Source organism: Sphaeramia orbicularis, chromosome 16 (genome assembly GCF_902148855.1).
Source record: "Sphaeramia orbicularis chromosome 16, fSphaOr1.1, whole genome shotgun sequence".
In the NCBI taxonomy this organism is placed as follows: domain Eukaryota; kingdom Metazoa; phylum Chordata; class Actinopteri; order Kurtiformes; family Apogonidae; genus Sphaeramia; species Sphaeramia orbicularis.
Window position 1 is genome coordinate 19,146,645 of NC_043972.1, and position 102,567 is coordinate 19,249,211.

The following is a 102,567-nucleotide window of genomic DNA, read 5'->3' on the forward strand; positions in this document are numbered from 1 at the left end:
AATGGGCTCTATGTACAGCCCCACCACCTCCTGAACTTTAGGCCGCTCCTTTATTTCCTGTCTTTCATTATTGGACACACTGATTAATCCAGGTGTGTCTGACCACAGTAGTCACAACAGGAAGTAGCAGGCACATCTGGATGTGGGGCCTCAGGCTGGGGCCTCCCTTGACCGTCTTCAGGGTGGGTGCACTGTTGCCTCTCGGGGGAGGGGGGGGTGGGGGGTGGGGGGTTAGCTTCCCTTCTCTGTGGTGTCTGCTTTTTTCTACACAGGTGACTTTGACTATGAGGTTTAAGCTTGTCACGTCCCGGCCCAGGGGTTTACTGAGACGTACATAATATGCGCTCTCTTGTCCCCTCCCAGCTCCCAAGTACACGCGTCAGTCCAAAACTAAAGTTCAAATATTTATTATTCAATAACTAAAGGAGGGTTAGGGGAGAGCTCGGCTAAAACAACAAACAAAAAGTCTTCTTCAAGGTTCAATCTAAATTCTCTAATCCAAAAAAAAATGCAAGAAAAAAATACATTAAACTAACCTAAACTCCCTAACCAAAAACAGGAGAAAAGGTGAAAACAAAAGAGCTGCCCTCCCCTACCAGAAAATAGGACTGATTCACAAAAATTCTATTTACAACTGTATACAATTTATGAATTAACACCAAGGAACACACGATGACTGACGATCAACACACGCAGGAATCAAAGTTGGAAGCTGGCAGGGAGCAAAGAAGAGGACTTGCTGCTGGATCCAGGGCCATTTAAATACGGTGATCTACCTGGCTCCACCAATCCACTTCCTCCTGTAAGGGAAACAAAACGACAAAAAAAAAAAGGGCACAGCACCCCTACATGGCTGGGGGAGAACACTACATCACAGAACATACACAAACATGAATTATGACCCAGGGTCATAACAAGCTATAAAGTTATTATGTGATGTTATTACCTCCACCAAGGAGGTGATGTTTTTGTTGCCGTTGGTTTTTCTGTTTGTGTGCAGGATAACTCAAAAAGTTATTGATGGATTTGGATGAAAATTTCAGGAAATTTTGATTCTGGCACAAGGAACAAATCATTAAATTTTGGTGGTGATGGGGGGGGCACGGGGGCCCACTGATCAGCCTTGGCGGAGGTCTGCGCTCTACAAGTGCTTCTAGTTATTTTTGTTAAGTTGCCATTTGTTGAACCATAGTTCAGACTAAACTGTGACGGTTCTGACCTTGTTTGGACGATTCCAAACAGATCTTTAGTTCAGTCTGTGTGTAACCAGTGGTGGCGGACTCTGCGTTGTGTTTTTAAAGGACGAGGCCCACACGTACAACTTTGGAGGCAGTCTCTGTTTATTGTTTTTCGGCTCATGACAAAAGTAGTACGAACAGAAAAACCTCCAGTCAGCGAGCCCCATAAAACATGCCCCTCTCCCATAGAGATCAAGAACAAAAGGGAGATAATACATTAAATTATTAAAACAAAATACAGCATACTTAACAAAAGTAGTATAGACAGAAAAACCTCTGGTCAGCGACCCCCATAAAACATGCTCCTAGACAAACCAAACGATACAAAAATGTGTTTCAGCACCTCATACACTTTGAACTAGCCAGTTCATTTAAAAATGAAAATAGCAGAGGCTAAACCAGAAATTTCTCCCGACTGTATGGCTGCTTACCTCTCCCATAGAGATCAGGAACAAAAGGGAAGAGGAAAAAGGCGTGAAAACTGCAGTTATAGTGGGCAGTGTCACACTGTAAATTACTCATTGGGGAACAGACCCACATTAAAAGTTCCACATACTGACTCGTAGGCCCATAAAGTCAGGCATTAACCAAAACAAATGAAAATAAAATGAACAGATTTTGCGTAATTATAACAACAAATAATACACAATATAATTTGCATACCCACACTGCTGCGAAATAATTGACCTTTTTACATGTGGATATGTTGATTCATTGGTGGTTTTGGTCATAAGTGAGTACTGGTACGTGACCTCCCCCTGCTGTGTAGAGTTTGGAATATCACAACTGTGTGGAACCACCTAAATAATAATAATATTACGTAATATAACAATATTCACATTGGAACTGAGAGTGTGATGTGAAACAACACCTTATTGGCACATTTAATCTATCAGCAGAAAACAGAAATTTCCACAATTTGATATACAATGTGCAACAAGCCGACCACAGCAGCTGACTTTATTTACTTATGTGAGTAATGTCAGTTTACAAATGTTTGCTGTAGATTATTAACTTGTATTGAAGTTATTTGAGGAAACAGTGACGTGGATGTCATGTAATATTACACTGCGGGACTGAAAAATAAACTGTTTTGTTTTAAAAGTGTTCTGATAGTCTTAACAAATCGAAAATCTAATCTCACTGACCTGAAGAAAATGTACAAAATATAGATTATATAATAACAGTCAGAATGTTTCTTCACTACTGAGTAATTTGAACCATCTTTCACAATCTTCACCTCAAATAATACAACCTTTGCAAACTTTTACTCTTAAAGATCTTTATGCTCTGGCAAGACATGCATATTATATTAAAGCAAGAAGCATAAACACAGAACTGACTAAAAGGATTTTATCATGAGTTCACTCTCACAGATAAATTTGAGTTCAAAGGGATTATCTGATGTGTCCCAGCTGGCATTTAGAGGCCTCCCTGGGATCATGTGTGCATATGGACCGGACTTGCCTAAGTCTTCATCCAGCCAGAACCTTTAAACATAAAACATCAGCATCAGTATGAGCAAAAACACAACTAGTGGTAGTACATGTAAAAACAGCCAACACTTCATTTTACTGTTAAATGTTCTGACTCACCCTAGAGTGTCTTTACGTCCATTAACCCAGATCCAGTTTTGGTCGGAATCTTGTTTTAATCCAATCCAGAATCCATGATATTTATCGTGGTAGGTGTGTATGTTCTTACTGATGAATTCCTGTAAATGATAATGTAACACAGTGGTTCTCTCACTCTTCCTTTTACCATTCTCAAAAATAAATAAATAAATAAATAAAAATCTGTACCACACAGTTTGTTTAGAAAAGTAATCTCATGAGTTTTGATGTGTAATTTAGAAAAATGCCAAAACTAATTTACACAAAAGGGAAATTAGTGAAATATTCTGTTATTACTTTCTCCTACAATCTACATGTAGTTTTGCAGTAAATTAAAACTCCAGGAGTTAAAATCAGAGGAAAAATACCAGAATATGTAAATACACAATTTACTTCTGCAGCTCTCTCCTCTGAGTCCAAATTGTAAGACTAAATACAACAAGTAGAAAAGGAAATCCATTTTTCTAAGCTTCCTGTCATGTCTGAGGAACTCTGAAGAGTGATTGGTAGTTATAGATGTCAGTCATGTATTTAACCACTGAACACATGGTTAGACTGTGTAAAGTCTGTGTCATGGAGCAGATTTTCTACAGCCCAAAAAAGTACAGAGAATTAGGTGGAAAACTTAGATCCTCTCAAACTACGTGAATTGTTCTTAAAGTTTTCAAACACTGCCACTTAAGATCCTGATAAGCTAAGGAACAGCGTGACAGTGTGAAAATGAAGAGAATAATACAACTCACCTGTTCTTGTAGAGTTTCAATGACAACGAGGTCAGAACCACTGTCCTTGCAGTATGTTTGACTTTGTGTCCAAGTCTTCCAACCTCTTGATTGGTTATAGAAAAAGTAACACTTCTCCTGGAACTGTATCCATCCAGTCAGGCATGGCTGACACCCTGATGTAATGAGATAATTAGAGAAATGTTTTTAGGGCAATGACTAATTTTTTCTGTTTTTCTACAGTGACAGTTTGTCACTAAACAACAGTGTGCCACTCTGGGTCTTTATAGGTTGGTTGGTCACATGACCTTGTGGCACATGTTCTATTGAAGGATCAGGTCAAAACAGCCCATACTGGTTATTTGCATTCAGGTTTTCAAGTTTTTCCCAACAGGAGTTAACGTTTTAAAAAAAAGCTGATTTGACCCTAAACACTTTTGAACACCAGGGGAACAAGGAATAAGCAACCCCATAATATGAAACACTCACCCACAATTCATTTGCATCAAAACATTGCTTCAGTAAAAGGTTGTAATATGTTTGTGCTTCATCTGATCAACAGAAATCACAATGGAGCTTATGTGTTTTCTTCAGTGTTCTTTGTTTCTGTGGGTCTGTGTTCATAATCATCTGATTCATGTATTCACCCCTCATTCTCTTGATAGTCCAGCTGTAGACAAGTTGTTCTTCTCATAGTCTAATCATACAGCAGATGCTGCCCCACACATTGTCTTTGTCATTGTTGTTCTTGTATCCATTTTCATACTGAATAGTGTGGATTCAAATCACACAACTACAAACCACATATATTGGCTGATTGATGACTTTATGCACTTTGCAAAATTTCTTTCTTTTTTTTTTTTTTTTTTTAAACTTGTCTTGTCCAGCATCCTAACAGCAGAATGGTAGTCTGGCTGCCTTTTGGTGCTGAACAAATTTGCTTTGCCAAACATAACTTCATAAAGTATATGAAGCTCCCCTTGAAATTCTTCTGTGTTTATTATGAGTTTTGTTGAACAACATTTCGATGCCAGACCTGACATGGGTGTGTGTGTGTGTGTGTGTGTGTGTGTGTGTGTGTGTGTGTGTGTGTGTGTGTGTGTGTGTGTGGAAAGAAAGAAAGAAAGAAAGAAAGAAAGAAAGTATCAACAATACAAACAGCAACAACCATGGTGATAATTATAATGGTAACAATAACTACAACCAGAACTGAGTAAACTGGGCAGAAGAGAAAGAAAAAAAAGACTTTGCAGAATTTCAGGAATTCAATCTCATTCCAAAAAATAAAAATGTTCTTTTTGGTGTGCAGTATATGCATTCTGTGTCAAGTTCTTATGTCATTATCAACAATTTCAAACACATATGATGCACAAATTTATTGCATGAAAAAAAAAAAAAAAAAGATCTCCAGTGTGTAAAGACCTGTAGGATGATTCTTTACTTAATGTAATCGCCTTATCAACTAATTTTGGTGTAAGTATCCTGGATTCAAGTCCTGTAACTATATGACTTACATACTGTGGCATGTTTGACACATTACATTGTGGGTACTGAATATTTTGCTAGATTGTGTTCCGTTTTGTGTGTAGGTGTTCAGCAGGGTTGTTGTATTTGTGTGAATTTGGGTTAATTTGTGTAAGGAAATATTTATTGGCCTTTTTATGTTTGTTTTATTTTTTTATTGCGGTGCACCATAAATGAAAGCTCTAGACTGAACAATGTCTTACCTGTTAATCTAAGCAACTTATCAATGCTGCAGTGTTTTGCTATGTGAAGTTTTGCATCTGTCAAAATGATAATCATTACCCATGCTCTTCAACTTTCACTGATCTAAGTCCATGCCAACCCTTTTCCACACAATGACATTAAACATTATAGAGCAGACCCACAGAAGGACTGAGAGTGCAGAACTAGTGCAAATGAGACAAGATATTGCATGAATTATTAATTGCGTGGATCCAAAGATTGAATATGTAGATAGTTTGTGAAAAAATCTTACTGTTATTCTGAACAAATCAGCCTTGTTGCCAAAAAACTCACAAGAATCCAACTCAAATTTGTACATGCAGTTTTTCTGGTACAAATACCATCTGCTGAAATGTGTTTGTCAGTGGAACTCAGTGTCTCTGTTTGCATCTGTCTGTGTCTCCAAATATTTGAGTTCATTCAGCTTGAATGATACTAAATTCATACAGAATGAGCAAAAAACCTGATGTCATACATTGGAGTGATGAGGTTTGGAGAAGTCGGTAAACCCTTGGGCTAATAATTCTAAAAAGAGCTCACTGAAGTTAAATGTTCGCAAACCTGAAATACAGTCAATAAAATGAGATTTGAGCCAGGTTTGGAGGTACTTTGATTTCGTAAAAACATTCAATAAAAACATGCTGAGGTTATAATTTGCAAGAAGTATCTGCTGACATGATTCATGCCTCCCAAAAAGAAGACAAAGACCTATGATCAAGAATTGCTGATTTACATACTGTATGATTGGAAAAAGTTACAAACTGGTCCACAGTTTGACAAACTGTTCATGAATGGAGATAATTTCATACTGTGGCTACTCTCCTTAGCAGTGGACGCTCAGCCAAGTTAAGTGTAAGGGCACAAAACAGAACAGTTCTGCAGGAAGAATAGTGTGATATGCTACAAGATATTTAAGAAAACTTTAGAGAGTTCAAGATGTACTTAGTGCAAACAGATGCTAAATATGACTTTTACATGCAGGTGCCAATTAGCTGTGATTTTTGTGTATTTTTGAGCACAACACACTCCTGTGTTTTCTTCTTTATTCTTAACAAAGAAAATGAAAAATACCGGTGCTCGTTAGAATCTGGTAAAAACAATAATACTAAGGGTGCCCTCAGTCATTTGCACAGAACTGTAATTGCAAATACATTTGTGTTTTGGTGCCTGCAACACACTCAAAAAACTGGGGCAGATGCTTAACAAGAAACTCACCTTGTTTTAGGCAGAACTTGTTTACTGGAAAGTTTTTGAATTTCTTTATTTGTTCCATCGTCCACATGAGACTGTCCCTGTTTCTTCTCAGCTCACTTGTCTTATTCTCTAAAATGCTCTTCTGTCTGATCAGCTCCTGTGTTGTATTTTCCAGGATGTTTCTCTCTGTGATCAGCTGCTGGTTTTTGGCTGAGATGTCACTCAGGTCGGCCCTCTGTTGGTCCATCATCACCACAACTACAGTGAGAATGAACAAAGACAGTCAACAGATGGAAGATTTTTCATCTTAGTGTTTGTGCAACATGCAAGGGAAATATTTAACACCACTGGTCATGAACTCAGTGTTCTTCCCTTTACATTAGGTGTATCAGAACCCCCTTAAAGTCACTATTAAATTATAGTAAAGTGACTGAAATGGAATGATGTGGGTTGGAACTCACAGTAGATGATGAGGGCGATGGCCGCCAGCAGAAGGATGCACAGTGTCACAGTGCTTACAGCCAGAAGACGAAAGGGCCGCACGTTCGTAGCCCCTTTAACATATGTTAGTAGCAAAAAGTAGTGCTGTCACAATCATGAAATGTTATTCAGGTATTTTGTATTTTTTCAGGTCATTATCATTATGCGCGCTTCAAAAGAGAGCAATACGGATAACAAACAACACAGGATATCTGGAACCTACCAATAAACTATTCTTACTCTCACATACACTCAAATTAAAGGATAGGGTGGAAATTAAAGCAGCACAAATATTATACAAAGCAAGAAATAAAATACTTCCAAGCAATATACAGAAATTATTCACAGATAGCAAGAGTGGTTACAGACAAATGAAATATGAAACATTTCACTTGAACAAATCTTAAAAAGATGTGCATGACATGTTGTGAAGTGGTTTTGTGGAATGCATTGGATCTAAACGTCAAACAGTGTAAAAACATCACAAAGTTTTAAAAGATGTATAAAAACCTGATCTTCCAGAGATATAGAAACAATGAACACAAGTACAACAGTAATAGTTATTGATGGTATGTAATCATTTGTTCTCTTTTTTTTTTTTTATAAATTTAATGACTGACCTAGTCTTTGTCATGGACTGTATACATTAGCTGATTAGCCCAGTCATGTAAAATTGGGGCAGGAGCATATAAGATTGGCTTCTTCCTACATCTTTTTGGACATTAAGTAATGTTAAAGCAGTGTTTTTGAACCTTGGGGTCGGGACAGGGGTTGCCTGGAATTCAAATGGTGTTGCCTGAATTTTCTAGTAATTGATAATAAAATAAAATAAAATTACGGATAAAAAAATGTATGGTGAGTAGAGAGAGACAATCCTAATCCATAAAAGACATGACAAACTGTGAAGCTGAAACTGAAGCACTGTGGTACTGTTTATCTGTCAAATGTTCATTGTGGTCAGTTTTACATGCTGCAGCTCTTTCATAATTCATAGTTTAAGTTCTTGTTTGTTCAGTATTAATTGTCAGCCTTGGAAATCCAAGCTGGACTGACTGTACATATCCTGACCAAGGAAAATAAAATTTTCACTTTGTGCAGTAATCTACATCTGGCTTTTCTGCCTCCGTCCATAAAAATATAAATTATATAGCCTAAATGTCATCTAAAATAAACGTTTATTTGCAACATAGTATAGCAAACTATTACATGAGCAAAAAAAAATTCATTTTAGAAAAAAAAAAAGTCTCTGTTTTTCAGGTTTTGAGTCGCCAGAAATTTGTGATGTTAAAATGGGTCAGGAGCCTAAAAAGATTGGGAACCACTGGGTTAAAGAGTCACAGTAAAATTGATATACATTTGTGTAATATTTGTTTTGTTTTGTTTTTTTTTTTGGTTGCTTTATTTCCATATATTGGAGTGTCCTTAAATCTGCAATTTGTTTTTGCCTACTTACATTCCAAATAAGGTCTCTCTGTATCTATTAACTGCAACATAAATGTACACGTCTTTAAAAGAGAACAGTCATTAATGTTCGCTGAGGTTGTGCAGTCCAGAGCTCTGGACAAAGAACTGTCTCTTATGTTTCACCTCCTCAGCGCTCCATGGTGACCTGTAAATGGAGCTCAGTTTTGGAAATGCACATCGAGGACAGAGGAGACTAACTGGAGGAGCTTTAGCGTCACGGACATCTTGTGAAAGTCTGTGTCATTTTAAACCACAGCTTTGAAGCAAAAAGGGAAGAAAAAGGCTGGAGAGTACAAATAGTTTTAATGTGTTTTGATGACGGTTCCACATAACTGTGTCTTCCTCAGAGCAAAGGACAGAAGCAATATGCAAACAACTTGTTAACCTAAACTAATCAAGCTAAATTTATTGAAGATGGATGACAAGTTGACATGAGATTCATGTCTATTAGCTGATGATATGAAGAAAGTTGCTTATGTTCAAGTTCTATGTCAACCACATGTAAGAGTACACACTTTCCATGAAGTCATCCAAAATCAGTCAATAAATAAATAAATAAATAATATAAAAAATAAATAAAGTCTAGTTAACCATGACCATTGTAGTGTTGAAACATTAGCCTGTTGGCACCATTAAAATACACTGACACTACCAGTGTGCTCCAGGCTTTCCCCTTCTCTTTGCTTCATTTTAATAATTTATTTATTCTTATATTATTTACCTCGTGGAGGCGTACTTTCCTGAGATGCAGGTGCTTTAATGTTCACTTCAGAATATATTACTTGTTCCTCCTTTTTTGCTGAAAGACACAAAAATAACAATATGAAAATATCAGTAAGCTTCCTGTTGAACAAACAATGTCATTGCTATAAATTACTTTTGGTTGAAAAAAGAAATTAACAGGATCTGTGAAATAGCTTGTTAACATATATAAGCATCTTTTTTCTCTTTACTTACCCTATTAATGAGTCAAATGATTTTTTGGAAATAAGACTAAGCATAATTTCTTATATAATGTTGTTAATTTTCACACATTCATTTCTTTTTACCTCAGTTTTGGTTTTAGCACCACCAATCCAAAATCATTATCATAACCTGTAGCTATTGAGTTACTGAAAATAAATTCAGGTGGAGGTTTTTTTTGTTTTGTTTTTTTTTGCAATATAACCAAGTAATTTAGTGTTGATTAAAAAAAAAAAAAAAAAAGTTCTTTTTGGAAACAATAAAATATCCTGATGTGACCAGAAAAATATGATTCAGCATTTAACAGAAGATTAATGATGAACATTTTAAAGCGCTGTACAAGTCAAATGCTTTTAATTTTACTACAGTTCACGTTAAAGAAAAAAGGTTGTAAATCCATTTGTCAGAACAATGGAAACTTGACCATGTAAGGACTTTTTTCAAAACTACATCCAGAAATATACAGTGTGTCAAATAAGAAGTAGAACAAACATATATGCTGATCAGCAACGCAAAACATTAAGCTACACATGTATCAACAGAAAAGCTGCTGACACTTACCTCTGGGACGTTGTCCACTGTTTTTGAAAATGACTTCACTGTAATTAATCTCTTCTTCCATTGGTGCATTTATGTAACACTTTAGAGCCAGACTGAGGGCAGACTTCACATTGTAATAGATTTTATTGAGCTTCACAGAAAGAGTTCCTCTTTCCCTTCATTGCTATTTGCAATCTGACACATTTGAGGTGAACTACATCAGCGACTGGGTCATTGCTACATTTAAGCAATAACATTTCTACACCATCTGCTCTTTTAAGTACATCTACAGGGTGGGGAAGCAAAATTTACAATGAACATTTAGTTGTTTTTTCTCAGCAGGCACTACGTCAATTGTTTTGAAACCAAACATATATTGATGTCATAATCATACCTAACACTATTATCCATACCTTTTCAGAAACTTTTGCCCATATGAGTAATCAGGAAAGCAAACGTCAAAGAGTGTGTGATTTGCTGAATGCACTCGTCACACCAAAGGAGATTTCAAAAATAGTTGGAGTGTCCATAAAGACTGTTTATAATGTAAAGAAGAGAATGACTATGAGTAAAACTATTACGAGAAAGTCTGGAAGTGGAGGAAGCAACAAAAAACGTACCAAAGCTTTTATTAAAGCTCTCAAATCCAAAATCCTAAAGGATCCAACCAGAGCCATGAGAAAAATGGCAATTGAACTTGAGGTAGACAACAAGACCATTAGAAATGCAGTAAAATATGATTTGAAGTTAAAATCTTACACAAGAACACCAAAACACTTGTTGACAACAGCAACAAATCCAACTTTAGCAATTTTTGGGAATCATGTTTATGACCGCCTTCTAGCCCAGATCTAAACCCTCTGGATTCTGCTATTTGGGGCGTTTTAGAACATGCTACCAATAGAACATCACACAGCAATGTCGACTTTCTTAAAGATACTATTAAAGAAGAATGGGAGAAGCTGTCACCCGAATATTTGAGGAACACTTGCGCAAGTTTCAGGAAGCGTGTGAAGGCAGTTATTGAGAAAGAAGGAGGACACATAGAATAAAAACATTTCCTATTATGTAAATTTTCTTGTGGCAAATAAATTCTCATGACTTTCAATAAACTAATTGGTCATACGCTGTCTTTCAATCCCTGCCTCAAAATATTGTACATTTTGCTCCCCCACCCTGTATATGCAAGCAGAGTCAAAAGGATGGATTGGGTTTTTTCTAAACTTCTCGTATTGTCATGAGCTCTTTTAGGCCAAATTCCAACCCTATGTATATTTAATATTTCTTCTTTCAAAAACAAAAAAGACCTTAAATGATCATTTGTGTTCAGAATAAAAAATAAGATGTGAAGTTTTGCCAAAGATGCCAGTGTAGTGGATTGTACAGATCTGAAGTGAACATATTCACACAGACAGGCTGGTAGATTTATGTGACCACTAGAGGGAGTAGTGAGTCAGTAGTGAGAAAAACTAACACAAGAGGGCCTTTGACCAAAGCATCAGAAAGTGACCAAATGGGATGAGAACCATTAACCCTATAACGCCGTGTGATATTTTTTTTCTTGAAAACCTGATGTATCCAATTACATACATGCAATACACAGATAATCCACCAGGGGGGAGGAATTCATTCACCAGAGGCCTTTCCAGTGACACTACAAGACTGTCATTAATGAGGAAGGAAGCAGAACTTTGCCAATTTTGAAAAGGAATTACCAATTTGTCAGACATGTTTATGATATATTCTGTTTTTGTTTGTTCAAAAATATAAATATTTTAGCATTGAGACCCAATGGATCAAATATGATACAAAATTGAAACTCATAGATGGAAATTGATAATTGAAAAAAAATTTTTTTGGTTGTTCAGAAGGACCAATAAAGGCTCCAGTTTCAAAGAACTGGAATTTTCTGTCAGTTATTTAATGGTTCAGGCTTTACAGGGTTAAGAAACCACTTTTAGAGTCAAATAAAGTGACTGTGACAAAATCTCAAAGCACTGTTGTTGTTTTCTCCACTGGACACAGCTCTGAATGAAAAGAATGGAGTTTGAAGCTGAAATGGCAATGTTTCTTCTACACAGGTGAGTTTGGCTATGAGGTTTAAACTATAAAGTTAATATGTGATGTTATTATTTTTGTTAAGTCGCCATTTGTTGATCTATGGTTCAGACTAAACTGTGACAGTTCTGACCTTGTTTAGACGATTCCAAACAGATCTGTAGTTCAGCTACTGACAACACATGTATGACAACATGACAACAGAAAACCAAGGTGATTTGTGGTTTTACTGTGGCTGTTTTCTGTCTGAAACAGAGCTATGCTAACAGAGCTATAATGTAAACTATCAGTTGACACTTGAAGATTATAAGACACACTGATATTTTGACCGACTGCAAAAAAAAACAAAAAAAAACAAAACTTGATGATACAGTAATACAGATGTGTGAAAACAATGAGCTTTTTGCTTTATTTGGTGAGTGTTATAGTCTGTGGATATGTTGATTCATTGGTGGTTTTGGTCATAAGTGAGTACTGGTACACGACTTCTCCCTGCTGTGTAGAGTTTGGAATATCAAAACTGCATGGAACCACTGAAATAATAATAATAATAATAATAATAATAATAATAATAATAATAATAATAATAATAATAATATAACAAGATTCACAGTGAAACTGAAAGTGTGATGTGAAGTCATACCTTATTGAAAACAGAAATTTACAGAACTTGATAAACAATGTGCAACAAGCTGACCACATCAGCTGACTTTATTTACTTATGTGAGTAATATCAGATTACAAATATTTGCTGTAGATTATTCATTTGCATTGAAATCATTCTAGGAAACAGTGAGGTGGATGTCATGTAATATTGCACTGCTGGACTGAAGAATAGACTGCTTTAAGTTGTTTTAAAAGTGTTCTTATAGTTTTAACAAATAGAAAATCTAATCTTACTGTCCTCAAGAAAATAGAGAATATAATAATAGTCAGAATGTTTCTTCACTACTAAGTAATTTGAACCATCATTCACAATCTCCACCTCAAATAATAAAACCTTTACAAACTTTTACTCTTAATGATCTTTATACTCTGGCAAGACATGCATATTATATTAAAGCAAGAAGCATAAACACAGAACTGACTAAAAGGATTTTATCATGAGTTCACTCTCACAGATAAATCTGATTCTAAAGCCATCATCTGATGTGTCCCAGCTGGCATTTGGAGGCTTTTCATGGATGACAAGTGCATATGGACCAGAGTTGCCTAGTCCTTCATCCAGCCAGAACCTTTAAACATAAAACATCAGTATCAGTATGCGCAAAAACACAACTAGTGGTAGTACATGTAAAAACAGCCAACACTTCATTATACTGTTCAAAGTTCTGACTCACTCTAGAGTGTCTTTATGTCCATTAACCCAGATCCAGTTTTGGTCAGGATCTTGTTTTAATCCAATCCAGTATCCATAAAAGTCACCGTTGTAGGAGTGGACGTTCTTACTGATGAATTCCTGTAAATGAAAATGTAACACAGTGGTTCTCTCACTTTTCCTTTTACCATTCTCAATTAAAAAAATAAAAATCTGTACCACACGGTTTGTTTAGAAAAGTAATCTCATGAGTTTTGATGTGTGATTTAGAAAAATGCCAAAACTAATTAACACAAAAGGAAAATTAGTGAAATATTTTGTTTTTACTTTCTCCTACAATCTACATGTAGTTTTGCAGTAAATTAAAACTCCAGGAGTTAAAATCAGAGGAAAAATACCAGAATATGTAAATACACATTTTACTTCTGCAGCTCTCTCCTCTGAGTCCAAGTTGTAAGACTAAATACAACAAGTAGAAAAGGAAATCCCTCTTTCCAAGCTTCCTGTCATGTCTGAGGAACTCTGAAGAGTGATTGGTAGTTATAGATGTCAGTCATGTATTTAACCACTGAACACATAATTAGACTGTGTAAAGTCTGTGTCATGGAGCAGATTTTCTACAGCCCAAAAAAGTACAGAGAATTAGGTAGAAAACTTAGATCCTCTCAAACTACTTGAATTGTTTTTAAAGTTAATAAGCACTGCAGCTTTAGATCCTGATAAGCTAAGGAACAGTGTGACAGTGTGAAAATGGAGAGAATAATACAACTCACCTGTTCTTGTAGAGTTTCAATGACAACGAGGTCAGCACCATTGTCCTTGCAGTATGTTCGACTTTCTGTCCAAGTCTTCCATTTGGTTGATCGTTCGAAGTAATAACACTTCTCCTGGAACGGTATCCATCCAGTCAGGCATGGCTGACACCCTGATGTAATGAGATAATCAGAGAAATGTTTTTAGGGTAAAGACTAATTATTTCTGTTTTTCTACAGTGACAGTTTGTCACTAAATAACAGTGTGCAACTCTGGATTCTTATAGGTTGGTTGATCACATGACCTTGTGGCACATGTTCTATGGGAGGATCAGGTCAAAACAGCCCATACTGGTTATTTGCATTCAGGTTTTCAAGTTTTTCCCAACAGGAATTAACATTATAAAAATCTAAAATCTATCTGATTTGACCCTAAAGACTTTTGAACACTAGGGGAACAAGGAATAAGCAACCCCATAATATGAAACACTCACCCACAATTCATTTGCATCAAAAACACTGCTTCAGTAAAAGGTTGTAATATATTTGTGCTTCATCTGATCAACAGAAATCCTAATGGAGCTTATGTGTTTCCTTCAGTGTTCTTTGATCCTGTGGGTCTGTGTTCAGTGTCCAGTTAAAATAATCATGTGATTCATGTATTCACCCCTCATTCTCCTGATAGTCCAGCTGTAGACAAGTTGTTCTTCTCATAGTCTAATCATACAGCAGATGTTGCCCCACACATTGTTTTTGTCATTTTCATTCTTGTATCCATTTTCATACTGAATCGTGTGGATTCAAATCACACAACTACAAACCACATATATTGACTGATTGATGACTTTATGCACTTTGCAAAATTTCAGAAAAATCAACCTCATTCCAAAAAATACAAATTTCTTTTTGGTGTGCGGTATCTGCACTCTGTCTCAAGTACTTATGTCATTAACAACAGTTTCAAACAAGTATGAAGATGTGCAAATTTACTGCATGAAAAAAAAGATCTCCAGTGTGTGAAGACCTGTAGGATGATTCTTTCCTAAATGTAACTGCCTTATCTACTAATTTTGGTGTAAATATCCTGGATTCAAGTCCTGTGACTATATGACTTGCATAGTGTGGTGTGTTTGCCACATTGCATTGTGGGTATTGAACAGTGTGCTAGATTGTGTTCCATTTTGTGTGTAGGTGTTCAGCAGGGTTGTTGTGTTTGTGTGAATTTGGGTTAATGTGTGTAAGGCGATATTTATTAGCCTTTTTATGTTTGTTTTAATTTTTGTTGAGGAACTCAGTGTCTCTGTTTGCATCTGTCTGTCTGTCCAAATGTTTGAGTTTGTTCAGCTTGAGTGATACCAAATATATATAATGAGCACAAAATCTGATGTTAGATATTGGAGTGATGAGGTTTGTTCGTGCATTATTTCTGAGTTAAATATACAAGATGCTGATAAAAAGTCTTTTTTTATTAAATGTCAAAAAATGAATAAATAAAACCTTACCATTTTCAGGACAGAAGTCATTAACTGGAAAGCTGTTAAACATCAATATGCGTCCCATTGTCCAGTAGAGACTGTCCTTCTGTCTGTTCAGCTCATCTGTCTTATTCTCCAGGATGCTCTTCTGTACGACCAGCTCCTTGGTCTTATTCTCCAGGATGCTCTTCTCTACGACCAGCTCCTCGGTCTTATTCTCCAGGATGCTCTTCTCTACGACCAGCTCCTTGGTCTTATTCTCCAGGATGCTCTTCTCTACGACCAGCTCCTTGGTCTTATTCTCCAGGATGCTCTTCTCTTTGCTCAGCTCTTCTATCTTCATTTCTAGATCGTTCTTCCCTGTGATCAGCCCCTGGTTTTCTGCTGAAATCTCAATGTTCGTCACCACAACTACCGTGAGAATCATAAAAACATCCCAAAAATTCACAATTACATTTAAAAATGATGGTCATCAATGAACAGTTTCTGAAAATAACAGTTTTCATTTTACAACAGGTATATTAACGGCACCTAAATCAGTTTTACATGTTGAACAAAGTGACTGAAATTGGATGATGTGCATTCAAACTCACAGTAGATGAGGAGGCTGATGGTCACCAGTAGAAGGACGCCAAGGGCCACAACACTTGCAGTCAGAAGTTTACAGTGTTGATTGTTCACAGCCCCTTTAACAGCAGCTGGTAACAAGATGAGTTCATTAAACAAGTGCCACTCATGGGTCAAACAGAGAAAAACAACAATGACGAAGTATCTAATAGATACATCCAGCTGTTTATTATACAGCTGAATCAAGGTGATTCTAATGGTCATGCAGAATAACTGCAGTTTGGTCAAATCACTGTGATTAGAGTAATAGCAGTTCATTTGAATCTGGATGGATCAGATCATCTCATCCAGGTATTTCACACTTGTCTGTCACATTCATTGCTTATTGTCATGCCCCTTTTTCAGCCCCAGAGTTTCATGCCCAAACTGGCCCACTTTTTCCATGGAGGAGGAATTTGAATAAATGAAACAGCAGCACACTCTTACAATAGCTTTGTTTTCGGTATAAGTTCAGATATATGTTGGTAAGTTAACAGAAAACACTTCACTTTTACAATATGTTTAACTGAAATTTAAATCAGATAAAGAGTTATCAGGTAAACAATATAATAAAGATGAAAATGTATTTGCCTTTGTACAGGAGCAATAAGTTGAAATTAAAATGATCTGAAATTAAAAAATTGCATTTTTCTTTCCAATAGAGAGTTGCTCTATGAGGTTTACACTAATTTAATATATTACACTTCTAAATGATACTTACTGTTTTCAGCTTGAAACTGAATATTTGTGATTAATGATGTGTGTTGGGCTCAACAAAATAAACTACGCTGAGTTGACATTGCAAACATTAGGCAATAGCCTTACACACTGATGATACAAAATTATTTCCATATCTCTCTTTACTGTAACTGGGGTCTGTCCTCAGGAAAACAGGTCTGTTCATTTTGCACATTTGACAGCATCTTCCACCACCTTTCTTTTCTTTAACCTGGCCTTTTCGGCTCCACCTGGCCTCTCCATGCCCTCCATCATTATATATAAATATATAAATATATATATATCAGTGGTTTGCACCACTGACTTTGGAGCGGAAGGTTGCTGGTTCGATTCCCGGCAGGAACAAACCATGGACTCAGGTGGGCCCTTGGGTAAGGCCCTTTACGCTATATGCCTATAGCTCCGAATGAGCATCACAATAAATGATAGAGTCATACCAGCTTGGACGTCACCCGGGACAACAACGTCCGCGTCAGGTGTTGGGGAACCAGAACCTCCAGATGTACCAAGGGCTGAAAGAGGAGACAGAGAAAATGTAAGGTGTGAAGGCAACAGTGGTACCAGTAGTGATCGGGGCACTAGGGGTAGTGACCCCAAGCCTGAGTGGATGGCTCCAGCAGATACCAGGAACAACAGCAGAGAACTCTATCCAAAAGAACGCAGTCCTAGGAACAGGTAAGATCCTGCTCAGGACCCTCAGGCTCCCAGGCCTCTGGTAGAGGACCCAAGTCTGAAGGAGACACCGCCCAGGTGGGTGAGAAAAACATTTATATAAAATTATGTCCAGTTTAATGCAACTGTGCACTAATTACATTTCCAACATTAACATGCTTCACAGGGTCAATTAGCAGCCTACTTAAGACTGTACAGAACAATGACATGCATTGCCCAGTTTAATCCATGCTGATTCAATTGCCTATAGTTTTATTGTGATAGGACTGCACATTTCGATGCAATTTGGATTGATATTAAAAACATTAATTCATTCACCTTCTGAACCGCTTAGTCCTTGTGCGTGTCACAGGGATGCTGGAGCCTGTCCTGGCTACCATCAGGCCAAGTACACCCTGGACATGTCGTTAGTTCATCGCAAGGCTGACATATACAGACGAACAACCATTCACTCTTAAATTTCCACCTACGGGTCATTTAGATGCATGTGTTTGGGTAGAAGGAGGAAGGTACCAGTGCACCACCCAATCATAAACATATAAATCATAAGAAAACACTGTATTTTAATTCTGCAGGAAGCTGCTTTACTGACATGTTTCACACAATTATGGGGAAGCCATGCACTGTTATTTTGAAACTTATTAACTAAGATGAGATTAAGTAACTGACCACAGACATTAACTACAGACTAAATTGGTTCCACAATTTACTATTTTCAACATCTCTGTGTTCCTGGTGAAGCCATAGATCTGGCCTTTAACTGTCCTTTGCTCTTTGGGGAAGTAAAGAAATCATTAAATGTATTATATTGACTGTTGAACACAGCCCTTTATCAAACTCCATTACCGTCATAATCACTTTGTTTTCATTAGTGGCTCTTTGTGTAACCTAATTAACTTTCAGAATGTTTTCAGTTAAACTTTTGCCTCAGATTGATGTAGGAAGATGATACCAAAGTCAAGTTGCACGGATCTGGTACTATGAGTTGGAAAAGTACCATGAGATGTACTGCTCTATGAGTGTACCTGTGATAACTGTACCTTCTGACCTTTATTACTTTCATACTTCTTTGTTTTTATTAGACTTCCAGTCAGGGACTCAAGCCTGATTTTTCCTGTTTACCTTTGTCATAAAGTCATTGAGTCAAGAAAAATTAGTAAAGCATAAAGGAACTTTTGTATCTCATAGGTGAATATGATATTGTTTAACTGTCAGTTAATAAAGATAAATAATTATTTTGGGATTAAAAATAAAGTATTTACCCGGTGCAGGAGTTGTTTCCTCAGGTTCAGGTGCTTTAATCTTCACCTCAGAATATATGGTTTGATCCTCTGTTTGGTCTGAATAAAAACAAATCAGAATACATCTCAAATACAACACAACAACAACAACAACAACGACAACAACAACAACAACAACAACAACAACAACAACAATAATATAATAATAATAATAATTTATTCACACTAGTATAAAATGTGTATTCAAATGTATTAGTTAAAATATGTCTAACTGTCTACTATGTTATCAGAGTTGAAATCATCTAGATATTACTACTATTACTACTGCTCTATTAATACTTAGTCAATGCTATTACTTCTAAATTTGCACTGAAACCATCCTTGAATGCATCATTTATTAATCTTACATTTTAAATTTATTGTACATAACCAGATACTGCATTTATTCATTTATTTGAAATGTATAAATTTGTTTATTTGTTGTGTTTTGATCTGTGTTATTCTTGATGTCAGTGAGGATTTCACCTGACATTTATTTGTCTAAACATTAAATTAATGTTTCAAAAGGCTTTGTACATTCAGCACAACATCAGTTTAACAGTAGCAATTTTTGCACTTTTTGGACACAAAATGCAAACTTCAGATTACTTTTGACATTTGCTTATCATCTGGTATGTTTTACATGTGTTCACACATTATTCACACCATTGTTTCGGTAACAAGTGCATAACATATCATGATTCCAAATGTGAATATATTCATGTGACCAGAAAACCATAATATTAAAAGTCAATAAAAACATTAACTAAAACTTACTGAGAAGCTGACACTCACCTTTTGGAAGCTGACCACTGCTTTTGAAAGTAACTTCAGAATACTTAATTTCTTCCTCCATTTTCGGAACAAAATTTTTCAGGGTAGGGAATGGCAGCAGACTTAACAGTGTGGTTTCACTGAGCTGAAACTCACAGCGTCACCCAAGAGAGAACAAAAAAAAGTTCCTCTTTCCCTCCCTCATTATTTGCATCATAAATGACTTAATGACTTATCCCAACTTGTGTTCAGATCACTACTTCCTTTACCAAATTTGTAAAGCAACTGTGTAGATGTATTTTGTAACAACAGCATATATATATATATATATATATATATATATATATATATATATATATATATATATATATATATATATATATACATATATACATATATATATATATATATATATATATACATATATACATATATATATATATATATATATATATATATATATATATATATACATACATATATATATATATATATATATATATATATATATATATATATATATATATATACACATATAGCATGGATTCAGGTGGCCCTTTGGGTAAGGCCCTTTACGCTATATGCCTATACTTCCAAATGAGTGTTAGTCATACAGATACAGGCTTGGACATCTCTTCCGACTCTGACATAGACAAGAACACACTGGGGTGCCAATAAGGGAGGGTAAACATGATAAATTTATGGGGCCCTGTATTTGTGGGGGGCCCATAGAGCAGTGGAGGGGCCCCAGTGGATATAGAAGTTGTGAAAATTTTGTGTAAGATCCAATGTATAACAGGTGTAGAAGTCGGGAGGCAAACATTGAAAGCATGTTAAGTTTCATATTTGGTTTCATGGTTTTATAAATAATATTGTTTATGGACCGCACCCCTAAATACATACCCCCCCCCCCCCCCACCTCTGTCCAACAGATCGAGAAGATTGTCAATCGCTGTAGGGTCCAGAACGATTTTGCGCTCATGCGGCCTATAACTGGTAGCGGTGCCCCTAGGAACACAGGCGTTAAACAGTGGAACAGAGTTTGTGGAATGTGAAGCAAATGCCACACCGTCACAGGCAGACAGGAAACTAGATCGGCAAAAGCAGATCTTGTAATCCAAGGCAGAAGGCTGGTTGGGTCTCTGGGGAAGAGACAAGGAGATGTGGTCAAGAACTGGGGAGGTCGGAACTGAGGAATCAGGCCAGAAAACAAGGCTGGACAGTCAAGCATAATTTGAGAACAATCTGGCACTGGTTGAATAAACCAGCGCAATTTCTATGCCAGGCATCTGATTAGGCACACCTGAGAACATCAGGTGGAACAGATTAGGATGATGAGCTGAAGCAAGGTGGAGGAGGTAACAGCAGTGAAGCCGACTGTGACAATTATCATTTTATTACTGAAACACAATTAAGTATTTAAGCATTACTGAAGAATTCTGGTTTGCTAGTGTATATTCACTTCATATTGTGTAATTATATCTCTGTCCCTGATGTATTGGTCCTTATTTATCAAATGAAGCTTCCAACCAAAAACTGTGCACAGGGTCATGTCCATGCTAATGTCGGTATGTAGGGTCACAACTGAAAATGTGTCACAGGACCTGTTAGGAGAATCAAATAAAGTGGTACTACATGGATTTAACCAAGCAAACCGGTAATTTCATTGGATAATTATGGTAGTTGTTAATATGTTTCTACTGCAGCAAGTTCTTTAACCCTATGTGATGCAGTGGGAAACTTTCATCACTTTGATAGAGAGCATAAAGATTAGACTGTGTTTCAATTAATGACTAACAATTTAAGATTAAAAGATTGCCCATTATTATAAAAATAGATCAGAAAACACAGCTTTTTGAGAAAATATCTAAAGAATTTTTTAGATTAATATCATAAATTTACAATAGAAAAATAATGTTTTTCTTGGAATGACCAAATCCTCCAGGTTGTAAATTTTCTTGCTCTTTTAACTTATGGGGTTTTAATGTATAGCAAGAGATGGAACAAAAAAAAAAGTTCTAAGCATAGAAGGGGCTTTCAGATATAGCATCTTAATGGAGAAGGAACTGAGTTGTGCAGATTTATGATTAGTTTCATGTGTCAGTTTCTTCTTAGCTGATGTAACTTGAGTGCAGGTGTTACTGTGTTTGTTGTATCTGACATGGTGACTTTCCATCCCTGCCTCATGTGGGATTTCCCCAAATGTGGTTTTAGCAGCAAAGTGTGTTCATTCAACCTTTTTTTGACATTGATTTAGGAAGATGAAGATATTCCTGATGCATTTTATTAGGGTTCTGGGGAGAGACCAATCTTGTATGTTCTGGGTCTTGAATTGAAAACCTTTGGGAACCTCTGATAAATGGTTAATATTATATTATATGACAAGGCCCATATTGAGTTTGTGTCATATTCCACACAAATAACTTAAATAAATAACAGGATTACTCATTTTTTGGATTAGTTCCCTTTTCTTTTGTGAAATACCAAGTGAAATTTAGTTACATATATTGACCTGTGGAGTAAAAAACTGAAAACCTTCCAGGAAATTATAGCAGGTTTGTTCAGTGGGTTTTCCTAAACACTAGGACTAGCATTAATAATATTTTAAGATGAGATGAGATGTAGTTTAAACAAAACCTTTTCAAGACATAATAAACACCACTATATATTATCTCAATAATAAGATAATTCAGTTTTTATTTTGTATACATACATTCAGAATAAATATTGTTTTTGATGACTGTACAACTCAAACCAAGAATGGTTTTACAGCATTTGTAAACCTGCTACTAAAACATGACTGATGTGGAAATATTACACTATACAGACAACATTTATGTATTTAGACTCATGTATTTATTTAGATAGATCCGGAAGAATGGTTCCTAAACATTAGTACAAGCATTAATAAAATTTTAAGATGAGATGAGATGAGATGAGATGTACTTTATTCAAAACATGTTCAAGACATAATAAACACCACTATATATTATCTCAATAATAAGATAATTCAGTTTTTATTTTGCATACATACTTTCAGAATAAATATCATTTTTGATGACTGTACAACTCAAACCATGAATGTGTTTTACAGCATTTGTAAACCTGCTTCTAAAACATGACTGATGTGGAAATATTACACTATACAGAAAACATTTATGTACTTAGACTCATGCATTTATTTAGATAGATTTGGCAGAATGGTTGTCCATCATATATTCTTTAATGGGAAACAACCCTGAAGGAATTCGGTGCAAGCTTAAAACTACTTTGTATTTCTAGATCAGAATAATATCAGACAGAGAAGTGCAAACACGTTATTGAAAGCACAGTATTATGACTTTTATGTCCACAGCAAGTTCATAAAAATGTCCAACTGTACCTGTATTTAACAATATAAAATATGTATATGTGTATGTATGTGTGCATGGATGGATGGATGGATGGATGGATGGATGAATGCACAGATGTTACTCAGGTTTTATCAGTGCTCGTTTTTCACAGATCCAATGGTTTCCAATGTAGCAGTTTGCTTTGTTCCAGTTGGACAAAGCAGTTGCCCGGCCTCGGACCTGAAGAATCCTGACACATGAACCTCTGGAGCCAACTTGTTGTGTTACCCAGTACCTACAGCAGACAAATTAAACACAAAAATTAAACAAAATGCAATCATGCATAGCAGTGTGTAATGTAAATCAGTAAATTGTCTGACAGTTGAATGGCTGTTCAAATGACTAGCATCAGAAATCCCAAAAATATTCAACATAAATGACAGTTAGAAAAAGTCAAGGGTAAGACAAAAATCCTTTATTACCTCAAGGATAAACCACCAATACATTACAACAGATGTACGTGCTTAGTTTAACTCAATATGTAATGTGACAGGTTATTGTGTCATGGAATCTACTACAATGCCCCGTGACCAGGACTGAACATCCAGACAGAAAATAAAGTAATTTACACTTTTTTCCCAAAAAATTATTAAGTTTGATCAAAGACAGGAAACAGCACAGTTCCTTCCTGTATCAGTGTCACATGGTTTGTCTACTGTCATACAGCTTGAGGAGACCAGATAAAAATCGTGCCCTATTCCTCCTGGTACATTCCTTCATGTGTTCTGCCAGTGCCCACCTGTCGCTTGTTTTTGGAACAGGGTATCTTCTCATTTAGCAGATTTATTCTCTCTGATAATTCCAGTGTCAGTAACTATTTTAATCCTGAGTGATTTATCTCAGTTGTCAACATCTGAGCACCAGAAAAGACTTATACTTGGTGGCCTCACTGCAGCTAAGAAATTAGTAGCTATGAGGTGGAAACACCCCGATAAGCTATCAATGAACAATTGAATCGTTGCATTTCTAGGCATTATTTCCCTAGAGTTGTCCACTCCTCATGTGATTGGAGTCAGGGAACTCTACGATTGGTCCATGGGTCTCAGTGGTGGGGAAACTAAAGCAGCGGATACAGCCACCTCATTTGCTTGTAGCTTGTAGTTCTGACAGGCCCAGGAGTGGTGGGAGGGAAGGGGGGGTTTACTTTGTGGGTTTTTTTGGTTTGTTTTTGTTTGTTTGTTTGTTTCACTTTTTTTTTCCTTACTATTGTGGTCTCACTTATTTCTCATTTTTATGTCTGTCATTATGTTTTGTATTTGTCATTAATATGTACTGTCTTTTTCAAAGTTTGGAAAACAAAATGAAAATCTGATCACAAAAAATTCTGCCCTATTCATTCAAATAGGGAAAAATGAACATAATTTTCCTTGTTTCAACATTTTATATTTTTTTGTTTTTTGCCTGAAAGTCAGGAGAAAGAGATGCTGACAGCAAGAAAATTAACCCTAGGCCATTAAAAGGTTGCTATTTGCCTGTCAAAAGTGTCAGCCGTGTGGTATCAATGTATCAACAAATATGGAATGGTTTACCAGAGTGTATTCAATACATGTCACCCAGCTTGAATGGAAACTTTGTTCATGCTATTTGGACGTTTACACGGCAACACTCCGCAAAGATTTCTCCTTTGCGTTATAAAATCATTCCACGTTAAGACGAAGCCGCTATGATAACGATCAAAAGTCAAAAGTGTAAACGTGTAAACGGCCCCTTAGTGTCAACCCAAAGCCCCTTAAAGGTATTAAAAGAATGACACATGACAACACATTGTCTTCTGTGTAATTATTTCTGACACAAATTATTATAAATTATTATAAAATGATAGTAGTTACCCAATAAAAATGTAATATCATTGTATTAGTCTAGAATAATGAGCATCAGTATTACGGTATTTATGTTTTAATCTACTTTCATGGATCCACGTGACTTTCTCAACCCTTCACATCATGCCCACGTAGGAAACAGGAAGTGAGCAATTATATATCATTAGAGAAGTGTACAGGGCTGCATCTTTGGTTTAATATGAGGCTTGTCTAAATAGAACCCCCTATAGGAACCCCCTCCACTGGTGGGTTAGTACATGTATGTCGTTGCAGTTGTTATGATGTAAGATGGTCATCCTCATGGACACACTGACAATGTGATCAGGATTCAGTGAGGTTAAACTGGAAATGTGACACTTACTGAAGGGTGGGGTGACTTCCATCTATCCACAACCACTTGTCTGGTGTTTCCTCTTTCATGCCGATCCAGAAGCCATATCCTTCATAATAGGTTAGTGTGGCTGTGCGGTTATTGATGAACTCCTAAATGTATAACACAGCTGTTAATTGTCAGCCTACAGATTACACTGCAATATAGTATTAGATAATTACAATGAACAAATATATATCAGAGTGCATTCACATAAAAATATCAGTAGGAATTGTTTTGTAATGCATTTTATACCAACACCTTTCATTTTGTTGAATCACTGACAAGTATCAGTTTCCTTCTGAATGATGCCAAAAAATACATGAATATATCTGCACACACTGTATGTTAATGAAATACTGCATATATAGATATATTTCTATATGTAGGTCTGCATTCATTGTTTCCCTAATTTCTTTTAGATTTTTACTACATTTTTTCGTGGTTTTTAATAATAAATTATTTTTAATGCAAAAATAAATATATAAGATAAGTAATGACAATCAGAGTTATAAGAATACTCAATGAAGAAATGTTCTTTATTTTATTTTATTATCTTTTTTGTGCGTGCGTGTGTGTGTGTGGTTATGCACAGCTCCATACTTATGTCTTTATTTTTGGTTACATTTTAAATGTGTGTATCTTAATTTTTTTTCAAATTTTCTTAATGTTATGTATTTTCTCACCTAATAAATGAACTCACTTCTAGACTGTGCATTTATGATGTACTGACAAAGGTCTGCTTTTCAGTTTAGTTTGATACTTTAAAAAAAAAAAAAGGTGATGGTGGTGGTGGTGGTGTGTGTGTGCGTGCGTGTGTGTGTGTGTGGGTGGGGGGTGGTGGTGGTGGTGTGTGTGTGCGTGTGCGTGTGCGTGTGTGTGTGTGTGGGTGGGTGGGTGGGGGGTGGTGGTGGTGGTGGGGGGGGCATAAAATTTGATCCAGCCTTGCCTGTTCTTCTTGACTTTCAATCACCACCAGATTTGCTTTTGCTTGTCTGCATAGCTCTTGACTTTCAGACCAGTACTTCCATCCATCTCCAAAAAAGTAGCAGTTTGACTGAAACAGCGCCCATCTGTCCTCACATGGCTTACACACTACAAGGAAAACAAACCAAGAGAAGATTATTTATATGGTGCATTTCACACTCACTGTGCTTCTCACATCTCTCCCCAGACGTTAGTCTGGTCTTGTCTGTCTTGTTTGTTTGGGCCGTCATTTCCTGTTTTATTTTGTTAAGTTCTCCTCATGCGTCATGTCTGGTGTCTTTACTTCCTGTTACTAATCTTCTCCACCTAAGTGATTACCTGTCCCTGCCCTGATTTGTTGCACCTGTGTCTCATTGTCTTCCCTCCCTCTTGTGTATTTAAGCCCTGTGTTTTCCCTTGTCCTGTGCCAGTTCGTAATCTCCTTAGTGTGTTACTTACCAGCGTCTGTTTGCCTGTCTGTTTGCCTGTTTTTTGACCCAGATTGCCTTCTCTGACTCCTGCCCTTTTTTGCCTGACCCTTGTCTGTGCCTCTGCCTCCAACGATTCAACGTGTGTTCGACCTTTTTGCCTGTTTTACTGGTACGTGAGCTAGCCTGTTCCCTATGTCCTGTTGCCTTTCCGTCTGCCTTTCCGTGTATGACCTGGTTCTGTTACTGACTTCCCTCTGCTCTCCCCTTGTCAGATTCTCGACGTGTTTTTCCGGTCCGGACTGTGGGATTCCGTCTCCAGTCCACTTCACGAACCCCGTGAAGAACCCAGAACTCTGTGTCCTTGAGATTCTGCTAATTAACACTATCAGAGATTTGTCAGTTAACCTCGTGTTTAATAAACACTGTACACTTTTATGTCTGTCTCTGGTTCTTGCATGTGGGTTCAGTTTTCGTACTCAGATGATTACAGTGCTCAACATAAATAAAAAGAACAACCAGAGGAAGGGACTACATAAGAAACTAAAAACAAGAACTATACAACATAATGTAAAATAAGATTCTTAAAGATGATACAGTACCCCAGAAAAGACATATTCCACTGGTTTACATTAACCATAGACTGTACAGTGTATAGTGCCTGGTACATCACCCATGGGTTGCTGAACTACTGTTTTGGGCGTTGTCATGTTGGCTTTTTTTGGAGGTGGAAGTGACCATATTTGGGCAAAGGGGGCAGAGCTATGCAAAAGCAAGTGTCAGACCATCCCTAATGTTGCATTAATGACTTTTTTGGGCTTAAAAGAAGGTTCTAAGGCATCTTAAAGGGGTTATGGGTGAGGAAAATGCCAAAAATTACCTACATTACTCTGTAAATCAATAAACTCCACCAAGTTTTAGCAAGTGCATTAGAAGTGCAGTGGAACTGTTGGTGGAAAATATTAATGTGATGCCAGGCACAACAAACCCCACCCCTCGCATGTATTATAGCTTATTTTGGCAGCTGATGTCATTATGTCTTTGCATGTGGTGATGTCAGTATATCAATATGTGCCACGTTTGAAGGAAACTGAAACAAAATTGAAGTTTTTATAGACATTTGAAATTTTGCCCATTATAAGTAAATGGGAGAAAAAAAAAATTTAACAAATTCCTAAAACTTTTAACTTTGACCTACTTTTACCAAAATGTAACCACATTTATGCTCGGTCACTGCCAATCTATAAACCCAATTTGGTATGAATTCAACTAATAGTTTTGCTGCTACAAACATGTGGAATTTTGCCCATTATAAGTAAATGTTTGGTTTTTTTTTAATTCATACAATTTTTTTTTCCTTTAATCAACTTTTCCCTAAATGTAATGACATCTATTCTGGGTCACTGGCAATCCATAAACCCAATTTAGTATGAATTCAACCAATAGTTTTGCTACTACAGACATTTGAAATTTTGCCCATTATAACTAAATGGGGGGGGGGGGGGGGGGGGGGAATCTAAAAATTAATTGAAAAAATTTAACTTTGACCTACTTCCCAAAATGTAATCAGATATATTCTGGGTCACTGGCAATCTATAAACCCAATTTTGGATGAAATCAAACAATGGTTTTGCTGCTAGACTGTTAACAAATAAACAAACAAACCAAACAAAAAAAAATAAATAAAAAATGACAATACCCCTTGCCTACCCTTTAGGGGGCGGGGTAATAATAAGCTGTAGAAGTCAAAGTTCAATGTAAGTCTATAGAAGACAGGGCTTTTTGGAGCAGCATCTAGTGGCTACCATCGGTATTACACTTTAATAAACTTCTATATTGACTTAATTTTAAAGCCATCCTCACCCTATGGCATCAACATAATCACCAGGACTCAACTGCTGCACTGCTGGCTTTTGTATTTGTATTTACACATAATGTCTTCACCTTTATTAGGACAGCGGGTATGAACTGGAAAGTTGTCATATTCCATTATGACTCCCATGGTCCAGTTCAGGTCGTCCCTCTCTCTGCTCAGGTTCTTTGTCTGTCTCTGCAGATCAGATATCTCTTTCAACAGCTGATAGTTTACCTCTGTCAGGTTCTGCTTTTCTCTCAGCTGCTCAGACATCGCTGTGTTGACTGTTGGCAAGGCAAGTAAAGGATTATTTCCATTTTATGTTCATTCGTATGTCTACTGCACTACAGTTCAGAAGCAAATAATCTACTTTTTAAGATATTTAGTTTAACTTTATCTTATTTTTGCTATTATTTTTCAGCTGTCATTTGGAATGTTTTTTTTTTTTTTTTATTTGTTTTTGTTTTTTTAATTAAACTGAACATTTTATACATGCAGAATGTCTGATCAGTTTTTTAAACTTAATAAAAATTCAGACTGGAGCTAAAATTAGGCATTAGGTGTATTAGTGGTTCATACAGTCCATGAATAAAATCTGTGCACAATATGAGACCTTTCCTAAACAGTGGTTGTGTAAATCATTTCTAACGGCATATATTCTTTCATTTTATCCTTTTTATTTGTTTCTACAAATATTGCATGAGTATAAACTGCACTAAAACTAGTCATTTCCTAAAAAAAAAAAACTAAAACAAAATGAAGCTTTATAAACAGTCATACAGGAAGTAAATCTTACCTGAAAGGATATTTCTTTTCAGATGATGAGCTTTAAGAATAAGAACATGTTTCATAGTTACAGAAAACATCATATTTTAGCATCATACTGTGTGTATAATAATGTAATTGTCAAAAAATTAATTTAGAGCTTGAATAATTTTGATGTATTCAGTTATAATAAATTCAGTATAAAAAATTCAGTAATAAAAAGTGTTACCACATTGTGAAAACACTCCAGTACAAATAAAAGCTCTGCACTATCATGAAAGTAAGCGAAGTATTATCAGAAAATTGTACTTTAGTCTGGAAAATTAGAGTAGTAATTATGTTGTAAAATGTGTTAAACCATGACTCAGACTCACATTGAACACCAAGGACGATGATGACTAATATTAAGATGATGCAAACAAACCCCAAACCTGCTGCCACCAGATGAAGACAAGAACGGACAGGTGCTTTCTTCCCTTTTTATGCCAAAAATAAAAGCAGATGGTTACTATGCTGCACTGGAATGGACAGAGAGCATAATTAATTGATTAATTAATTAGTTAGTTTTATGATTTCACCTGATATGACTGAAGGACGCTTTTGTCTGAGCAAACAAGTCGTCTGCTCCTCGGTCTTCAACTCATCATAGATTACAGCCTCCTCGTTATTATTTGTTTTTACTGCACAGAGCAAAAGAAAAGTAATAATAATAATAAAATAGGTTTAAGGAAGTGTAGGTTCTACAAATATCAACGAAAAACATCACGTTGGAATGTGTTCAAGTGTCATTTTCACTTCTGACTTTCTGACACCGAGGTCTGGTGTTTACCCACTTCTTGGTATTTTTACTGTAAGACTGTACTTCTGCACAATGCCACAATAAGCATGCAAGGCATTCTATATTTTACATAATATCAGTCAGAAATAATAGACACACTTCGTGCAAAACTGTTCCTACAGTTTTAGACATAATGAATCTGAAATCCCTATAATTTCTTTGTGCATGTCCAACCAAACTAAACTAATTAAATCTAACAGTATAAATGATATAAACAGATCCTTGACCCTATAAACACCCAGGATGTGGATGTATGTTTCTATCCTCAATAACTTTAAAGTTACTTGTGATGGAGGTGATTTGTGTCGAAACTGCCAGTTATGTTGTAAGACTAAGAATGAACTGATGGAAAAAAAAATATGTAAATGAACTTGTCATTTACTCAAGTTACAATGTACAAAACTAGGGTCAAACATTGATCAAATGTGTCAGATTTAGAAATTAAGTGAAAATTGGTTTTCAGTTCTAGATTTTCCTCCAAATCAACAAGAAATAAACCATGTCGATGGATACTTTCATGTAGCATAAAACTGATCTTTTTCAGAGAATTAACTGCCTTCATTACCACAAAAAAGCACAAATGTAAAAAAAGGCCCCTAATTCCTGAGGTTGAAGAACTGTCATTATAGGTCATATACAGGTCATTGTCTGGAATAGGCATCTGCAACATTTGCAATCTAATTAGCTATTTTGGACTAGAAGGAAAAAAAGTGTTTAATCTCCTCCATACTTCCACCTTTGTACGATTATTTGTTCCTTTAACTTTGACTTTTCTTTGCAACAATGAATGCAATAAAGTCATATATCTACAATAAAGTAACCACTTCAGAGTTTTTTTTTTCCATTCAATGGCACACATAGGGTTACTCATAAATATAATAACTGTGAACCAGTGGAAATTGAATTTGACAAAAAAACGGTACCAGTCACAGAAAACATTACAGCAAAATGGTAAAATGTTTTGTTTTTTTTAAAGATAAGATAAGATAAGATACGTAAAAAGGTTAAAGAATTTAAAGTTAAAAAACCAAACAGTACATGACTACTCACCATCTGAAACCACATTAGGCTTGAAAGTCACAGCCACATAGGTCAGTTCTTCCTCCATTATTTTCTGCTTTATGTCTGACAGTGTTCAGGTTTTCACACAAACTCAAACCGCAGCAGCTTTAACACTGGTCACAGTACTGTATGATGAGGCTTCATGCAGTCAGACAGAGGAACCAAATGATGACTCTGAGTTCTTCTTTTTGGTCAGGTGGTGTAAGAAGGAGAAACAGTGCAACAGTTTGCTGTTCTTGTAAGTGTCCTGGTGGGCGGAGTCGGATGTCAGTGCGTACAGGGTAAAAGCCAGGTCACATCACAGGTTTGATGTCAACACCACCATGATCTCCAGCTCATCCTAAAGTTAGATGTGTTAAAGTCAGATCTCTGAGAAGATGAGTTCAACATCAAACTGGGGAGTATTATTTCTGTTATGAGCTTTAAAGTGACCAGAACAAACCTTAGAGTGAAGGGAACATATTGTTGTGGGTTTTTTCCACATTCATGTAAATCACTGTGCTATCTGATGACAGATGGATTGAGAAATTATTGTGACACATCCTGTCAGACTGGCTTATATTGTGACTTTGTGTAATTCCCTTCTGAACAAATGTAGCAATTTTTATTTATACATCTCAAATTAAAGTTGTTACTAACAAGTGGTGCCAGGCAGTATAAACCCCGCCCCTCGCATGTATTGTAGCTTATTTTGGGATCAATCCAGCTGATGTCATCATGTCTATGGGTGTGGTGAAGTCAGCATACCAATTGCCTCTATATATGTGCCAAGTTTGAAGTAAATTGAAACAAAATTGATGTTTTTATAGACATTTGAAATTTCGCCCATTAAAAGTAAATGGGAAAAGAAAAAAGATGTAAAAAAAAATTATAAAAAATTTGAACTTTGACGAACTTTCCCAAAAAAAACCCCACATCTATTCTGAGGGCACTGGCAATCTATAAACCCAAATTGGTGTTAATGAAACCAAAAGTTTTGCTGCAACAGACATGTGAAATTTTGCCCATTATAAGTAAATCGGGAAAAAAAAAAAAAGATCTAAGAAATTCATAAAAAATTTAAATTTTGACTTACTGTTCCCAAAATGTAATGAGATCTATTCTGTGTCACTGGCAATCTATAAACCCAATTTGGTATGAATTCAACCAACAGTTCTACTGCTACAGACATTTGAAATTTTGCCCATTATAAGTAAATTGGGTAAGAAAATATTTTAAAAATTCGTAAACAATTTGACCTACTTTTCCCAAAATGTAATCAGCTCTATTCTTGGTCACTAGAAATCTATAAACCCAATTTGGTCTAAATTCAACCAATGGTTCTGCTGCAATAGTGTTAATAAACAAAGAAACAAACAACCTGAACCCAAAACAACACCCCTTACCTCCCCTTCGGGGGGTGGAGTAACTAGCGCGCTGACCTGTGGGGAACCCCAGGTTCTAGATCCTCTGATCCAGATCATTCCTTTACGTTCTTGGCAAATTCCACGGGCATTTTCAGTTGAATAACCTCTCAGCTGGCATCTGTGTTTCTGCACATGAAATGTGACACCATGCCAATGTGGTCCTATTGTTTATCTGTTAATAGGTTACCCACTTCAGTGATGATTCTATAATTCTGGGCATAGCAATGTGATTGGCCATTGGGAGTCCATTGTATTCCAAAATTACCAATATCTCCCAAATTATTTGTCCTATCAACTTAATGTTCTTGCTAGTCTCTTCCTTGACCAAAAATACATAAGTATGCCAAAATGCAGCAGTCATCTCTTTCTGGATTTTGTGTGATGCCCGAGACACACAGAGTCCACTTCCCTTTTATAATATAGGATAACAGTTGTATAGTGTGTAGAATGGACATTTTATAAGAAAAGAAATAATTATAATAAAAAATTTTTGGGATACGAAAATAACGTTATGGGTGATGGAAATGTAGGCACTCATTTTGTTATTTGCTGTAAGAAGGTCAATGTGGATACCTGAGTCCTTCATTTAGATTAGGAAGGACTGAATTACAGATAAATATGATGTCTATCCAGTGTATGTATTAAAAATCACTTATAATCACATTTTAGTTTTGGCTTAAATACAAGGACAAATTGAAAAATTTTGAAATAAAATGAATACAGCTTTGGTCAAAAGTTTTAGGAGACACAAATTGTATTTTCACAAACACTGCTGCTTCATTTTTATTTATTTGTTTATTTGTTCATGTGAATCGGAGATACAATAGAGCATAATTATAATCTTCTTGCAAAACTTTTAGAGAATTATACAAACATAAGGTCTCGTTTCATTACAGTATATATGCTTTATTTTTTTAACAGTACATATGCTGTTGTCAGGCATAAAAAACATTCAGATACAGTGAATAACAGCATGAGTCTGATTAATGGAGCAGAAATTTAAAGATGGACCACCAGATTGTTCATTAAAGGTTCCAAATAAAAAGGATGGGACCGGAATAATTCCTGAAAAAAATTATTTATAGTATTTTTAGTGAAAAAGTCCAATGTAAGCTTGCACAAGCCAGGGCCATTTGGAGAAGCCTCTAGTGGCTGTTGGTGGTATTACAACTTGAAGATACTTGGACTCTGGGCAGTATATGCCCCTTAGAACTTCCATTCTATTTCTAAAGTTGAGTAAATTTAACATGGATGTGACCCGAAATTAAACCAAAATGTCAGTACAAATTGTAAAAGTTCCAAAAAGTAGTCGGAAACAGTAATCAGAACCTTTTAAGCTTTGTATATATGTCTTCTCAGCAAATTTCTCAAACAAAACTTAACTAATGATGTAAGCTAATGTGGTCTAAGAATCAAAAAAAAAAAAAGAAAGTATAGTCATTGAAGAACAGATTTTACTCATAACTTATTAATTTTTCTGCTCTTTAATTTGTTTTTTGAAATTCTGTAATTTGTTGTTGTTGTTGTTGGGTTTGTTTTTTTTTTGCATTTTTTGTGTACAGCAATAGAGTTTTATTATTATTATTATTATTATTATTATTATTATTATTATTATTATTATTATTATTTTGATTATATATATATATATATATATATATATATATATATATATATATATATATATATATATATATATATATATATTTATTTATTTATTTATTTATTTATCTATTTATTTATTTATTTATTTATTCATTTTTATTTTTATTTTTTTTGTAATTTTATGTTTTTAACCAACCCTGAAACCTTCGGAGTGTGTCAACATCCAAAGAAATGGTATCAAAATCAATCAAGATATTCTTTTTGGCTATTTGTTTTAACGTTATCTGCCCAGTAGGTGGCGACAAAAGATTGTCATAGAGTAGGACTAATGGTATCATGTATTGTTAAAATGTGTTGTTTTCAATCATAAATTGTAGAAATAAATGAAAAAACATAATACAAAATATGTAACACAACAAATAAACACAAAAATAAATGACAAAGAAAATTGTCAGTGCACGTTTTTGAGTCAGCTGACCAATCAGGGTTTAGAGTGCGTCTAGAAGCCACGCCCCCCTGCAGGTGATTCAGTTCCATCCTTATGACTCAGGTGAAACCTAAACAGTGTCATCAGCACAGACTTTGCGAGCAGAGATGGTTTGCGGTGGGTTTTTTTGCACTAAGAATGCTCTCAGCGCTCTCAACATACTTTATGTGGTGAGTAAAAGGTTCTGTCTGATGTTATTGGGGTTTGTGTGGATCTGAAAACACACCTGGGATGAGGTGAAGCTGTGCTGGGACACTTTTCTCGGCAGGTGTTCGAGCGGGTAAATGATTAGTGCAAGCACTTCCTGCACTTTGGCCCACGTATAAAACACAGATAAATCGTTCATGTTGATGTCACTATAGTTTGAGATAAAATGTGTCCTTTTACAGCCATGTGTTCAAAGTCTGTTTTAATCCTTTCATGCACGAATTATGAGAACCTTAATCAAGATTTTTTTTTTTTCCCTGAGTGTTTTCATTTCTCTTTAAACATGAAAAAAACAATGTGATTGAAAAAATTCTTATAAAATAAATAAATAAACAGATAATATAAATAAAAAGTAAAAAAAAAAAAAAAAAAAAAAAAACTAAAACTAAAAAAGTAAAAAAATAAATAAAATGTAACAATAATAATAATAATAATAATGATCAGCTGGACACCATGCGTTTAATTTTTGAAGCAACAAAACATGTATTTACTGATAAATTGTGTGAAAACTGTGTGTGTGTGTGTGTGTGTGGGGGGGGGGGGGGGGGGGTTGTGATTCTGGGGGTTTATGCTCAGGGGAGATCTACACAAGGTTACCAATTCATGTCAGAAAAGATACATAGTGTCTTAAAACTTTAATCAAGATATGTGTTAAAAAAAAAAAAAAAAAAAAAAAAAAAATCATTGAATACACAAGAGAACAGCTGTAGAATAGCTGTCCACTGTAATGACCAGTATGCATGAAAGGGTTAATGGAAACCTGTTTGTGTGTGTGTGTGTGTGTGTGTGTGTGTGTGTGTGTGTTTTGCCAATTTATGACTTGCACTTGACTGTCACTTGTTACATTGGATACAATATCTGGAGGTTCCAAATGCCTTCAAATATTTGCTCTTTACCGTTCAATACATAAGTGATTTTCTCTAATGGAAGATTTGACAACATCTGGTAAACTGCACATAGTGGCCTAAAGCATTTGATGTAAAATGTTAAATATCTTTTAAACTCAAAATCATGTCAATTCATTTTAATACTTTCAGTAAAACACAGTTTCTTAGATATGATCAGATATGACCCGTTTGGACGTTCAGAGGCTCCATTAATTGAACATGAAAACACCATCATCTTCTACAACACTGACTCACCACTAAAACCCTTGTAGTTTGACAAATGACAGTGGTTGTTCATGCTTGTTTTTGTCTTAATTTATTGATACATATTACTACAAAAAGTCACTTTCAGTTTTTTTTTTTTTATATATACATATTTTCACATAACCTTTGAATTTACAGGGTGGGAAGCAAAATTTACAATACTTTGAGGCAGGGATTGAAAGACAGTGTATGACCAATTAGTTTATTGAAAGTCATGAGAATTTATTTGCCACAAGAAAATTTACATAACAGAAAATGTTTTTATTCTATGTGTCCTCCTTCTTTCTCAGTAACTGCCTTCACACACTTCGTGAAACTTGCGCAAGTGTTCCTCAAATATTCGGGTGACAACTTCTCCCATTCTTCTTTAATAGTATCTTCCAGACTTTCTCATAATAGTTTTGCTCATAGTCATTCTCTTTTTTACATTATAAACAGTCTTTATGGACACTCCAACTATTTTTGAAATCTCCTTTGGTGTGACGAGTGCATTCAGCAAATCACACACTCTTTGACGTTTGCTTTCCTGATTACTCATATGGGCAAAAGTTTCTGAAAAGGTATGGATAATAGTGTTAGGTATGATTATGACATCAATATATGTTTGGTTTCAAAACAATTGACGGAGTGCCTGCTGAGAAAAAACAACTAAATGTTCATTGTAAATTTTGCTTCCCCACCCTGTACTTTGTGCTTTTATACATTATCAGTAAATTTAATGTGGAAAAAAATATTTTTTTCATTGAAATTTGCAAAATGCAATGGTGAATATGGAATAAATGGTGATGAATATGAAAGGAAAAGTTAGATATAGAGGAAGATTCATTTGCAGGTCACCACAAAACTAGTTCTAGGTCTTTAAGGGTTAAGGATGAGCTCGTTTGAAGAACATTTTATAGTATACTATTGTTATTGGAATACTAAGAGTAAGTATGTTAAAAATCAGCTTAAATGAGTCTGTTTTCAGCTTTGTGGCAATGCATTCTTTAGCAAATCCAGTGGGATTTATAAGAGTTTAAATTAAAAAGGAATTGAAACTCTAGTTTTAAAGGAAACACTTCATCCTTTAGTTTGCCACAAACAAAATTGATGTCTTGAAATGGCTGTCTTGCAGCCATTTGCAGCTGGTTTACAGCGGTGCACTTTATGAACTTTAGTTTTAGTTATTACAGGGTGGGGAAGCAAAATTTACAATGAACATTTAGTTGTTTTTTCTCAGCAGGCACTACGTCAGTTGTTTTGAAACCAAACATATATTGATGTCATAATCATACCTAACACTATTATCCATACCTTTTCAGAAACTTTTGCCCATATGAGTAATCGGGAAAGCAAACGTCAAAGAGTGTGTGATTTGCTGAATGCACTCGTCACACCAAAGGAGATTTCAAAAATAGTTGGAGTGTCCATAAAGACTGTTTATAATGTAAAGAAGAGAATGACTATGAGCAAAACTATTACCAGAGAGTCTGGAAGATACTATTAAAGAAGAATGGGAGAAGTTGTCACCCGAATATTTGAGGAACACTTGCACAAGTTTCAGGAAGCGTGTGAAGGCAGTTATTGAGAAAGAAGGAGGACACATAGAATAAAAACATTTTCTATTATGTAAATTTTCTTGTGGCAAATAAATTCTCATGACTTTCAATAAACTAATTGGTCATACACTGTCTTTCAATCCCTGCCTCAAAATATTGTAAATTTTGCTTCCCCACCCTGTATACTTATGAAAAAAATTTAACTACTGTATAAACTTATAGGAAAAAAATGTAATAAAAAGACAGTATTAAAAACCCAAATCTGCAATAGACACTGTAAAAAAAAATAATAAATAAATAAATAAAAGTAAAACATTAAACTTGGGGGTAAGACCAGCTTTATTTGTGATGGAAGTACTTAACTATTTCCTTTTTTTACATTTACAGTTTTGTTTTTTGTTTTGTTTTTTTTGTAATATGTGATGTTATGCGTCATCCAACTATTTTCAACTAATATAAATCCAATCTTTTCTCAGACCTTAAAAACTAAAGCTACATAATACCTGCTTATGCACTGGTGAAGTAAAAACTAAAGTGAACACTGAAAACAAAGTGAAAAACAAATAGAAATCAAACCTCACTCCCTCTGTAACCTGTTTTAACATAGCAGGAAATATTTACAGAATGGCATTTAGAGAAGGAGGAAAAGGAAAAGACAAAAATAAGACGATAGTTCCAGACAGTGCACCAACAGAAAACACTGAACAGATTCTGTTCACACTGGATTTATCTTAGTTTTCTTCTTGTTCTGTGATTCACCTCATTCTCTTTCTCAGAAGTAATGGATCATATCTTAAAATACCAAGTGTCAGGTTTAGTTTGAGTAAGTTTGCAACAAATAGGACAAAGACCTTTTAATGTCATATGAATATATAATTTAAACTGTACAGGAAGAACTGGTTCATGATCTTTTAACTTCCAGTTTTCACAGATGCCCGGTGGTGAATAGAAAGAGAAGTGATTAAATACCCAACTTTTTGTAGTTGTCATTTCAGTAAGAATATAAATATGTAATGATTTGATTTTACCTTAATAGACACAGGAATTTCCACAGATAATGTGTTTCATTGGTTTCTTGCATGTTCAGTATCAATTTCAACTCCTTCAAGCAAAATAAAAGGCAAAGATCACAGTTTAAAATACACCTAAAACCTGATTTAAAAAATTTGTCTTCAAGGGAAAAACTTTTTTTTAAGTTCTAAATTAAAAAAGAATTTGAAGAAGAGATATAGGATTTTTGTAACATCTATTGAACATAATAGAAGTTTGGACATTAATTGTATTTGTGAAAATCCATGATATGAACTCGTAACAGCTGATAAATTTGGATGAGTTGAAAACATTAAAATGCTATCTCTAACTTCTTCGACGTCAATGGAGAAATAATCAAATACTTGTCACCAACATGCTGACATGTTTTTATTAGATCACCAGCTGATAGGCCATGAGCTATGAAGGCGCTGTGTCTGTCGTCTTCATCGTTGTTGTCTTCATCATTGTCGTCTTTGTTGTTGTTGTCTTTGTTGTTGTCATCTTTGTCTTCATCGTCTTCATAAGCAATTTCTTCAGACATCTTCTCCAGTGAAATTACTGGTCAGATTCATTTAAAGTTTTATATGTTGCTTCCTTGGGACAATCTCTACAAAGTTTGCTCACAGTTTTTTTTTGTTTTGTTTTGTTTTTTATTTTATTGCCATTGTCAGCAAAAGACAGGTAATGAACAATAAACGAAAACATTGCCTTGAGAGTAGCTTTCACTGTACATAAATGTATGTACAGGGTGGGGAAGCAAAATTTACAATGAACATTTAGTTGTTTTTTCTCAGCAGGCACTACGTCAATTGTTTTGAAACCAAACATATATTGATGTCATAATCATACCTAACACTATTATCCATACCTTTTCAGAAACTTTTGCCCATATGAGTAATCAGGAAAGCAAACGTCAAAGAGTGTGTGATTTGCTGAATGCACTCGTCACACCAAAGGAGATTTCAAAAATAGTTGGAGTGTCCATAAAGACTGTTTATAATGTAAAGAAGAGAATGACTATGAGCAAAACTATTATGAGAAAGTCTGGAAGATACTATTAAAGAAGAATGGGAGAAGTTGTCACCCAAATATTTGAGGAACACTTGCGCAAGTTTCAGGAAGCGTGTGAAGGCAGTTATTGAGAAAGAAGGACACATAGAATAAAAACATTTTCTGTTATGTAAATTTTCTTGTGGCAAATAAATTCTCATGACTTTCAATAAACTAATTGGTCATACACTGTCTTTCAATCCCTGCCTCAAAATATTGTAAATTTTGCTTCCCCACCCTGTATGAGATTTCATCATACAATAAGAGGGGAAAAAGGGGGAAAAGCAGCCTTTCATGTATATATCTTCCATTCTTGCAAATGTACATTTCTCCAGATCACAGTGTGAAGATAAATGTAAATTCCTATTATATATTTGCTCACAGTTTTGAGATATTTTGATTTGTAAATTTGACAAATTTTTGAAATATTAAAAATTTGCCTTTACTTATAATGGGCCATATTTTGATGGCTGATAAAATGGAAATGGTTACAGATATCAATATATTTACTATTGAGCACTGATGGGAAGTCATATATGGACTTTGATTTAATTAGATGAGCTCTCCTCCAGTGACAGTTCCACCCACTTCTATTGGGAGATTGACCTCCTGCATCAAGACCACAGGACTCTAACATAGCAGCAGAACCTGACAACCTACAAATTCAAGTTGTTATTGATAGAACATGTCAGTGAGATACAGGGCCATTGGTCTTTTTTTTTTTTTTTTTTACTCTGTAGTTGTCATAGCAATAATGCCTAACATTTTCTACCAGTTTGCAAAGTGCACTGTTTGCAGCCCTGACCTGTCTCACTGTCAGTGTTTCACTATTGTTCTGTTCTTTCGTTCACGTGTTTGTCTCTAAAATATCAACTTCATCAAAATGACAGGACACTGAATACATCCTCTTCCTCTTCTCATTCCACTGTTGTTGTGTTTTTCCTCCTCAGCTGGTGAGTCTGCTCCTCATCGGGGTGGCTGGGTGGGGGAAATGGTTCGGCATGGTGTCCAGCATCAGGTTGGTGGCGGGGGCCATCGGAGTGGGCGTCTTCCTGTTCCTGGTGGCCGTGATGGGGCTCTGCGGGGCCCTGAAGCACCACCAGGTCCTGCTCTTCTTCGTATCCTTTGGTTTCTGGTTTTAGGAAATAATTTGTTTATTTTTAGACATTGACTTTACACATTGTGGGTCATTTTATGGATTTTGAATCTCAATATTTCTACATTCTAAGCAATAAACAAATGCACAAATATCTCCAGTTGAAATTTTTGGAGTGTTTGAGATCAGTTGATAACGGACCTGTTGAAATACTTAGAGATAGACCGAGCCTGTTCCAGACAGTATTTATAGATAAGCTTCCTTAACTTGGTCCAGTATATGATCATTCTGTTTGTAGTGTTTGTGATGCAGTTCTCTGTGTCCTGCGCCTGCCTCGCCTTGAATAAACAACAACAGGTATCATAAACACACTCCATCCATCCATCCATTCATTCAACTGGTGTTTAAATACTGGGTCTTACAAGTTAAAGAAACATAATTAAAAAGTATGGAAATAATAATATAAGACTGGATGATTAAAAAAATAAAATAAATAGAACAAAGAATAACTGCAGTCATTGAAACACAAGCAGTTAGAAATCAAATACGACAAAACATAGAATGTAAATGATAAAACTAGAGAATATTTCTGTAGTTTTAGTTCCAAGTGCTCCCTCCAGTCTGAGTAAATCCAGCCAACACCTGTAACATTATTTATCAGTTTAGCCTTTATGATAAGACCTTGGTATCAGTTAATTTGTTTAATTATGTGCTTGTGACTCATTGCAGTTTTTTTTTTAATTTAATTTTTTTTTTTTGTCTTTTTAACTCTTATTTTTTCTCATTCAGGACCATCTGCTGGAGGCTGGATGGAATAAGTCTGAGGTGACTCAGAGAGACATAGAGAAAACCCTCAACTGCTGTGGCTTCTTTCACTTGAACAATGTCACATGTGCTGCTGTGAGTAAATCACCCCAGATGGGATAACTTTTTCAACCCACTCACCAGAATAACATGCTCCATTGTTATATATTTACAAAATGTGTATGTTTGAGATGCACATTTGTCCCATTTTCTACTTGTTTTTGTCTTTTGTGGCCTCTATAAGACGAACAACATTGACTAAAAATATTTTCTTTAGCTAAAAAATTACATAATCTGTGTTTGGGTATGTGTCGCCTGTGTATAAGCACAAGCACACACGTATTCATATCAGTGTTTTTATTCTGCTGCTTCTTATTCTGTGTCCTCCATGGAAACTTTTTTCAGAGCTGTTCCTACAGCTCTGACAAAAAAAAAATAGAAAAAATACAAAAAATATGCCATTAATTTCCAACATAAGGATACTGTGAAAATACTCACACACCCCTCTTTAAAACCACAGACCTCCATAATGCTTGAACATAGAAACATGGTTGAAACTTTAAACAAATCACAAGACTTAAGACCATATGAGAATCATTCTGCATTATTCTGATATCTTACTTAGTATTTGTGAAATCACAATTTCAGGTTTCATTTTTTTTCCTGGGTTTTGTTCAAATGCCTGTATTTATGTCAACAAAATATTCAACATCAGGTGAAACTTAAAAATAACTGACTTCAACATTTAAACACTAGCAACTATTATTACATAATTATACTTGACCTAATATCATAAATGAGCTCATAATTTTTATATTATGACTAAAAAGCAATCCGATAATGAAGGCAGGAGACCTACCTGCATCAGATGTTGGGTCTAAAAGCTGCTTCTTTCAGAGTTAAATATTGTGGTGGTCTAATACCCGGCATTTCCTGTAAAATCTGAATAATATTTTGAAGAAGAATGTTGTAATTACCTTTCAGCATATTGTTATTCCAGTGTCTGAGAGGAGACATGACTTCAGCATCTCCTCCAGTCCCTGTTTTTAGACTTTAGAAAATCTACTCCTTGTCAAATGCCCAGTCCACGCTAATGCAAATATTTTGCAAAGTGGATGATTTTCTCTATATTTACATCTTTCATCTACATGTAAACGGTGCTAAATGCTTTGTATAATGAAGCTGCACCCGAAACATCAAATCCAGATGTATACATCTGTGTATGACCTGCAGTAGATTGAGGTCAGAACAGATACCTTTGGGAGATGGATCGGACCGGCGTTATGGACAAATTCGCATCATGTAAAGAAAACAACAACAACCTGAAACGACACTTAAGGTAACTTTAGTTTATAACTGAACTTGTTGTTGCTGCTTCACCTTCATGATAGATTCAAGTGTCTGATACGTCCAGTATTAACCACAGTCTGAAGTCCCACAGAAATAGTGTTTTCTCCAAGCATTTGTAATAGTTTATAGTATTTTGTGTGTGTGTGTGTGTGTGTGTGTGTGTGTGTGTGTGTGTGCGTGTGTTATCGTGTGGACATAGGAAGAAAATATTTAAGAGAAATATCCACATTAATGTGGACATGACAGCTGACTGCAGGGAGTCCCAGGATTTTTCAGACAGGTAGGGAGTTGAATGTGAATGAAGACTTAAATTAGTAGTTACTGCTTCTATCAGATGTGATTCTTCTGCTCTACTCTTGGACTCGATACAGAAGCAACACGGTAGCTCCTGTGACCATGATATTTGACACAGTATCAGTTTGTCTGGTTCTATATTTACTCTTTTGATTTTGAGAAGAGAGAGAGCTGTAGGAGGAAGTTGTGTGTTCTCATGTTCTGGTGCCTCTTTCCCTAGTTTCTACATCCTGTCCCGTTTCTCCTAACATGAGCGGTCTTGAATTTACATGTCTGTAATTGTCGTCCTCATGCAGAGCTGCTTTCTCCACGGACCACCTTCATCATGTATCACCTGCTCCACCATCATCCAGAAGTATACAGGGGAGGAGCTGCGGCTTGTGGGAGGCATCGGACTCTTCTTCAGTTTTTCAGAGGTCAGTGAGGAGTTAATATCTTTATAGTGCATTTAACTGTTACAGTGAGATCTTTAAAAAAAACTATTATGAATCTGTATTAAAACCTATTATTTCACATCCATACTGGCAGCACTGAGCTACTATTACACACATCACACATTTAATATGAAGCGTAACTACATTTGAGTTGTGGCTAAAAGTTCTGAAGTGACATGAATTGACTCTTTCCTTAAATGTGATTTAAGTCTTTGAAATTTTGAATTTAAAATAAAAATAAATAAAACACTTATAATTATTCAATGCACCTCAGAAACATGTTTTGGGTTGGGGGGGGGGGGGGGGGCGCTAAAAAAACCCTGAAATATCAACAATTTGTGTTACTGCTAAAATTTTTGGCTAGAACTGTAAGTACCATAAACATTAACTGCAAAACAAGAGGCTAATTTTTTGCTCTATTTATGTACGTAAAAATGTCCATCTTAAACAATATAATTATAAAGACTTCCCACACACACTATATGGACAAAAGTATTGGGACCCATTCAATTCAGGTGTTTCATTGTTAACAAATCATGGGTGACAAAATGATAATGATAAATGTTCTAATGTTATTTTGCTCATAATGTACATTTTTAATTTGAGTTAAGGGTTCGTTTGGTTTTCACTATCATCTCTGCTCACAAAATGCTCTGTCTGTCTTTGCTTAATTTTACTCATTTTATAAAATTTTAGATAATTTTAATTGTATTAAATGTTCTTCATCTAGTTTTAGTGTTTGCCGTTCCCAAGCCACATCTCCTTGAACTTGCACTTAAAAGTAACATTAACAGAGACTACATCTATTTTCTACCTTATTTTTACTGGAAGTGTCTATGTTTGATGGGAGAAGTCTTACTCACATTAGTTTATTCACCACATAATGACTCACCAGCTGGATGTGGTCTAATGAAGTCTGTTTGCTTTACTGTTCAATGATTACACAGGATCAGCACAATTATTTCCCAGAAGGCACTGAAGAGAGACACCAGTTAACCTACTAACATCCACTCTTTTGCATAAAATAACTGTTGTTAGACTTCATTTTCAGGCAACATCTTCTAGTTTCTGTATTTAACCTTTAACTGAAACACGATTTGAACTGCATCGGTGTAAATATGGCTCAAATATAATTAAAGGAGTCATTGGTGAAACAACATTAACTTCCTTCATAATCCCACACATTTTAAAAATAGGAGGCTCTTGAAAATGTAAATATTTAAAGGATCTATAAAAATGTTATAGTTCTAGTCAGGAGAGAAGTTACTAAAATATTTCCACCATTGAAAGTGGAAAAAAATACTAGTTTATTAAATGTTTGTTGAACTTTTTAAGGTGTGGAATTGTTTCAGACACTAATGGTACAAGTGTCGGAATTTTTATAAGCTGGTGTTGCACAATAGTGCGTCAAAGTCAGTGTTGTTATAAATTATGGACATTTACAAGGCTCTGACTTGAACCCAAATAATCAGTTTTGCACATTGTTTTTAAGTAGAAATATTACAAATTCAACGTTTCGTTTTTTCTTCATTAAAATATGGGGCACTTTGCAACAAAAATGGCTTAAAATTGTCAAATATTTAAAGGATCAATTAGACTTTATACTTCTGGTCAGGAGAGAAGTTGATAAAAGATTTGAACCTTTGAAAATGGAAAAAATATAAATTAAATTTTTTGCACTTTTAGAACCATTAGGAACACTAATGGTACAAGTGTTGTATTCTTGTGAACGGTGTCAGAGTTAAAATGCATCAAAATACAATTAAAAATACATTTAAAGGATATGCAGAAACTCAGTGTTAACACTTTTGTTTTCTTTCACTTCCAGATTCTGGGAGTTTGGCTTGCCCACAAATACAGGAACCTCAAAGACCCTCGATCAAATCCTGGAGCCTTTCTATAACATATAGATAACGTATAACATTCTATAAACCAAATACTGCACTGCTGAATTATTGTTTGAAAATGTGTTTGAGGTTTGTTTTCACTGTTTGAAATCACATTTATCTGTACATGTAAAAGATTTCCTTTCTATGTTTTTCTTCCACGTTCTGGTCAGACTGTGAACTTTAACTGTAACCTGGTAAATGTCCCCTTTTTAATTCTGCTCTGTTAACAGCAGCTGTGCACTTACTGCAAATGCACACACCTTAATCAAATAAAGTGGTGTAATAACCACTCCCAGACTAATTTAACAAACAGTAGATTTGGGTGTTGGACGTCTGAACAGCAGGGAAAGATTCAATTAAAATTGAACCTGCATTAAACAGACAAACCTGGTTTCTTCTACTTTTTTTTCTTTTTTATGATTTGTGCAGTATGACAAAAACAAAAAGTTGAATATGAGACACAAGTGGAAAAACAAGCAAATAAATAATTAAGCAAAGCAATTCTGTCTTATCCTTATTTGCAGTCTAAAGATAAGTTTAATTCTATACATACAACAGGGTATTGCGGCTGTTTTATGGTCATTGTTCAATGAATAATTCAGAATTTTCCTTTAGATTAAAATACTTTTTTGTGGAGGGGAAAAAAGGCAAAACCTCACAAATATATAAGGAAAAACTTAAATATTCTCTGAAATTAGAAAGCAATGCATTTGAAAGAAAAGAAATATTTACAGGAAAAACTCATATTTTGAGAATGAAAAGGAAAAAAAACTTGCAAGAATAAAAAATATTAGAATAAACCTCAAACATTCTGAGACTTGGATTTTAGATGTATAACCTGAATCTCAGATTATACACATTTTGTTAGAATTTAAAAAAAAAAAACTAAAAAAGTTTTGCTAAATATTAGTCCTTCCTTCTACATTTCATAAACTGGGTTTAACTTAAAATCCCTGGTTCACTGTTAGATTTACAAGACAATAGATGAAGTATTACATGGTTGTTACAGTAGATGTAGCAGAAACAATGTAAATGACTTCATTTAAATATTCTAATTTCTACTAAACATTTCCTTTTTTCTCTTAGACAAAAACAAACAACACAAATCACAGTGAAACTGACGGACACCATTTGGTCTTGTACTTGTGCACGTTACATCACAGAGGCTTCGTTCTTGCAGATCTTGGTGTCACATGACTCAGCTCTTTAGAACAGGATGCCAACCAGGAACTGCACTGTTTACATTCCACCGAGTCTGTAGTGGCGTCCTCAGGTGGTTTAACCTGTTCACTGAGGTGTGTGGGCAGAAATGACTGCATGGAAAACTCGATAAATGGATCCAATGTGAGTTCAAATCTTCACCAATCTTTTACTTCACTGTATTTTTATTTTATTTTTATTTTTTTAATTCATCATGTCTAACGCTTTCTGCTAGTTTGTTTCTGCCCCACAGTAACACATGTAGGAGATAATTTTTGCATTTTAAAATAGCTTTAAAGATATCACTAACTGGACTCAAATCAGATACAAAATGAAATGGAAAAACCTAAAGACAGTGGATCTATTTTTATAATGACAAAACAAAATTCTTTGTAAAAAAATTAACATGAAGCAAGGCAGGTTTATTTATATAGCACATTTCATGTACAAGACAATTCAAAGTGCTTTACATAAAACATTAAAAGCATTACAGCAGAAGCAATAAAAAGTATAGGCATGAGAAAAACAAACAAAAAATCAGATAAACAGACAAAACATAAAACAGACAAGCAGATAAAACAAAAACTTTTAGCTTAAAAGGAACAGTGCAGATCTGAACTAATGAAAAAAACTACTCAAATGCAGCTGAGAACAGGTGGGTCTTTAACCTGGATTTAAATAAACTGAGTGTTTTAGCTGATCTGAGGTTTTCTGGGAGTTTGTTCCAGACATATGGAGCATAGAAGCTGAATGCAGCTTCTCTGTGTCTGCTTCTGACTCTGGAAACTGACTCAGACCAGATCCAGATGACCTGAGGGGTCTGGGGGGTTCATACTGGGTCAGGAGATCACTGATGTATTTTGGTCCTAAACCATTCAGAGCTTTATGGACCAGCAACAGAACTTTAAAGTCTATCCTTTGACGGACAGGTAGCCAGTGTAAGGACCTCAGAGTTGGACATAACATAACTTAATCATGTTGTTAAAACTTTGGTTAAAAAGATTATCACATTAATTTCATTTTATCTTACTCCACTGTCGACACAATGTAATAAATATAGTAAAGACATGAGTTGACCTAAACATGTGTTTGATGCCATTTCTACCCAAACTGTAAAATAATGATATTAATAATCTGCCCCAATTTAAGGTATTAATCTTAAAGTGTGTTTCATTCCTCCTCAGATAATAGATATAAACTTTAATCCTGATGTAAATAACTGAATAAATCCACATCAAATCATATTTTTTCATACTTTCAGAAAATAAACTTATTCAAAATACACTAACAATTTCAGCCTTATATCTTATATACTTACATAATACTGCATACCAGTTTATGTAAGTTGCATCAATAATTTTCAAAATATGCATAATTAATTGATTGTCAAATATAGTTTGGTTAAAGATGCTAAATTCATATTTTGTGCATATATTGATGCAGATATGCACTGCACTGATATAAATGTTTTATTGTAGACTTTGTCAAACATAAACAATACACATTTGAAATATAAATTTAAGGTATTTGTGTTTTCCCCTTCATTTTTAATGCATCCTAAATCAGAAAAAAAAAATATTTCTTTTAGAAGCCTCTTTCATCACCACAGAAGTACAACAACATGATAAATAAATAAATATTAAAATTTGAAAGACCTGCTGTCGTTCAATGTGAATATGCTCTAATGCACTAAAAAAGTTTTTTGTACAGTTTTCAGTGAGGGAGAATTTGATAAATATGTAAATGTGGATTTGTCTTTTACAGCAGTTAAAGGCATTGTGTACCATAGAACAGTGGTTCTCAGCAGGGGGGCTGTGACCCTCTAGGGGGCCTCAGAGACCTGCCAGGGTGGCCTTGAGATAGCTACGAATGCTTGTAATAAAAATACAGAAAAATACTTTAAAAACAAAATAAGAAGAGAAACAACTATCTAACTAAACAAATAGTTGATCTGTAGTGCTTTTGTATAAAGTAACTCCCTGAACAATAATAACAAATAAAAAATAAACTGATCAGAATGCAGTAACATGGCCATAAGCACCACTGACGTCCCCATCGTCTGGACCTCGATACTTTTCCTGATGTGTGTATATTAATAAAATTAGTGAACACTTTTAAACAATTTAAATTTATAATATGTTATAGGTCATTTTTTATGTGATTTATAATATGTTATAATATTTATATTTATTTTTTTCTTCAAAGTGTTTTTATTACATATTGAGTCATCCAGAAATGCATAATACAGTCATTGTTTTTTGTTTTTTATACCCAAACCCATGAACATTCCCACCCTGTTGCACCATTAAAAAAAAAAAAGATAACTGACAATAATAATAAATAGATAGATAAATAAATAAGGAACACAGATATTAGTCACAGACTTGTATTAATAGAACTACTGTTGAATAAGTGAGGGATCTACCTCTTTTATGTGATTCAGAACAGGTTGCCAGGTTCTGAAAAACTTATTGGCACTTCCTCTTATAGAATATCTGATTTTTTTCCAATGTTAAATGATGTAAAAGATCCAGAAACCAAGATTTAAATGTTGGAGGTTGTTTATTTTTCCATTTAAGTAGTATTAGTCTACAAGCTAGAAGAGTGGTGAAGGCAATTAATTTTTTAGATTTTTGGTTAAAATGAAAAGAATGTGATGTAATGCCAAATATTGCAATTGTTGCCTCAGGTTCAATATGAGACCCTGTTACATCAGAAAGTAATTTAAATATAGACTGCCCAGAGTTTTTCAGTTTGGAACAAAACCAGTACATATGAGACAGTGTGGCCGGTTCAGCTTCACAACAATCACAAGTAGGATTCAAATCCGATTTAATTCTTGTCAATATTACTTTAGACCAATGCAGCCTGTGAACCACTTTCACTTGAATGACTCTATGTCTTAAACAGATTGAGGATGAATGAATGTTGTAGAGTATAGATTGTCATACGTCTTCAGGAAACTCTGTGGCCAGTTCTTTGTCCCATTTTCTTTGAACACATGCCAAGGGTTCCAAATTCGAGGAATTGATTACAGTATATATTTTGCTAATTGTCCCTTTGGAATGTGGATTTATGTCCAAAACAGTTTTGACTATTATATTTATCAGCTAAAATTTGCTTAGAGGTCTTATTTATGTCTTTGTGCATAAGAAATCAATATAAGTGAATCCCCAAAGGAACTTTTTTGTTGATAAATGCAAGTTATGCAAATTTACAGGATTTCAGTTCTGTTGCAACATGTTGATGGTCATATGAACTATGTTTTCAGGTCAAAAATGTCCAATTTCATCACAATTAATGCTATATTTTCATGTCACAAATGGCCAAGTTATATTTGAACTGAATTTACCTGAAAAACAAATATTCTATTCTTTTAGATTCCCCAATTTTTCTTACAAGACTCTATCCTACATATCACATGTTTTATTTTTACAGGTTGCAATATGGAGTATGGTGCTGATCCATCCTGCTTATGTTACGCCAATACATACATTAAGAATGTCACACGTCACTTTTTAAATCAACAGTTTTCTAATAATAAGCATTTTTATACAGAAATAACAATTCTATATTGTTATTTACTCTTTAGTATGATGATAAACAATACAATAAATAATTATGATACTAGTTTTTGCACAGGGATCATTTATGGAAACTGTGACATGGCTGCCGAGCATCAGTATGATGGGATCTGTAACAACCATGTCACATCCGTCCACTGCCACATTTTGTGTTTTTGTGTCAGCTGTTATTGTTTTAGAGCCACAATACTAACATTTATGAATAAGAGGATAATTAGCAATAGTCAGTATATAAGTTTATTCCTAATAAAGTACTGGTACTGACCAGATCATCATGGGTAATGTCACATCCGTCCACCAGCAAAAGTTTTCCCATTCATATGCTATTCAAAATCCAATATTTCTGAAAATATAGCTTCCACTGTCAAATAATATCAGTAGTCTGTGCACAAATGTGTTAGCATTATTTCAACACAGTCCTATGCATTTCTTACAACTTCTTTTTTTGACAAAAATGGCCACTCATTTGTCCCCCTAAGAAAATTTTAGCCGTTATAATATTTATAATAATTATTTATAATTCATTTATTTTTTTAAAACAACAAATTTAGAACTTAACTCTAAAGCAGCAAAGGCTTTACCATGAACATCACACACACATTTCCCCTTTGTCCTTGTGTGTTTGTTTGCACTTACATTATAACACTGCTACTGTTGTTGCCGTTCATTTTCATTTTATGCAAGCACTTAAACAAATGTTAGTTTGAAGGAAAGCACTTTTGTCATTGTAGCAGAACATACAGGAGGGAAAAGTTTTGGTCATATGTAGACGGGCACTGGAATTCTGTATTGGAGACGGGAGCCTTGGGAACCCCCTCTGCCATAGAACTCTTGAAAACATCATGCTGTCATGAATAATTCAAAAGTAATGGCTTATTGAACTTTGTGTCCTTTTCTGGACCATTTGTTTTTGTAGGAAAGTCAGTCACGCCAATGTCTCAAACAGTCACGATAATAGGCAGACATTTTGTAACTTGTACTTTCAGAAAATATGAAGCAAATTGTAAGGGTCAAACGTCAGTCATTAAATTACAAACTTTAAGATAAAAATCTTCTTAGTACCAAGGTTATTATCGTTAACGAAAACTAACGAAATGATGAAAACTAGAATTGTAAAAACATTTTCGTTAACTGAAATACATAACTATTAAAAGAAAAAACGATAACTAGCTGAAACTATATTGTGTGCTTACAAAACTAACTAAAACATATAAAAATTATGGATAAAATTCCCTTAGTTTTTGTCTTTGTCAATGTCGGATTGATATGAAATCGATTTATTTCCCTCAAGCAACTTTATCTGCTGGCACCATATGATATTTAAAGGTCCGTCACTTGTCGTCACTTGTGGTTTAGAGTCGTCATCTCATCCACACTCTACCTGGAAACATGGAGACTAAAGTTGGGAGAAAGCAGCAGAGTCCTGTATGGGATTTATGGGAATACAATGACGAAGAAGATAAAAAAATATGACAAAACTGAAATTAATACTAAAACTAAGCATTTAGAAAATAACAAAAACTAATCAAAACTAGCAAACCTGCTCTAAAAACTAATTAAAATTAACTGAATTAGAGAAAAAAAAGTTAAAACTAAATAAAACTAAACTATAATGAAAAATCCAAAACTATTATAACCTCGCTTAGTACAACAGAAGATGTCCTAAAACTTACAAATGTTGGCCAAAAAATGTAATTCAGGGTAAATATAGAGACATATTTACAATTTTTGAACCAATAAATTTTTTTTGGAAATGCACTTTACAAAGCACATTTGTTAAAAAATTGTACCATTTTGACCAGGATGAAAATCTCAGAGTAACTTGAGTAGACGTACTTCTCCATCAGCAAAAGCATTCGCAAAAACCTGGAAAAAGAAACAACCTGAGTGTCTGTTAATACAAGTAAAGTCCTAATAAAAACACTTCATGAAAATCTGCCCCAGTCTTAGAGGTTGTTTCAGACTCACCAGTGACCTCTGCTGGCCAACATGTCATTTACACAGATTTTTATGCGTCTCATTTCTGAGGCACTCTTGAGTTCTTCCTGAAGTAATAAAACTGTTTGTAAGGGTTTATTTACAAAAGATATAATGATTTCACTAAATTTTGTGCGTTTTTATTGATTTTCACAAATGTTAATGAGATGTTTTAGATAACTGGTATATGTTTTATGTCTAAACGTATAAAACTGTGTAGTTGAAGTGGTTGATGGCGCCCTCTACAGGACATTGTAAAATATACAGTAAAAGTCTCTGAAGTTTGTAAACCCCAGGATCCACACCAGGCTTGTTTTACCAGTATTTCACAGTATCCTGTCTTTGTTTTCAAATCTAGAAAAATACTTGTCTGTCTTTAGCTGATATCAACTCAAACATATACATGTCTTACAGTACAATTTATTAAAATGTTCAAAATATACAGAAAAAACCCAAAAAAGCATAAGATGACATATTTCCTTCTTATAGATGTGTATTTTTTGCTTAATATATTTTGTTTTTTGCTGTATTTCATTAAAAAATACCACTGGAAGTTGCTTATCAACCTGAAAAAGACTTGAAAACTACCACAGGAAGCAATCATCTAAACAAAAAATATTGACATTTAATTTAAATAGCCATGGACACAAACATAAAATGTAAAGTAAAATAAAGATTAAAAAAATAAATAAAAATAGAACAAGTTCTCCATTATGGTGCATTGTTGGAATTGAGCAGATACTTATTCAGTCACATTTGACATAATAGAGTATTATTTATTAATCTCCAGTTATCTTCTAAATTAATTAGCAAGTTGCTCTATTAAGAATAAGAAAATAAAAAGTCAAAATATTCTGACAACACAATCAAAAAATATGGAATGTAACTCCATTAATTTTGGATTCATGTTTACAGTAGAGCAGATTTTTAACTGAAGAGGTTGTGAAATTAGGACTTGTTTAATATATTTTATGACACTGTTAAAATCCACAAAATTAATAAAACACACTCTGTTCTAGTGTATCAAGATTTTTATTAAGCTTACTGTACATTCATGTACCAAACAGCGTTTTCATTACATGAAATTTTACTCCTACACTCGAGCGTTGTGGGAAAGGCAAAACTCCACTAAATAATGACAAATCAGGCGCAATATTAACAAAGCAACATAAGGATAAGAAGGCGAAACAGACAGACTGTAAATGGACGTATAGACAGGCTTAAAGTGACCAGAGTGAGTCAAACCTCAGACTGATGAATGACCTTAAAATGTGGCCTTCTGTCCGCAAAGCTGGACCAAACTAAAAGAAAAGCAATAAATAGGCACTAGGAAAAGTGGCCACATTATCCAGAGGGAGACAAAGGTGCTAACGAACAATTTCAGAGGTAAAGCTCGACTGATTGGTTACAAATGAAAATCCCAAAAAAGTAAAAGTAGGCGGACATGGAGACAAGCAGGTGCTTTGCAGGTTTAGTATCAGCTCGTTCAGATTATGAGTCTGATGAAAAGGCTCTGTGTGAGTTTGGAAACTGCTGAGAGTTGAAGTCCGGGTCTTCTCTCACTCGTTTCTTTATGTCTGCTTTCACCTGAGATGGAAAAAAAAAAAAAAAAGACATTTAGTCTAGGACCTGAAAGAGCTGCATTAGAGGTGTTCAGATTAGAGAGTCTGACACTGATACACATGTCAAAAAAAAAAAAAAAAACATTTCTACAAGATGTGTTCTTAACCAAACTGTATTCAACATGCTACTCTTCTGTTGGAGGTTGAAATACAAAAGTATTTTAAATCTCAAAATAGTACTTGAGAATGGCTGTCAAATGGCAATAAAAAGGTAGTAAAAATGTTCTAAATATCGTGTACACTCAAATTAATATGGACTTTCTTTGGGGAGAAGGCTCTTTATAAGTAATTATAAAGAGGAAAAGATTGAGTGTTTTTCCCTTTTGTGTATAAAGTAAATCATAGATATGTTTGTACACATGAAAAAAATCTTAGAAAACTGTTAAATTCCACAAATTGTCCTAAATGACACATTTAACTATACTATTTTCTTTTGTTCAGACAAGGTATAGTTTTTAGATGTTACCTGCTTGACAGTTTCGACTGTGACTCCAGTCTTCCTCAGAAGCGTCATCCGACGTGCTGCTGACGTGTCATTTATCAGCTGGTCGGCTTTTATAAATGACACGTCAGCAGCACGTCAGATGACGCTTCTGAGGAAGACTGGAGTCACAGTCGAAACTGTCAAGCAGGTAACATCTAAAAACTATACCTTGTCTGAACAAAAGAAAATAGTATATTTACATAAACAGAAGACAAAATGAACACCATTAGACTTGGACAAAGCGGAAGATAATGGATGGATGGATGTTCCATCAAGTCATTCTGGCATGAAGGGGATATTTACAGTACAGTGCTAAAGTGTTAGGCCAGGGGTTGAAATGGGCATATATTTATTTCTTATTCTCTTTTCTTCAGATACAGGGAATATATGCACAACATTGAAAGACACAAAAAATGTAACCAAATGGGTACTAAAGGTAAAAGTGACTATTTAGTGTGACCCCTAACCCCATGGCAAGAAGCAGCACAATTAGAAACATATGACATATTGTCTGAACAAAAGGGCTAAAGACATGTTAAGGGCCAAGGGAGGTCACATTAAATACTACCACTTTATAGAAGCTGGTCTTTTCCTCTGAAACTTTTTTTTACTGCTGTACATACTACAAATATATCTAGATTGTGTTTAAATAGAGACTTACAAACGTATGTGTGGTCACTAGAACTTTACTAAACCAACAAACCTCATGTTGGACTAGGACCTTTGCACAGGACTGTATATGGGCATGTGAGTAATATTTTAAGATAAATAAATGCGAATCCATATGTTATACACCTCTTGTCTGTTTCTAGACGTTTTCAGCATCCGGCCTTAGTGACTCTTGTCTCCAGTTGATATGTTGTGACTGACCTGTTCTGCGTAAGCCTCCCTCAGCTCTGTGGTCTCCAGCTCGTCGTGCAGTTGTTCTGGGGAGGTGATGGGCCTCACTCCTGCTGTCCTGGCCGCCTGACTCACTGCATCTGAGAGAGAGAGGAGGCTCCCGCTGCCCTGTCCGGTCTGCAAACACACCCCATAGATAAGGTAAGAGCCGGGGACACTCATAGGCACTTCTGTAAAGTGAAGTGTGACTCATTCCTTTACCTTTCTGCGTTTGGCGGGCATCCCGTGCAAATAAGCATCGGACAGTGGAGGCTGAGCCTTCATCTTCCTTTGGGTCATCATATCACATCTGATGATGGGCACCCACTCCTACAAAACACACACATTAAATGAACAGGGAAGATAACGGTTATGAATCACCACCATTTTGACTAAAATACCCAGGATCATAGCCTTCACTGATTTTAGCCACTTTCTTTTTAATACTGTTTCTGTCACTAACATGTCTTTCTTAACAACATCTAGTGAAAAGGTAAAAATGTGCCAAATCAGATTAAAAACATGAGCTGATCCAGGAAACAAACCTAGATCAAAGATGGTGTAGCTGTACTCCAGCAAAACTGATGAATAAACAGATATATATCCTTGTGTGGAAGGCATGCATTTGTTATTTTAGCAAAGATTCTTTAGAAGAACAGAAACGCTCAAACATGTAAACGTGAGGCAAAAAACTGCACTGACAGAATTACATTTAGACTTGAATCCTGTTGAAAACATCTAGAATGAGACTGAAAGGAAGATGGATGGCCGCAAGCCACCAAACAGAACTGAGCTGCTTCATTTTAGCCCCAAGGGCCTGGTCCATATGGTTTATCAGGCTTTTTTTTTAGTTAGACTGGTTGTCAGGTGATTTGGTTCCATAGAGAAAATAGAGTATAAGCCACAACAACTGAGCCTGAAGGATGAATTTGCTCTATAGAAAAGAATGAACTGACAACTACACTAACTTAGTCTACTAGGAAAAAAAACATTAGTCAAAGACCTGAAAGAAGCGTATCAGAGGTGTTCAGATTAGAGATTTTCACCTTTATACACATGTAAGAACTATTTGAACGAGATCTGTCTGACCCATAACTAAAATAAAGTTGGCTAAAGAAGCTGTAACTGAAAGTCAGTGTTACTGAGTATTGATTTCTGAAGTTCATACATTAATATTGTGTCTGAAACACTGCATTCTGTGATATTCTGATTAGTTGTCATTATCTGACACATAAATGCTCTTAATGACAATATTTGTTTTTATTCGGAGGAGATGTTGTGGGTAGTTTCTAGAATAAACATGTATGTGAAGCGGGATGAGCAGACAGTGTTGGTTCTTACAGGAGGAACAGCAGCAGCCCAGGCCTCGTTCTCTCCAGCTGAGTCGTCTCTCCCTCCTTCGGCCCCTGCTGCCGCCTTGTCGCCACCTAATGGTGCAGCTCCTCCTGAAGCTCCCAGGTCCCCAGGCAACACCCTTGGTTCCCGTGACGACGGCCTCGTGTCCTGTGACACAGACATGGCCTCCTCGGCCGTAGTGCCTGCAGCTGGTGAGAGGCTGTCGTCAACCTTTAGAAGAGCAGAAGAAGAGCAACATGAAACAACTAAAACCATAAAGAAGAGCCTCAGAGCTGAAACCAACTGAATGTATGACAGGTATGTTAAAAACACACCATGCTTACCGTGGCACTGGGGGCCTGTTCAGGCTCCTGTGCACCAGCTGCAGAAGACTGATCTCTCTGTGGAAGAATGTCATTTAATATTTATTAGCCATTTCAGATGTCCTGTCCAAAGTAACAGGATATGCACGAGCCATCAGATAACAGAGGCTGCTTTCTCTGCAAACATGTTGCATATAAAGTACAAAGTGAAAAAACTACCTAGTAAGGGACTAAAGTAGGATCTCTCTGAATCTGACTGCAGTTTACATTTGATTTTTGTTTGATTTTTTTGTGTGTCTATATTGTGGGTAAAATGTAAACGTAAAATGCAATATTTACCTGTGTGTGGACGATGTAATTCTGGACTTGGTCCAGTGTCACTGGGATGTGCTCAAGAATGACCTGCAGCCTCATTGTCATCATGCTGGTCATCCAGTTGACCAGACTGGGACTGATGTCGCTCGACATCCTCCGCTGAAACGACCGAAAACAGGGTAAGTTTTAATATTCTAGGTACAACAGCTGTTTTAATTCCTCCTGGTGTCATTCAGTCTATTTTTATGTTATATTTAATTTTATTTGTCATTGACTTTTAATTTGCAATTTCCATTTAGGTGGAATTTAACTGCAGCTAGTTTGTGTTATTAATTGCGTCATGACTTGTGTGTTTTTTTAACGAAAGGTATTTATCAATGGAAAAAAAAAAAATCAGTAAGGCAGAAAAGTATAGTGTAATATTCAAATAATTCCCCAAGCCTTTCACCACTATGATGCCATCTGCTGGTGTAAAAGTGGCACAGCTAAAAAAAATATGTAAAAACATTTCATTTACATCAAAAATACCGGACTTGCATATGAAATACATGTTTCTCTTTAATTAATGTAAGTCTTCTAAACAGTAGTTTTTGTTGTCATTTTTTGTGATACCTATGTTTTGACTAACATTGTTTTTTCATACCTAGCTTAGTTTTTTGATAAGTTCAGTAATCTTAGTCAACCTGTTTTTTTTTTATTTAGTCTGTCCAAATTTGATGTGATAGCACCTCTGACATCTCTCTTTCTTTCTAAACTTGACTAAATGACTTACCTGTAACAGAGCAAAATATTAAGAGTATCACTGAAGACTAAAGTCCGTATTCTACCAATTATATCTAAAATTTTACCTGCAACTCGGTAGTTTAATTTGAGAGCTACAGTTTTATTATTTACATAAACACACAAGTAGAAAATCAAAGCAGGATGAAACAAGTGAATTACAGATGATGCACTCACTATTCTGTGGTTGATGACGGCAGTCAGGGCTCTCTGGTCTCCTCTCAGGCAGTAAAGGTTAAGGGCCAGACATTCAAACAAAGCCTGGTTACACATCTGCAGCAGCCGAGGCCCAAATGTGTCATCTGGAGACAAAAAGGGATATTAAATCCTTTGCAAAAATAACACAATAGCAGTAGCTTTAATTCAAATCAGTAAATGACCAGAACTGCAGAAGGACCGCTGAAAGTTATCTTACTCCAATTCTTTTTAAAGCAGCATATTTGTGAATAACCCATAACTTTACCTGTGCAACGGAGAATATGTGTGGCGATGTGCATCAGCTGCTGTCTGAAGAACGACATGTTGGTCTGTGTGATGTCGACACCCTCCAACACTGTGACTGAAGACTCTCTCTGTAAGAATCAAGTGAAAAACTGTAGCTAAAGTTACTAAAAAAATACACAAATACCATAATTTGATCCAGTCTGTAAATATACTGTGGTTGTTTATTTGTATTTGGTCTACAGTAGAGTAGTTTAGAACATTTATAATGTTCTGCCAAAATAAATCTGTCATGTGATTTTAACTGAACCGCACTTGCATATGTAATTACATTTTAGATATTCACAACATCAACATTATTGTAAACAGTAACTGTATTTCAAGAAGACTGTCTATATTTTTGATTGTACAAGGTCAAACTAGATTGAAGATTGTTTAAAAATCCTTAAATTGTTAGCAGTCTGTACCATTTAATTATTCTGGCTTGTACTTATGTGATGGTGGAAAAGGTCCACATATTCAGCACTTACAAAGCTCTCAGTGATGTACTCCTCAAGTTCATTGACAAGATTTTCAGCAGCAGCCTGAAAAACAGAAAAAGAGGACAAGGGGAAATGAAAGGAAATTATGCATTAAAAAACAAAAATACAATCCAACTACCAACAGGGGATTCATAAAAAAAAAAAAAAAAAAAAAAAAACTAGTTCGATTAACTGTGGGATTTAAATTAGAATTCAATAATTGCCTGTTTCTCTTTAACTTTTTATTTCTATCTTCTAAAGAATATTACAAGTGCTAATTCAAATTGGACATTCCTTCTGAGTAACTCATGAATGTTTACTGTTCCACTACTGAGAATACCTACATGTAAAATTACAAATGTGTTTATGGATGGCGTCCCTATAAAGTTACTAAAAATAACAGGAAAAATGGGTGATTTGTACTTACAGCGATGTTCTGGTCTGTGGGCTCTCTGCCGTTGAGGTAGTTCTGCCTGAAGAACTGGGCTAGTTGTGGCTGGATGCGACCTAAAGGCTGGTGCTGCCCGTGAAGCAGCATCACCAGGTCTGACATGGTGAACGTCTGGCAAACCAACATCAGTAGCTCTCCAAAAAACCCTGGGAAGCACAAGAAAAACATTCAAAAAATTCAGAACTATGAACATTTTCTGATTGGAATACATGCTGGTTTGGGATTGTTTTTAATTCAAATGAATTTTGCTGTTACCAGTTGGATCCTCAGGACTGATGAAGATGTTGGTTGCTTGGGACAGTCTCTGCATGAACTGAGCAATGCTCTCTGTGTCGCTCTGGGCCTGACCCAATGAGCCCATCATGGTGCTGAGGACGCCACGGACGATGCCTGTGAACAGTTCGGGGTTTAGGGCTTCGGCCGCTCCTGGGGCATTCTGTGTAGGGGCAGAACCTGCAGGAGCACCAGGAGTTGTGCTGGAGGGAGGAGGTGGAGGAGTGAAGATGGGCTGGGAGGCCTAAAATGACAGTGATACGGAAAGTTTAGGTTTACACTTTAATTACTCACCATGCCAGTGATTTTTGTTAGAGGCAAAAAGCCTCATAGGTCCAGGAAATGGGTCTCTTGCAATGGACCTTTAAAATGCATAAGGACACTGAAAAAGGTTCAATAACTCCCTTTGTTCTTACAAATACAGTAGCTAAATTGTGTACACTGCTCCATCACTACAGCCTGACCGTTTGCATTTTGGAAATTAAGAAAACAAAGCATGATGTGTAGGGAAAGAGATTATTTGCTAAGAGACCATAAATGTGCAAAAATATGATGGTTTAAAATTCTCAAGAATGAACTGTTTGCCTAAATGACTGTGAAAAATTTTGTGAATTACTGTAATAAAGAAAATTTTTAGTGCATTTTAGTGTGCTGCATAGTCTGTAAAGAACTAAATTTGAATGCACTACTATTCCTGCCTGACAAAATTTTATTTTTTTCATGCATTTATTGACACCTTCCCTGTAAATTGTATCAAAACATGCTGTAATCAGGTTATTAAATAAACCTAAAAGTACAAAATAAACATTTTAAGGTCTTTAATCCCATGTCTTTTTTTTACCCCATATATTGTTTTTAAATTGGTTTGAAATTATATCTTTTTTTAATGGTGCATAATTGGTCAATGGCTAAAAACTAGACAGACTGTAGCTATTGCTTCTTTTCTTGTTTTTTCTGTTTTTAAGTCTATTTTTGAAACAGATGAATAATTGACAATACTGTAAAATTATTTAAGAATACAACTGTTATTTGCATTTCCTTAAAAAGTATATGCATATTGTATTAGATAACATCTGAAGGCTCATATTGAGCAATGTCTATTTATATACACACATATTTTGATGCACAGTATTTTTCTACTTGTTTCTAAATTAAGTAGCCAGCTGTTTGGCCACCAGCCACTGATTTCTAGTCTTGTGTGTTTCTAACAAAATATAAATGAACTGCCTTTTCTCCTCAGTCATTATGATCTGTGTGCAACTTTTACAAACGTGCCCAAATTATATGCAAATACACCTACCTGCTGCATGAAGTCTGTCACTCCCTGGATGAAGGCTGGGACTCCAGATGTAGTGACTGTGATGGAAGGGGCCCCCATAGGGCCCGCCCCGGCTCCACCTGCGACCCCTAGGAGGGAGCCCAGGAGCTGGCCGAGGTCTGGGGGCATCTCCTGAGACTGAGGCTCACCAGGGTTGGCCTCGGGCTGGCTCGGTGGAGGAGTAGTATTTGATGTTGGTGATGGACCCGAGGTGGAGAAAGAAAAGGAGGAGGAAGAAGAAGATGAAGACGTAGAGGAAAATGAAGAGGAGGAGGAAGAGGAAGAGGAGGAAGTGGAGGAGGAAGATGTGGCAGGTTGACCAGCTGTGGAAAATTATGATAACTTTAGTACCAAAAATGACTGTTAACATGCAAAAAATATGCTATTAATCTGTTCACATGGTTAATGAAAATGAATATGCCCATTATTCCTTTAATTAAGTTTATGTTACCATAAAAATGTTTTTCCACCAGATATACACCAAGCACTTTTCAGCTTAATCAGTCTCAGATTTCTACAAAATGGACTCCCAAGTTCTTCACTATGACTGAAGAACAAATAAAGAAAATGATTCAAGGTGATGTACCATGTGAAAAAATGTCACACTCTTCTGTGGTAGTGGTGTAATGCTGCTAAACTGAGCCATGAGTAATCACTGTTTTTGCAACTGCTATGCCAGTGATGCAATGTTAGATAAAGTGGGATACATGGCAGTTCACTTCATTTTATTTAAACATAAAAACTCCTATATGCTGGTGCTGTAACCTGATGCAATTTCAGAGAAGATAAAAAATAATAGTAAAGAATATTTTGTTTAACTGCAACTACTTTTTCATATGGACTGACAGTAGATCTCAAAAACCACCACAGCTTTGTCTTTTCTTCTGATGGTTATGTCTACACTCTATATTACTTTAAAATAACTTATACTGATAAAAAGTGAACATTTTCTGTTGTGGTTAAATCAGTGTGCATCAGCAGAGCCACACTGCTGCCCGTTTTGATGTACATTCTTAGCTTATGTAAGAAAAGCCCCTTACCCATTTGTCCTGGCAGCAGCAGCTGTCCAACCAGTCCACTGATCATCTGGTTGAGGGCCGCTGGATTGAAAGCCTATAGGGAAATACTTTTGTAAGCAACTTAAATACTGACATCACCCACCACAAACTTCTTCTTTAAGACTACAACAGTCATCAGGCGAAAAACATTCAGACACAGACACTGTCCTCACCTGCCCTGGCTGCTGACCCGGCATAGCAGCCCTCACATTGATGGTGGTTCCTCGTGCACCAAAGGGTGGAGGGGCCATGTTGGGTGCAAAGGGGGGACGGGTGAACACAACCCGGGCCTGTGGCTGAGGGCCGGTGTGCGGAGGTGGTGGGGGAGCAGTAGGGGTGGTGGTTGGTGTGTTTGGACCTGTGGTGGTGGTTGAGGAGGTGGCTGTGGAGCTGTAACCAGGAGGGGTGGGCTGGGGAGGGACTGGCTGACCAGTGGCAGCGGCTGTGGCAGCACTAGTAGCTACAGCAGCAGCATATTGGCTGATCTGCTGCATGAGATTTCGCATGAAGTCTTGTGGGAGAGCACCTAAGCGGGTGACAGAGATCACTAGATTAGGATTGATACCACAACACCACCATCTTCTGCAGCTGATAGTAACGAATAAGTACAGCTAACAAAGTAATGTCGAAAATCTCTTGTGAAAGGGTAGAATTTCTACAGCCTAAAAACTTGAACATGACATCTCTAGGATCAACCATTGCTAAATAATTTACTAGTAGAGATACATATATATTAGAATGAATTATTTTATACTGTATTACAGCCCTAATATGTAATCAATGAGCTATTTATTACCTGGTTGTCCAGGAATTTGCTGTCCACCTGCTGCAGGGCTCACACCAGGACCTGCAGACAAACAAAACACCAACATAAACTTCTTGATACTGTCCAATACATGTATCAATGAAATACTCGCTACAGTTGTGCATTTGCAGTAACACACATCATTCAGCAAATGCAGAATAAAATCTGAAATGTTTTGAACATAGGCAAAGTTCTTGTCTTCAGATCCTTCAAGAAATGCTTGTAGCAGCAGAACGCAACGCTGGAGGTGACAACGATCAAACCCCACGATGCACTGCTGCCCAACAACAACAATAACAACACAGCAGCTTTACTGTAGTGGAGCATTCAATCAGTGGCGGGTAAGGGACAACACACCGTCCGTGTTCATCTGCATCATGACCACCGGGACTGCCTGGTGGCTGATCCTGATGACCCGGGGGCCAGCCTGTCCCTGTCCAGCCTGCTGATTGGACGGGGAAGTCTGTGAGGGGGAGGTCTGTCCCTGACCTGCCTGCTCCGACTGGCTGGCCGCCTGGGTAGGTGGAGCTTGTCCATCAGTGCTGTTAGCCGCCACAGTCACTGTGGCACCCAGGTTCATCTGTGGGTGAAGATGAGAACATCGTCAGCCTGGTCAGAAAAACAACTTCACATTTGAGTGTGAAATCAGTTCTGCTTTCGGTCTTACTTGCACTGGGATGTGGGGGTGCAGAGCTCCAGGCAGGGTGACTGGGGTCGTATAGTGGGAAAAGGACCGAACCACATGCAGGTGTCGTGGGACAGGACTCATGAGGTTTAATCGCAGATCACTGAGGGCTACAAGGGCGTTACCAAGGAGACGAAGACACTCCCACGTCAGAACCAGAGTGCGCTGGTCCTCCTCTCTTTCCTTTTAACAGAAAACAAAATAAGGTTGAGAAAAATACTTCTAACACCCAGGTAGTTTTCTCCAAATTAACTGGCCTTTTTCTCAGCAGATGATTATGGTCTTGGGCCATTTCCACATAGTTTTAAAATGTGTCTGGTCTAACTGATCACAAGTGGACATCATTAATACAAGGGTTAATGACCACCCCCGTATTTGGATCACAAATGCATTTTTTTCCTGATTCTTGAATTAGACACAGCCATTCAACCATTCCTTACAATACAATTTCTTATATTCTTGTTTTTAGGATGTATTCTGGTGATCTGACAAACACCCTGATGAAAAGGTAATTTAAAAACAGTAGGTAAGTGGTTAATCATTGTTTGTCAGATTAAATCTTACTGTGTTATTGTTGTATTCTGCGGTGGTGGCTGTCTCCAGAATGCTATGAGCTCTCTGGATGAAAGGCTGCAGTCTTTCCTCAACCCTCCGTAGCTCAGACAACATCTCTGCAAGCTCAGCTGGGCTTGGATGACTGCAACAGTAACAGAGAGGAGAAAGAATCAAAGCTAAAAATAAATGGTATCTTAAATATAGCCTTGGAGGCAGATATTATATACTTAATGGATTTTTACACAAATTGTACATACAAGTTTTAGATAAAAAAGTCATTATTGCTTTTGTGATTGCTGAGATACGAGAAAAAAACATATCTGTGGGAAGGATGTCTTACTTGGGTCCAGGTTGGGGTGTTGGTCCCTCAGATTGTGCTGAAGATGTGGGTGGAGGAGGGGGAGTAGATGGAGGAGGGGAGGTGTCCATAGGTTGGCCAGAAGGTGAGGGAGTAGAGGTGGTTGATGAGGATGAGGGGGGAGGTGGAGCAGCAGCAGATGTGGACTCTTGTTGGGAAGATGCATCGCCTGATCGACCCTGAAAATGAAACACAAAAATGAAACACAAAACCAGATGTGACATGACTTCTCTGAGGCTTTGCTGCAGAAGTGATGGGAAGGATGATCTCTCACCTCCATTCTGTGAATAACATCATTAATGTCCCTCAGCAGGTTCTCAGCCAGCACCAGCCTCAACCTTGGCTCGCTCTGTACTGGCTGGTCCATATCAATGTGTACATTCACAGATCCATTGCTCTGAAATGCAGCAAAGGAAAGATTTGAACTGTGAGCATGATTTGAAACATGAGCTCATGAGTGAAATCAATATGATTAGACTCAAAAAGGTTACACGGACACAAAATAATGTCAGCTCATGAAATGTGCATTTAATTGAAATTGACATTTTAACATGCTACATAATTCTACTCACTTAAATGTGTAAACATTCTACACAATTTGCTTTGTTATTAAACATATTTTAGAGATTGGATGGAGCTTTTAGGGGTTTTTTCTTATAAGGTATTTGATCTTCAAGACAGAACTTTGTGATAGCCCAAAATTACAGAGGCAGGGATCAGAAAAACAATCTGAGCACTCTCTTAGTATGCTGGTGGCCTACTCCAGAAGGGGCTAACATGCCATAACAATAAATTTACTCCAAACAAGAGAGAAATGTTGGATTAAGCATTTAAGTGGATATTATTAAATGTTAATGCTTTCTGCTAATGGATTGTCAAAGATTTATATCACCCCTCTCAACCTGATTTAAATTCCTTATAAACAGGCCAATCTCTTCTGAATGTGGTGGTTACATGAGGGATTACTCGTCTACCTGTGATCATTAGTGAAAGATTACAGCCCATGGTGACTGACTGATGGCTTGACTCTCTTTGGACTATTTCTTTCTCTGTGCAAATGTGATTAAGAACACAATTTGAAACTGATAACGTAAAGGCAGACATAGAGAATGCCATCCTACCCCAGTGCTGGTTGTGACTCTAGCATTCCTAGTATTTTCTCCCATGCCAGATACCATCTGCTGAACAGACATCTAAAAAGAAAACTAGTAGAAGTTATCATACAATACAAGTATCCAGATGGTCAGTCATTTACACATTAAGTTAAATATGTGGGTTTTACACTCTTGGCTGCATAAAAGTCAAATCCAAAGAGAAGCAACTGTCACTTTTTTCAAATTAATCACAAAACCCTACACATATGAATGTTTAATTATTATAGTGCAATAACACAGCGAATGGTTAAACATCACATCATAAAAACAGACCAACCTGTATCTGCTGAGGATCCATGATGTTGACAGGGAGGTTAAAGGTGCCGAGCATGACATAGCTGTTGGCGTTGCGATCATGTGGAGGCACTTGAGATGTTCCCTGGGAGGAGGAGGAGGAGGCCCCACTGTCAGCTGAAGTGCCACCTGACCCTGAACCAGGCTGCGAGGGTGGAGGGGGGGCCCGCTCCACAAGGTGAATTACTTTACCACCAACATCTGGAACAACAGCAGAACAAAGTTGCAAGTGTAGAACTGCTGACTGTACAGCTAAACACACACATCTGTCAAACATCAGTGTTGGTCATGTTGACCAACACTGGCAGTCAACAAATTAGATGTGATCACACTGATGGCGGTCACCAATGTTCAGCTGTTTATATTAACAGTTGCTTCATAAATGTGTGCTCATTCAAGAAGAATGTGAAGGTCTAAAAATCAAGGTGGTACCATCCTGGTTTTCAACTACCTTAAGCATCTTACAATCAACATAATTTACGTCTATTATATACTATATTAATTACAAGATTGAGCAAAATTACAGTTATCTTAAAACAGTAGGAAAACCCTTTATCAAACAAATACCTCTTTAAGTAAGCATTTGTTACAGATGCATCTAGCTATCCTGCCTTGTTGTTTAAACTGATCAGTGTCCAGTTTTGTAAGCAATGTAAAACTTCTGACACCCTACACATTTCTTCCCCTACCATTATATTAGGAGGGCACACTTCCCTCCTAACAGCAGCCCCCACTCTCCTTGAATATCAAGTTAATTTTAAATTATTTTATTGCTACAACTGAAGTATGTCAATTCAAACATTAGTACAATGGAATCCGATCCAAAGGAAAAACAATGGAGCCCAGTCTGCACACACGTCTGCTCCCTTCCCACAGGCTAAAAATGACAAAACTGTAATAAAAATACATCACTGAATATGATATATTAAAGATAACATTTTGGACAAAAATATCTGGTATCTACTTCCAGTTGTTCACAAGGTCTACCGAATGAGACTGCACATCTGAGACAAATCTGAGATCACAGATGAGAAGTATTGAATGGGAGTGTGAGAGGAAGGAAGGCCAGTGAAAGGAGGCAAACTGAGGACACAAACACATAAAATGTGTATTTTAGTTTGATATTATAATCCACACCAGTCACAGACTTCCCCAAATGGGATAATCTTTGAAACAATGTATCAGCTTGTGTTCAGTGACTTTAAAAAATACTGAGAATTAAAAGATTATTTACTGAAAATACAAACTGCTACACAAGTAATTTTGGAAAAAAGAATATCAGCTGCACAGATAACCCCCTTGATGACTCACTGTAGTCTGACAGAGTCCTCTCATCCTGCAGAACTCTGCCCTGATAGATCAGCCTCTGTTTGTCAACAGGTATACCCACTGAGGGAGCAATATGTTCCTTGAACTCTTTCACCGTCAGCTAAAGAAAAGGAAAACAGACACATGAGGCACAAATATTCATCATAAAGAGAATTCTGTCAGTTGTTGTAAAAAGAAATGATGGTTTTACCTGAGCACCAACAGTGTAGGTTCTGCTTTGGGAGTCTAAAGTTTTGACGGTAACTTCTATGTCTGTAGTTTGTTCCTCCATTGTGTCGTGTTGCTGGAATATTAACCAGTACATATCATTAGTGTAATAACAATATAACATTAACCATAGTGTTTTTACTCAAAAACATGCTTCACACTTTAACGGTTCCAATAAGCATGTGTGAGCAGAGCTAAAATAATACACAGCTACAAAAATAATAATCATAATGAATCAATATGCCAGTTTAAATAAAGGAAAGTAGAGCTACAACAATTTATTGATCAGTAAATTAAAATATTTGCACAATTTTCTGCTCTTTTTGTCATTCAGAGGAATAGTGAAAAAACTTTAAGTGATGAAATTTTCTGACGACTGAAGTAGATTACAATGTTTACAGCACATTTCACTCTTATCTTTTTCCAAATGTTTTCAGCACTGACACAGCTTGGCTCAGATAGTGGCTGATGGCTAGTATCTTCAAACAGAATTATCAACTTTGAGAGAAAATTACACATCAAATAATAAAACTGTCTGGCTTGTTGTTAAAGTCAATTTCATTTTCAGTTCTACATTTCTTTAATTACTCTGAGTAAGATACTAAGTGATCTGGCTTTATCTATCTAAGCATTTATTACTTTGACTTAAAGGCACCCCTAAATCCCAAAAGTTGATGTATTTATTCTATCAAACAAGACAATTTTATTTACAAAAAATGACAAGATATTATTTGGACAAACAAGATGCTTTAAAAGATGATGAACTTGCTACCATAAGATAGATAATAAAGACAATAATGACAATAGACACATAAACCAAAAATATGAACTTGAAGGGGCCTTAAGTGTCTTCACCATTTTCCCAGTATCTAATAAATAATATCAAAAACAGTTAATTTACATCAATTATTGTTTTTCAGTGGCTAAAATTAATTAAATAAGTTATCAGATTTTGTCCTGCTCTAAACTTGTATTACTATATTGGCGCTGAAAAAAACAACTCAACCTCTACAATTAACAAACAAAACAGTTCAGATTAATAATGACATGAATCTTGTTTCTTGCAGTAATTCGCACTTGTAAGCAGCAGTCCGTATTATAAAAACAACAATATTCTATGTTTAAGGTTAAATGCTGAATGTATTTCACCTTTCTCTGTACCTAACCTCCGCCTAATGATAATACAGTTAAAACTAATGCAGTATGTAATGTAAAAATGATACAGGAACCAAAAATCACATCACACCACACATAAACACGAGGAATGCACACCCTACTAATCGCTAACTTGTTATCGTTAGTTCGCCATTAGTTAGCTAGTTCACTGGGCCAGTTAATGTTCGTGAAGTTAGTCCCATACTGTAGGGCCAGACAGTAGGATAAATGTTTTACCAAATTCGGTCAATACAACAAATGCATCAAAACAAAAACACCGGCATATAATGCTAACAGCTGTAACGTACAATGCTAACAAGCTACTGTTAGCTTCAAAGCGGCTGGCTAACAAGTGCTACAGGCTAGTTAGCTCACTAGGCTAATGTTAAATAAAATACATTTTGGGGTAAGACATTTTACAGAGAAGGGGGACATTTCGGTTGTTTATCACAAACACATAGTACGTTTTTAATGGTTACCTTAGAAGTCACGCTACCCTCACCTCTTATCCAGCGTATGCAGCTGTTTCTTATCAAATAACATGCAAATCACTTCCGACTCCGAGCTACCAGAAACTACCAGACTTCCCGGACGTGACGTCAGAGAGACCGGATCTACCACAGGAAAAATGGCGAATCTCGTGGAGGCAACTACTCGGCAGCAGTTTGAGGAAATCTTAGCTAAAGCTGGAAAATGCCTGACTGTGGTGCATTTTCAGGCGGCGTGGGCTCCTCAGTGCGGTCAAATGAACGAGGTGATGGCGGAGCTGGCCAAGGAGCACGGCAGCAGCACGTTTGTGAAGCTGGAGGCGGAGGCAGTTCCGGAGGTGTCGGAGAAGTACGAGATAGCTTCTGTCCCCACTTTCATTTTCTTCAAAGGGTCAGAGAAAGTTGACCGGCTGGATGGGGCTCACGCTCCGGAGCTCACGAAAAAGGTGCAGCGTTTGGCGGTGGCCGGGAGCCCGGGTGGAGCAGCGGAAAGCGGCGGCTCTGACCTGAACCAGCGACTGAAGAAGCTAATCAACGCGGCGCCCTGCATGCTCTTCATGAAGGGGTCCGCACAGGAGCCCCGCTGCGGCTTCAGCCGGCAGATAGTGGAACTGCTGAAGAAGCACAGCATCCAGGTGATTATAACCAGTATCTGGTGACACTGTTATTTAAAGCATTCTCTATGAGGACACTGATGCTTTAATTATTTTGGCAATTAACTAAATAATAACCTTAACTGCCACGATAATTCTTTTTTTTTATCTAGGATTGCAACCAATCATCTGATTGTCGATTAATTTCTCGACTATCTGCCATATTAAATTTTTGAAAGTTTTGATTAAGTGCTTCCGAAATCTCAAGATGGCTTCCCCGATGTGTTGTTGTGCAACCCAAATTGAGTTTACTGACGTAAGAGATGGGGAAAACATGAAATAATTCACATTCAAGAAAATTTGGCACAAAGATTCACATGGAATCAAGGATGAATTGAGAATAGGATGCTGTGACCTAATTTCAGTCTTTTCTTATGAATGCAATTCATCAAATACCTTGAGGGATTTGTTTTCTAATTTCTAATAAACCTTGGCTTGGATTTATCTTGTTGGCCAGCGGTCATGGATGTTGTGACCTCAGCACATTTTGGCCATAACTGCAGTTCAGTATGGCAGAAGGTCCATGACAGCCCAAAAACAGTCTTAGCTAGGGGCTCAGTATGTTTGTTTATGCAATAAATTAGGGCTGCAGCTGTCAAATATTTTAGTATTTAAGTATTCTACTGAAAATTCCTTCAATTGATCAGATAAAACTTATTATTGCTTGGTTAAAGAGCAATTATAAATACACAATTTATAAAATGGCAATAATGTATTTCACCTAATAATGAAGGACCAATTAGTTTCCTTTTTTTTTTTGATAATTAACAGTTATATTTCTTACATTCATATTGTGCATATGCAACAAAATGTATTTTCTTGACTAGAAACATTTCCAGGGAGGCAACTGCAAACACGAATAAAAATAAATAAAACACAAATAAAAATTAATAGAATTTAATTACTTTCAACTTAGTATTTCTTGTAAGTATCAAAAAAATAAGGCATTAATAAATAAAAAAAGGCATAACCATTGCCTTGTTGTGCAACTTAACTTTGGCAGCTATAAGTTTCAGAATTTACAATTTAGACATCACAGGAATTAGTTGTGGTATATAAGAGGCAAGAACATTTAAACGGGAACTTGGAACGAGTCCATGCATGAAGTTGTATACAATTCTGCTATATTCAGGAGAATCAAGGCAATGGCCACCTCACCTTATATGTCTGTCTCATAACCTTTAACCCCCCCCCACCTTATCTGTCTGTCTCATAACCTATAACCCCCCCCACCACCACCTTATCTGTCTGTCTCATAACCTATAACCCCCCCCACACACACACGCACGTCCAGTTAATTGATGATTTGCTTCATTTTTGCAAGAAGTAGTTGGATTTTGTCAAAATCAGGCCATGACAAGGTAAGAGAACCCTTTCAGCAAGCCATGCAGGATTTTAGCCATGCTTTTGGGAAATTATCCGAGCAAATCACAGGTGCACGGCTCGCTGCCTAAATCTATGCTTGTCACAATCGTAATAAACTAGCCACACATTTGACAGTAGCCACAATTAACAGAAACCTAGCCCTCTGCAGGGCTAATGTTATGTTAGTAAGGTACATTAACGTTAATCTCATTGATTTGCGCTACGTTAATTTTATTTTATCTTGGGTCCTCCGCTCCATTCTGGGTGCGTTATGAGAAGATGCTCCATCACAGATGTGCTGTTGTGGTATGGAAGGGCCGTGTTATAATGGATACATGTCACGGTGTTTACCTTGCTGTTCAGTCTGAAATGCTTCCACACTTAAGACTGTTTCAGTCGTTTTTATTGTTGTTTTTTTTTGTCTTTCGTCATCATTGCTGTATTCACTCGCCCGTCTATGCTCGCTTCTTCCATCTTCCCGCTGCTTTATCCGAACACTTCCACCTCCTCCGTCATCTTCCTTAGCGTGAGTAACATAAGTGTATTGTGCCCATTAAGTAGTCCATGCGAAATGCCGTGCTTTGAGCTTTACAATTAAATAAGCAATTCCTTGATCATTTTTTGTAATCGAGCTACTCGAATAACTCGAGGAATCATTTCACCCCTACAATAAATCAAATCGAATTTTATTTATATAGTGTCAAATCATAACAAAAGTTGGCTTGCGACACTTTACATATAGAGCCAGTTGGAAACAGACTCTGAAGCCAATTTACAGAAACTGGTTTCAATAATAAAAGCTTAAATGCTTTTCATGTACTTGAACAGGTTTGGAGGGCTATTACTTACAGTTGTTATTGGCTTGGACCTTATCATATCAGAACTTCCAAAACGTGACTACCATATTTCTGAGTTAGTTCGACTATCTTTTTTTGGTGTTATCATTGTACACAACTGTTAAGATAATGAGTTCTGTTGTGGACTGTCAGACCTCAGACAAGCTGGTCTCTCCAAGGAAATAATGATACCTTCCTGTCAGAACTACAGAAAACTGCAGACATTTGAGTGACAGAGCAGCCTTGATTTTAGGCTTTTGAAATAATTAAAGTAAGTCAATACATTACTGTCCCTGTTGTAAGAGTGCTTTATAGCCGTCACATATATTGTCAAATGTCCTCATTATAGAATTTGTGCCCAAAACAGAATTTCTCAAGACATTTATTTTTCTCTAAATTTCAGTTCAGCAGCTTTGACATTCTATCTGACGAGGAGGTGCGACAGGGGCTGAAGACCTACTCCAACTGGCCCACCTACCCCCAACTATATGTAAATGGAGAGCTGGTGGGGGGGCTTGACATCGTAAAGGAGCTGGCGGAGTCTGGAGAGCTGGAGAACACCTGCCCAAAGGCGATGACCCTGGAGCACCGGTTGAAGACCATCATCAACCAGCACCCTGTCATGCTGTTCATGAAAGGGAACAAAGAGGGTGCACGATGCGGCTTCAGTCGCCAAATATTGGAGATTTTAAATGACACGGGTGTAGATTACAACACTTTCGACATCCTGCAGGATGAAGAGGTGCGTCAGGGTTTGAAGACTTATTCCAACTGGCCCACCTACCCACAGCTGTACGTGAAGGGAGAGTTGATCGGAGGTTTGGACATTGTCAAGGAGTTGAAGGATAGTGGAGACCTGGCATCAGTGATGAAAGGAGAGTCGTAATGCCAATAGATGTGGGGATCCAACATAGTCACTGGAAGTAGAAGAAGCAAATCGTGAAAATACATTAATGGATATGAAGGAAGTTATCCACATACAATCTTAAAATTTGATTAGGCCTACTGTTAATTACAGATCAAATGACATTAGACTATGAGATTTGTTTTTTCCGTCCTTAAAGTGGCAAACATGTTTCACTGAAAACCACGGCATAATAATTCCCCGCAGTTAATACATTTTCACCGATAAGTCAATCGCTTCCTTATTGTGACCCATGGAAACAGCTGACTTCATATTACTTGATATTCTTTGGTGGCCATCACATGTACTTCCTCACAAACTCATGGGTTTACATCCATTTCTGCAGGTTTAGCTTCATCTTGTCCACATTCTACTCCTAGAAACTCTTACATTAAAATATGTTTTGGGTTACATTCTTAAAGCTATCGCACTTCTGTTCACTAATAATAACTTTATGAATAAACATTGAAATATGATTTGGGTGTTGTCTTTGTTTTTTACCAGAAAATAGGCATAAATCATCAGAAATAAAGATCCAATACAATAGGGTCAGTAGGTAAATCATTCCATCTGCAGACTCCAGGAAAGATGAGGTCATTCCTGTTAGCAGTGAGTATCAGAATGAGTCATGATGTGGCAAATTGGCAAAACGTTCTACCCCTCAAGACATGTTCAAATTATTGATCTTAAATTACATAAATGATGATAACCCTCCCGCTGCCCTCATCCCATATTGTGTACAGCGCCCCCACCCCTGCACATTTTTAGTCTAGTTAGAAGCTGTGAATCTTTAGTTCTCCAACAATGTGACAACAGACTAAGATGGAAACTGTTTCTCTTGCTCCATCTTGTGGACGTAATGAGGGAATACACGCATAATATGTCTACGGATAGGAGCTTCTCTCTCGCTCTCTCTCTCTCTGGCTCCATCTTGTGGACATAATGACGGAGTGAACACAATATGTCAGTATGAATATGATGGACATATTTGACGTCTGTTCCTCTTCAGTTTGGTTTCAGTTTCGACCTCGGCTGTCGTCGCATAGGTGTTGTTTTTCCTCAGGGGACATTTGTGGGATGTAGTAGTTGTAGTATTAGTAGTAGCAGCAGCCCTATGGATGGTTCGAACGATAACTGCGGATGCTTCCTTGCGCGGAGGACACTGCCTTCTTTCAATGTGTGGAGTCACCAGGGCCCTCCCCAGTTGCTCCAGGAACACCTTGCTCTTGCTGCGCTTATCAGACATCCATGTCGGGTTGACCTCTTGCCATATCACGAAGACATTGTAGACAGACACATCGATGATGTTGTGGAAGATGGCCAGGGGCCGACGGACAGTCATCCTCCTGCAGCTATACGTGGCGATCAGCTTATCCTGGTTATCTTCTCCCCGTTTATTACTGTTGTACTCCAGGATCATGGCCGGCTTCCTGTCCTGGCGATTGCTGATTTCAGCCTCGTCGTGTCTCGTGCTGAGGAGTAGCACGTTTTTGTTTTTCTTGGGAACGTAGGAAACCAAAACGGTGGTCGACATGAAGGCCAAGTTTGAGGAATAGACGTCCCTGTCCTTTGAGGCCAGCAACATGGGTGGGAGCTCCAGTTTGTTTTTTTGGACCGTGCTGACAAGGGTGAACTTTCTCTCAAGCAGCCGCTGAGCAAGTTCGTAAGAGGTGAAGAAATTGTCACACGTGATCTTGCAGCCCCTCAGTCCTTCCGTAACATCGAATACAACCTGCATCCCCTGGTTTTTCTCCAGGCCTCCTCCTCCTTCTCCTCCGTTGCTAGTCGACTTCCCGGTGTAGACTTGCATCTTCCAAGCTTAGCTGGACTTGGTATCGCAGGCCACCCACATTTTGATTCCGTGTTTAGCCAGTTTGCTGGGCATGTATTGTCTGAAGGGAGAACGACCTGGCAGATACAGAAAACAAAAAAAACAAAGAAAAAAAAAAACAAAAATAGAATTGAACCGGTTTATTTTGTTTTTGGTGGAGTTTTTCTTTATTACTTCTTTATTATTATTTTCTTTTTACCTTTGAAATGAACCAGTTGTTCATCCATCGTTACTTCGGGCCCCTGGTTGTACAGGTACGGCAACCGCTCTACCCACGTGTCCCAGACCACCCTTATGGCCGCCAGCTTGTCCTCGGCTCGCCTGGCGGGTCTTGACTCACGGTTGTCGAATCGCAGTGCTGCAGAGTACGCATGAAGAATTTTAAGATGCTTTGTGGCCTGAAAAATTGCCCTTTCGCTCTCACCATCCCAAAGGCTGGCTGTGGCTTCGCCCCGGGATCTAAGATAAACAGCCCTACGTAGGCGTGCAGATCAGTGTGGTCTATCCCTTTCCAGTCATTTCCATATTTTCGCGAGCCATGTAGATTAGTCGTCTCCAAGACAATGCATTCTGATGTGATGAACAGTCAGAACGTAGATGGGATGTTTAGGGCACGGCCGTGGGCGTACTCTGTGGGTTCCTGGATAGTAGCGGTGGCGGTCTCTGTCATCGTCTCCACAGCCCTAGTTCCTTCGCTGTCCAGTTCACGATATGCTACCGAGGACTATTTCATTTTTCTGTTTTTTGATATGAAACTCGGCGTTGTTTCTCAGACTCTGGGGATTTCTTCTTCTCCTCCCATCTGTTCTCCTTCTTCTTCTCCTCCTTCCATCTCTTCTTTGTCTTCTCCTTCCATCTCTTTATCTCCTCCTCCTTCCAGTTGTTCTTCTCTTTGCATCTCTTCTTCTCCTCCTCCTCCTCCTCTTCCTTCCATCTGTTCTTCTCCTTGCATCTGTTCTTCTCCTCCCTCTCTTCCTCCTACTATCTCTTCATTTCCTTTAGTTTCTTCTTGCATTTTGTCATCTGCTTTTTCTCCCCTTTCCATTTCTTTGCCGTCGTCGTCTATCAAAGATGCAGCTGCATGGTCTGGTTTGTTACAGTCATGCCAGTCTCGGTCCTCAGACATATGTCACTTTCCCATCTTTATCTTTGTCTTTTTTGTGTTCTTTTTGCGCTCGGTGGTCACATACCATTTTAGACCCTGGACAACAGTGGAAAGTCTAGTTTGTCCACAGTGGTCTTTCAAACACAAAGTGTTGTCAACCGGAGGGTTATACTCCTTCCAGCCTTGTTCCTCAGGCACATATTTCCTTCCTTCTTCGTGTCATTCTTCTGCTTCTTCATCTTTTTCTTCTCGCTGATCACTTATGAGGTTCCGCGCAGCCATAACTGTGTAAAGTCATGTATGGATATGTGTCATATAAGTCATACATTAATACTTTTTTTTTGTTTTTGTTTCATTTTTATTCCGCGTTAGGGATAGGAAGTTCAGCTCTTTTTAGGAAGCTGGCTCTTTCGACTCCTAAATGGATCCCTAGATTTTCATTTTGACCCGACGAAGGCAACGGGAGGGAGGGTTAAATCAGAAAGAGGGTCATTTTGAACAGACAAAGGCAGCAAGAGTGTTAAAATAGTTTATAAAAAGCACCAGAATGGTAGTGACATCCCTACAGCTGGTGTCTAGAGTGTCCTCAAGTCCTCTGTCCAAGATCGGGACAAACTAAATAAAAATGTACTCACAACCAGTCTGAAGATCCAAAACTATATTGTACACCTGAAGTACTTCAAATTTGCAGACAGAAATTCATTACATAGTTCCCATGAACATTAAAAACCTCTAAAAGTCAAGGAATCAGGGAAACTCATGACATTTTTTGGGACTCTATTATTAGGTCAAAATAAGGCCATGTTTTTCCATTTCCTCCCTCTGAAAAGTCAACTGAATCATTTCAAAATGGTGACGAATCATGGCTAAATCAAGCATGCTAATATCAACTCTAATCTATTAATTCTAGAGATCTGAGTCTTCAGGGGAATATGGGATCACCAATGAATCTCCACTCCGGTTCCAATGAAGATTTGACCTTTCAGTTTTGCATCACTTTGGACTCAATTTTTTTTTTTTCAGGTACAAAAAAACATCTTAATTTGATCATGTGGAAATTATGGAAATCAAAAAGGATGGCTTGAAAGAATCTCAGAAATAGTACAAAAAAATCTACAAACAGAGGAGACAGGAAATTTTATAAGCACTGAAATGTGGAGGAGGAGTTCTGAACATAGCAAACAAAGTCTCAATAGAAAGAAAACACTGAAGGCTAGAAAAGTAGAACTCAATACCTACATATTTCTAATGGATATCATTACCAGCAAAAGCAATGAAAATGGATTGACTGTACAATAAATAAATATGCTGAAGTGTTCAGAACGAATACAGAGTACATGGGAGTGTTGACACCACCTTGCAGTTGTACAAAACCCACCAGTCTATCTTGTATCTAAGCTGAGATGGCCTACATTATACCATAGTTTGAGTCACTTAATTAATTTACGTTGCATGCTGTTTATGCATTTGTTTTTTGTAGGCGGGAGACTTGGAAATCAGTTTCCCCATCACTCGCTAAAAGCAGATAAACAACCAGCGTAGGATGATGCAAAATACTGATCGAATGCTTGGTTAATGATTGTTAGTAGACATATAGACAAAGCGTGGGCTTTCAGTTAGGACTGACTCAATAGAACACACAAGTACAGTGTTGTATTTCTGATTCCGCATTTTAGCTTGACTGTTTTTATTTTAATTTGCTGTACGTTTATGAAAAAAGCTAGTCCCTAAAAGTAAGTAAATCTTTTAAAAGTGACATTACTTTTGTGTGATTCTGGAGTGCTTTAAAGGAGGCTCTGTTTGAAGCAGATTAGGGATAGATATATTCTTTTCATCTCATTAAGTCATTTGTTCCATAGGGATGGAAATGGAAAGAACTGTAAATGAGCCTACAAAGCCCCCAAAAACCAAACTAAACCTAGATGTTATTACAGCCATGACAAATGACAGTGGCTGTAGGTGCTTGATGTCATGTTCAGTTAATAATATACTGTATTTTGCTAAAAAACTAACTTTTTCTTCTCTTTCCCATGCTTTCATTTTATAACCTTTAATTTACTCTGAGATTTTACAAACATCTACATAATCAGTGAATTAAATATAGGAAAATACCTAATTTTCACAGAAAAATGCTAACTGTAAAGGATAGTATTATAGTACAAGGTGATAAATCACTGAGGCAAAAAAAATAGTTCTAGGTCTGTAAGGGCTAAGTCCTTACTGACTAAAGTAAATTTCAGGGGTCTTGCGGACAGACGATTAATCATTTACAGACACCCACACTCTACACAGTGAAATGTTGGGTCATTAAACAGATCCACAGATCAGGATCAGGATTGTCAGATATTTTGGCTCAAATATTCACATTTGATATTACAGTTATGTTAAAGAAAACCTTTTCTTATCTTATTTCTTTATGTGGCCTGTTGTATCAGACCCTCTCTCCATGTGTTTTCCCAGAGTTGCTGCCAGCAAACTCCACCAACGTTCAGCAGGTGAGAAACAACATAACATTTGGGTTTTCTGCATCATGAAAATACTGAAATTTGAGATTGAGCTTGTTTTGTTTCTGCATAAAGTGATGGGATTAAAAATTTTATTCTAGCACATATCTGAGGTCCTTTTACTTAACTTTTTGCAGCTTTAATATGTAGCTAAAGAGTGATCATTAAGGTGATGTCAAATATTCAGTAGATTTAAAGTTGGAGTGTATTTTAGAAATGTGTGTAAAACTGGTTATATTTAGTTAGACTTAACAGATAATTCACAAAAAGATCAATATCGGTTATCGTGTCTAGTCTTAGTAAACTTCCAGATAAAATCAACTTCAATTCATTTGTGCAGTTTAAGGTCATTTCAATCATTTTTGGAAAATTTTAAGATTAAGAACAAGAAATACTATCATTACATAAGACTGAGTCAAGTTTAGTACAGTGACAGTGTTGTGTATAAGATGCAAGTAGAAATTGTTGAAACTAATGCGTTTAAAATGATAAAAGTGAAATAGATACTTTTTTCTGCTGTTATTTTCCACATTAAATTCAGGATAATGAATACTAAATATAATGTACCCTGTTAGTATGTAAATGTGCCAGTAAAAAGAAACTAAATAAAGGCTGATAAATAAGGTATATAGCAAATACAACTAGAAAAAAAGTTCCATGTTTCATAAAAATGAGGATCGCGCATCAGATTTATATTTGTTAAACACCGTATTTATTAACCTTTATTTAGTCTGTAAAGTGAACCACACATTTATTCCTTGTTTTAACTATACAGTTTCTTCATTTGTTTACTCGTATACTTGGTTACCCTTGTGTGTTTTAAGTATATGGTGCATTTCTGTTGAATAGACTTACCACCAATATATAAAGTAGAGAAAAAAAAAAAAAAGAGTACTGTTCACTGTATAGTGAGTGCACTGAGTCCAAAGTAAAACTGAGGTCCACATGTAGTACAGGTCTGGATCAAATGAGGACAGAAAAGTGGATAGCAGGTGTTCAAAAAAAAACCCAAAACACAAATAGAAAACCTCTATGACCTCACGAACTCTTATACATCATATACCCTGATGAAGACTAAAACATCCATGAGGTAATAAGATAATGTTTTCTGCTGTTTTACATTTTCCATTTTTGTAAAAAAAAAAAATAAAAAAAAATTGATATTAATTATTTAGACAATCAATCAGTTTTTTATCCTCAGGGTATAAAGTTCAAATTAGCTCAACATGAAATGTATGCAGCAGTAAAATGAAACATACACATGACTCCAGTAAAACAAAACAAAACCTCTGATACAAAAATAAAACCCTAATAAGTACTGTTTTACTAAACAGTAAGTACTTTCTACACTTCCATACTTGAAATACATTTTGTCAATAATTTTTGCATAATTTACATCAGTAAGGTTTTTAATGCACACCTTATATTTAGAGGTGACTATTTTCACAGTGTGGTATTATACTTTTACTGATCTGAGTACTTCTTCCTGCCTAATTCTGTAAGCAATATCTGTTTTGGATGAATCACCGAGGAACGCGTGGTTTTGTTTTGTGTTTGTGTGACACGTCTTTACTGGACAAATATCAAGTGTGTTTTGCAATGACTTTGCAATGCGCAGCATTTATGCAGAAAGATTGACCACAATGATTATTAGCATTTTGCACCCTCTTCACTCTTTCCATAAGTGGTCGTTGATGCAAGCTGTGGTCTCATTTCTTAAAATAGCTGCCACCCCACACTGTGTTCCACTACTGTGTGTGTTTGTGTGTTGTAGTATCTGGGGAAATGGTACTTTAAAGCAGCAGTCAGTCACAATCAAGCTGAGATCCAACAGTTTAAAGAGATGGACAGCGTTTTGTTCACCATGGAGGATACAGGCAATGCCACACTGCTACTGACCGGACATATGCGCATGTAAGAAGCAAACACACACATCCCATCATGAATCAGGAATAAATCCTGACATCCAAAACAATAAGCAAAATCTCTCCCCTCCATCACATCTACATCTTTCAAGACAGAAGTAATGCAAACAATCCCATTGTCTATATCAGAGGATTCCAACATTTCAGATACAGAGCCCAAAAAAATCTGTTTTATGATTGTAAGATATGTCATAACTAAATTTGATCTGGTTCTCCCATCATTGAAACAAGATTAAATCCACTTTGCTGGATTTAGAATGACAATCATTAATAGATGCAGAATGTTAATAATGGCTTTGAACAGTGACAAGTAAAGTAACACAACTGCCAATGCTGAGAGGTCTCTTTCTTCAGTGTTTTTCATCTTGTTGCATCTTTTGTGTCATTGTCATCATGTCTGTTAACATTGTTTTTGTCTGGTAACATGTTACTTGTTATTTTGTCACTTTCTTTGCCTCTAAAAGTTGTTTCTTAGTGGTTCTCATCCCATCTGATCATTTTCTGAAACTTTGGTCAAAGGCCCTGTGGTGTTCGTTTTCATGACCATGGGAGACCAGCGGAGTGACTCACTACTCCCTCTAGTGGACAAAAAAATCCCATGGACTGTGTAAACATTGGCATATTTAGCAGAGATCTTTAATCTAAACCCTCTAATGAAAATTTTAGGTAATTCTTTAATATCTGAAGGTAAAAATTAAGTTAACCTATAGCATATGATATTATTTTCCTGCCACAAATGGAGGAAAATAACATTGGTGTTTAAATTATGGATCTCAAAAGTGACTATGTTTTTATTATTAGTATCAACTGTATTAGGTAAAATACAAAAACATACCAGGTAACACATTAGTTCTGAATTAAAATGGTAGAAATTTATTTTTGTGAGTGAATATTGTTTTGATGGTGGTGGCGGTGGGGAGTGTGAGTAAAAGTAGTTGATTTCATAGAAATTTGTGATGTATTCTGGTCAGTCTGGGTTTTGGTGGGAGAAGTCCATGTATCCTCTGGGTCTTGAGTTGAAAAGGTTTGGGACACACTGCTCTACTGGTACTTTAACCACTAAGGTACACTCGCATGTCCTGTTATGACCATGAAAGTCATTACATTACTTAGGAACAAACCCACTAAATGTGATATTACACACATACATGAAACTACTTCACAGAACAATTAAAGAAATGCCATTGTTATAAGAAAGAATGAAACAGAAACATGTCCATGAATAGAAAACTAAATATGAGAAGTGACATTTCGAAAGTGCAGTGGTTACTGTTTGAAAAATGAAAGTCATGCTGTTAAGATATAATACTATATACTCAGACATAAAGCTGCTAAATACTCAGCGCACATTTAATTTGCTTTTCTTTTAATTTTTTAGAGGTGATCACTGCATAAACCAGACATGGACCTATAGTATGCATCTGGGCAGGGATGATTTGGAGCTGAAAGGTAAATAATGCATCGTCTGCAGCCACTGATGCTCACATATACACATTTCTTTGCCATTTTTCCACCAAAGCTTCAGAGAGAGTCTCCAATTTCCCCTTAATTTTATTCTTATCAGTTGAAAAGCCCCTGAAAGTGTCTTTTTAATTTCATTTATTACCACAAAAGTAGCCCTTACCACAAAAAGCCACACCTGTGGAGGTTTGCTATCAAAATAATCACTGCTGAGGGGATTTTTAGAATAAACTTTCAGAATTAAAAAGTTATTCAAACAAAGATTAAATCGATCTTTGACGTGGTTCCCCCTTTAAGTCATCCATTCTTTTCTGGACATAAACTTACTGTAAACGACAATAAAGCCTTCGAAATGAATGAGGAATTTAATAGCTGCATAACCACTGACCAACAAGACAAAGTACTGAAATCAGACACGGAAATGTCAGTGCATTTTCTAAATCCATTTACCAATATAAGCTTAACAACAACAACCTTCGTAAAATTCCACTTTGTTTTAAAGTAGTCTTAAAATTAAAAATAAGTGACTGGATAGTCCACAAACAAAACAGCTGTTGGTTCAATAAAGGCCAAAGGTTGTGATTGACGTCTGCTCCCTCATGTTTCTTCCTCCTTTTTCAATAAAAGGACAGGAGCATTTGGTTATATTACCACACAATGGTCAACTTGTTCCTCAATTGAAAAAAAAAAAAAAAGAAAAAGTTAAAATAAAGTAGCCTTTTTGTTTGGTCACAGACTAGCAGTTTTCAGTAGTGGCAGAAGTACTCACATCCTTTACTTTACAATAAAATGTTCTGTTTCAGTAATAACATGCATACTATGCTAGCAAAAGTAATAGTACAAATACTTCTACTAACATTCTTTCACAGTAAGTACATGGTACTATAAATACCTTACATGCAGTTATAGTAAATGCACAACAAAATTTATGTTGTACATTTACTGTTATAGTAAAAGTATGAATATTCTGTGATGTAAACACTGTATTACAGTAAAATAATACCACTACTACACAATAGGAGTACTCTGTTACAGTGGAAGTATGAATAATACTCATACTCATGAATAATAAAAGTTTTACTCAATATAATTTTCTAAAGTAGCCTATTACTATACACTTTTTACAAGATGCAAACCATAAATGACCTGTCTTATAGAAACTAATGCTGGTGTATTCTGGCATGAGGAAGTAATACATGAGCCTCACTTGTTTTGAAAAGTCTTTACTGATATGTCTTAATCTGGTAATTGTTAAAGCTTCAATTTTTTTTTTCTGACTTGATGCTTCCTGACTACAAATCACTCTTCCTTCAGATACTTGTTTTTGTAGATGATTAAATTTATATTTTATTGTATTTTTCTACTTTTTCACTTTTAATATCGTATTTTTTATAGGTATGTATTTTTATTTTTTCTTCAAATAAAATAGAGGGATTTTACTGTGATAAATGTATGGTTGCGATATTTTATGTTTTCTGTGCTGCCTATTGTACTGTTTAATAACGTTGAAAAGACAAAGTTTTTCATGCCATTTTCAAAGTGAAACTATCAATTATCAACAACACAAAATACACCATTACAGTTAGTAAAATAACTAGTACCATACAGTAAAGCACTCAAAATACTAAAAATTGTTTTTTAAAAAATTCTGTTAACGTAAAAGTACAAATACAAAATATGGTACAATTTTAAAATAATGTAGAAGTAAATTTACTAAAACTACTCAACATTATTATGATGGTGGAGATGGACCAAATTCTAAGTAATGTGAGGTAAACAAGTTAGAAGTTAGCAACTACATCTGACACATAAATGTAGTGCAGTTTTTTTTTTCTTTGAGTGTGTGATTAACCTTACTTTTCTTTTTTTTTTTTTTTTTTATCATCATACTATCATTGTGTTCTATGGTATCCCATGACACGTTCTTATGTCTTGGGCCCACTGTTGGTATTCTTGTTCTGAGAATCCATTCCAGTAAAATTGTATCCCCTGAAATACCTCTGTTGGACTTCATTTGTTAAATGGAAATGAAAATGAAAATAAAAATTTGATTGCAAAAAATAAATAAATAAATGTAGTGCAGTAAAACACACAGTATCTATGTTTGAGATGTATTGCAGTAGAAGTATCGTGTAGTATCACCACAGCCCTGTTAAGAGTATTCTAAAGTACAGATTACTACTCCTGCATCACTTTATCATCACCACCGCTACTTTAGCACAATAACATGTTTTTGATCCAGGAAGGCCTCAGCGAAGGAACCTGCTGTGGAGCGGCAAGTGGGCCAACTGCTCCGACTGCATCATCTTCCAGGAAATAGAACCTCCTCTAAACGAGACAGGCACTGAGGACTCCCTCAACAGATTAATGCTGTACAGTAAGTCGTCTTAAATGAGTGATTCAGTGGATGAAATGCAATCAATGGTTGTTCATGCTCCTTTTATAACAATCTTTACAGTAAAGCAATGTAAATGTGCTACAACAAGGCTGTGATTTTAAGATGCATTTACAGTCACGGAAAAAATTATCAGACCACCCTTGTTTTCCTCAATTTCTTATTCATTTTAATGCCTGGTACAACTAAAGGTACATTTGTTTAGACAAATATAATGATAACAACAAAAATAGCTCATAACAGTTTAATTTCAGAGCTAATATCTAGACATTTCCCATGTTTTCTTGATAATAACCAAAATCACTTCAGTTCTTACGTCAATATCTATGGCATTGTACTGACAAAAACAGTGCTTTTAGGCATTCCATGTTTTCTTTTCTCTCTGTTTTAATCACATGATACACACAGGCATTAGTACTTGATTGCATAACCATTGTTTTTGATGACTTTTGATGATCTAATATTTTTTTCCACAACTGTATTAGTGTTTGACTTTGTTGACAATAACATCTAGAAAATCCCAACATTACCGTCATCAGATCATTTGTAAAGGTCCAGTGTGTAGGATTTAGGGGTATTTAGGAGGATCAAATAAAATAAATTGAATATTTTATGTGTAATTTCATTTTCATTAGGGTATTCTCATATGAAAATAAGAAGTAGTGTGTCTGTTATCTCAGAAAAAGCTGTACATATCAACAGAGGGAGTAGGCCAGCCTTAACGGAGTCCATCATCTTGTACAGTCATGTTTCTGTAGATTGGACAACCACATTATCTATGTTTTGTTTTTGTTTTTTTTAAAAAAAACCAAAAGTCTTATCCCTTCCTGTTGTAGTGTATGGCATGGATGTTTGTTGTAGAAGATAAGATAATTTTACAAGGCAAAAAAGTCAGAAATTGTTGTAACATTGTTTTCAGATTTGGAAAATACACAAATTGGCAAACCTAAAAGTTGTTCAGGTAACATCATCATAATGTTTTCTACCCATGAACTGTTCAAAGACACTGTAGATGTATTTGTAGCTTCAACATGACAAGACTTGTGATTTTAGCCTCTTTTAATACTTTTACACCCCCTTCTTGAAGAATGAGATCAAATATATCGAGGTTATTGCCTCTTGGTGCTGGTGACGTGTACCCTGGGGTACCGTAAAGGGGGGGTAAACATGACAAATTCATGGGGCCCAGCATTTCCTGGGGGTCCATAGAGCAGTGGAGGGAGCCCAGTGGATACAGGTTAGAAGTTAGGAAAATTTCGTATAAGCTCCAGTGTACAACAGAGACATAGAAGCAGGGAGTTGGATGTCCAAAGCGTTACGTGGCCCTTTTGGTTTACACTGGTTATGGTCTTTACAGCAGTTACGGAACACACTCCAAAGTATATATACCTCCCCAACAGATACTTTGTTGTACTAAGGGCCAAAAATATTTAGCTTTCAGGGGGCCCACAATTGCTAGTGGCGCCCCAGCATGTACCTCATGCAACAGCGGATGAAGTCCACTTCTGTTTTACTTAAAATTAGATGTTACTTTGCTATCTTTTCCACAAAGTGGAATGTTCTTTACTTGTAAAATTACATTTTAAATAGACATCATGTATGTACATGGTGGCTTCGGGTCTCTATATTTGCTTCCATCTAGCATCACAGGGAGTTTAAATATCATTAAAAGTTACACACTACACTTTCAAAGGGTACTTTGTTGAAGTGAAATATTCATTCACAAAATATGGCCTTAAATATGCTTGTAAACCCTAGAACATTAAAAAAGTATGAGTTGTAGTGTGACATTATTGTGACATGGGTTCTCAAATGTGTAAGCTGCTGATGCAGTCAAGACCAACTATACCAAGGCCAAGTCGTGACCAAGACCGGAATGTATTGAGACAGAGATAAGACTTTGCTGAATCAAAAAAAACAACAAGTCTAGATCAAGACCAGACTAGATACACAACAGGGGCATCACTGTAGTAGAATGAAGCAGCCTGCATTTGGAAAAAACACACAGAAAAAAAAAATCTAGAACTGATAAAAAGTTTTACAGCTAAATAAAACATTTAAGTAAATGATGTTAAATGAAGTCAGAAATAGCAACAGCAATGTAGTGATACAGCTCTGGTCTTGATTGGTCCAAAGTCCTTTTTGTCTGACATGAGACTAAGACCCGCAAAAAGTCCAGACCATATTGAGCACTACAGCAGTAATGTGAGCTCTTAAAAGCAACAAAATTGAGGAAGTCATGTAGTGAAAGGTGGACTTTTAGGTTCAATTTGTCATAAAATACTACACTATGGGTTCTTCTGCAGGGGAACTTCCATCTATATAAACAGCTTCAGATTAAAAGCAGTAAAGCATTGTCTTGTCATAAATCAAGTCATCTCTGTTCATAAACCTTGTTTTTGTCTTTTGTTTTTCATTTGAGGTCGTAAGAGTGATTTGGACGCTGATTCAGTGACGGCATTCCAGAAAAACGCGGCTTGTAATAATATGACAGCATTTGTCCGACTACCTCAAGACAAAGGTTTGTGTTTTAGATAAAGAGTAAAACAGTCTAAATCCTTCACAAATGGAAAGTTTGAGTCTGACATTTACATCTGCATTCACAGAAGTTTGCAACTAGATGTCAGTATTAAAGGTAGGTATAATTATACAGTGTTCAAACATTCCCATGCTATATATTCTCTAAGGTCCCTTTCATTTCTTTTAGGATGCTGTCATGGACATGGATGTCTGGGAGGATAAAAAGTTAGTTTTTTCTGTGAGACAAATAAAGAAAAAAACATCACAATTCTCCTTTTGCCTGATTAATCTTTTTCAGTCTGATCTGAAAATGTGTCTGAGTAAAAGACACGAGTATCATTTAACTTTTAACAAATCTGTGAAAGACAGACGAGGGGAAATAATAAACCGAGGAAATAATAATGGATGAATAATGTACAGATAATAGTCATAGAAATAAATGTATTTTAGCAAGTAAAAAACAGATTATTCAAATAGCATTTTCATTTGATCCTGGTTTATTTACGTAGCATTCTGAATGTGTGTTGTTTATCTTGTTATTTCTTTCATGTTATTTTCACCTTGTGTCTTGTTGCATCTTCAACATTTTTATCAGAAAGTGCACATTCCAACACATTATAGATTTTAATAGTTATGATCTGAACAATAATTCACCTAGACAAAATGAATTCCGCAAATAAAACAAGTATAAGATCATTTACTGTAATACAAATATACTGTTGCCCATGAAGTTGGAATAAAATATTTTTTACCTCTTATGATATGATTGTGACAGTGTAACTAGGATTCAGTGTGTAATCATTGAACCTGGTCCAAGGGGATTATTGATGTGTATGAATAAAAATAAAAATAGGAATGTGTCTAAAAAGAAAATTATTCCTTTAATGGGCAACAGTGTATTATTAGCACATGTGAAAAACACTCACCTACCTGTAATGAGTTTGTGATTCAAAGCTGCACTTACTGAAAGTATTGAAGTATTCTCAGCAAAATGTACAAAGTATGACACGTATAAGTGTTCCTTGTGCAGTAAAATGGTCCCAGTCAGTGTTTTACTATGTGATATTTTTTATTCATTATTATATAGGCTAGCTGGTTGATTGAGCTCATTTGAAGAACTTTATAAACTTCTGGTAGTTTGGTCTAAGCAATGAGTCATTTTTTATAAGATTTTCATAACTGCAGCATCCTTTAATCCTTTGAGAACCAAAAATTACCTAAAGGGCAACTTTTCTTGTGCTCTGAAAAACAAGCTTTCTGCGTGACAATGCATTTTCCATCAAACCAAAGAGGGTTTTTACAGAGTATATTCAGATAAAGAGGGAGGAGAGTTTCATTCTATAAAGGATTTTTTTTTTTTTTTTCATCTCTCAGTTAATCACAAACACTTAAAATTACATTAAATGTTTTTTTGTGGCGATACATAGCATTTACTGCATATGAAGGGAATGAATAACTCTAAGAGGATCTAAAGCAGTCAGACAAATGTAGGGGAGCAGAAGTCTGAAGCTGGAGAAAACAAATATTCATGCACAATAAACAAAGCAGGATACAGAGAACACACAAACCCACTATTTATAAAATCACACACATTGAAATTCATGGATTTGGTTAAATTTAAAGCAGCGCAGATAATGTACAGAGGAAGAAATAATTTAGTGCCAAAAAATATTCAGGGAATGTTCACTGAAAGAGAAGGAGGCTACAATCTAAGGGGGGAGCTAAATTTTAAAAAGCATAAAGTAAGAACAACAATGAGAAGTATGTGCATAACAAGCTGTGGAGTGACTTTGTGGAACAATCCAGAACAGGAGATAAAGGAAAGTACAAACATAAATGTATTTAAAAAGAGGTATAAAGAATTGTTTCTAAATAGGTATATGGAACATGAAGGATAAAAATAGTATTGTTGCAAAGATCAGGTGTGGTTTCTTGGAATTAAGAGAGAGTAATTTGAATTTCAGAGATTTTCATATGTGTGAGTGGATTAAAGTGAGGGCAGATGTGAAGTCTAGATGAACTGGGATTGTGGGTGTGAAATTATGGAATGGACCTGATGATGCATTTAAGTTATCCACTACTTTGGTGAAGTTTAAAAAAAAAAAAAAAAAAAGTACTTTTAGTTTAAATTAGTCAGAAATATTGAATTGAGATGGTAGATGTAAGTAAGTAAAGCTTTATTTATATAGCACTTTTTAAAACAACATGTTACAAAGTGCTTCACATAAAGGGGAGATAGATCAAATCAAATCAAATTTTAAGCCAATTTACAGAAACCCAACAGAATCCTCCAGGAGTAAACACTTATGACTGGAGACAGTGGCAAGGAAAAACTTCCCTTTAACAGCAGAAACCTCGAGCAGACCCAGACTCCTGAAGGATGCCCGTCTGCCTTGGCCAGTTGGGGTTAGAGCGAGAAAGTAAAGGAGGAGAAAAGAGAGAGCGATAGAGATAGAGACTGGGGGAGGGGGTAGAGAGGGGGGAGGTAGGTGGAGACACATGCACAGATAACCAAACTAGAACATGTATAGAACAGTATAATAAGCACTATCGTAATTATATGGATAAGTGAGTGATGACGATAAAGGTGGAGAGAGGCAGGACCACAGCAGCAGGTCCAGAGATAAAGGTAGAGAGAGGCCGGACCACAGCAGCAGGTCTAGAGATGAGTCTAGATGTCAACAAAAACTGTTGACTTTTTAAAAATTTCTCTATTTGTTATTATTATGGTGTCAATGCTCGATGCTGTACACATTTAAGTTTATGTAAGCAGTGCATTAGTTGAAAAGGATAGGCAAAAAAATAAGCTTTTACTTCTAGCCTATTCCTTTTTTGGTTTTTATGTTTGTTACAATTGATGTACTGAGTACAATGATTGATGTAAAACCAAAAATAAATAAATTAATTAATTCATTAAATGTTCTAATTTTTGCATATTGACCGACTTTTAACCATCAAAACCATGTTAAATTCGTTTTGCTTTTACATCTCGTTATGACTTTTACATCATTTTCATCTTGTTACATCATGTCTTTTCTGACTGAAATCACTCCTCTGCCTTTTACATGGCTTTGGTGATTCAGAAACTGGGTCTTTCTTAATTCAGAAACATACATATCAATCCTTGCGATGAACTGATGACATGTTCAGGATGTACCACACCTTTACCTGTTGTCAGCCAGGAATAGGATCAAGGATTTAGGATTAACCGGTTTTCGAAATAAGTAAATGAATTGATTCAGTTATCAGATTAGTTGTCATGTATTTGTCTGCCAATCATTGCCTAATTAAAACAGCTCCACATTCCATAGTAGGTCATGACTGTCAGCACTTTAATGATGGGAACAACATTAAGTTGACAAGTTAAGACAAGCTGTCCAGTGCATGTTTTGGAATAGATCAGGAAATTTGTATTACTGTGTTTTGAACTCTTTATTTTGATTCCAACCCCCCTCCCTGCCAAAAAAGAAGAAGAAAAAAACAAAGTAAGTTGGAATCTGTGGGAACCATTCCAGTTGCACCCGTCATCCAAAAACCCTGGGGATTTCCCATGATGCCACTGAACAGACATACTTGTTTGCAGAAGGTGAATGAATCTGCGAACCTGTTTCACTGATGACAACACACGACAATTCAGAAATAAACATCCTAAAAGAAACTTTCTAAAATGTTGGGAAACAACTTATGCACGTCAAATAATAAATGTTGTAATTTAAGGGTGTCAGCAGTCAGTTTTTTGTTGATTAGTTAAAATAACGCTGTTCCTTAACAAAACTGGCAGTTTTATCTGATATAAATGGTTTGAGCAGCAATGGTATGTGTTTATATTTGTGTTATAATCATAGCAACCAGTAATTATTACTTCCACTTCTATTGTTTATCCTCTGCCTGAGGTCATGAGGCCAGATACAACAGTGTGTGATAACGAAATATTTGTTCAGCTCTGCGACGTCATGGGGTGTTACGTCCACCATCACACTCATTGTAAAAAAAGTATGTCTATTAGTAAACAAAGGCAGCATCTCTTAGTAACACAACTCCAGGGGGATAATAAACAAAGTCAGAGAAACACTGACAGGCACGTGAATGAATCACAAAAGAATAAAAAGTACAGGAAAGAGAAGTTGAATTTTCCCATCTAATACTGTCTGTCACATTCATGCTTTCATTTCTGCTGCTGATTTTTATCTCTGACAAGTTACAGTTGAAATTTACAGTGATGCTGGATCATTGATAGAAAAACACAAACACTTCGTAATGATTTATTTTAAGTCATTATTTGTACTTTTCAGCTGCTGTTTGACAGGAAGACTCAAACTGATTTACAAAGTAACACAAAATGTCACCATATTATCCATATTTGATAATTATTTCAATGTCAATTCAATATTTAACATCTCTAAATAAATTATTTTACATATCCTTTTCTTTTTGTAATTCAATAGGAAGAAATTCAGAAACATAAAATCAACATGATGATATGTTCTCAGTAATCCATACACATTTGTTGTTAGTTTTGCCTCAGTCTGTTTCAGTTGAATAAAACATACAGGACTTGTTTTTACACACAGTTGTCTTGGTCATTTTGGATAATTCTGATGTCTCTGTTACATGTAATTTCCTGATTCACTCTCTGCCTTAGGGCCCTAACATTACAAAACATAACATGACAAAACATGTAGCAGTGCAAGAACCACAGTTCACATGACACATGGGGGAAGGGAAAACACAATTACCGTGAGAATTTTGATATTTACCACAATACAGTGGTTGCTGAAAGGGCATACAAAGGTGTAGGGCGTCTTTGTAAGTTCATGACAAATGGTTTAGACAGCTCACACGTCAGCTTGGTCTTTCAAGTGTTTTACTACGTCAATCTTCTTGGTAGTTCTTCTTGGTTCAACTGAACTGGTTCAGCTCTTCTGAAAACATTTCGTCTCTCATCCAAGAGATTTCTAAGACAACTAAACCAGCCCTGTTGAACCGAGAAGAACTACCAAGAAGAATGATGACCTGGCCAAATGAGAACCTACACAGACATGTTAGTACTTCAAGGTTTTCCCCAGGTTTTCAGACGCCTTAGGTGCTCTCTGTATTCTCACTCTCACATCATTACACTCTGCTGTTTTGTCATGGCCCCTTGAGTATAAGCACAGGTAAGGGCTACCTGCAGGGTGTTTCTGCCTGGCACACCTCCAATGGTGCCTGTGGGGTAGATGCAAGGTCATCAGCCGGGAGCCCTCTTTATTGATGTTTAAATTCCAGATCAGATCATGTTCATCACTAATACTAATGCTGGTTGCTGTGTGTATAAGGATACAGAGACTGAATTTCCCTACGGGGATAACAAAGTGAGTGAACCTTAACTTTAATCCTGTCAGGCAGTTGATAGCTATGGGGGATCTGTTCCAGCTGAAAACTAAATGTCTGATTCGAAGACATATTTTACTATATACATCTGGCTGTCTACATTTGTGGACATGGACTATTCAGAAAAAACCCTCATGAATACTCTGAATCAAAAAACTTTTTGTGGTTCTGTATCAAAGTAGTTATCTGGAGTTGATTATAACACAATTAAAGTTGACAATGGCATGTACATGAATGGTTTATTTCATATAAATAAATATCAATTAATCTACTACGTAATGCTATGAGTGTTCTGTGTTTGCCTCAGACCGACCATTATTTGTCCACCATTAAGGTTGAATAGCCCTGATATGATCCTTGGCTCTTTAAGCATTTTTGTAGAAATTTTAAGGAACTTCAATTATAGGATGCAAACTGTGAATATTATATTTTCTCACTTGAAAAAAGTAGAATGACATGCAGATAGTATAGACATCTGTCACAGCCAAGAGCCCACTTTTCTTCAGATCCAAAACATTTGTTCCACCATCTAAAGACATGCACCTTAATAGCATGCATGTATGGTTGTTTGTCTCTGTGTCAGTCCTATGTTGAACTGGATTGATCAGTTACAGAAAATGAATGAATGAATGCACATTATCATTATTAACAGTGAGAAACTCATGTGTCTATGCTTCTGAAAAATGTTAAAAAAAGAGGCCTTCAAAAGTATTAATTTTAGAATATTTTCAGTATGTCTGTATAATTTCTCATTTGCCCAGGTCATCAATGTTCTTGGTAGTGTTTCTAGGTTCAACTAGTCCAGTAGAACCTAAAAAAAAATACCAAGAAAATTTTTTTCAGGATAAAAAAACAGAAAAATAAATTGATATGAAACATACATCATGGCCTGGTCTCTGGTGGCAAAGTCCCAAGCATTTATTTATTTATTTATTTATTCAGTTTAATAAGCAGTGAGTGTGCACCTACGAATGTCTCTGTTTATATGTCACTGAAGTCCTTGAACCAAAGATAAAGATATGGCAGAAATGAAAATAGCCTTTATTGTGACTTGTCTAATGCTTTTGGATGTTCTAATACTGTTGGAGAAGATACAGTGTTTGGCTTGGTGGTCAGGTCATTGTGATCTGAAAGCTCTGGAACAGGAAACTCTCACACTCATTCAGGATTGTGAATTATATACCTTGATATCCTGTTTGTATTCATGGGAATCATGGGATTATGTAAGGATAAAATGGCCAAATGTTTAGCCCCATATATATTTGTGACTTTTTACTGTTTTACATGTGTCTTGTTATATATTATATTATATATTATACTACTACTACTTCATTATGTATATATATATATATATATATATATATATATATATATATATATATATATATATATATATATCACCTTTTTTATGGGTGACATGACAAATTAGTATAATTTGCTCAGCTTGTCTACATCTCTGTAAACATGTAAGAGGAAACATGTGAGATTTGAGATAAGTGAGATGTGCAAGATTCTATTCATGGTGAATTATTACTGGGTAGTTTTCACTATCAGATATCAAGCCAAAGCCAAAGAACAACCTCATTTGAGTCACTGGGAATATCACACCAGACCACAGTGACCTTATGTATTCATTCAGTGAATTTCAGAGATATGGTGCTGTTTTTTGGTTTTTTTACAGTTCACACTTACGATTAGGTGCCGCTCATTCTGAAGGTCATTTAACCATTTTTCTAATAGTGGTATGTATTAGTCAAATGGCACTGGGGTCAGTTGCTGTTGACTAATACATTTCAGCTGTAACTGCTTTCCTGGTATGACATACTATATGTCAGGTCTGTCCAACTAAAGGCCACGCAGCTGCTTTGTTATGCTGTTTGTCTTGTGTTGTTAGACACAACTTCATTAGTACATGTGCTACAAATGTGCATATGAGCAAGCAGTTCAGTCTTGACATCTGACAGCATAAGAACACAGTAAAAACACACATAGACACACCCTACTCTGCCCATGGACTTTTATAATTAGTTATATATTTTTGCAAGTGTACAGATGATACCAGTTCTTGTACACTGAAACAGTCAATTTTGAAATAAATGTCAAATTGTTGTTTTGATAAAAAACTGTTCAACTAGAAGTCCAAAATATCATCTCTCCACATCCTCCCAAAAATTTAACACTGAAAAAAACTTTATGCATTTCCAAAATTAAAAAGCAGGATGAAAGTAATTAAAATCAAAGTAATAAATATCTAAATAAGTCTGAATCACACATCAAACTAAAAGCTATTAATTAATAAATATGGTAACGAACATCCAATCAACTATTAAAAAAAAGTCAAGGTGCAAGTGGCTTGTATCTTGTGATCAACATATTATATTTGAGAGTATCTCCAATTGTGGCTTGCTTCAATGGATACTAGTTGGGAAAATGTCCTGTTATTGCTCATTAATCGTCCAAACTGATTAAATGGTCTATCTCCACCTGGGACCTGTGTGCTGTGGTTCACTGCCCATTCTGCCACTATCACTGAAAACATCCTTTCACTGCTGATCAACCTGTTAAAGGAGCCTGTGTGCTTGGACGTCTTCTTGATGATAGCATCAACAGAAGTACCAAATGTTAGACACCTGTTACATTTCTACTTTCATCTGTCAGGAAAAAACCCTCATGTCTACAGGGAACTGAAAAAAAGGTTTTGTAGTTCTGTATCAAGGCAGCCATTTGGATTTGATTAGCATACAATTAACAGTATATATTAACAAAGTGGCAACTGACACAGTACTGTGGCACGAAATAATGGTTTGTCTATTACCACAGAGCCAGTCAGCGCCCTTGTTATATTATGTCTAGACTGGTAATTTGTTGTTGTCCTGAAAAGTACCACAGTACAAGACAGCAAACAGGTCAAACTTAGACACAGTGGAGATTTAACTGACTTTGTAATGTATTGGACTGCAATGTGGAGGACTTCACTTCCTGGTTGAAGTAACTCTACTGTGACAATGTTTAAGTCCAGGCTGAAAACAGCTCTGTTCAACTGTGCATAGCGCAACTGAAAGGGTTCTATCTGCACTCTTCTCTTTTACTTTGTTTTAATTGATTATTATTTGTTTCATTGATTATGTTTTAATTGTAATTGTGTGTTTTTAACCTGTCTATTTTCTATTTTGGTAAAGCACTGTGAATTGCCCTGTGCATGAATTGTGCTATACAAATAAATCTGCCTTGCCTTGCTTGCCTTTTTTTTTTTTTTAAGATTTTCAAACCAAGGGCGCTTTACCTACGTAAATCTGAAATTGATAGAAATCAACCAGTGGGACAACGTTCAGAGTGCAGAATTCAGACCACCGCACTCAATACACAGCTGACACAGAGGTGACACAGAACTGAGAAGTCACACAGCACACTGCTGTGTCTAACATGTAGCTCCGCCCACCTTCTCCAGCCTCGCTTACTGCACAGAACAAAGAACACCATAAAACAACAACATGAGTATTTAGAACAATAATTCCTATTCTATACAATATACTATCACTAAATTGTCATTTCTTCTATCAGTTGCCACAGTACTGTGGTAGCAAAATGCACAAAAGAAGGCATTGAGGTATGCCCCATATATCACCACAGTACTGTGGCAACATGAGGCTAATGAGTTCATGTAACAGTATTCCTGATTGGCTCTAGTACAAATGCTAACATTTGATTGGCTCTGTGGCAATAGACAAACTGATATTTCATGCCACAGTACTGTGGCAGTAGCCATTGCCATATAATAAACAGAATATTTTAGATGTCTATTTACATCATGTTGCATGTCAAGCTACATGTATTCTGTGTGGGCCTCAGACAAACCATTATTTTCCCAACTGCCCATTTGATGTTGTTGAATAACTCCGACATGATCCTTGGCTCTTCCAGCCCCTTCAAGGAAAATGCAGATATTAGGAACATCAGTTGGATTATGCAAATGCATGTATTGGATTTCTTTTACAAGGGGATATCTTTAACAAATGGTTAAAAAACAACGAAACATGGCTGCTGATCTGGTCCAGGTTAAAAGATTAAGAGAGAGATTAAAATCTGCAATCTGTAAATGAAGGGGCAAGGATTGAAGTTCCAGAATGAAGTGATGTCCACTTGATGTTGCTCCAAAAAGTCCTGGCTCCCATAGACGAACACAGAATCTCTCTCTAAAATGTAAAGTTAAAATTTTTTCATGGACCTTCTTTAAGTTATTGCTCTGTTAATAAGACCTAAGGATGAGTAGAAGCTTTGATATCCGCCTTGGACTTTAATTGAAAGGTGTGATTGAGACTTTCAGAGCTTCTGTGTTTTTATTCTCTGACAAACAGCTCCATTGTAGTTGTAGTTATGTTAATGAATTACAAGACCATGAAATGACTTTGTTATGCAACTGTTTGACAAATTTTCAGGGTTTACAGTTTCAGTATGATTTTAGCATTAGCTCACCCATTACCCTTCACACTCTTGCAGTGACTTGTCCAAATATGGTCACTTCTGGCTCCAAAAAGCCATCATAGCCAACAAAATCAGAATAATCAATCCACTCCATAATAAGCACTCTATTCCCAAATGTAATAGTGTTTAAGTCACAATATTTATCTTCTATTTATACATAAAAAAAACAACAACCATGTTTACTAATATTCCTGTATGCAATGATAATCCCTACATCCTCCATTGTTATTTCTTTATTGTTTTTTACTGCTTTATACTTGTTAAACACTGTAAATTCTTGTAGTGTGGAACTCATAAAAGACAAAAATAAAGAAAATAAAAATAAAGAATAAGCCAGTTGGTCATCATTTGGCAATACTTCTGCCATATTAACACATGATGGCTAATGTTTGGCCACTAATGTTAGCATCAGCTGTCAGACTAAGAATACTGAACAACCATTATCTGAAGGACATGATACAAAAGATTGTGTAACTAAAGGGTGAAGACACTAGATTGGATGTAACTGTCATGGCCTTTACTGGGAGATAAGAGGCTGTTCTATGGAAGAAGTGCTCAGTTCACTGAACAAACAGCTATCATGTGACAATAATACTTTTGTTTTGTTTTGTTTTTTTTTTACATCTAGACGATTTCTGTGATTATCTTAAGCATGTGCGTAGACTAACAAATTACGATGTCACCTGTTTACATCTAAAATGAACAAATGTTTGAAGGCAGGGCCTGTTCATGGCAGCTCCACCGTCTGTCATGTAGATGACCAACAGCCATGACATTTGGTCTCACACAGTTTCTTGATACGTACATTGTAGATCTTTGAATATTACAAGGCTATGCAGTCTGCAGTAGAGGAAGCCACTTTCCCTTTGTTTTCACACATTTCGACCTAGTTTTTCCCCATACACATCAGCCCACACAGAAGAAAGGGGGTAAAAGGGGAAAGAAAATGAAAAAGAAAAAGAAGAAAATAATGAGAGAAGAAAATGATAGATGAAGCAATAAGCAGATAAATGATAAAAAGGAGGAGAAAATCAAAATAGCAGGAAGTGCTAATAACTAACTAGCTGAACCCACATTTAATATCAATGAACTTCTTGAATATTGAATAATGAGTGATATGGGACATAATGATTTTAACAATAACTATAGATAGCATATTAAACCGACTTAACCCTGTTAAAACAGATCTGAATGGTGTGAAGCTGCAGTGAGATGCTGATCTGTCACATTCTCTGACAGGGTGTGTTTTCTACCATCACCTAGTATTGTCTTACAAAAAGAAGTCTATAGTTGGATAACTTTCAGAGGTTCATGAGTTGTTAACATCCTCGCAAAATAGTAATTTTCCTTTTGAGCTTAATTTCAGTAAGTGTAGCAAAAAATCCAGTCATAAAATATTTTCATCATGTACCTTATTATTATTTATGCACCTCCATCCTAATGGAAAATGAGAGTTTACTTTGCACAACACAGTTTATTGTTACACCTTACCATTTAATTATTCTTTTTTTTTTTTTTTTTTTTTACAATAAATTCATTATGTATAGAGTGTTTGCTCTTATGTTCTATTTTTTTATTTTTATATTCTATTTTTACTTTGCGTAATGCTAATTATACTTTTCTTTTTTATGTCTTTTGTTCAGACAAGGTATAGTTTTTTTTTAGATGTAACCTGCTTGACAGTTTCAACTGTGACTCCACTCTTCCTCAGAAGTCACAGTCGAAACTGTCAAGCTGGTAACACCCAAAAAACTATACCCTGTCTGAACAAAAGAAAAAAATATATATATATCATTACATAAACAGAAGACAAAATGAACATCATTAGCCTTATGTATAATGCAGCTGCAGTGCAATTTCCTTGACTGGGATCAATAAAATCATTCAGTCTAAAAAAGGTCCAGCACATTAAAATACAGTCGTGGAAAACTTATTAGACCATCAAAAGTCATCAAAAATAATGGTTATGCAATCAAGTATGAACTCCTGTGTGTATCATGTGACTAAAACAGACAGAAAAGAAAACATGGAATGCCTAAAAGCACTGTTTTTGTCAGTACAATGCCATAGCTATTGATGTAAGAACTGGAGTGATTTTGGTTATTATCAAGAAAACTATGGAAAATGGATAGATATCAGCTCTGAAATTAAACTCTTATGAGCTTTTCTTGTTGTTATCATTATATTTGTCCAAACAAATGTACCTTTAGTTGTACCAGGCATTAAAATTAACAATAAATTGAAGTAAACAAGGGTGGTCTAATATTTTTTTCCGCAACTGTAGATGTGTAAATCTAAACTTATTTCTTCTTCTTTCCTTTGACACTAATCACACTAGGAGCCTACATATTAATCTCCAGTCTCTGTATATAAAACTGAACATAAAGTAAATCAAACCATCTCTATGTCCATGAGAAACAATATTAATAGTTGGCTATAACACTGATGGTTCACTACTAACATATATAAAAATAAATAAGTCAAAGTGATCAAACCATGAAATTTATTGAAAATACTCTAATTACATTTTGCTTCCTGGGAGTCTGTACATTACTTCCGTTCACGATTGGAAAATTTCTTCTACCACTCAAAATGTGAAGATACTGATCAGACACACTCAAATCTCCATTTTCATCAAAGGATTTATTATAACAGGTAGGACGCACAGGGACAGAAAAACTTGTTTGTTCGCTTGTTATGAGTGGGGACAGCACCCAAAAACCCACACTCAGCCCTCATGTGTTTCATGTTGTGGTGTTGGTGGGTGTCTCTGTGTTTGTTTGTATGTATGTGAATGAAGGGGACTTGGTGAAAGAAACTGACATTTATGTTATCCAGGAGAACATTAACTGTTTGGTTGGGGATGTCCCATGGAGCGTGAAACCAGAAAACAGTGAAGTGAGAAGGAAATTGCAGTGCTTACTTTCACTGTCTCTTGATGCATTTGGTAAAAACAGACTTTCATTACAGTTTCTATATATATGAAAAAAGGTATGCACGCAGAATTTTTATATGCTCAAAGTGCTGGAGAAGAACTCAATGACTTGCATGTGTTTTTCATAGGTTGAATTGTCCTGTAAATTATTGTTTGTTGTAACTGTATGGCGTAATTGTATGTTGTAACTATGTGTTGTGTTTCATGCTGTCTCTTGGCCAGGACTCCCTTGAAAAAGAGGTTCTTAATCTCAATGGGATCCTTTTCCTGGTTAAATAAAGGTTAAATAAATAAATATATATATATATATATATATATATACATATATATATATATATATATATATATATATATATATATATATATATATATATATATATATATATATATGTGTGTGTGTGTGTGTGTTTAAATAAGTATGTTTGCGCCTTATTCATAAATTCATTCCACAACAGCTATCCAGGATTTGTCTGGCTGCATTTTGTCTTAATTTGACAGCTCACCTGGTGGAAAAATATGGGATGATAAAGGTTGTTCACAAATAAATACCCCTGTCTGGAACAGAATTAAAACTGCTAAATGGATAAACACAGACCGCAACATGGAACACAAGACAGGTTTTGGTTAGTGCAGCATTTGTAAATCTTGAAAGATAACCAAATTAAAGAGAGATTAAAAGATTAAATAAATGCGTACAAGCATACATTGTACATTAACCCCCCCCCCCCCCCAAAAAAAATGCAAATTAACAAGAAGGTTTTTGGTTAGGGAGGGGAATTCACACTCAGCATTGATGTGGCAAATCAGACTCACAGGTACGTCAGACCTCACCAGAAACCCAATTTGAAAAAAAAAAAAAAAAAGGCTTCAAAACAAGTAGTAGGGATATTCCTAATGGAGTCTTAACAAAATGTGTCATGTAACTGGACTTAACTAATATTTTGTAGATTATATTCCACCTCCTACAACCCCAAATCAGAAATAAAATGTAATCTCTTGCAGCACATTCCAAAAAGTGTAGGCACATGTCTCATTCTTCCTGTCAATAAGTCTTAAAATGCCACACTACAGGGTCTTCTCTGTCAGAGTTTGTTTTTCCAGATGCTTCAAACATCGTCTTTTGTGAATAAGTGTGGACTGCACAAGGCCAGTCCAGCACCAGCAGCATCCTCTCCCTCATCCAGGCCTTTGTAATGTGTGCACAATGTGCTCCTAAACAGATGGACCTTTTGGATTCTGCTCCTGGACCAAATCGTGAATACAATCACCTGTTCATGTCACCCAATAAAATCACATTATTTTATTATTTTAACTTAAATTTGTCCTATTTGCTTCTGTTTCAACTTTCCCTTGAATGTGCCAAAGCCGGAATGTGATGAATTGATGTATATTCAAAAATGAAATGAAGTCGATCCAACAAAACATGAAATGTGTTGTGTTTGTGTGAATGGACACAGTTTTCTGAATTTGTTTCCATTTAGAATTTTTTTTTTTTTTTTTTTTTTTGTAAAATTCTGAATAAACAACGACAATAGTAAAAATTAATAAGTTACTAAAATCAACAAACAATATTTAAAATGGCACAGACAAAACAGGATAAAAGAACTAAAAGACAAACAAGAAGAAGAAAAAAAGAAAAGAAATTGTTAAAAAAAAAAAAAAGAGAGGAAGAGAATGTAGGAGGTTAACACCAAAACAAAGAAATTGAAAGACAAACTTAAAACACCACAAGTTCTCTTACACCATACACACACGCAACTCACAAGTGAAAAAGAAAGTTACAAAACATATTTACTGTAATAAAAGTGAAAAACACAGCAAAGCAAAACAGAACCTAATGCAAATAGAAGCACTAGGGCCATAAAATCATGTAAAATTATGTAAAGACCACACAAAAGCAAAAGGAGAACCATATAAAACAGCAACAACAATCTCCTGGAAAATTAAAACAGATAAAATCATTTCAAAATAAACACATAAATAAAAGCTATAAGCACTGTTGCTATTTTCACCACTGGACACAGCTCTAAATGAAAAGAATGGAGTTTGATGCTGAAACGGCAGCATTTCCTCTACACGAGGGAGTTTTATTATGAGGCTTATGAATATATAGAGTTATTATGTGATGTTATTATCTTTGCTAAGTTGCTGTTTGTTGATCCACAGTTCAGACCAAACTGTGACAGTTCTGACCTTGTTTGGACGATTCCAAACAGATCTTTAGTGCAGCTATTGAAAACACAAACCGCACAGAAAATGGAAGTAATTTGTGGTTTTACTGTGGCTGTTTTCTGTCAATAAACAGAACTAAGCTAACAGAGCTTTAATGTAAACTATCAGCTCACAATGTTGTCAGTATGTGAAGATTATAACACGAAATGTTATTTGGACAAAGTTTCTTAGTTTATTTTTGAAGAACAAAACTTGTCGATACCAAAATACAGATATGTGTAAACAATGAGCTTTATACTTTATTCAGTGATTTTGGATACATAGTGTTTATTCCTTTGTTTTCTACTACCAGACTTCCACCTGTTGTTGAGAGTTTGGAATATTAATACATCATGGAACCCCTCTAAAAGTGTTCATCCATTCATTCATTTTCTGAACCTGCTTTATCCTCACTCGGGTCACAGGGGTCACTTGGAGCCTATCCCAGCTACACAGGGGGCAAATGTGGGGTACACCCTGGACAAGTTGGCAGTTCATCGCAGGGCAAAAGTGTTCATATATACATGATATACATTGGGGTTTTTTTTGTTTTTTTTCCAGAAATATTGCAGAGAGCATTGATTTTCATTTCCAGTTGAAGCATCTTATTTCAGTATGTAGATTCTTCTTCTACTTATCCGACTCAAACGCCTCATTAAAGATTGTTGCCACACAAGAGCCAAACTCTACACTGTAAAACAAGATGTGCACCAATTAAGCTGTGGTTTCAGACCATGAAATCACGTTATATTTCATGCCAGTTCTTATGGCATTTGGCATGCGATACGTACACATTTTCATCCTTTCGCGTGTTATCCAATGCCATTTGGTTGCGTGTCAATTTACACCAAGATCTCTGGTTTACATATCTGTAACTGCGAACCCTAACCCTAACACTAAACTTAATCAGGGTGCGGTTTGTTGGGGGGGATGTGGGGGATCAACCCCCCCCTCTGGTTTTTACATCCCTCCTTCTGCTCAATGAATTTCTTCCTCAGGGGGGACAACCA

The 102,567-nt window shown here is 36.1% G+C and overlaps 5 protein-coding genes and 1 pseudogene across 9 annotated transcripts; 2 read left to right on the plus strand and 4 right to left on the minus strand.

Moving 5' to 3' along the window:
• Positions 1-1,333: 1,333 nt before the first annotated feature.
• LOC115435227 (asialoglycoprotein receptor 2-like) lies at positions 1,334-10,115 on the minus strand. Its single transcript, XM_030157507.1, has 7 exons — positions 9,982-10,115; positions 9,179-9,256; positions 6,975-7,067; positions 6,535-6,771; positions 3,595-3,749; positions 2,834-2,952; positions 1,334-2,728 (listed from the first exon to the last, which is right to left on the minus strand). Exons 1-7 carry the CDS (start codon positions 10,040-10,042, stop codon positions 2,581-2,583), a joined length of 891 nt encoding a protein of 296 aa, XP_030013367.1. The 5' UTR covers positions 10,043-10,115; the 3' UTR covers positions 1,334-2,580.
• Positions 10,116-12,696: 2,581 nt separating this feature from the next.
• LOC115435332 (uncharacterized) lies at positions 12,697-31,314 on the minus strand. The gene is made up of 17 exons (XM_030157661.1): positions 31,118-31,314; positions 29,808-29,909; positions 29,604-29,711; positions 29,261-29,290; positions 28,554-28,748; positions 26,165-26,310; positions 25,207-25,328; positions 23,108-23,260; positions 20,553-20,641; positions 19,655-19,795; positions 18,842-18,919; positions 17,345-17,419; positions 16,157-16,261; positions 15,591-15,974; positions 14,110-14,261; positions 13,359-13,477; positions 12,697-13,253 (listed from the first exon to the last, which is right to left on the minus strand). The coding sequence occupies exons 1-17, from the start codon at positions 31,173-31,175 to the stop codon at positions 13,106-13,108; spliced, it is 2,205 nt and encodes a 734-aa protein (XP_030013521.1). The 5' UTR covers positions 31,176-31,314; the 3' UTR covers positions 12,697-13,105.
• A 3,344-nt stretch (positions 31,315-34,658) lies between these two features.
• tspan13a (tetraspanin 13a) lies at positions 34,659-45,983 on the plus strand. Its single transcript, XM_030157508.1, has 6 exons — positions 34,659-34,794; positions 40,553-40,720; positions 40,975-41,055; positions 41,488-41,598; positions 43,443-43,562; positions 45,409-45,983. The coding sequence occupies exons 1-6, from the start codon at positions 34,732-34,734 to the stop codon at positions 45,481-45,483; spliced, it is 618 nt and encodes a 205-aa protein (XP_030013368.1). The 5' UTR covers positions 34,659-34,731; the 3' UTR covers positions 45,484-45,983.
• Positions 45,984-53,243: 7,260 nt separating this feature from the next.
• bag6 (BCL2 associated athanogene 6) lies at positions 53,244-69,173 on the minus strand. 5 transcript variants are annotated; one of them, XM_030157505.1, is made up of 25 exons: positions 69,052-69,172; positions 67,401-67,493; positions 67,193-67,310; positions 65,865-66,082; positions 65,555-65,626; positions 64,708-64,830; positions 64,416-64,612; positions 64,085-64,217; positions 63,503-63,703; positions 63,325-63,415; positions 62,827-62,877; positions 62,204-62,556; positions 62,013-62,085; positions 60,955-61,295; positions 59,637-59,898; positions 59,358-59,527; positions 58,940-58,993; positions 58,432-58,540; positions 58,146-58,270; positions 57,213-57,347; positions 56,895-56,951; positions 56,557-56,781; positions 55,438-55,545; positions 55,207-55,353; positions 53,244-53,817 (listed from the first exon to the last, which is right to left on the minus strand). In XM_030157505.1, the coding sequence occupies exons 2-25, from the start codon at positions 67,479-67,481 to the stop codon at positions 53,722-53,724; spliced, it is 3,540 nt and encodes a 1,179-aa protein (XP_030013365.1). In that variant the 5' UTR covers positions 67,482-67,493; positions 69,052-69,172; the 3' UTR covers positions 53,244-53,721. The 5 variants fall into 5 exon arrangements, with proteins under 5 accessions (XP_030013365.1, XP_030013364.1, XP_030013362.1 ...); XM_030157501.1 differs by having other exon boundaries at positions 53,722-53,817; positions 63,193-63,415; positions 69,052-69,173; XM_030157503.1 differs by having other exon boundaries at positions 53,722-53,817; positions 63,193-63,415; positions 69,075-69,116.
• Positions 69,174-69,176: 3 nt separating this feature from the next.
• On the plus strand, positions 69,177-73,294 carry glrx3 (glutaredoxin 3). The gene is made up of 2 exons (XM_030157506.1): positions 69,177-69,695; positions 72,318-73,294. Exons 1-2 carry the CDS (start codon positions 69,201-69,203, stop codon positions 72,798-72,800), a joined length of 978 nt encoding a protein of 325 aa, XP_030013366.1. The 5' UTR covers positions 69,177-69,200; the 3' UTR covers positions 72,801-73,294.
• A 488-nt stretch (positions 73,295-73,782) lies between these two features.
• Positions 73,783-75,319, minus strand: LOC115435333 (piggyBac transposable element-derived protein 4-like; annotated as a pseudogene).
• Between the last annotated feature and the right edge of the window lie 27,248 nt (positions 75,320-102,567).

Excerpts from the sequence above, each read along its gene's own strand:
- LOC115435227 (XM_030157507.1), bottom strand. The coding sequence starts at position 10,042 with ATGGAAGAAGAGATTAATTACAGTGAAGTCATTTTCAAAAACAGTGGA. Across the intron at positions 9,257-9,981 it reads CAGTGGACAACGTCCCAGAG|CAAAAAAGGAGGAACAAGTA; the intron begins GTAAGTGTCAGC and ends TGTGTCTTTCAG. Across the intron at positions 7,068-9,178 it reads GGAAAGTACGCCTCCACGAG|GGGCTACGAACGTGCGGCCC; the intron begins GTAAATAATATA and ends CATATGTTAAAG.
- LOC115435332 (XM_030157661.1), bottom strand. The coding sequence starts at position 31,175 with ATGGAGGAAGAACTGACCTATGTGGCTGTGACTTTCAAGCCTAATGTG. Across the intron at positions 20,642-23,107 it reads CGAGCACTGATAAAACCTGA|GGGCACCGCTACCAGTTATA; the intron begins GTAACATCTGTG and ends CTGTGTTCCTAG. Across the intron at positions 17,420-18,841 it reads GGAAACAACTCCTGCACCGG|CCCTTGGTACATCTGGAGGT; the intron begins GTAAATACTTTA and ends CTCCTCTTTCAG.
- tspan13a (XM_030157508.1), top strand. The coding sequence starts at position 34,732 with ATGGTTTGCGGTGGGTTTTTTTGCACTAAGAATGCTCTCAGCGCTCTC. Across the intron at positions 34,795-40,552 it reads CTCTCAACATACTTTATGTG|CTGGTGAGTCTGCTCCTCAT; the intron begins GTGAGTAAAAGG and ends TTTCCTCCTCAG. Across the intron at positions 41,056-41,487 it reads CCTTGAATAAACAACAACAG|GACCATCTGCTGGAGGCTGG; the intron begins GTATCATAAACA and ends TTTCTCATTCAG.
- bag6 (XM_030157502.1), bottom strand. The coding sequence starts at position 67,481 with ATGGAGGAACAAACTACAGACATAGAAGTTACCGTCAAAACTTTAGAC. Across the intron at positions 64,218-64,415 it reads ACACCCCAACCTGGACCCAA|TCATCCAAGCCCAGCTGAGC; the intron begins GTAAGACATCCT and ends TTACTGTTGCAG. Across the intron at positions 59,899-60,954 it reads TGACAGACTTCATGCAGCAG|GCCTCCCAGCCCATCTTCAC; the intron begins GTAGGTGTATTT and ends CTGTCATTTTAG.
- glrx3 (XM_030157506.1), top strand. The coding sequence starts at position 69,201 with ATGGCGAATCTCGTGGAGGCAACTACTCGGCAGCAGTTTGAGGAAATC. Across the intron at positions 69,696-72,317 it reads TGAAGAAGCACAGCATCCAG|TTCAGCAGCTTTGACATTCT; the intron begins GTGATTATAACC and ends TCTAAATTTCAG.